This window comes from Octopus sinensis, linkage group LG25 (genome assembly GCF_006345805.1).
Source record: "Octopus sinensis linkage group LG25, ASM634580v1, whole genome shotgun sequence".
In the NCBI taxonomy this organism is placed as follows: Eukaryota; Metazoa; Mollusca; class Cephalopoda; order Octopoda; family Octopodidae; genus Octopus; species Octopus sinensis.
In genome coordinates, this window is record NC_043021.1 from 10,992,934 (window position 1) to 11,137,112 (window position 144,179).

Consider the following 144,179-nt stretch of genomic DNA (forward strand, 5'->3'; position numbering starts at 1 on the left):
TTCTACTATAGCCGTGGGGCCGACCAAAGCACTGTGGGTGAATTTGATAGATGGAAGCTGAATGAAAGTGGACGCCCTTGTTTTTGAACGATGTGGCTGTGTGGTAAGAAGCCTGCTTCCTGATCACATGGTTCTGGGTCGGTCCCATTGCGGGACAACTTTGGCCAGGTGTCTTCTACTATAGCCGTGGGGCCGACCAAAGCACTGTGGGTGAATTTGATAGATGGAAGCTGAATGAAAGTGGACGCCTTGTTTTTGAACGATGTGGCTGTGTGGTAAGAAGCTTCTTTCCCGATCACATGGTTCTGGGTTCGGTCCCATTGCGGGACAACTTTGGCAAGGTTTCTTCTACTATAGCCGTGGGGCCGACCAAAGCACTGTGGGTGAATTTGATAGATGGAAGCTGAAAGAAAATTGACGCCATTGTTTTTGTACGATGTGGCTGTGTGGTAAGAAGCTTCTTTCCCGATCACATGGTTCTGGGTTCGGTCCCATTGCGGGACAACTTTGGCCAGGTGTCTTCTACTATAGCCGTGGGGCCGACCAAAGCACTGTGGGTGAATTTGATAGATGGAAGCTGAATGAAAGTGGACGCCATTGTTTTTGAACGATGTGGCTGTGTGGTAAGAAGCTTCTTTCCCGATCACATGGTTTGGGTTCGGTCCCATTGCGGGACAACTTTGGCCAGGTGTCTTCTACTATAGCCGTGGGGCCGACCAACACTGTGGGTGAATTTGATAGATGGAAGCTGAATGAAAGTGGACGCCATTGTTTTTGAACGATGTGGCTGTGTGGTAAGAAGCTTCTTCCCGATCACATGGTTCTGGGTTCGGTCCCATTGCGGGACAACTTTGGCAAGGTTTCTTCTACTATAGCCGTGGGGCCGACCAAAGCATTGTGGGTGAATTGATAGATGGAAGCTGAATGAAAGTGGACGCCAATGTTTTTGAACGATGTGGCTGTGTGGTAAGAAGCTTCTTCCCATCACATGGTTCTGGGTTCGGTCCCATTGCGGGACAACTTTGGCCAGGTGTCTTCTACTATAGCCGTGGGGCCGACCAAAGCACTGTGGGTGAATTTGATAGATGGAAGCTGAATGAAAGTGGACGCCCTTGTTTTTGAACGATGTGGCTGTGTGGTAAGAAGCCTGCTTCCTGATCACATGGTTCCGGGTTCGGTCCCATTGCGGGACAACTTTGGCCAGGTGTCTTCTACTATAGCCGTGGGGCCGACCAAGCACGTGGGTGAATTTGATAGATGGAAGCTGAATGAAAGTGGACGCCCTTGTTTTTGAACGATGTGGCTGTGTGGTAAGAAGCCTGCTTCCTGATCACATGGTTCTGGGTTCGGTCCCATTGCGGGACAACTTTGGCCAGGTGTCTTCTACTATAGCCGTGGGGCCGACCAAAGCACTGTGGGGGAATTTGATAGATGGAAGCTGAATGAAAGTGGACGCCCTTGTTTTTGAACGATGTGGCTGTGTGGTAAGAAGCCTGCTTCCTGATCACATGGTTCTGGGTTCGGTCCCATTGCGGGCCAACTTTGGCAAGGTTTCTTCTACTATAGCCGTGGGCCGACCAAAGCACTGTGGGTGAATTTGATAGATGGAAGCTGAAAGAAAATTGACGCCCTTGTTTTGAACGATGTGGCTGTGTGGTAAGAAGCTGCTTCCTGATCACATGGTTCCGGGTTCGGTCCCATTGCGGGACAACTTTGGCCAGGTGTCTTCTACTATAGCCGTGGGGCCGACCAAAGCACTGTGGGTGAATTTGATAGATGGAAGCTGAATGAAAGTGGACGCCCTTGTTTTTGAACGATGTGGCTGTGTGGTAAGAAGCCTGCTTCCTGATCACATGGTTCCGGGTTCGGTCCCATTGCGGGACAACTTTGGCCAGGTGTCTTCTACTATAGCCGTGGGGCCGACCAAGGCACTGTGGGTGAATTTGATAGATGGAAGCTGAATGAAAGTTGACGCCCTTGTTTTTGAACGATGTGGCTGTGTGGTAAGAAGCTGCTTCCGATCACATGGTTCTGGGTTCGGTCCCATTGCGGGACAACTTTGGCCAGGTGTCTTCTACTATAGCCGTGGGGCCGACCAAAGCACTGTGGGTGAATTTGATAGATGGAAGCTGAATGAAAGTGGACGCCCTTGTTTTGAACGATGTGGCTGTGTGGTAAGAAGCCTGCTTCCTGATCACATGGTTCTGGGTTCGGTCCCATTGCGGGACAACTTGGCAAGGTTCTTCTTCTACTATAGCGTGGGGCCGACCAAAGCACTGTGGGTGAATTGATAGATGGAAGCTGAAAGAAAATTGACGCCCTTGTTTTGAACGATGTGGCTGTGTGGTAAGAAGCCTGCTTCCTGATCACATGGTTCCGGGTTCGGTCCCATTGCGGGACAACTTTGGCCAGGTGTCTTCTACTATAGCCGTGGGGCCGACCAAAGCACTGTGGGTGAATTTGATAGATGGAAGCTGAAAGGTGGACGCCCTTGTTTTTGAACGATGTGGCTGTGTGGTAAGAAGCCTGCTTCCTGATCACATGGTTCTGGGTTCGGTCCCACTGCGGGACAACTTTGGCCAGGTGTCTTCTACTATAGCCGTGGGCCGACCAAAGCACTGTGGGTGAATTTGATAGATGGAAGCTGAATGAAAGTGGACGCCCTTGTTTTTGAACGATGTGGCTGTGTGGTAAGAAGCCTGCTTCCTGATCACATGGTTCTGGGTTCGGTCCCATTGCGGGACAACTTTGGCCAGGTGTCTTCTACTATAGCCGTGGGGCCGACCAAAGCACTGTGGGTGAATTTGATAGATGGAAGCTGAAAGAAAATTGACGCCCTTGTTTTTGAACTATGTGGCTGTGTGGTAAGAAGCTTCTTTCCCGATCACATGGTTCCGGGTTCAATCCCATTGCGGGACAACTTTGGCCAGGTGTCTTCTACTATAGCCGTGGGGCCGACCAAAGCACTGTGGGTGAATTTGATAGATGGAAGCTGAAAGAAAATTGACGCCATTGTTTTTGAACGATGTGGCTGTGTGGTAAGAAGCTTCTTTCCCGATCACATGGTTCTGGGTTCGGTCCCATTGCGGGACAACTTTGGCCAGGTGTCTTCTACTATAGGCGTGGGGCCGACCAAAGCACTGTGGGTGAATTTGATAGATGGAAGCTGAATGAAAGTGGACGCCCTTCTTTTTGAACGATGTGGCTGTGTGGTAAGAAGCTTCTTTCCCGATCACATGGTTCCAGGTTCGGTCCCATTGCGGGACAACTTTGGCCAGGTGTCTTCTACTATAGCCGTGGGGCCGACCAAAGCATTGTGGGTGAATGTGATAGATGGAAGCTGAAAGAAAATTCACGCCATTGTTTTTGAATGATGTGGCTGTGGGTAAGAAGCTTCTTTCCCGATCACATGGTTTGGGTTCGGTCCCATTGCGGGACAACTTTGGCCAGGTGTCTCTACTATAGCCGTGGGGCCGACCCAAGCACTGTGGGTGAACTTGATAGATGGAAGCTGAATGAAAGTGGACGCCCTTGTTTTTGAACGATGTGGCTGTGTGGTAAGAAGCCTGCTTCCTGATCACATGGTTCTGGGTTCGGTCCCATTGCAGGACAACTTTGGCCAGGTGTCTTCTACTATAGCCGTGGGGCCGACCAAAGCACTGTGGGTGAATTTGATAGATGGAAGCTGAATGAAAGTGGACGCCCTTGTTTTTGAACGATGTGGCTGTGTGGTAAGAAGCTTCTTTCCCGATCACATGGTTCTGGGTTCGGTCCATTGCGGGACAACTTTGGCAAGGTTTCTTCTACTATAGCCGTGGGGCCGACACCAAAGCACTGTGGGTGAATTTGATAGATGGAAGCTGAAAGAAAATTGACGCCATTGTTTTTGAACGATGTGGCTGTGTGGTAAGAAGCTTCTTTCCCGATCACATGGTTCTGGGTTCGGTCCCATTGCGGGACAACTTTGGCCAGGTGTCTTCTACTATAGCCGTGGGGCCGACCAAAGCACTGTGGGTGAATTTGATAGATGGAAGCTGAATGAAAGTGGACGCCATTGTTTTTGAACGATGTGGCTGGTGGTAAGAAGCTTCTTCCCGATCACATGGTTCTGGGTTCGGTCCCATTGCGGGACAACTTTGGCCAGGTGTCTTCTACTATAGCCGTGGGGCCGACCAAAGCACTGTGGGTGAATTTGATAGATGGAAGCTGAATGAAAGTGGACGCCATTGTTTTTGAACGATGTGGCTGTGTGGTAAGAAGCTTCTTTCCCGATCACATGGTTCTGGGTTCGGTCCCATTGCGGGACAACTTTGGCAAGGTTTCTTCTACTATAGCCGTGGGGCCGACCAAAGCACTGTGGGTGAATTGATAGATGGAAGCTGAATGAAAGTGGACGCAATGTTTTTGAACGATGTGGCTGTGTGGTAAGAAGCTTCTTTCCCGATCACATGGTTCTGGGTTCGGTCCCATTGCGGGACAACTTTGGCCAGGTGTCTTCTACTATAGCCGTGGGGCCGACCAAAGCACTGTGGGTGAATTTGATAGATGGAAGCTGAATGAAAGTGGACGCCCTGTTTTTTGAACGATGTGGCTGTGTGGTAAGAAGCCTGCTTCCTGATCACATGGTTCCGGGTTCGGTCCCATTGCGGGACAACTTTGGCCAGGTGTCTTCTACTATAGCCGTGGGGCCGACCAAAGCACTGTGGGTGAATTTGATAGATGGAAGCTGAATGAAAGTGGACGCCCTTGTTTTTGAACGATGTGGCTGTGTGGTAAGAAGCTGCTTCCTGATCACATGGTTCTGGGTTCGGTCCCATTGCGGGACAACTTTGGCCAGGTGTCTTCTACTATAGCCGTGGGGCCGACCAAAGCACTGTGGGTGAATTTGATAGATGGAAGCTGAATGAAAGTGGACGCCCTTGTTTTTGAACGATGTGGCTGTGTGGTAAGAAGCTTCTTTCCTTCCGATCACATGGTTCTGGGTTCGGTCCCATTGCGGGACAACTTTGGCAAGGTTTCTTCTACTATAGCCGTGGGGCCGACCAAAGCACTGTGGGTGAATTTGATAGATGGAAGCTGAATGAAAGTGGACGCCATGTTTTTGAACGATGTGGCTGTGTGGTAAGAAGCTTCTTCCCGATCACATGGTTCTGGGTTCGGTCCCATTGCGGGACAACTTTGGCCAGGTTCTTCTACTATAGCCGTGGGGCCGACCAAAGCACTGTGGGTGAATTTGATAGATGGAAGCTGAATGAAAGTGGACGCCCTTGTTTTTGAACGATGTGGCTGTGTGGTAAGAAGCCTGCTTCCTGATCACATGGTTCCGGTTCGGTCCCATTGCGGGACAACTTTGGCCAGGTGTCTTCTACTATAGCCGTGGGGCCGACCAAAGCACTGTGGGTGAATTTAATGATAGATGGAAGCTGAATGAAAGTGGACGCCCTTGTTTTTGAACGATGTGGCTGTGTGGTAAGAAGCCTGCTTCCTGATCACATGGTTCTGGGTTCGGTCCCATTGCGGGACAACTTTGGCCAGGTGTCTCTACTATAGCCGTGGGGCCGACCAAAGCACTGTGGGTGAATTTGATAGATGGAAGCTGAATGAAAGTGGACGCCCTTGTTTTTGAACGATGTGGCTGTGTGGTAAGAAGCCTGCTTCCTGATCACATGGTTCTGGGTTCGGTCCCATTGCGGGACAACTTTGGCAAGGTTTCTTCTACTATAGCCGTGGGGCCGACCAAAGCACTGTGGGTGAATTTGATAGATGGAAGCTGAAAGAAAATTGACGCCCTTGTTTTTGAACGATGTGGCTGTGTGGTAAGAAGCCTGCTTCCTGATCACATGGTTCTGGGTTCGGTCCCATTGCGGGACAACTTTGGCCAGGTGTCTTCTACTATAGCCGTGGGGCCGACCAAAGCACTGTGGGTGAATTTGATAGATGGAAGCTGAATGAAAGTGGACGCCCTTGTTTTTGAACGATGTGGCTGTGTGGTAAGAAGCCTGCTTCCTGATCACATGGTTCTGGGTTCGGTCCCATTGCGGGACAACTTTGGCCAGGTGTCTTCTACTATAGCCGTGGGGCCGACCAAAGCACTGTGGGTGAATTTGATAGATGGAAGCTGAAGAAAATTGACGCCCTGTTTTTTGTGATGTGGCTGTGTGGTAAGAAGCCTGCTTCCTGATCACATGGTTCCGGGTTCGGTCCCATTGCGGGACAACTTTGGCCAGGTGTCTTCTACTATAGCCGTGGGGCCGACCAAAGCACTGTGGGTGAATTTGATAGATGGAAGCTGAAAGAAAATTGACGCCCTTGTTTTTGAACGATGTGGCTGTGTGGTAAGAAGCCTGCTTCCTGATCACATGGTTCCGGGTTCGGTCCCATTGCGGGACAACTTTGGCAAGGTTTCTTCTACTATAGCCGTGGGGCCGACCAAAGCACTGTGGGTGAATTTGATAGATGGAAGCTGAAAGAAAATTGACGCCATTGTTTTTGAACGATGTGGCTGTGTGGTAAGAAGCTTCTTTCCCGATCACATGGTTCCGGGTTCGGTCCCATTGCGGGACAACTTTGGCAAGGTTTCTTCTACTATAGCCATGGGGCCGACCAAAGCACTGTGGGTGAATTTGATAGATGGAAGCTGAATGAAAGTGGACGCCCTTGTTTTTGAATGATGTGGCTGTGTGGTAAGAAGCTTGCTTCCCGACCACATGGTTCCGGGGGCGGTCCCACTGCGTGACACCTTGGGCAGGTGTCTTCTACTATAGCCATGGGGCTGACCGAAGCACTGTGGGTGAATTTGATAGATGGAAGCTGAAAAAAGCTCATCATATTTATGTGTGTGTGTGGCTGTGTGGTAAGAAACTTGCTTTCCGACCACATGGTTCCAGGTTCAGTACCACTGCGTAACACCTTGGGTAGGTGTCTTCTACTATAGCCGTGGGGCCGACCAAAGCATTGTGGGTGAATTTCATAGACGGAAGATGAAAGAAGCTCATTGTATTTATGTGGGTGTGTGCGTTAGTGTGTTTGTGTGTCCCACCATCGTTTGACGACTGATGGTGTATTTGCGTCCCTGTGACTTAGCGGTTCAGCAAAAGAAACGACTGAATAAGTATCAGGCTTTAAAAACAAAATGCAAGTGCTGGGGTCGATTCATTCAACTAAAATGCTTCAAGGAGGTGCTCCAGTATGGCCGCAGTCTAATGACTGAAGGAAGTAAATGATAACAGATAGAAGACGGCAGCAAGATGGCAGAGTCGTTAGCGAAGTACTTAGCGGCATTTCATTGGTCCTTATGTTCTGAGTTCAAATTCCACCAAGGTCAACTTTGTCTTTCATCCTTTCGGGGTCGATGAAATAAGTACCGGTTGAGCACTAGGGTCGATATAATCGACTTAGCCTCCTATCTCGAAGTTGCTGGCCTTGTGCCAAAATTTGAAATCATTACTTTTGATAAATCTATTTCTCTTTCCTTCTTTGAATATTTGCTGGTCAAAGAAGGAGTTTCCTTTGAACTGTTCTGTCATAGTAGACAACTTGGTGAAGATACCTCACAGAAGTACTCCAGCGGTGAGCTAACAGAAACGTTAGCACACCAGGTGAAATGTGTAGCCATATTTCGTCTGCCATTACGTTCTGAGTTCAAATTCCGCCAAGGTCGACTTTGCCTTTCATCCTTTCGGGGTCGATTAAATGAGTACCAGTTACGCACTGGGGTCGATATAATCGACTTAATCCGTTTGTCTGTCCTTGTTTGTCCTCTAAGTGTTTAGCCCCTTGTGGGTAGTAAAGAAATAGGTATTTTGCCAGTCACTACGTTCTGAGTTCAAATTCCACCGAGGTCGACTTTGCCTTTTATCCTTTCGGGGTCGATTATTTAAGTACCAGTTGCGTACTGGGGTTGATGTAATCGAATTAATCCCTTTGTCTGTCTTTGTTTGTCCCCTCTATATTTAACCCCTTGTGGGTAGTAAAGAAATAAGAAGTACTCCAACTCATTTAGAGTTGCTCTGTAGCATCAACTGCCTTACAATGAGGATTATTTTCAACAATCCGCTTGACAGCCCAAAGACATTTGTCTGAGGGCCCAGGTGAACTCGTATCGGATGCTGTACATTCTTTTCCTTTGCTAGTGAATCGTCCAAACACTCCATTGGCTGACAAAGGAAATGAGAAAGGTCTAGTGCAATCATATGTTGGCTAAATTCACCCTCAGATTGACCGACAAAACGTCCTCTTTGCCGATCGAATAATTCTTTTACTTTTGGTGCTTGTGGCATGGCTAATTGTTGTAGAGCAGGGATTCTCAACCAGTTTTCATCTATAGGCCCCTATTTTAATCTGGTGGACCCTCATAGTCATTTGATGTTTAAAAACTAGCTTTATAGATCCTTCTTTCAAAATTCCCATTTTATTTTTCCCACATTCACTCATGTAGGTTGAACTTTGTAAAATGTTAGAGAAAGAAACCTAGCTGTTTCTTGCAATACATACCAATACATAGATCTGAAGCAAAATTTTCTCAGGGTTCCTTAAAATACTATTGTGGATCCCCAATTTACTATGTTGTTGTGTGGACCCCCAAAAGCTTATCTGATCTCTCAAGGGCCATATGGACCCCGGTTGAGAACTATTGCTATAGACAATTAAAATACCATGATCAGTCGTCCGCTTTTACGTTCTGACTACAAATTCCGCCGAGGTTGACTTTGTCTTTCATCCTTTCGAGGTCGATAAATTAAGTACCAGTTGAGTACTGGGATCGATGTAATCCACGTAATCACTGCCATGAAATTGCTGACCCTGTGCCAAAATTCGAAATCTGAAATGCAAAAAAAAAGATAATACATTAGCAAGATCGAAACACCGGATACACCCGGTAGTGTCCGCCCACATAAAATGATATAATGAATGAGGGGTGTCTAGCTACATTTGAGATGTTTGTGTACACACACACACACAAACAAACAAACAAACACACATATATACACACACATTCGCGCATGTGCGTGCGCAGGGACGCCTATGGATCACTCTTTAACAGTACTGTAATTACTTCGTTGAGTTCTCTCGAAGTATTTCTGTCTTAACAAAGACACAAGCTGGGTTGTAACGTTACACATTCACTTCGTTCTATTCGTCTTACAATCACAGTTTTTTTTTGTTTTTGCTTTTTTTTTTTTGGTAACTTAGGCCTTCTAGATCATCTAGAAACCATGTTGTATTAGCGAGATAGCATTCAGTTTTTACTGATTTATGTTTGTTTGAAGCTATCTGAGTGAAGTAGGTTGCACATTCGTTGGCAGAAACAAATCTTATCCTAGCAACAATAGATATTTCCATATATTTTTGCGTTTCGTCATTTTTCTGAGTTCTTTAACTATGATCCCCATTAATTCTGTACTTTAGGGATGGTAAATGGTTCAGGCTCGGCAGGGCAGAATTTTAAGTTTTTAGCGATCAACTTGTATGCATGCATGCATTAATGTATGTATGTATGTATGCATGTATGTATAGTTAATCCAAACATGAACAAAGAGAAAACACAACAACGTGAGGATGTGGAACATGTATAGTGTTATTGGACGCTCAGAAAGGGAAAGAAAGAAGGAGGATTTAACGTTTCGAGTGGAGCTCTTCATCAGAAACATAGAAAAAGGAAAGGTCCAAGGAAGGGAAGACGGAGAGAAAAATTGTCAACGATACACACGCGGTCATATGTATGTATGTATGCATGCATATGAGGAGATGCAAAATGTTATTGGCCTTAAGGGTATCGTGAAAGGCCTGGCTGGAGGTCCAACATTCTGAGTTCTTTTAGAGGGCTTAGAAAAACAGAGGGACCGCTGGAATAAGTATGTGAATCTGAAAGGGGAATATGTTGAATAAAATCATAATTAACTGATTCTCTTGTATTTTCTTTTACACAAAGCCAGGAACTTTTCAGCACACCCTCGTACGTTGTCGAATACACGTACTCAATATACGCGCTCTGCTTGTTCGCCGGTAGGCTGCGAATTGAAATGGTGGAGATGACAGATGTTGCAACGAAAGGTGCTTCCTGCAGTAGGTGTTAAGAGAATGTACCGCCCTCGTAGACACATGTTTTTATTGAGTATTTTGCCAGTAACGGAAACAGCCAACCATAGTCAGCAACACTTAATAAAAATGTTAATAAAGATGTTAAAAACCAGGCAATCCCTGTGCCTGAAGCTTTTTAAAGTGAGGAAAACCTTTGCACATGGTCAATCCCACTCCCTAAACACATATTTAATAAGCCACAAGTTATATCATGCTGATGGTTTCTAAAAAGAATGAAATGCCAAACATGATTATATCATTAAGTTGAAACTCCCTAAATGTGAGCATAAAAAAAAAAGAAGAATTATGTGAATTCTGTGCATCTTCGTTTTTATATTTCCTTAATTTAAAATTCATATTTCTAATTCCGACCAGTGTTATGAGGAAATTATTATCTCCGTCAGTCGCTATGACAACTCAGGAAACCACACCCGTGTTTATACATACATACATACATAAATACGTACATACATACATATATTCATACATATATTCATACATACATGCATACATACATACAAGCATGCACACATACACACACACACATATATGTTTCTTTATTACCCACAAGGGGCTAAACACAGAGGGGACAAACAAGGACAGACAAACGGATTAAGTCGATTACATCGACCCCAGTGCGTAACTGGTACTTAAATTATCGACCCCGAAAGGATGAAAGGCAAAGTCGACCTCGGCGTGATTTGAACTCTCAACGTAACGGCAGACGAAATATAGCTACGCATTTCGCCCTGGCGTGCTAACGTTTCTGCCAGCTTGCCGCCTTTACACATACATATATACATATATAGGTGTACATACACACATACATATATAGGTGTACATACTGTATCAGGACAATGACCTCCTAGGACAAATACCCACCTTGGTTAATTACTCCCTCTCCAATATATTAAGAAGTTTTAAATCATCGTCTGCTGTCCTCAGGGGGGGTTATTGCGCATGGAAAGGGGTAAATGTCCTAGATTCAAATACACATCTCCATTCATGCATATATCTATATATTTATATGAAGGTTATGAGCGGTAATGGTGTCAATGAGACCCAAAGGTGTCAGGTAATGCTGAATAAGTGCTATAAATAGACCATAGTTAAGTTCCAGATTCGGTGATTATGCAAATAAGGGGTCCAACTTAGGTCATATATCAACGTGTGTATATAAAAAAACTTTTTCGTAATGAGATAAAAAACCAAGGCTGTGTAGATTTTAGAACATTTATAAATAGAAGGTTAGGGTTTATAAATGTTCTAAAATCTACACAGCCTTGGCTTTTTTTTATCTCATTGCAAAAAAATATAATATATATTTATATCTAAATCTATCTAGCTATCTATTTATCTATCTATCTATATATATAATTATGTATATGCACACGCACGCACGCACGCACGCACACACACACACACACAGGCGCGATAGGAGTGGCTGTGTGGTAAGTAGCTTGCTTACCAATGACATGGTTCCGTGTTCATTCCCACTGCATGGCACCTTGGGCAAGTGTCTTCTACTATAGCCTCGGGCTGACCAAAGTCTTGTGAGTGGATTTGGTAGACGGAAGCTGAAAGAAGCCCGTCGTATATATGTTTGTATATAAATATATAAACACTGTATATATATATATATATATATATATATAATATAAAAAAAGGAACCAAGAAGTGGAACGAAACGACGAATCGGAACGAACCTGATGCGGGGTGCTGTCAGACAATAAGGTGATAAATAAAAATATATGCATACATACAAACATATATGTACGTACCTACATCTACATGTATATATACATGCATATATAAATAATTATACATGAGTACAGGACACCACAATAAGACGTAGAAACGGAAAAAACAAAAAAACAAAAAAAAAAAAAACGTAAAAGCCTTTTTTTCTGGCATAGACAAACAATAAAACTGCAAAAATAAAAATACATGTACAAAAAATACAATTAATTACAAAACGATATATACACATGTATGTATGTGTGTGTATATGTTTGTGTGTGTGTGTGTTTGGCCCCCAACATCACTTAATAACTGATAGTGTGCTTATGTCTCCCGTAACTTAGCGGTTCGGCAAAAAACACTGATAGAATGAATACTAGTCTTCTGAAGAATAAAGGCGGTGCTCCAGCATGGCCGCAGTCAAAAGACTGAAACAAGTAAAAGAGTGAAAGGGTAAAGCAACAAACAGACTGACAGACAAAGAATATTTGTCAAACTGGAATTGTCAAGCTTGTTTCCGCTTCTTTTAGTACATATATATATATTATAAGGATAATAATAACGACGTGTGTGACCATACTGGCAACCGTGTGTGTGTGTAGTGGAGGAGGAATGAGGGTCGTGGCTACGTTTGGAGTGGGGGCACGGATACAGTAAAGAGTTCACACAATAAGATCAAGTCTTGGGCACAGAGCCATGGAGATGAGGAAGTAGAGGGCGTTCAAGGCATATTTGATTTATGAATAATAAGGCTGAAAGGAGAATATCTCAGGGGAGCATTCTGTATACTATATGTGAGTGTGTGTGTGTGTGTGTGTGTGTGTGTGTATGCGTGTGTACATATACATACACACACATATACATACACATATATACATACATATATACATAGATGCATACATGCATACATACATACATAAATACACCATAGGTATATGTACGTGTGTATGTATGTATGTATGTATGTATGTATGTATATATGTATATATGAGGCACAGACGCGGATGTGTGGTAAGAAGTTTGTTTTCTAAGCATAGAGATTAAGATTCAGCCCCACTGCATGGTACCTTCGGCAAGTTTCTTTTTTCTACCTACCTACCTATCTATCTATCTCTCATCTATCTATCTATCTTCCATCTATCTATCTATCTATCTATCTATCTATCTATCTATCACTCAGTCTATCTATCTATCTATCTATCTATCTATCTACCTACCTGCCTACCTATCTATTTATCTCTTTCTCTCTCTCTCTCTCTCCACACACACACAAGGTGTTTGGGCCAGATTTGACAGTTTGCATAAAAAGAAAGGAAAGCACAATACACCATCTCCAAAAATAAAGTATTTAAGAAAAATTTTTTTAATTCACCTGGGTTATTGCCGAAAGACAACAGTTCACTCAAAGTAGCCATCCTTAGCTTCCACCATGGCCTCGGGAGGGCTCCAACACTTGGCGCATGAATTTCTCACTCTGTCCCTGCGAAGATTTTCGGATATCTTTATTTTGGCCTGCTGCTCGGCCTTGGTGTTACAGACAGAGCGGTTGGTGTCTTTCTCGAACTGTGCCCTACACATAGTAATCTGTGGGATTAAAATCGTGGGAATTTGGAGGTCAGAAATCGGGACTGGTGAAGTCGTAGTCATAACTCTTTCCAGAGATATGGCAAAGAGCTGAATCCTGTTGTCCTATCGATGGCCTTCCAGCAGCAACACCCTCTAGCTAGAGATTAACCACAAACCCCAGTAGCTTCACATAGCCAGCTGAATTGAGCCTAAGGCCCTTTCCAAATATGTGGGAACAAATCCTGGCATGCAGACGGAGTCAGACTGCCTATTATGTCACTTCCTACTGGCCGTGTTTTCGTAGTTCCCGTTGCAGCTGTACATGTCACCTCTATAATGGAAGGCAAGGTTTACGATATCGGGAGAATACCGCCTTCTCCCATTATATCTTGGTCTTTGTGTAGTTCAGGCTCCGGCAGGCGAAGAAAGAAGTCTTTAAGTACAAACGCTTCGAGAAGAGATAGGCAAAATCACGTCTTGTCTTTAGGAAGGAAGTGGAAGAAAGAAAGATAGATAACCGTTGGTCATGTGTGGGCAACGAAAGAGTCAAGGAGGAAGAGTGAGAGAGAGAGAGAGAGAGGGAACGGTAAAGGGAGAGGAGAAGAATAGGGAAAGGATGGGAGAGAAAAACAGAAAGGAAGAAGAACAAGGCAGGGAGATAGAAAGAATAGAGATAGGATGTAGAGTACGCATTAGAATTATTAAGATAAAACTTACTTGGAAAAGGATGCGTGGCGTTCGATCATATAATGATACAAATAATATATAAATATATGCATATATACATACATATATGTACATACCTACATATATATACATACATACATATATACATGCATACATTCATATATATATAATAATATTAGGGAGTAAATCCAAACTTACAGGGAAAAATTAGATTTAGGATTAAATCTAATTTTACAGTATAAATATATATATTATATTTGTCCAACCCATGCTAGCATGGAAAACGGACGCTAAATGATGATGATGATGATATTAAATTAGAGATTTGCCTAATAGTGGTTTTATCTCTAATTTAATATATATATATACACACATGCATATATAGGTACAGGACATGAAAAAAAAATGTGAACAAAATGAGAAACAAGAGCATAAAAACAAAAGCGCATAGAAAACAAAATTTTTTTTAACAACAAAAGAAACAAATAGAGAAACCAGACAGGCAACATATATATATATATATATATATATATATATATATATATATATATATATATATATAATATATATATATATATAAATACATTAATAAATAAAATAAAAACATATGCATATATATAAACATATATGTACGTACCTACCTCTACATGTACATATACACGCATATATGAGTACAGGACACCAAAAGGACGTCGAACACAATGAGAAACGAAAACATAGACACAAACCAAAGGAACTGGACATTTATTTAAAAACAGCAAAAAAAATAGAGTACAGGACAATTAACACAAAGAAAAAAACCCTTCTTCAGTCGCTAAAGGTTTCATCTACTCTACGTTTCATGGACAGAGCAACCTCAGTTCTCGACCATAATTTGTTTTGAAAGTCTGTTCTAAAACCAAATTGTTCGAGAAGCGAATAATTTTTTCCCATTACAATTAATGTAAAAGAGATATAATTCGTTTCCAAGCACGAGATGAATGCTTATTTACATACTTACATTATATATTTTAATACAGAAACGTTTACTCAAACTGTAAATAACACAGAAAAGTGTGTTATTTCTTAGAAGGGGAATCCCCTTCCATAAAAACTTCCATCTTTCATTGGCTTGTACCCTGGCAACAGTTTTTTCCTCCTTAGTAATATAGATCCTATTTGGCATTCGTTTCCAAAATAATCCTGTTTCATCCCCATTAAACACCTGTTGCTGGAGATAACCTCCTTTCCTTTATCAAGTCACTGAACTCAATTACAAATTTCTCAGCCACTTCCTTGTTTGAACTCGTTGCCTCTCCATGCCTAATTACACTGTGTGTTTCACTTCTCTTCTTAAATTTCTCGAACCAGCCTCTACTAGCCTTGAATTCAAAAGTATCACTTTCAGCTCTTGTACCAAGAGTTTTCTTTACTAGATCATTATAAATTTCTAATGCTTTCTCACAAATAAATGCTTCACTGATACTGTCACCTGCTAACTGTTTTTCATTCATAAAATTAGGCAAAAACTTTTCCACTTCATCGAAAATCTTTGGTCTTCGTTTATTAATAACAGTCAATCCTTTTGCAACATCAGCTGTTTTTATCACTTCCTTATTTTTTTTTTAGAATAGTAGATATTGTCAATTTAGGCATACCATACTGCAAAGCGAGATCCGATACAGGAACGCCATTTTTGTGTTTTGCGATTACTCTTTTACTTTCTTTTACTTGTTTCAGTCATTTGACTGCGGCCATGCTGGAGCACCGCCTTTAGTTGAGGAAATCGACCCCCAGGACTTATTCTTTGTAAGCCTAGTACTTATTCTATTGGTCTCTTTTGCCGAACCGCTAAGTTACGGGGACGTAAACACACCAACATCGGTTGTCAAGTGATGTTGGGGAGACAAACACAGGCACTCAAACACACACACATATATATACATATATACGACGGGCTTCTTTCAGTTTCTGTCTACCAAATCCACTCACAAGGCTTTGGTCGGCCCATCCAGCTGTAGAAACATTGCCAGATAAGACTGGAACCTGATGCAGCCTTCTGGCTTCCCAGATCCCCGGTCGAACCGTCCAACCCATGCTAGCATGGAGAACGGATGTTAAACGATGATGATGATGATGAAGGCTATAGTAGAAGACACTTGCCCAAGGCGCCACGCAGTGGGACTGAACCCGGAACCATGTGGTTGGTAAGCAAGCTACTTACCACACAGCCACTCCTCTTCACTTTAATTGTTTTTTTCTCAACTTTTCTTTTTCCTTTACCAGTATCATTACCAATTTGGATCTTTACCTTTTGACCTACAGATTTAAAAAATAATTTTTGGAAACTAAACATTTTCAAACTTCGGACACTGGTAGAATGTGTCATATAAAACATCTTTTACTCTTAGCATTTTTGAGAAAAACTTATATTTACGAAGTTATTTCATCTTAAAGTAGTCGTATTTCGGTAATTTCAACCAATCAATGACGTGCATTCAGCTGAATAAAATTACTACTGTTGTTTGTCAACAAGAACTTCCGGTGGTGTATATTTCGTTTGTCACTGTTATTTATGACAACCCTAACCCCAATACCCTAACCCTATAACCTTAAAACCAGTACAAACGCACGAACGATGTCATAAATAACAATGACAAACGAAAAATACACCGCCGATAGTTGTTGTTGACAAGCAACGGCAGTAATTTTATTCAGGTGAATACACGTCATTGATTGGTTGAAATTACCGAAATAAGAGAACTTTGACGTGAAATAACTTTCCACAGAGTTCCTATTTCTTTATTACCCACAAGGGGCTAAATACAGAGGGGACAAACAAGGACAGACATAGGTATTAAGTCGATTACATCGACCCCAGTGCGTAACTGGTACTTAATTTATCGACCCCGAAAGGATGAAAGGCAAAGTCCCGACCATGTTTGAATCCACGATGCCAGCGTTTTACAAGGTCATATGATGGGGCATCATCACCATAAGTTACCTTCATTTCATCAAAAGTCTCCCGTGGTGTGCGTCCTTTCAAATACAAAACCCGGATCACTACTCGACACTCAGCAGGCTCCAATTCACCCTTGACTCAGTTCAAACATCTGTAAATCAGAAACCACAGTTAGTTAAGAGCTGTAATTCGCCACTTAATCTATAGAGATATAAATAACAGCACATGCAAAATTTCAGCTAGATCAAACAACTGCAAGTGGGTCAGGGGCATTACTTATTGAACGTCCCTCGTATTTCATTAGATCTTGTCCGTCTCGGAATGACTGGTAATGTCTGTATGAAATCTCTTGATAAAACTATTGTAATTCCTCCCATAAATTTATTGCTGCCCCTGATGTCCTGTAAGGTCTTACCAAGAGCTTCCATTGCACCTCTATGTGACATGGTGCATTCATCCTAAATGATCAGGTGGCATTGGCACAACACTTCTGGTGAGCTTGAATCTTTGCTTATGTTACAAAATGGACTGTCATTTGTGACCAGGTTTAGTGGTATTTTTAAAGCAGAATGAGCTGTTCATCCTCCTGGGAGAATGGTGGCAGCAAAGCCTGACATTGGTGCAGCAGCGACAATCCTTTTTTGTTACCTTACCTTGGAGAGAAGCAATGTTGTTATAAATGTTTTACCTGTGCCGCCAGGAGCATCAAGAAAGAAAATTCTGCTGCTTTTTTTCTGGCGATTGTGGAACGCTGCACGCACGCACGTACGCGCATGCACACACACACACACACACATACACACACACACATACATAGAGTATCAAACACCAGATGAAGTGGACGTGTGTGTGTGAGAGAGAGAAACAGAGACAGAGAGAGAGCGAGTGAAGAGGTGTGTTGTCATGTATACGTACATACATAAATAAATAGGTATACATCTTTCTTGTATGTATGTTTGTGTGTGTGTGTGTGAGAGAGAGAGAGAGAGAGAGAGAGAGAGAGAAAGCGAGAGAGTGGCTGCCACTTAGACATCATTCCCTCTCTCTCTCATACACATATACGCACACATACACAGAAAAAAGATGTATGCATAAATATCTATGTATGCACGTATACATGCCAACACACCCCCTTCACACACACACACACACACACACACACACAGACGCATGAATGTTTACAAACGTGCATACAAAAACACACGTGCGCGTGTGTGGCTGACTACAAATACATAGAGCTGGACACGGCGTGCAAAAATAAAATGAAATAAATAAAAATTCACGGAAATTAACGAAGTGTGCGAGTTCAGAACCAAATGAAAGCTGGAATGTTTTTGTGTGTGTATGTGTGTATTTGCGCGCGCGTGTGTGTGTGTGAGTGAGAGAGAGAGAACATTGCAAACAATGTATGAGATAAACCTAGGTTGCTTGACAACCGATGTTGGTGTGTTTACGTCCCCGTAACTTAGCGGTTCAGCCAAAGAGACCGATAGAATAAGTACTAGGCTTTGTGTGTCTGTGTTTGTCCCCCTCCCCACCCAACATCACTTGGCAACTGATGCTGGTGTATTTACATCCCCGTAACTTAGCGGTTCGGCAAAAAAGAGACCGACAGAATAAGTACTAGGCTTACAAAGAATAAGTCCTGGGGTCGATTTGCTCGACTAAAGGCGGTGCTCCAGCACGGCCACAGTCAAATGACTGAAATAGGTAAAGGAGAGAAAAAGAACTCCTGTAAATACGATGTTCTCATAATTTGACGCTGTCTTTTTTTTATTCATTATTTATGAAGCCCTAGCAATAGGTACGCATATAAATTGCTACCATATCTTGTAACTATTGGCCCCCACCACACACACACACACAAATACACACGACGCGCTTCTTTCAATTTCCGTCTACCAAATCCTTAGACAAAGTTTTGCTCGGTCGGAAGCTAGAGTAGAAGACACTCGCCCAAAGTGCCGCACTGTGGGACTGAACTCCGAACCATTCGGTTGGGCATCCTATATTAACAACACTGAAGATAAAATGTTCAGAACACTATATGTGTACGATATAACTGTGTCTATTTTTAGAGCAGATTTAGTTTGCTCTATTGAATTTAACTGAAGCGATGCAGGGGTTAAAGGTTTTTACGCTTCAGTGTGTACGACAAAGGACGTTGACATCTGTGAGATTCATAATAATAAAAAAATTATTCCCGTAAACAAAAATCAGCTGTCGACAAAATGTCGAGAGAGTTTGAAAGCTTATTGTTCTAGGTGTAATTATAGCAGCAGTCAAAGTGCGGCCCCCTTCTTGCCGGCCTATTGACTTTTAATACGGTACTTGCCCATTCTAGGTATAAAAGAAAAGACCCCTTTCAGTTATGAATTTACTATACGATTACTCAGCATTCCACTTCGATGAAATGATACATATCTTACCAGCAATTGCTTTATTATAGCTCCCCTTATTCAGCATATTTGCTTTTCTTTCTTTCGCCTGTTCAATGCGGTCTTCTAAGATCAGCAATGTTAAAGCGACATTCTTTAGCTGTTTTTCTCTAAGTCAACATTCAGCTCAAAATCTGGCGCAATTTTGCTTTGCGCACGGTATATAAAAACCACTCATACACATTTTTGACTTTTCGGGATTTTCAGAAAAGTTTTGCGAATTTGTGTCACAAACACGGGAAATCATACGACTATGCAAGTGCCTTCTACTATAGCTTCGGGCCGACCAAGACCTTGTGAGTAGATTTGGTAGACAGACAGACAGAAACTGTCATGTATATATATATATATATATATATATATATATATATATATATATATATATGTATATATATATGTATGTATGAACAGAGGCGACTGAAGAAGGGGAATTTTCCTTGTGTTGTGTGTCCTGTACTCTATTTTTTCGTTGTTTAAGAAAAATGTCCATTTCCTTGGTTTTGTGTTTATGTTTTCGTTTCTCATTGTGTTCGATGTTTTTTTGGGGGGTCCTGTACCCATATATGCATGTATATATACATGTAGATGTTGGTACGTACATATATATGTAAGTATATATGCATATATTTTATTTATTAATTTGTTATATATATATATATATATACCAAATCTACTCACTTGACTTATTTTGCTTATATATATATGGGTGTGTGTGTGTGTATGTATATACGATGGGCTTCTTTCAGTTTCCGTCTACCAAATCCACTCACAATGCTTTGGACAGCCCGATGCTATCGTAGAAGATGCTTGCCCAAGGTGTCACGCAGTGGGATTGAACCCGCAACCATGTGGTTTGGAAGCAAGCTTCTTACCACACAGCCACACCTGTTCCTTGATTTGAATTAATCGCGCACTATCTTGCAGCTTCGAGATTTCAATGGTGCGATTACTTATGCTTTGAATAGCATTGTTCGTTCGGTGGAAGAAGCCAGGTCTGACCAGTTCGGATATAAAACAGGTAAAAAAAACTTTGGGCCGCATATGGCCGGTTTAAATGCTAAACGGTCAAGAAAACAATTGCAGCGTGGAAGGTGTTTGTAAGCCATTTAAGAAACACACAAAAGCCGTTCGATTCACTTCAACATTTAAATTTAACTAGCAGTATCGTCCGGCGTTGCTCGGGTTTGTAAGGGAAATAACTATATAAGCATTTTTAGAGAGTTACTTCCCTTATATAATAGCAAAAAATGCATTAAAAATGGGAAAAATGATGGTAATTTTTTTTTTTAATCGTAGACTCATCGTAGACGCGCGCTCGATATGAATCACGACTATAAGATACCCGGTTTTGGTTAAACTGCACCGCAAAATGTGGGAGTAGTTAGGAATCTAAATCTTAGGAGACAGACACTCACACAACTTCACTTTTATATATAAAGATTTGTCAAAATATTTTCGTCGCTTTAAGACCGCGACCTGTTCACTGACAAAAATCTGTGCTGCATCTCAGAAAAAAATAAGAAAAAAATAAATGGAATGGTCCCGTTAGGAATGATGTTGGTCTGCCTGGTCAGAGCCGGTCTGAATCTGCTCAGCAACAGCAATTACGACATCAATAGCAGTAGTATATCTTTATATATAAAAGTCAAGTTGTGTGTCTGTCTCCTACGATTTAGATTCCTAACTACTCCCACATTTTGCGGTGCAGTTTAACCAAAACCGGGTATCTTATGGTCGTGATTCATATCGAGCCCTTCTGGGTATTAGCGCGCGTCTACGATGAGTCTACGATTTAAAAAAAAATTACCATCATTTTTTTTCCATTTTCATGCATTTCTTCGCTATTATATAAGGGAAGTAACTCTCTAAAAATGTCTACGATGAATCAACGATTTAAAAAAAATTTACCATCATTTTTTTTCTCCATTTTTAATGTATTTTTTTGCTATCTTTTGGCTATAACTCTCTTAAAATGCTTATATAGTTATTTCCCTTACAAACCCAAGCAACGCCGGGCGATACTGCCAGTATATATATAAAGGTCTTTCTTGTTTGTTTCTCGTTTTTATCTCTCATTTACACTTCACTTCAAACCCTGAATACCAAATACCTATTTCTTTACTACCCACCAGGGGCTAAACACAGAGGGGAGTACCAAATACGTCTCACCTCCATAATTAAGCGAGCGAATGTGGTGAAGAAGGAAGTGGGTCTGTATAAAGTTGTTGGGGAAGGTAGTAATAGGAGCTAAATACCTTTTAAGTGGCATGCCCTGTGGTGTATAAAAAAAGAAGGGAAAAAAATAAGAAGAAAGACGAGATTCCATCATGTCCATCAGGTTGTTTATACTCTCTTTGCTATGTCTCAATAAAATAATAACAAGAACAACAACAGCAATGATAACAGAGCCGAACAGCAACAGTAGCAAAGCGACAACAATAAACGAACGTTTTATGAATGTTGGACCACCGAGGTAGCAACAAGATAGCCGCAAAAATCAACGGTTCTTAGATACATAAATACACACAGGCGCGCAAGCGCAACCCTACACATATATGTAGACGCACAAAATACATGCATGTGTTTCTATGTGTGTGTCTGTGAGAGTGTGTTACTATCTATCTATCTATCTATCTATCTATCTATCTATCTATCTATTCATCAATCTGTCTATCTATTTGTCTGTCAATTTGTCTATCAATTTGTCTGTCTGTGTATCATAAGCATACATATACATGTGTGCACATATACATACATATATATATATATATATATATATATATATATATACTAAGTAATTAAGGTTTAGCAACGAATTGCCTCACCAACACACCGAATTTAGAAATAGCAGTCAAAGAGATATAGCTATTCCTTCTTGGTGTAATTAATAATTATTCCAAATTAATTAGTTTCACCCTTTATTGTTACTGATATATATATATATATATATATATATGTATATATATATATATATATATTATATATATATATATAATATATATATATATATATATATACGAACAGACATTTATACACACACACGCACACACACACACCACATATATATATATTTAATGTAGGATAAAAATTTTTCGAAAAAAAAATTTATCAATGGCCAGCATATTAAAAAAATACCTTTAAAGGTTAAATGGATCTTTGGGATCTTTTCCTTTTGAACGGCAGTTTTCAACACAATTTCTAGTTAACTAAACACTTTTAAACTTCGTATACTGGTAGAACCCTAACCCTAAAACAGATTGAAATGCAATAGATCGATACTAGGGTTATAATTATGGATGGCAATTTCATACGACACCGCTACGGAAAATGGGATTTTTTTCTAGCGGTGTCAAATGAAAATGTCACCCATAATTATAACCCTAGTATCGATCTATTGCATTTCAATCTGTTTTAGAGTTAGGGTTAGGGGTGGGAGAAGAGTATCTTTTTTTCTTCGCAAATGTAAATAAACCCAATGTGTTTCTTAAATGAGGGGCATATTCATACAGCACGGAATGTTACCTAAATGGAGGTCAGCGATTGGTTAAAATTGCCGAAATGCTCGATTTTAAAGTGGAAATATCTTACAAACTATAGAATTTTCTCAATAAAGCCACGAAAAAATGATGTTTTATAAACACATTCTATCAGTATACGAAGTTTAAAAGTGTTTAGTTAACTAGAAATTGTGTTGACATATGCCGTTCAAAAGGAAAAGATCCGATCTTTTCCTTTTGAACGGCACTTTGTAACATAATTTCTAGGTAACTAAAAAGTTCTAAACTTCGTATACTGGTAGAATGTGTTTATAACACATAATTTTCTCTTGGCTTTATTGAGAAAATACTATAGGTTGTAACATATTTCGTCTAAAATTTCTTGCGCGCATACAAAACCATCATGCATGCGCACGTACACGTACGCACACACAAACAAACACGCACACACGCACATAGACATTTAGAGTACGTTGACATATGCTTTTTGTTCTCTTATCGAGGAACACAATAAACATGTATATTTTATGAGAAAAGTGTGCTAATGTGTGTAGGGGTATGTGTGAAAGTATGTGTAGGGGTATGTGTGTGTGTGAATTGAAAGGGTGTGTAGGGGTATGAGTGAAAGTATATGTGTGTAGGGTGTGTGTGTGTGTGTGTGAGAGAGAATGTCTGAATGTGTTTGGATGTGCGCGCGCACGTAAATTGCTAAAGGAAAAATATATAAAAACCTGAAATTAACCAATGGTAGTTAGAAAGTGAAGTTTAATCCTACCTGTCTCTCCGAAGAAAAATTTTTAGTTCGACTTGCTTTAAGCTGTCCATTTGCAGATTTGCGACAGACGACTTCGACTTTGCTACTGTAACAAGCCGACCACGGGATCAAATTACATTAAACTCCCTTGTAATAATAATAATAATAATAATAAGTCACCTGAGTTAATAACTGTGATTGTTACTTCTGTGAAACTGTTATTCCTCGAGTTTCTGTAAAATATAAAACAAACAAAAAAAAAAACAAACTCATTAGCGTAATTATTATAATTATTGACATTAATTTTATTATTATTTAGTTCACGAAAGGAATTACTCATGGCAAAGGTAAGGCCATTTCTATTTCTTTTTTAAAATTTTTAAAATTTTTATTCTTTTACTTGTTTCTGTCATTTGACTGCGGCCATGCTGGAGCACCGCCTTAAGTGTGTGTGTGTGTGTGTGTGTGGTCTTTGTAGTCTCAGAAATGGACCCCCCCCCCAGGACTTTACCTTATTCTTTGTAAGCCTAATACTTATTCTATTATTCCGTCTTTTGCCGAACCGCTAGGTTACAGGGATGTAAACACAACAGCGCCGGTTGTTAAATGGGGGACGGGGAGAACACAGATACAAAAGCACACATACACACAATATATATATATATATATATATATATAACAGGCTTCTTTCAGTTTCCGTCTACCAAATTCACTCACACGGCTTTGGTCAGCTATAGTAAAAAAAAGACACTTGCCCAAATTTGTAAGTTGCGATTTTTGCCTTTTTTTTTTTTGTTTCAGAATCAGAATCTCCATAGCCGAAAACAGGGGTTATTTATTTTTCTTGTTTGTTTGTTCTTCTTTGTTTGGATTCACTGATAGATCGCTAGCCACTACACATTCTTTATTTTCTCTCCTTGTCTTTTTTGTGTTCCTTTCTGTGGAAGAACGTAGGCTCGAAACGTTAAAGACTTTTTCACTACCTGTCTTCGTATTTTGCTTTTTTGTGAATTCTCCCTATATATATATATATATATATATCTATATATATATATATAGAATGAGTACTGGGCTTACAAAGAATAAGTCCCGGGGTCGATTTGCTCGACTAAAGGCGGTGCTCCAGCATGGCCGCAGTGAAAATGACTGAAACAAGTATATATATATATATATATATATATATTAAATTAGAGATAAAACCACTATTAAGCAAATCATACAATGAAAAACGGTTAATATAGGGCGTAACAAATATCAGAAAATCAAAAAAAAAATGTGTGTAATAGGTGTAAAACAACTTCCTATGAACGAATATGAAAAAAAAAATTCGCGCACGCGAAAGGGGGGTGGGGGAGAATCCTCGGAAAATTCACATCGGGAAGTTCCGAAAGCGTCTGAGGGGCTGACCCGGGCACCAAAACAAAAAAAAAATAGTGTAATATGTGTAAAACAACTTGCTCTAAACGAATATGACAAAAAAAAATGCGCTCTCGAGAAAGGATGCATTACTTAGTATATATTACATCTAGAGAATTTTGATTAATAAGTCAAATATGCAAATTATAAAGATAATTAATTGCTTTACTAAACAGTGTTGTAAAGGTGAAAAAATAAATTTGGGAAAAAAATACACGCCAAAACTAATTAATAAAGGATAATTAGGGAAGGATTGACACAAAATAATAATTTTTTGTCTCTTTTTTTCTGATAAATGCATCTTAATAAGTGAGAAGAATTGCATATATCTGAACTATTTCAAAGAAAAGCATAAATTTAATGTTTAAAATAGCTTTAACCAAGGAATGAGATCCAACATTTCTTCACTTTTTCCAGAATTTCTTCTCTTTATTTTTTTTTTTTTTGCGAATACGGAGTTTATGATTCATGTGTGAGTGTGTGTTCTTGATACTCGTTTAGAACAAGTAGTTTTACACCAATTACACTATTTTTTTCTTAGTTTAAAGGCCGTGGACTGAAGATGTGAAATTTCCGAAGCCTCTCCCCCACCCCCCTTTCGCGAGCGCGCATTTTTTTCATGATAGTCGTTTAGAGCAAGTTGTTTTACACCTATTACGCTGTTTTTGTTTTTGTTTTTGTGCCCGGTTCAGACGCTTTCGGAAATTCCCGATATAAATATTCCGAGGCCTCTCCCCCACCCCTCTTTCTCGAGAGCGCATTTTTTTTTTGTCATATTCGTTTAGAGCAAGTTGTTTTACACATATTACACTATTTTTTTTTTTGTTTTGGTGCCCGGGTCAGCTCCTCAGACGCTTTCGGAACTTCCCGATGTGAATTTTCCGAGGCCTCTCCCCCACCCCCCTTTCGCGTGCGCGAATTTTTTTTTTCATATTCGTTCATAGGAAGTTGTTTTACACCTATTACACACATTTTTAAAAAAATTTTCTAATATTTGTTACGCCCTATATTAACCTGAAAAACTTAAGCCAATACATAAGATTAATTAATTTATATTATTTAAAATATATATCAAAATTATTAAAAAGATGATCTTTTTAATAATTTTGATATATATTTTAAATAATATAAATTAATTAATCTTATGTATTGGCTTAAGTTTTTCATTGTATGATTTGCCTAATAGTGGTTTTATCTCTAATTTAATATAATATAATATTTTACTATAAAATTAGATACAATCCTAAATCTGATTTTTCCCTGTAAGTTTGGATTTATTCCCTAATATTTTATTATATATATATATATGTGTGTGTGTGTGTGTGTGTGTGTGTGTGTTAAGCGTGCCTGGGGAGTGAACCAAAGGAGTCGCTATTAAACTACCAAAGAAAGGAGATTTGAGCTAAAACTGGATAAGAATAACACCATTGCCAACGCCAGATAAAGTGCTGTAGTCATTGTTTCTGTTCCGGTTGAAGTTTGTACCAGATGTAAAGCTGAGAGAACAGGCTAGGTTTCAACTCAGCAGATCGTGCTGCGAGCAAATATCCACACTGTGCAACATCGTAGAACATTGCATGGAACACCAAAGACCACCGCCACCGCGGCAATCTTTCGTCTCTAGTAGACCTTTCCGTCGATTTCCGTAAAAAAAAATTTTTTTTTTACATATGGGCTTGCGGGAACTTTTGAAGTAATGAGAGCGAAAGAGACTAAGAGAAAGCGATTGTATGACGAGGGAAGTTCTTTTGAAGTTACCGTCCAGGGGAAGCATTGATGTACATGTGTGTGTGTGTTTGATGGGGTGTGGGAGACAGACAGTATGTTGTGTAAGTGAAGTGCTTCTGTTAGTGTGTGTGAAGAGACAGAGTAATGTGTGAAGGAAAGAGATAACTGAACTTTTTTACTCGGTGTATGTGTATATGTATGTATATTACTTCAAAAGTTCCCGCAAGCCCATATGTAAAAAAAAATTTGTTACGGAAATCGACGGAAAGGTCTACTAGAGACGAAAGATCGCCAAGACCACTAATAATAAACTTCATTGACTTCAAAAAGGCGTTTGACAATGTACATGGTGAAACCCTCAGGAAGATTGCAAAAGTGTATGGAATACCAGACGATTATATCAGTCTGCTTAGCAGTTTCTACACTAACTCAAGCTGCTGCATTAGTACAGAGTGTGGATACCCTCGGTACTGAATTAACCATAAAGCAAAATAAGCACGTGCTTAGGGCATCAAAGGAAAGGAGCACCACAGAAATGGTAAATGATTTGAAGGCGGCGAGTTGGCAGAAAGGTTAGCACGCCGGGCGAAATGCTTAGCAGTATTTCGTCTGCTGCTACGTTCTGAGTTCAAATTCCCCCCGAGGTCGACTTTGCCTTTCATCCTTTCGGGGTCGATTAAATAAGTACCTGTTACGCTCCGGGGTCGATGTAATCGACTCAATCCGTTTGTCTGTCCTTGTTTGTCTCCTCTGTGTTTAACCCCTTGTGGGTAGTAAAGAAATAGGTATTTCGTCTGCCGCTATGTTCTGAGTTCAAATTCCGCCGAGGTCGACTTTGCCTTTCATCCTTTCGGGGTCGATTAAATAAGTACCAGTTACGCACTGGGGTCGATGTAATCGACTTAATCCGTTTGTCTGTCCTCTCTGTGCTTAGCCCCTTGTGGGTAGTAAATAAATAGGTATTTCGTCTGCTGCTACGTTCTGAGTTCAAATTCCGCCGAGGTCGACTTTGCCTTTCATCCTTTCCGGGTCGATTAAGTAAGTACCAGTTACGCTCTCGACTCAATCCGTTTGTCCTTGTTTGTCCCCTCTGTGTTTAACCCCTTGTGGGTAGTAAAGAAATAGGTATTTCGTCTGCCGCTATGTTCTGAGTTCAAATTCCGCCGAGGTCCACTTTGCCTTTCATCCTTTCAGGGTCGATTAAATAAGTACCAGTTACGCTCTCGACTCAATCCGTTTGTCTGTCCCCTCTGTGTTTAACCCCTTGTGGGTAGTAAAGAAATAAGTATTTCGTCTGCCGTTACGTTCTGAGTTCAAATTCCGCCGAGGTTGACTTTGCCTTTCATCCTTTCGGGGTCGATTAAATAAGTATCAGTTACGCACTGGGGTCGATGCAATCGACTTAATCCGTTTGTCTGTCTTTGTTTGTCCTCTCTGTGCTTAGCCCCTTGTGGGTAGTAAATAAATAGATATTTCGTCTGCTGCTACGTTCTGAGTTCAAATTCCGCCAAGGTCGACTTTGCTTTTCAACCTTTCGTGGTCGATAAATGAAGTACTAGTTACGCACTGGGGTCGATGTAATCGACTTAATCTGTTTGTTGGTCCCTGTTTGTCCCCTCTGTTTAACCCCTTGTGGGCAAAAAAAAAAAAGAAATGGTAAAAGATTGTGGCTCAAAAGAAATTACTTTAAATTGACTAAAAAAATTCAAAGTGATTTATATGATTAGAAATATAATTTCGAAGTGTTCATGGTACCATAGTGAGGATCTGATCAAAGGCTTTGCCATTAAAAAAGGCCAGAGAAAACTTTTGAAATATGAATAAGCTTGATCGTATATAAAAATAAGTATTATTTTCCATATTACTGTTTGTTCTATTTTATTTTGAAAAATATGAATTTATTTTATGGTATTGTTTATATTTTGGATTACATATATATGGGGACACCACGATTTTTTAAGTGCTTAGGGCCTCTCTGGGTCTTAATCCGGCCCAGTATACACTTGTCTTCTTAAGATCGTCACTGGAGTAAGACAAAGCGATCTCAAGGATTGCACCTAGAAAGTTACCCTCCGAGGCACAAGTCCGGGCAAGGCCAGCAGTCGCCCATGCATATCAGCCTCTCCTCTCCACACCACTGATGTTATCTAAGGGAAAGGCAAAGGGGCCGATACGGCTTGGCCCCTGTGATGTCGCAACTCATTTCTACAGCTGAGTGAACTGGAGCAACGTGAAATAAAGTGTCTTGCTCAAGAACACAACACGCAGCTCGGTCCGAGAATCGAACTCACAACCTCACGCTCTACGCTCTAACCACTGAGCCATGTGCCTTCACACACACAGATAGATATATATATTCACTTTTTACTATTTTCTATATATATATATATATATTCACTTTTTACTATTTTCTATATATATATATATATATATTCACTTTTTACTATTTTCTATATATATATATATATATATATGAGTGTATTTTTACCTTGTTAACAATAAACGTAATAATGCCGGTCTCAGCAAACTAATTTGGGATCTAAAAGACCGCAATGAACAATTTCATTTAGAATGGTTGATTCTCTCAATCTCGATACCTTATGACAAAGGCAAGGAATTCTGTCTTCTCTGCAATTCTGAGCTATTTTTCATTATTTTTAAAAAAATCCCCTAGTAAAACACGGTTATAGAGCGAGCATACAGATGTAAACATTGGCAAAAACACACCTTTAGTTCACCCTCCATCAGGCATTTGCCATATGCTGTACGCCTTACTTCCCTGGGCATGGAAACATTGAAACTCCGACGTCTGGCTGCTGACTTGGCAGACACCCATAAAATTATCAACCATCGTACAAACAATAACTCTGAGCACCTTTTCAAACTCCACCCATCTAACACCCGTGGACATATTTACAAAGTAAGAAAACAGCACAGCTCCCATGACTTCAGGAAACATTTTTTCACGCTGAGAGTTGCTGAAGCATGGAACAAACTGCCGCCATCAGTTGTTAGTTGTCGGAGCACTGCACCCTTCAAAACGTCCATGCTTCCTGAGATTCGCCAACACTACACTTGATTTTCTCCCCTCCATACACACACAAGCATGTATCTGACTCATACATTGTTCGCTTTCCAGACATTTCTACATTACTACATGTACTTTATATGCACTTTCTGACAAGTTGTGGTGCACCTGAGCACTGTATACAATAATTTCATCATTATTATTTATATAAGTAGTCTCTATCATTATACATAATTTAAACTTTAATTTCCCTTATATTTAACATTTCTACTCTTTCTGTAAGCTACTTATGACGTTATATCATATAACGTTTTTTTAAACAATATTAATAGCGTTCAGTTAATCGCTATACAAATCCATCATTTTTTGCTAAAATGTCTTATTGACGAGTTTCGTTTTTTTTCACTTTCCTGAAGAGAAGATTGCATTGTTTATACCATTTATTCTTTTGAATAGTATCAGTGGAATTTTCGAAACATGTGTCGAAAGTAAAAATATTTTATTTATACCTGCGTTAAACTCCATTTATTTATTCATATATATATATATATATCAGAAATATTAAATTTCTAAATGTCTCAAAGAGACATGAGCGGTGGTGGAGCGATAGAGTGGTTGTATACTGTCAACGTGACAGTCCCGTATGGGAATTACATCACCGCTGTTTAGCCCTAGGAAGCATCGAACGCTTCCTGTCGGCTTTGACACATTTTCTATGTCCTTATATTTGCCTCCCCTTCACAAATATAAGGACACAGAAAATGTGTCAAAGCCGACAGGAAGCGTTCGATGCTTCCTAGGGTTAAACAGCGGTGGTGTAATTCCCATACGGGACTGTCACGTTAAGTTGACAGTATACAACCACTCTAATATATATATATATATATATATTATATATATATATATTATATATATATATATATATATATTATATATAATGAGGAGTACAAAATATATAAGTGGATGATGAGTAAAGCACCAGCACAGCTTCGATTATCTGTAATTATCCGTAGATGCAGAAACTACATAGCGGTGGTTGAGGTAACAAGTACTAATAAAATAGATGGAAAAAAACGATTTTATTTAGTACGACACATGTTTCGACCCGTTCTGGATCTCTTTGAGTACATAAATAAATAAATAAAAAAAGGATCACAATTTTGTTTTCAATTTTGTTTACAATAATGTTTTCTTTTGACACATTCTACCAGTATACGAAGTTTCAAATTGTTTAGTTAACTAGAAAATTCCGTCCATCAAACAGAAAAGATCAAAAAAAAAAAAAGTATCACTAGAGATTCGGTTTTACGTATCGCTAAATGTCCGTCAACTTTGGGACTGAGTAAAAAAAAAAAACAGAGAACAGTTGAAGCGCGAAAAATTCAAATATGAACGTGAAAATTCTAGTTTAAGAGAAAACGACGTAATGTGCCATCACTGTTGTAACTGCCGAGAAAGAAAAGGAAGTAGAAAGGAAGATGGGAAGCACTCCGTCGGTTACGACGACGAGTGTTCCGGTTGATCCGATCAACGGAACAGCCTGCTCGTGAAATTAACGTGTAAGTGGCTGAGCACTCCACAGACACGTCTACCCTTGACGTAGTTCTCGGGAATATTCAGCGTGACACAGAGAGTGACAAGGCCAGCCCTTTGAAATACAGGTACAACAGAAACAGGAAGTAAGAGTGAGAGAAAGTTGTGGTGAAAGAGTACAGCAGGGATCACCACCATCCCTGCCGGAGCCTCGTGGAGCTTTTTTATGTGTTTTTACTCAATAAACACTCACAACGCCCGGTCTGGGAATCGAAACCACGATCGTACGACAGCGAGTCCGCTGCCCTAACCACTGGGCCATTGCGCCTCCTGGAAAGGAAGATAATACTTAAACGAAAAACATTTTTTTGCATTTCGTGCTCATAAGCACATAGACATACACAAAGATATCTATCTATCTATCTATCTATCTATCTATCTATCTATCTATCATCTATCTATCTATCTATCTATCATCTATCTATCTATCATCTATCTATCTATCATCTATCTATCTATCTATCTATCTCTGACGGATGTGATGTCGTTTCAGCTCCGAAGGTAATCATTTATTTTGACCATTTAAAAGTGTATATTGACAAACATTTTGTGCTTAAAAGTTGTGCAACAACATCCACTGTAAACCTTTGATAAATATCGACACAAAATTTTGCCCCTTGTGGGCAAAATTTAAAAGAAAAAATTCTCATAGCCTTCGTGGTTTCATTTAGCCATTTTTTTCCAAAATGGCCACTGGCCACCACGAGGCTGAGTTGCAAGTGAAGCGTGACGCAGAAACAAAAAACAGGATGCTCTGTTAGCATACGCCGAACCTGACAACTCCACCACCACCAACAGCAACAATACAAAACAAAGGTCGCAAGGCCAAGCACCGTCAACACCATCAGTGAGTCCACCACCACCACCAACACCATGGCAGAATCTGCTACTAAAACTGCTATCCCTACTAAAGATATCGCCACCAATAACAACATCACCATCACCGCCACCAAAGACCGTGCCGTCAATGCTACTAATACTACCAACACCACCGCCGTCACCAAGAACGACAATAACAACAACAACAACGACGACAACAACAATTCCCTTCAACCACTGCTCACTCCATCACCAACAAGTGAAAAAATAACGACGACAAGCAAACGAAATGTCGAATTTTGCCCTAGTGCAGGACTAAAGTACGCAGGCAATTTTCCACCCCTTCCTACTTGCACGATCGAACCAAACACACCAATTTTACAAACTGCAGCCAACAACAACATCACCACAAGCAACAACAATAACAAAACAACAACAAATTTCGCTGAGGCGATTAAAGAAAAAAAAAACAACAATATACTTTACGGCTCAACAAATACAGGACACGAACATCAAAATAACAGAATCAGAAGGTATAGTAAAAATAAACATACCAGAAGATATTTTGGAAAATGAAAAAAGACGAACAATCATTTATAAAATAGTTAACAAAAAAACAAAAATCCCAGAGAAGGCCAACACAAGCAAAATAGAGAAGTGCTTGAAACCCATCTGGGATCACAAAGAATATGTAACCTGGTGGAACAAATTTGCCCACATACAAGTCGTTTTCTACACCGAAGAGTTAGCTAGACATTTCTCAACGCTAACTCTTCACTCAGATGAACTCCAACTTACACCAAGCTATCGGGGACAGAAAGTGACTAAGATCACTCTAAACAATGTCCCCAAAATAGCCAATAGTCTATGGCTTGTAAAGGCCTTATGCGTAAAAATGGCGAATTATACTATTTTGGAAACCACAGTCACAGAGCATAAAAACTGGGTGGGAAAAAAAATAGAATTTCTTCTACATATACATCATGAAGATATAAAAAAAATACCCACCCAGATATGTGTATCAGACGACCACAAGTTATATGGGGTCGTCGATGGCAGAAGACCACGTTGCTACATATGCGGCAGTGAGCAACACCTCAAAAAAGACTGCAAATCTGCCGCAAGAAAACAACAGCAACAACAACAGCAGCCGGAAACAAAAACAAATAAACAAGGTTTACTACCCACACCACTTTTTGCAGGAACAAACCTCACCAAACAAACAACCACACCAACTGCAGCACCAAGAACAGAAGCAGCATCACCAACAACAACAACCAAGAATATACCAACTCCCAAACCAAGGACATCTGCCAAAAAGACACCCAGCAAAAATGAAGAAACAATTACAACTCCAAATCCCCACAAAATTGAGACCCTAAACAACACAACAATACCCACAATCACTCAAACACAAAATACCCAAACCCCACATCCAAAACCGCATACACCACAACCAAACACTCACCAACCAACACCAACAACAAAACCAACACAGTCGACAATAGACCCCAATACTTTCCCTCTTCCAGACTCCGCTTCGTCTGATCTGTCATTAGACGAAGAAGACACGGAAGATTGGCAAATAGCCACAGGGGGGAGAAGAAAAAGGGGAAAAAAAAGAAAAGAAAAAATAACAAACAAAGCGGGAAGATACACCACTCCCGAAACAAAAACATCCACAGAAAACACACACATCAACACAAACACACCATCATCAAACCCCCCAAAAATGTTGACAGCCATAAACACAAACAACCACGACCTAATGGAACACATTAGGTCAAACACTAACATTACTGAAAACGACATAAAAACAAGTAACTACCCACACACAACACCACCACAACACATTAAAATAATACACGTGACACAGAACACATACAGCACCCTGAAATCTCTTTACCCTGATGCAGTAGGGAGATTTCAAAAGTACTCATCGAAAAAACTGTATAAAAGCCTCATAGAAGAAGACCGTGAGGTGAAAGACAAAGAACTTTCGAAAAACAAGTAACCTTTTCTCTCTCCTTTTCCTTTTTTGCACTTTTATCGGAACATGCTCAGAATAGGTAGTATAAATGTACGTGGCTTGGGGTCGCCTTGGAAACAAGGCTACCTGTTAAATGACATCAAGTCACTAAATCTGAATATCATAGCCATCAGTGAGACCAGACTCCACAGCTTGCGGGCACTCCAGCACATTTTCGGTACACATTTCAACATTTATTTTTCTCCGTGTCTACCGAGAATGGGCGGAGGGGCACCGCGGTGCTTATCCGGAAGAGTCTGGATCTCAAAGTAAGAGCAAATTTCCTAGACCCGGAGGGTAGGCTGGTCGTTTTGGATGTCGATGGCAGCAATGAGTGTGCTTTTCGACTGATAGCAGTTTATGCTCCGTCCTTAACAGGCCGACCAGATTTCTTTCGACGTCTAGAGTCTTTCATGGAACGTCTCGTCCTTTACTTTTAGTGGGGGATTGGAATGCCACCCTGGACACGCATCTAGACTACGTGGGCAGAGATAGCAATAGAAGGGGATGCAAATGCCTCAAAGACCTGCTCAGACGTTTCCAACTGTCTGACAGGTACCGACTGGACCACCCGAATGTGCCAATGTGGACATGGAGTAACCGCATCGGGTCGTCCAGATCATACTTAGATAGAGTATTCTGTAGGACAATAGATAAAAATAGTGTAGGTTGTCCACAATTTCATATAGTCAGTTACACAGATCACAAGTTTGTGACTTGTACACTTGACTTAGATAAGACACATAGGCAGGGTCCTGGTTACTGGAAACTGAACGCGTCTTTTACAGCACGACAGGTTTACAGGGACCGGATCAGCACATTAGTTAAGAGAGCTTTGACGGGTACCATCATCAACAACAGATGGTGGTATGCCCTAAAAAAAGCGATTAAAGCAGAATCAGTCAGATACAGTAGAGCCCTAGCATTAGACCGAAATAGAATAGAGGGAGATTAGTTAAGGTTTTAGAAGAGGCACTTAGAACTGGCATCGCGTCCAACGTACTGGCGGCGAGATTGGCCCTCGACCAACACCTCAACGCCAAACACGAGGGATGCGTTGTCAGAGCTAGGATGCGTGCTCTGAGGAACGAAGGAGTTGGATCCGCCCAAGAGGCCCGAGTGGTGGAGACGCAACGAGGCAACAGAGCCACCATCAAGTCTCTTATAGATGAACAGGGGCGCGAATTGCTCGAGCCTAAAAGGATGTGTGGGGTTTTTCAACAACACTTCACCCAACTGTTTGGGACAAGTGGTGAGTCAGAAAGCAGAGTGGACTTTAGTGCCTACCTGCATGCCTTGCCACGACTCTCAGCAAGAGGAGGTGGAGTCTTGTGAAAAGCCTATCACAGCTGCGGACGTACAGGATGCGATGGTAGGCTGCGCGAGAGACAAGTCACCAGGCTTGGATGGTCTGCCCTACGAATTTTATTTTCATATGCCAGACTTGTTTGGAGGCGTCTTGGCAGCTGTCTACTGCAACTGGCAGCAGAACGGGAGTATTCCTGCTTTTGTAAAGCGAGGAGCAGTGGCACTGATCAAGAAAGACCCAAACAAGGGGGACGTCATAGATAATTTCAGGCCCATCACTCTGCTCAACGCAGATTTGAAAATTTTGGCCAAGGTGTTAGCCGAGAGGTTGGCGCTTGTCATCAAGAAACTAATCGACAAGGCGCAAACATGCGCCGTGCCGGGTAGAAGTATTCATGACAACCTCCATCTGATGCGCTACATCATAGACAGGGTAGTTAAAAATCCTGGCATGGGTGGGGCGCTGATCAATTTGGATCAATCAAAAGCCTTCGATAGGGTAGACCATCACTACTTGGAGGCTGTCCTCAAAGCGGCTGGTTTCGGTCCAGTTTTCCGCGGTTGGATCGCTGCCTTATACAGCGGCATCCGCTCAGTAGTTCGCGTAAATGGTCATCTATCCAGACCTTTTAACATCATGCGTTCGGTTCGTCAGGGATGCCCCCTCTCATCGCTGCTGTATGTACTGACTCTTGAGCCACTACTGCGGAAACTGGCGACGCTGAGGGGCATCCCACGAGAGCTGGGATGCGGGAGGAGCGTGTCTGCATACGCGGATGACGTCACCGTCATAGTGTCGAGCTACGAGCACATCGAGCTGGTCGGCGAGACACTGAAAGAATACGAAGCGGTAACGGGAGCAAAAATTAACCGGGAAAAGTCAGTGGCTTGCGGCTCGGCACCTGGAGAAGCAAGCCCATGCCGTCCAACAGCGTCTCCATCGTGGGACGCTGGACGGACGGACCGGTTAAATTGCTCGGGGTCTGGTTCGGTCCGGACCTCCAAATGGAGAAGAATTGGGGCGAGATAACGACTAGGGTGGCTACTCTCACCCAGAAATGGACTGAGAGAAAGCTATCCCTAAAAGGTCGGGCGGAGGTGGCGAACGCGTACATCGCATCCGTCATCGAGTATCGTCTGACCGTCGTGCCTTGTCCCGACCCTACCATCACCAAACTGGAACGCATACTCTTCCGCTTCTTGTGGAAGGGAAACGTTCCGATGGTTAGGCGATCCATTTGCTGCCAACACCCGCTAAATGGAGGGCTGGGCATGCCGTGGTTGATGATGCGCAGACATGCGCTGAGACTGCGACATCTCCGGCGCTTCATAGACAACGGTGAACAGGGGTGGTCGCCTTTTGTGCGGCGCGCTTTCCCGCAGCTCGTCTCCTTGGACGAACTACAGTCATGGATCAAGCAGAGACCGAGGCTAGGCGAATGGCACCGCGAGTGTCGCGTTGCTCTCAAGCAACCTGCCGTCCGGGATCGAACTTGTGCGACTCCATCACAACAAAGGCATTCTATAGAGGATTAGTGGAGGGGAGGTGCGATGACGAACTCGGGCAGAGTCTGGGCGTCGACGAGGAACACCTGACCCGCCTGTTCAGGACAACTTTCGGGCCGGGACCTATGAACAATCACCAAAGATCCCTGGCCTGGCAGTGCTATCGAGAAGCATTACCTGTTCGGGATAAGCTCTACAGACACGGTTCCAGACACACTGGACCGACTTGCCCGAGATGCGGTCAGAGCGACGAAACCGTTCTGCACGCACTCGTGCAATGTCCAACCATTTCCGACCTGTGGGCTTATGCCGAACGGCTGCTGTCACGTGTGGGACGAATCCGCCTATCGGCCGAGTCTATCGTGGGAATTGCTCCGCCCCCTTCCCTCAACCGGGAAGGCAAGGCAGTTTTCATCGTACTGGTGGCCATGGTGAAAGAATGTGTGTGGTGGACTCGAGCGAAAGGATTAGAGACAAACACTTACCTCTCTGGCCAATCGCTCATCAACTTTTTCAAGTACCACTTGAAAAGGAAGGTGAGAATGGAGAGGGAAGTTTTGTCTCGCGAAAGATTCAAAAAAAGATGGGTGAATGTTGCAAGATGGTGCGTGCTAGTGACGAAACCATTTTGAGCATGATCCTGTAGATCGTAAAAAAGAAAGAAAGAGAGCATTTTTGACCTCATGTGTTTATTTCCTCCCTGACTGGGGTTCCCGTGGTCTTTTCTGTAGGCTTTTCTTCCACGGATGAACCCAATCTTGTTATATCAATGATTACACCATTATTTCTGTGATACACGATTTTCTTTTTTCCTTTTTTTCCTCCTCTTGATCCCTTTTGATCGCAATCTTACATTTTTTTTTTTTTTTCCACCCTCGAAAAGAAAAGCTCTGCATTTGTATTTGTCCCCTCTGTATTCAGCCCTGTGTGGCTAATAAAAGAAAGTTGTCTGTCTGTCTGTCTGTCTATCATCTGTCTATCATCTGTCTATCATCTATCTATCATCTATCTATCATCTATCTATCTATCATCTATCTATCTATCTATCTATCTATCTATCTATCTATCTATCTATCTTCTTTTACTTGTTTCAGTCGTTTGACTGTGGTCATGCTGGAACACCGCCTTTAGTCGAGTAAATCGACCCCAGGACTTATTCTTTGTAAGCCTTGTACTTATTCTATCGGTCTATTTTGCCGAACCGATAAGTTACGGGGACGTAAACACACAAGCATAGGTTGTCAAGCAATGTTGGGGGGACAAACACAGACGCACACACACACATATACATATATACGATGGGCTTCTTTCAGTTTATATATATATATATATATATATCTTTTACTCTTTTACTTGTTTGTCATTTAACTGCGGCCATGCTGGAGCACCGCCATTAGTCGAGCCAATCGATTCCAGGACTTATTAGTCGAGCCAATCGATTCCAGGACTTATTCTTTGTAAGCCTAGTACTTATTCTATCGGTCTCTTTTGCCGAACCGCTAAGTTACGGGGACATAAACACAGCAGCATCGGTTGTCAAGCGATGTTGGGGGGGGGACAAACACAGACACACACACACATATATACATATATACGACGGGCTTCTTTCAGTTTCCGTCTACCAAATCTACTCACAAGGTTTTGGTCGGCCCGAGGCTATAGTAGAAGACACTTGCTCAAGGTGCCACGCAATGGGACTGAACCTGGAACCATGTGGTTCGTAAGCAAGTTACTTACCACACAGCCACTCCTACGCCTATGATTTCAAAATTTAAAAGATTATCAGGCTCTTTTTGGATGCACAACCAGAAGCAACATCCATGTGTCTCTTCAAAAGCATTACCCATCCTTCTACAGTTCTCCATGGTATATTGTTGTGAAGGAGGATTTTCAGTTCTGGCAAATATCAAAAACCAAAAAGTGGAAAGGCTTTTTTGTGTCTGAGCAGATGTGAGTCTGTTTATCTCAAATTTGGCCTAATGTAAAGGAGATTACTAGTCAAAAACAACCTCATATCTTTGAATTTGTGTATTTTAATCATATTACAAGTTATTTGTGTTATATTTTATATTTAACGCTTTTCTGCTGATACGTTCTGAGTTCAAATTCCGCCGAGGTCGACCTAGCCTTTCATCCTTTCGGGGTCGATAAATTAAGTACCAGTTACGCTCTGGGGTCGATGTAATCGACTTAATCCGTTTGTTTGTCCTTGTTTGTCCCCCTTTGTGTTTAGCCCTTGTGGGTAGTAAAGAAATAAGTAACACATAAAAACAAGTACTGTGTTTATAAAATAATATGTGTGTGCGTGTCTAAAAATTTCTCTGTGTAAAGTAAGTGAAACATATTTTCATTTATGGACAAGCATGACCCCCCCCCCCCCACACACACACACACACAAACAAACAAACACACAGAATCTAATAAAAAGGAGTTGGAATTACATTCAGCACCTTCCTAACACACATAGAAGACAACGACAAAATAAAGAAAGTAAAAAGAATGACGCAGCGATCAAATATTTGAGGTTGGATCAACTGAAAAAAGTATATACAACGGCATAAAAGTAAAGGTACGTTTCTGTGAACAAAACAGACTACAAAACCCACAGAACTAGCACAATACAGGGTGGACTTATACTGCCACCGATACAATAAAATAAACTTGCGCCAATACAACAAAACTGGTAAAAACAAATGGCTATTTTGTTATGTGAATGGTATGGTTTGTTGTTACAGCAAATTTCAATCCTGACAGTCTTTGCTACAAGATAAAAAAAATAAACCGTCTCTAAACACTCTCAGAGGTAGAAACAACAAATGGAAGCACTCCGTCGGTTACGACGACGAGGGTTCCGGTTGATCCGAATCAACGGAACAGCCTGCTCGTGAAATTAACGTGTAAGTAGCTGAGCACTCCACAGACACGTGTACCCTTAACGTAGTTCTCGGAGATATTCAGCGTGACACAGAGAGTGACAAGGCCGGCCCTTTGAAATACAGGTACAACAGAAACGGGAAGTAAGAGTGAGAGAAAGTCGTGGTGAAAGAGTACAGCAGGGATCGCCACCATCCCCTGCCGGAGCCTCGTGGAGCTTTAGGTGTTTTCGCTTAATAAACACTCACAACGCCCGGTCTGGGAATCGAAACCGCGATCCTATGACCGCGAGTCCGCTGCCTTAACCACTGGGCCATTGCGCCTCTCGCTATATCGCGGTTCATCTATCGGGATTTATTATTTAAACTTACGTCGATTCCTCTGTGGGTTTTTTTTTTTTGCATTTATACTAAAATAAATATATACAAGTTATAAAAATAATCAAAAGACACAGGAGTGGCTGTGTGGTAAGTAGCTTGCTTACAAACTATATGGTTCCGGGTTCAGTCCCACTGTGTGGCACCTTGAGCAAGTGTCTTCTACTATAGCCTCAAGCCGACCAAAGCCTTGTGAGTGGATTTGGTAGACGGAAACTGAAAGAAGTTCCGTCGTATATGTATATATTTGTGTGTGATTGTGTTTCCGTGTTGTTCCCACCCCCATCGCTTGATAACAGATGCTGGTGTGTTTACGTCCCCGTAACCTAGCGGTTCGGCAAAAGAATAAGTACTAGGCTTACTAATATTAGGCTTACAAAGAATAAGTCTTAGAATCGATTTGCTCGACTAAAGGCGGTGCTCCAGCATGGCCGCATAACTGAAACAAATAAAAGAAAAGAATGAATGGAAGTACAGCACAGTTTCTGCTTCGCGGATTTTCACTTATCGCGTACCGCGGAGGTGGGATTATGAAGGTAACGCCGGTGATAATCGAAGGATTACTGTATACTAAGTCATTGGACTGCGGCCGTGCTGGAGCAGTGCCTTAACGGATTTTAGTCGAATGAATCGCCCACAGCCCCAACCCATTTTTTTTTTTAGTCTGGTTTTTTTATTTTATTGTCTCTTTTATTGAACGTTACGGGGACAGAAAACACACGACCACCGGTTGTCAAGAGCTGGCAGAGTCATTATCACTCCGTGCGAAATGCTTAACAGTCTTTCGTCTGCCGATACGTTCTGAGTTCAAATTCTGCCGAGGCTGACTTTGCCTTTCATCCTTTCGGGGTCGATTAAATAAGTACCAGTTACGCACTGGGGTCTATGTAATCGACTTAATCCCTTTGTCTGCCCTTGTTTGTCCCCTCTATGTTTAGCCCCTTGTGGTCAGTAAAGAAATATATATCAACCCCAGTGCGTAACTGGTACTTATTTAATCGACCTCGAAAGGATGAAAGGCAAAGTCGACCTCGGCGAAATTTGAACTCAGAACGTAGCGGCAGACGAAATACCGCTGAATATTTCGCCCGGCGTGCTAATGATTCTGCCAGCTCGACGCCCTCTAGTATTGTAGTGTAAATGAGCAGAGGATCTGTATAGTTGCTGGCAGGCATCGTTGAGTAATCTTTATGTAATTTTTGTAAGCTTTATAACCTCTTTTCAGGACGATGCATTTAGTTGTTCGGTATGTTGCTGTCTTTGTTATTATTCGAGAAGTTTACACCTACCTCAACAGACAGAACCTATTTATTTCCTGTATATATATATATATACAGAGAGAGAGAGAGAGGTGGAGAGAAAGAGGCAGTGGGGTGTACAGTGGTCTTTTTGGCCTAAATACATATTCTTAAAGTGGAAAGTAAATTTAATTATGTGATTATACTTAATCACCTACACGCATGCCTCTACAAACACTTGTGTATAATGGCGAGTGAGGGTACTATTTAAGAAGAGTGGTCCCGGTGCGCACACTCGCGCAAACCAGTCGTGACTAGTCGATCCTACAACGACTACCTAGCGCAAGTGCGCGTATGCAAATAGATGGTTTTTTAAAAAAAACATTTTTAAACAAAGTACCGTAAATCCTCGAGTATAGTCCGCCCTTGAGTATAATATGCAGGTAATTTTTAGGGGGCTGTACCTCTGAAAAACCTAAACCTTGTGTATAATACGCATCCGTTCTCTAACTTGAGTCAAGGAGGTCTATATAACGTCCTTGGTTTGTAAAACTGTATACGGTGACGTCCTTTATTATTATTGTATATATAACAGAGCTTTTCCTTTTGAACGGCATATGTCAACACAATTTCTAGTTAACTAAACACTTTTAAACTTCGTATGCTGGTAGAATGTGTTTATAAAACATCATTTTTTCTTGGCTTTATTGAGAAGATTCTATAGTTTGTAAGATATTTCGTCTGAAATTTCAAGCCTTTCGACAATTTTAACCAATCCCTGACCTCCATTTGCGGTGAAAACATACCGTGCTGTATGAATATGTCCCTCGCTTAAGAAACAGATTGGGTTTATTTACATTTGCGAAGAAAAAAAGATACCCTTCCTCCACCCCTAACCCTAACTCTAAAATAGATTGAAATGCAATAGATCGATACTAGGGTTATAATTATGGGTGACATTTTCATTTGACACCGCTAGAAAAAAATCCCATTTTCCGTAGTGGTGTCGTATGAAATTGTCACCCATAATTATAACCCTAGTATCGATCTATTGCATTTCAATCTATTTTAGATTTAGGATTAGAGTTAGGGGTGGGGGAAGGGTATATTTTTTTCTTCGCAAACGTAAATAAACCCAATCTGTTTCTTAAACGAGGGACATATTCATACAGCACGGAATGTTTTCACCCCAAATGGAGGTCAGCGATTGGTTAAAATTGCCGAAATGCTTGAAATTAAAGTGGAAATATGTTACAACATATAGAATTTTCTCAATAAAGCCAAGAAAAAATGATGTTTTATAAACACATTCTACCAGTATACGAAGTTTAAAAGTGTTTAGTTAACTAGAAATTGTGTTGACATGTGCTGTTCAACAGAAAAAGATCCTATATAACACAATGCAAACGTGTAGCTTTTTTGTGTATTTTGTTTGCAGAAAATAAAGAAATAACAGTAATAACGTTTAATAAATGTTGCTTACTGCAAGTTATGGATGATTCTTTTATGACTTCATTGCTTTCAGGATTAGATTAAGGTATTTTCATGCCCGACATCACAAAATGCGTCTGAATAAACATTGCCGGACAGCAAATAGAGACTCGGACATTGCTTAGAAAATAATTTTCATTTTTAACCTTGTGTATAGTACGCACTAAGGATTTTGACCTTTAAATTTTGGGGAAAATGCGGATTATACTCGAGGATTTAGGTCTTTCAGAGGTACAGCTCCCTAAAAATCCCCTGCGTATTATACTCAATGGCGGACTATACTCGAGAATTTACGGTTCTTTGTTTAAAGAAATTATTTACTTTGTGTAAAAATTATTTATTTTGTTTAAAAAAAAAACCCTATTTGTTAAAAAAAAACAAACCTATCTTGCACTCGCGCTAGGTAGTCGTTTCAGGATCGACTAGTCACGACTAGCTAGCGCGGATGCGCGAGATCACGAGTGCGCGCACCGGCACCATCCTTCTTAAATAGTACCACGAAAGAGTTAGTGCGTGAGTATTTGTGCATGTTTAGATAAATCGAAGAGAAAACTTGAGAGTAAGATAACAAGGCTGTATCATATATATTTCAGGATTAAATAAGAAAACACGGAAAATATGACGTACCTATAATTTTGAAAAAGAGGCATGTGCTAGAAATAACAGCCATATCTCTTAAATCGATGAATAAATAAACGAACGTATACTAAATGCACATATGTAATAAAGAGAAAAAAAACATTTCGATTCATTCGTCCACCAGTTTTAAAGATAATCAAACCAAAGTAATGAGTTCGAACCCGTCACTCAATGAGTATTTCTGCCACATTTGGAGAAAATCCCTTGTGTCGTGTCTGGGGAGAGTCATTTTCTTTTTGTACCTCATAATATAACACACTCACCGGTAAAATTTCCACTTATTTCTTACTTTGGATCTTTTTGGTTTGAACGGCAACTGGTAGAATGTGTTTATAAAACATCTTTTTCTCTTGGCTTTATTGAGAAAATTCTATAGTTTGTAAGATATTTGTTGTTGTTTTTTTTTCAATTTCTACAATTTCAACCAATCACTGACGTCTATTGAGGTAAAAAAAACATTCTGTGTGGTATGAATATGTCCCTCGTTTAAGTAACAGATTGGGTTTATTTACATTTGTGAAGAAAAAAAGATACCCTTCCCCCCCACCTCTAACCCTAAAACAGATTGAAATGCAATAGATCGAGACTAGGGTCATAATTATGGGTGACAATTTCATATGACACCGCTAGAAAACACTGCCATTCAAACCGAAAAGATCCCTTACTTTTATTTGCCTAAAATTTTCGTTGCGTCTTGCAACCTAATCAATAGTCCTGACTCCCTTCTGTCGTTTCCCAGTAATTCTGCAAATACGGAGACAAAGAGACAAAAAAAAACAAAAAAAAACGAGCGACTACAATACCCTGGTTTCGCTTACGCGCCCTGGGTAAATATAATATATATATTATATTGGGATTGTGCAACCTGAGATCCTTTCCTCTCCAGTTTCAGTATTAAAAAATGTGGTTGACATATTCATTATCAGCTTTAAATACGAGAATGCAAATACTTATAATTCGCAGCAACAGTTTCTTTCTCCTATTTTTTAGAATCTTTACCTTGGTATTTAATGGCATTCCTTTATTTCTTATGTGACGTGATGAAATAATAGGAATATTGGATTAACTTAGTATGTATAGACACAGGCGTGGACGTGTTATTAAGAAACTTGCTTCTGAATGAACCCGGCTGGAAGAAAACCCATTGGGTATATATATATATATATATATATATATATGACTTGGTTTATGTCTATCATTGTTTGAATTATACAATAGTGGTTTTTCTCTAATTCATACACACACACACATTCTTTTATTCTTTTATGTGTTTCAGTCATTTGACTGGAGCCATACTGGAGCACCGCTTTTAGTCGAACAAATCGACCACAGGACTTATTCCTTGTAAGCCTAGTACTTATTCTATCATTCTCTTTTGCGAGCTGCTAGATAATGAGATGTTTACAAACTAACATAAGTTGTCAAGCGATGGTAAGGAGGAATTTGAACTCAGAACGTAACGGCAGACGAAATACGGCTACGTATTTCGCCCGGCGTGCTAACGTTTCTGCCAGCTCGCCGCCTGTATGGTAAGCAAGCTTCTTACCACACACTTACGGCTGCGCATATACTCTTTTACTTGTTTCAGTCATTTGACTGCGGCCATGCTGGAGCTCCGCCTTTAGTCGAGCAAATCGACCCCAGGACTTATTCTTTGTAAGCCTAGTACTTAATCGATCGTTCTCTTTTGACGAATCGCTGAGTTACGGGGACGTAAACACACCAGCGATGTTTGGGGGACAAACACAGACGTACAAACATATGCGCACACATACACATATATATACATATGTACGACGGGCTTCTTTCAGTTTCCGTCTACTAAATCCACTCACAAGGTGTTGGTCGGCCCGAGGCTATAGTAGAAGACACTTGCCCAAGGTGTCATGCAGTGGGACTGAACCCAGAACTATGTGGTTGGTAAGCAAGCTACTTGCCACACAGCCACTCCTGCGCCTATATGTATGTATGTATGTGCATGAAAGAGAGAGAGAGAGAATAAGTTTAAGCAGAACAATTCAAACTTTTTGCTGAGTTCAAAAAGATGTCTTTCTAATAAACAAGCAAAAGAAATATGATAAAATGGCAGAATCGTTAGAAGGTCAGGTAGTAATCTCACAAGGTATTTACTTCGACTTTCAAATTTGAACTCGGAACATAAAAGCAGATGAAATGTTGCTAAGCGTTTTGTCCAGCGCACTAACATCTCTGCCAACACGTCGCCTTTTAACTATCTATCTATCTATCCGCTCAGTCAAAGTCGACTCTCGATTACTCGTTGGATCAGTGTCCTCCAGTCAGTTCTATCCTGGGCCGCTTCTTTCAGATTGGCTATGTCCATTCCGGTATCACTCTTGATGGTGTCAAGCCAGCGGGTTCTTGGTCGGCCTCTTCCTCTCTTGCCACTGACCATTCCGAGCATGATGTCCTTCTCCAAGGATTTTCTCTGCATAATATGACTGAAATATGCCAATCTATGCTTGGTGATCCTAGCTTCTAGCGACATTTTCGGCCTGATCTGCTTAAGAACTTCTCCATTGGTGAGCCTCGCTGGCCATGGAATCCGTAAAAGTCTTCTCCAACACCAAAGCTTGAATGCATTCATTCTCTTCTGGTCAGCTTTCTTTAGTGTCCAGGTCTCACATCCATATGTTGCTATTGGGAAGACAATTGCATTTGGTAGCGAGTCTGATGTCTCTACTCTTCCAGACCCTGCTCATGCTGACCATTGCCTCTCTGCCTAGTACTATCCGCCGTCTTATTTCTGCAGTGCAGTCACCATCTCGATTTATTTTGGAGCCAAGGAAGATGAAATCATCAACCACTTCGATCTCTTCCTTATCGATCTTGATGCTGGTGTTTGTTGTGGCTGCTGTTGACATTGATCTTCGTTTTCTTAACATTGAGGTACAGCCCAAATTTCTCACTCTCTTTCTTGACCAGCAGGACAAGATCCTCCAGATCCTTACCACTCTCCGCCAGCAGGGTTGTATCATCTGCATAGCGAAGGTTATTAATATTTCTGGAACGAATATTAGCATATTTTTCTTAATACACCTGAACTTAGAAATTACCTATGTAAATATTCGTTTGTATTTGTATTCATTTTTTTTTCTCTCTCTTTGCCTATTTATATTCGTCTTCACACAAGAGCTATTTTGTTAGTGTCTGTGAGAAAATACCAGTCTACGTATTTTCGTTCTACCATTAAGTTTGTGAAAAATGTATAAAAAGAATATCGTAAGTTGTAAACCCAATAAATAACTTTAAATACAGCACAAGGTCGAAAAGTATATCAACGATATTTTTTTACACAACTTAGTATGACATAATCCATCCATGTTTTTATATCAGAGAAGAGTGCGTATGGTTGGAGAAGAATCTATAAACCTACTGAATGAAATACAATGGCTGCTCAATTGATCTGAGAATTATATACACAGGTACACACATACATACGTACATACATGCATACATACATACACACACACATAGGAATATGCATGTGTGTGCCCACATATATATGCATGTATATATATGTATGTATATATGTATGTATGTATATATATATATATATATATGTATGTATACATACATATATCTATATATACACATATATAGACACAGGTATGGCCTCTGTGTGTGTGTGTGTGTGTGTCTGCACACATCCTTTATGTGAGTGTCCACAGGAGCTTGTGAATTCCCAGTATCCCGCAGCTGGAGCTTATGAATAACGAAAGTATACACACACACACACACACGAGAATCCACAGGAGTGTCTACCTGTGAACTTATAGCACCTTGCAGCTGGTCCTTATGAATCCCATACATTATAAGTTATTATCGATTGTCAACAACCATTTATCTGCTGACGGGACTTTGGTTAAATAAAAACGAAGCTTAGTTTGGCAGCATTTTTACGACCACAATTACGAAAAAAAAAAAAATTGCATTGTCAATGCTTGGCTGTCTGTGAAATTTCTCGCTTAAATTTGAATCTCTTTGTAGAAAACAATTTTGTGGTCCTATTGTAGGCGATTGCAATCAGTCAGTCACACCTGGTTTGTATTTGCTAGTTCCGTATCTTGAGCAGTAAATCTCGTAATTTCTTAAAGAACTCTCAACTTTTTACCTTCGTACATTTTGCTTGCTTCACTCACTGGACTGCAGCCATGCTGGGGCACCGCCTTGAAGGGTTTGACAGAGAAAATCGACCCAGGTGATGGTATTTTTCGTTTAAAGCCTGGTACTTACTCCATCGTCTTCTTTTGACGAGCTGCTAGCTAACGGGGACGTAGACGAACGAATACCGGTTGTCAATCGATGCAGGGGACAAACACAATTAAAAAGACACTCACATATGCGCACACGCACACATTTATAAAGGATAAGGATCCTTTCCGAGTTATATAGATTCATGGGGCCGGTTTCCTTGCTTTTGTGGTGAATATATACCCCACCTGGATGGGACGCTTGTCCGCCGCAAGATTACTCATTTTTGCCATCTGAATGAACTGGAGCAAGATTCTGTTCAATGCCCTTTTCCTGAAATTGTCTGATTGCAAAGATACAATCAACTGTATCCCTGGAGGAGCGAAAACCACATTGAAACTCAGACACCACATTTGAAACTATGAAGGCATTTAAACGTTCTAACAGAATGCGGGCACGTACCTTTCCAACTAGAGACGAAAGCGAAATCCCACGAAAACTACCACACAGATCATTTGGCCCCAATTTATACAAGGAGACTAAAATGGCATCAATCCAGTCTTGAGGCACTTTCTCAGTTCTCCAACAGTGACAAATTTATATATTTAAGAGTTCAAACATTTTGTGACGTCCATATTTCAAGACTCCTGCACAGATTCCATCTGACCCTGAAGGCTTATTGTTATTCAGCTTATTCACAGCTAAATAAACGTCATTTAAGAGTTGGTTCAAATGCCATCTCCTCTATAAAAGGAAGGTGTTCGATTTTTCTTTCATCCTTGTGTCATCAGATGATGGTCTATTCAAAGGCTGCGAGCTGGCAGAATCGTTAGCACGCCGGGCAAAATGCTTTGTGGTATTTCGTCCGCCGCTGCGTTCTGAGTTCAAATTCCGCCGAGGTTGACTTTGCCTTTCATCCTTTCGGGGGTCGATAAATTAAGTACCAGTTACGCACTGGGGTCGATGTAATCGACTTAATACCTATGTCTGTCCTTGCTTGTCCCCTCTGTGTTTAGCCCCTTGTGGGTAATAAAGAAATAGGTATTTCGTCCGCCGCTGTGTTCTGAGTTCAAATTCCGTCGAGGTTGACTTTGCCTTTCATCCTTTCGGGGTCGATAAATTAAGTACCAGTTACGCACTGGGGTCGATGTAATCGACTCAATCCGTTTGTCCGTCCTTGTTTGTCCTCTCTGTGTTTAGCTCCTTGTGGGTAGTAAAGAAATAGGTCTATTCAAAGTGCAGAAAAATATTCTACCCAGCGCTTATGAATAGAAGCTGTGTCAGTCAGAAGCAAATGTCCATTTTCTGTTCTCACTGGAGCTGTTGCAGAAGATTTGGGGCCATATACCTCCTTAACATGAGGGTACAAACCCTTGACATCATTTCTATTGGCTGCTTCTTGTGCCCCTTTTGCTCTATCATTCCACCATACATACATACATACATACATTATGGCTGCCCCCACGTTATCGAGTATGGCCATTGCCCGAAGCTTAACTGTTACTGGTGCTGTGATCAAATGTGACTTTTTAGCCCAGCCAAAGATCTACAATGTCTTGTACAGAATTGGCAACTAAAACCTTTACCAGTAATAGCCAGCTGTAGTTGTAACTGGGCTTCATGTACCTTTGCATGTCGTTTAAGTCCTCCTGTCGAATTACACTCTCTTCCACATGCCTGGCAGATATGATTAGTATGGTGTGTTACACCACCACCAGTGGCCATACAGTGGTACCAGTGGTACATACATGCATGTATGCATACTCCAATCTATTAGTGGCACAGTGAAGATCTAAAAGACATTCTAAAAACTCGCTGTCCGAGATTCTTAGGCGAATAGATGTACATACACTTCGGTGTATGTATCGACAATTCCACAAACATACACATATTTACGAACACCAGGAACTCTCTTAACTCAAAAAGTCTTGAACTTTTGAAAGAAAAACTGAAATAAAACTGAAAGAAAAATCGCACACACCACACACACATGCGCATCTGTTAGGCTGTCTGTCTGTATGTATATATGGATGTGTGTATGTATGTTTGTATGTAAGTATGTATGCATATATATATATATATATATAAAGGGAAAGTTTGCGAAAATAAACAAAAGATGAAGGCAGGTGGTGTACAAACAAACAGATGTATTAGTATAGCGCTCAAGAATAGAAAGTCTTTTACGTTTCGAGGCTACGCTCTTCTACAGAAAGGGACACAGAAAAAAAACAAGGAGAGAAAAAATGTGTGTAGTAGCTAACGATCTATCATATATATATGTATGTATGCATGCATGTATGTACGTTTGTATGTATGTATGTATTTGTATGTATGCATGTATGTCTCAACAAACTTAGAAGCGTCGAATAAGTTGGTATTTTTACAGAAAATAAAGTAAATTTCAAACGTGAGATATCTGAGAAAACAGACTAGAAAATTGAGTAAATATCCCTAGAAGACGGGAAAAAAAGAAACCAACCTTGTACCTCTCAGATTCCGGCTGAGATCTTTCTCTCTCTCTCTGCATATATATATATATATATATATATATATATATATATATAGGGAGAGTTTACGAAAAATACAAAAGACAAAGACATGTGGTGTACAAAACAAACAGATGTATTAGTATAATGCTCAGGAATAGAAAAAGTCTTTTACATTTCGAGCCTACGCTCTTCTACAGAAAGGGACACAGAAAAAACAAGGAGAGAAAAAAATGTGTGTAGTGGCTAATGATCTATCACATATATATATAACCATCTATATGTATATATAACGATCTATCATATGTATGTATATATATATATATATATATATATATATATATATATATTATATATATATATATATATATATATATATAGAGTGAGAGAGAGATTTTATATTTTTATTAATGCAGTGCTACATATGTTTCGGCAAGACACTTTTGGGGACCACTTCACCATATCCATAATATATTATTAAATATTATTTATAATATCAGTGAAGCATATGGAAGCCCATTAATTGGACATGCATACTTCTTCGTTAGTTTATGTCCGGGCTTTCCTTGTTGTTCAGACTTCAGGATATTAATCATTCTAGACCAATCAGAAGGCTCTATTGGATTAATGAGGGGTGCTTCCGAATAAAAAGAGAAGATATATATTGTATTAAGAGTGAGACCTTTAGTTGGCATGGGAATTTGCTTCTATCATTGTCAGTTTCTGGTTAATGAATTAGCATAATATGTTTTATTCAATGGTATTTTACTTAGCTCACGCTGTGCTGCCAATCCCGTCTTCTTAATACGTTCTATCTTTTCTCCTTTCTGTTTCATTCTCTTTCTTGTACTCTATTCTTCCTGTCTGTGCACTCTTAGCTTCAACTCACAATTATATTTCCTCCCTCTTCATTTCTCTTTCTTTTTTCTCTTCCTCGTCTTCAATACCCACCTGCATTGACTTATGAACAATGAACAAAACTATCCCTCTATCTAGTACAGGGATTCACAACCCTTTTATTTAAATGCGTTTTCCCATGGTCCTCTTTTAATATGTCTATCCATATAGGTACCTTGAGCAAATGTCTTCTACTATAGTCTCGGACAGACCAAAGCCTTGTGAGTAGACTTGGTAGATGGAAACTGAAAGAAGCCCATGTATGTGTGTATATGTTTTTGTGTCTATGTTTGTCCCCACAACATCGCTTGACAACCGGTGGTGGTGTGTTTACTCCCCTTAACTTAGCAGTTCGGCAAAAGAGACCAATAGAATAAATACTAGGCATATAAAGAATAAGTCCTGGGGTCTACTTGCTCGACTAAAGGCGGTGCTCCAGCATGGCCGCAGTCAAATGATCCTAATGAACTAGTCCTCACCCCCAAAATTTCAGGCCTTGTGCCTTTAGTGGAAAGGATCATTATTATTATTATTATTATTATTATTATTGAGAGAGCAGTTCATGCCATCAAAGTGACACTGGGGTAAAATGTACAAAGCCCAATATACCCATCATGACTACCCGTCTGATAAGGGTACACCTGGCACATGCATCACAACCATATGTGCGCGACATGGTGATTTCATATCAAGATAAACAGCACATGACCTTGCAGGTGGGGCCCAGTTAGAATTTTCTTCAGGTTGAGTAGCCCATCCCACTCAAAAGGTCCCTGAATAAGGGTTGTTTAAGGATGTAGAAAGAACCACCCATATTTCCAGAGGTGAACTATTCAAACCCCAAAGAATCCCTCTCAACACACGGCTATGATGCTCCCCCACTACTTCTGCTCGTGATCAGAGATGCACATATCGTCAGCCACTAAGGGACATTCTCAACTGGTTACGGTCAAACAACTGACAAGCAAATCTGTGGTATTGAGCAGAATGTTTGCTGTAGCCCATCTTTTATACCAAGACAAAACAATGTACATGATAACACTTCCAATCAGTTAAGATCAGAAGCAATGAGAGCCACTGCCTGGTACTGCATCAGGGCATTTATTATTATTATTATTAGTCAAAATTTTTTTTTTTTTTAAAAAACACCATTGTTATCTAGTGAACGATATTTCGACATCTTGTCTGTCTTCAACTGGTTCAAAGAGAAATTTTGTCAATCTACTTCATTTTGGTTAATATAGAAAGGATTGAGGTATTATTATTATTATTATTATTATTATTATTATTATCATTATTGCTATTATTATTTGCAGAGAGGAGAAACCAACCAAGTATTTGCTCTAGAGGATGTAGATAAAGAGACAAATGTAAGTACTAACCATATTTCACTTTTCGTATACACATACATGCACACACACATATATATATATATACACACATATATATATATATACACACATATATATATATATACATACATACATATATATATATATATAGGCGTAGGAGTGTCTGTGTGGTAAGTAGCTTTTTACGAACCACTGCTTCCGGGTTCAGTCCCACTGCGTGGCACCTTGGGCAAGTGTCTTCTGCTATAGCCTCGGGCCGACCAAAGCCTTGTGAGTGGATTTGGTAGATGGAAACTTAAAAAGAAGCCCGTCGTATATGTGTATATATATATATATGTGTATGTGTGTGTGTGTATGTCTGTGTTTGTCCCCCAACATCGCTTGACAACTGATGCTGGTGTATTTACGTCCCCGTAACTTAGTAGTTCGGCAAAAAGAGACCGATAGAATAAGTACTAGGCTTACAAAGAATAAGTCCTGGGATCGATTTGCTCGACTAAAGGCGGTGCACCAGCATGGCCACAGTCAAATGACTGAAACAAGTAAAAGAGTGAAAAGAATTTATACATACATACATACATACATACACACACACACACACACACACACATATATATATATATAATATATATATATATTATATATATATATATATATTAATAAAAGGAATTCCAACCTTGTCTGATTTTCACGTTTTATTTACAATCTTATAATGATATATTATAAGATAATATATTATAATTGAATAAAATAAAATGAAATAGTAGAATGTTAAATGTTCATTCTGATTGAACTAGTACTTTCATGCATTGAATTCTGCAATCTTCGGGTTCATGTAGTAGTGGTGACAGTCATGCTTCACAATTTTTGACTGTAGCAAGATGATTGATTCTGTGCTATAAATACAGCTGGGTAGGCTCCAGAGTGCTGGGTTTTGCAAACTGTATTCTGACCAATCAGTGTGTAGTATCACTCAATTTCTTAAGCTGATTGGTTTAGGCATCACGCTTTGTTGGACATGTCAAGAGTCCTGTACTATCTATATATATATATATATATATTATATATATATATATATACAGAGAGAGAGAGAGATAGAGAGATAGAGAGAGAGATATAGATAGATAGATACCTACCTACCTACCTACCTACCAACCACCTACCTACCTACCTACCTACCTACCTACCTAACTACCTACCTACCACCTACCTACCTACTACCTACCTACCTACCTACCTACCTACCTACCTACCTACCTACCTACCTACCTGATTTACATGAATCCCTGAACAATGGGATTCATGTAATCGACTTACCCCTCCCTTAAAATTGCCAAAAATTGAAATTATTATCATTGTTGTTGTTGTTATTGAGTGAGAGAGCATTGCATACCATCAAAGTGACACTGGGATAAAATATACAAAGCCCATTATACCCATCATGACTACCTGTCTGATAAGGGTACACCAGGCACATGCATCACAATTGTATGTGTGCGACAGGGTGATCTCATATCAAGATGGATGGATGGAAGCACTCCGTCGGTTACGACGACGAGGGTTCCGGTTGATCCGATCAACGGAACAGCCTGCTCGTGAAATTAACGTGTAAGTGGCTGAGCACTCCACAGACACGTGTACCCTTAACGTAGTTCTCGGGGATATTCAGCGTGACACAGAGAGTGACAAGACCGGCCCTTTGAAATACAGGTACAACAGAAACAGGAAGTAAGAGTGAGAGAAAGTTATGGTGAAAGAGTACAGCAGGGATCACCACCATCCCTGCCGGAGCCTCGTGGAGCTTTAGGTGTTTTCGCTCAATAAACACTCACAACGCCCGGTCTGGGAATCGAAACCGCGATCCTACGACCGCGAGTCCGCTGCCCTAACTACTGGGCCATTGCACCTCCACCATATCAAGATAAATAGCGCATGACCTTGCAGATGGGGCCTAGTTAGAATTTTTTTCAGCTCGAGTGTCTCATCCTGCTCAAAAGGTCCCTGAATAAGGACTGTTTAAGGATGTTGAACGAACCACCCATGTTTCCAAAGGAGAATTATCCAAACCTCCAAGAATTCCTTTCAGCACACGGCTATGATGCTCCTCCACTACTTCTGCTCATGATCAGAGATGCACATATTGTCAGCGACTAAGGCACATGCTCAACTGGTTAAGCAACTGACAAGCAAATCTATGGTATTGAGCAGAATATTTTCTGTAGCCCATCTTTTACACCAAGACAAAATCATGTACATGGTAACACTTCCAATCAGTTAAAATGAAAAGCCATGAGAGCCACTGCCTGGTACTGCACCAGGGCATTTATTATTATTATTAAATTATTATTTTGCTGGGTATGATGGAAAGTGTCAGCTGTCCAGTCAGCAGATTAAGGTGACACTTGTTTTACTAGTTATGCTTCAAAAACACTGCGAAGAATTCTTGCAATTTCAAGCCATGCTGATTTTTGTAGGTGTTCTACCTTCACACTTGCACCGATCTTTTTCGGCCATGTTGGTAGTTGAGTGCTGATACTTCCAAGTGCAACAATTACTGGATTATTCTTGTCACTGGATTATTCATGTCGTCTTTTGTATTCACGTTAATATCCTGCAATATTATTATTTATTTTTTTTTTTTTTTCAGGAAAAAATAGCAAAGAAGTTACGTGAAGTTGAGGAAAATGTAAGTACTAAACACATTTCAATTTTCATATAAATATACACTCATATATGTATATATATATATATATATATATAGAAATATATATATTTTTTTTTTTACTTGTTTCAGTCATTTGACTGCGACCATGCTGGAGCACTGCCTTTTTTTAGTCGAGCAACTCGACCCTGGGACTTATTCTTTTTGTAAGCCCAGTACTTATTCTATCGGTCTCTTTTTTGCCGAACCGCTAAGTGACAGGGACGTAAACACATCAGCATCGGTTGTCAAGCAATGCTAGGGGAACAAACACAGACACATACATATATATATATATATATATATATATATATATATATATACATATATACGACAGGCTTCTTTCAGTTTCCGTCTACTAAATCCACTCACAAGGCATTGGTTGGCCCGGGGCTATAGCAGAAGACACTTGCCCAAGATGCCACGCAGTGGGACTGAACCCAGAACCATGTGGTTGGTTAGCAAGCTACTTACCACACAGCCACTCCTGCGCCTAGTGGTGGAAGTGATTCTGACCACCCCTCAATTGATTAATAGGTGGATTGACTCATTATTATAAAGTAAAGAACTATGAACGATTGGGAATTCGTGTTGGTAAGCAGTTCACTGTAAGCCTTTGATACAGCTCGTTGAGTCCTGTGAAATAGTAATAGTACTGAGTTGTGTATATAGTTTTCTCCACCATCCCACCTGCTTCGTTATGTTATATATCCAATACAAGGGCATAAGAGTAGCGATGAGCTGTTCGATGCTTGCATTGGACATTTGAAATTTTTTTTTGATTTTTGGTACGAAACCAAAGGAACAAAATCATTTAACATGGAGAACTTATTGGCCGCTGTGGTGCAGTTGTAGCAGCAACAACAAAACTAACAGTTGCTGGAATTAATGTGGAAGAAGCCTGAAAATACTTCAGGTCCGTACTTGCCAGACAGCCTTGCAAACTCAGCTGAAGAATTCAACTATAATCCAGAAGAAGGGATTACCTTCTCTGCATATTTTCGTAGATATGAAGAAATCTTCAAAGTGCATAAAAGTTGCTCCGACAAGAAAAAATTACGACTACTTTTAAGAAAGCTATCCCCTACCGAATACGTAAACTATAGTAATTATATTCTGTTGAAGAAGCCGGGAGAGATTTGTTTCGATGAAACAATAATTTATCGAAAATATTCAGTGAAAGAAGTTCCCTGTTCAGTACTCGCTGGCAATGTTTAAATTTGGTCAAAAAAGAGAATGAAGATTTTGTCACCTACACCGAAATGGTTAATAGAGAGTGTGAGAAATTCAGATTGAATGATTTGACTCTCAACATGTTCTAGTCTTTAATGTTTGTTCAAGAGCTTACTGCAAACAAAATGCAGATATACGTTCCCGGATATTAGCAAAATTAGAATAGGACCAAAGTTTAACTGTACAGGCAGTAGCAGAAGAATGGCAAAGGGTTATTAATCTACAGCATGATGCAAATAAAATTTAAGAGAAAGATTGCGTTCAGATTTAGGCATATCAAAAGGTAATGAATAAGAAAATAGACAAAAAATATCAAAGACTGAATCTATGCTATGGGTACGGTGGTCTACATTTTAAAAATGACTGTCCGTTTAAAAATTTAGAATGCTACAAGTGTGGTAAAATAGTGGTGATGGGTGAAAAACACACCCACAAACAGACGCAAACACACAGATGCTGACAAAAACACACACACAAACACAGACGCAAACACACACACACAAACACAGACGCAAAAGCACACACACATTCAGACGCAAACACACACAGATGTAGACAAAAACACACACGCAAATACAGACGCAAACACACACATGCACAGATGCAAATGCAGACACACACAAACAGATGCAAACACAGATGCAAAAGCACACACACGCACAGATACAAACACACACACTACGGGCTTCTTTCAGTTTCCATCTACCAAATCCACTCACAAGGCTTTGGTTGGTCTGAGGTTGTCGTAGAAAAAATACTTGGCCAAAATGCCACACAGTGGGATTGATCTCGGACCTATATGGTTGAGAAGCTTACCTCTTAACACACAACCACGCCCTTCTCATGTAACCAAATTGTTTCAGATGGTTGCCTTTCGCTTAACTAAACATTGCTTGTTGTAGTTATATCATATCTTGTAGATCTATATATTAATACCATGTCACCTTTCTTCCTACTTGTCTTTTGTGTCCCCCTCCAGGAATTTAGCTTGCAGTCTACTAGGTTATTTACACATAACCTCTAAACTCTAACCCTAACCCAATGTCATACCACTAAAGTCTCACCTAGCCTGCGAGACTTTCCCAATGGCACACTTGACGGAAAATCAACGGCAGCATTCATCCTATATTTCTGGACCACCATATTAGCTTGGCGAATCAACGGCAGCATTCGTCCTATATTTCTGGACTGCCATATTAGCTTGGCGAATCAACGGCAGCATTCGTCCTATATTTCTGGACCGCCATATTAGCTTAGTGAATCAATGGCAGCATTCGTCCTATATTTCTGGACTGCCATATTAGCTTGGCGAATCAACGGCAGCATTCGTCCTATATTTCTGGACCGCCATATTAGCTTAGCGAATCAACGGTAGCATTCGTCCTATATTTCTGGACTGCCATATTAGCTTAGCAAATCAACAGCAGCATTCGTCCTATATTTCTGGACCGCCATATTAGCTTGGCGAATCAACGGCAGCATTCGTCCTATATATCTGGACTGCCATATTAGCTTGGCGAATCAACGGCAGCATTCGTCCTATATTTCTGGACCGCCATATTAGCTTGGCGAATCAACGGCAGCATTCGTCCTATATTTCTGGACCACCATATTAGCTTGGCGAATCAACGGCAGCATTCGTCCTATATATCTGGACTACCATATTAGCTTGGCGAATCAACGGCAGCATTCGTCCTATATTTCTGGACTGCCATATTAGCTTGGCGAATCAACGGCAGCATTCGTCCTATATTTCTGGACCGCCATGTTAGCTTGGTGAATCAATGGCAGCATTCGTCCTATGTTTCTGGACTGCCATATTAGCTTGGCGATAACTATTAGTATCTAGTACTGCTGCTGTAGTCTCCTTTAGAGAGACTTAGAAATTTTAATATTTCTATAATATTATTAATAATAATATAAAATATTCTGAGACTTAGAAAACTTTGTTTGAATATCTATCCTTTACAATTTCTTACTCATTTTTTTTCTGCCATGATATTTAGAGTAAAGAAATAGTCAAACGTGAAGATGAAAAACCAGAGGTAAGTATCAATTATTCACTAAAGTTTTCTTGCTCCTACAGATGTTCTACCAGTGTTAGGACTACGTTTGATATCTTAGTAATATTGTCACCATTTTATCATAAATGTAAGATCGGTATTATAAAGGACTTCAAGAGAACGAATGAGGCGACAGTTGACAGCAATTTTTCAGACAATTGCTACTTCGGTGTTCCGTTTGGATTTTGCTCAAACCACCTAAACCATCTAGTCAAATTAGTTTGTCTAAAAAACGAAATTTTCAGCTACAATGACCGACACAGTGGTGGGCGTTCAAAGACATATCATGCTGGGGTTTTTGGATATTCAAAAATTCTGTGATTTGAAGGATGGATGTAGTGAAACAACTTTAAAACATAAAAAAAAAAAATTCTCAAAACTCTGGAACTCGCTTCATGGTCCTGTAACACTAGCCTACACCTCCTGGCCAGAAATTCAAAATACACCAGAACTTGGTACGCATAGCTTTTTGCATTGGCTTCTCGTCAAGAAAGAGATATCTCCGTGACAGCTGCTAAAATGGGAAGAGGAGAAGAAAGCTAATGGGTTGTGTGCACATGCTTGTTCTTGTCTCTGTGTGTGCGTGTTTGTTCTTGTCTGTGTGTGTGTGCGTGTGTGTGAAGATATCTGAAGTGAATTGTCGAGTTGTCACGGAAACAACCGAGGGTTCGTTTTGGTCTTATTGAGTTAAATCGAAGGAACACCCAGAGTCCAAAACCTGCCGAGATCAGTTTTGACTTTTATCCTTTCAGAGTCGATAAAATAAAGTAATGGCTAATCAGCGGGGTGATTTAATCGACTAACCCCACCCTGCTCGAAATGTGGGGACTTGAGTCCATGTTAGAAATTGTTATTGATTGAGAATGTTCAATAAATGATGGAAATGATTCTACCAAAACACACGTCAGCATACACGTGCGCGCATGCGCACAGATACACATACTCGTTGACGTATAGAGATACGCATACCCGCAAATACACACGAAAAGACATACACATGCATACACTCACACATGCATATGCATACATACGCATGCAAACACATGCACATTCACACATGGGCACACACACATGCTTTTAAGTGAAATCTCTTAGTAAACATATTCTTGAAATGAATAAAAAATTGTTCTTATTTCAAAGGAAATTGATCCATGGGCGCTGCCAGAATTCAAAAGTGATGCAAAATTATGGCAAGGTAAATATATAATTTTTTTTCTTGGTATGTGCGGAACGAGGGTGGGGAATAGATGAAGAGAATGATGTTCTTTCGTATATTTTGTTCCATCACCTCTATCATCACAAATGTCATTTGCCCTAACGGACTTTGAAAGTTTCCATGTAAAAGACTTCTTGTCAGATTTCCCACAAGTACAAACTCTTTATATATTTCATGATATTGGGCTGTCCGGAAAATTTGTGCCGATTTTTAAAGGAAAGAAAAAGGTCAATAAATACTTGCCATTACATTTTTAATCAACCAAATATCAACCATTTTGTTGCACGATGTGTCTCCATCTTTCCTTGAACTTAAAAATACCCTCTTCCCAGAATTGAGGTGGTTTCATGGCAAAGAATTCATCAAGGTAACTTTTTACATCATCCAAGGAATCGATATTTTTACCATTAAGACTATTCTGCAGAGACCTGAATAAGTGGAAATCCGAAGGAACAACATCTGGTGAATATGGAGGGTGGAGGTAACACATCCCAGCCAAGCTGCAGCAATTTTTGTCTGGCTCCCAACGCATCAAGTGCCGAAAATGAACTTTCTTATCTTCCATTTTAAAGGGTTACAGAATTAACACAGGTTATAGGAACATAAACCTTCTTCCAAGAAAAGATAGCTTAAACTGTGCTCTAAATGGAGGTGCAGTCAAATCCTATTCCATTACTCCAACAATGTAATGGGTGCTTTTTACGTGCCATTGGAATGGGTGCCAGTTGTGTGACACCAGTATCGGCCACAACTAATGTGTATCAATTTCTACCTCACCACTAACCTTGTTGTGCACTCAAATTGGTGCCAATTTAACGTGCCTTCTACCTGGCCATTTACACTTTAGCATTAGGTCTAACCTTAAATCCGAAACCTACCCATAGATCTCAAATTAAATCCTAAACCTAATCCTCACTTTAGCACTAAATCCTAATCCTTAACCCTAACCCCACCCATAGATCTCAACTTTATCTTAAATTCTAACTCTAGCCCTAAATCCTAATCTTTAACCCTAACCTCTAAACCTACCCATGATCTCAACTTTATCTTAAATTCTAAGTCTAGCCCTAAATCCTAATCTTTAACCCTAACCTCTAAACCTACCCATGATCTCAACTTTATCTTAAATTCTAACTCTAGCCCTAAATCCTAATCTTTAACCCTAACCTCTAAACCTACCCATGATCTCAACATTATCTTAAATTCTAACTCTAGCCCTAAATCCTAATCTTTAACCCTAACCTCTAAACCTACCCATGATCTCAACTTTATCTTAAATTCTAACTCTAGCCCTAAATCCTAATCTTTAACCCTAACCTCTAAACCTACCCATTATCTCAACTTTATCTTAAATTCTAACTCTAGCCCTAAATCCTAATCTTTAACCCTAACCTCTAAACCTACCCATTATCTCAACTTTATCTTAAATCTAACTCTAGCCTAAATCCTAATCTTTAACCCTAACCTCTAAACCTACCCATGATCTCAACATTATCTTAAATTCTAACTCTAGCCTAAATCCTAATCTTTAACCCTAACCTCTAAACCTACCCATGATCTCAACATTATCTTAAATTCTAACTCTAGCCCTAAATCCTAATCTTAACCCTAACCTCTAAACCTACCCATGATCTCAACTTATCTTAAATTCTAACTCTAGCCCTAAATCCTAATCTTTAACCCTAACCTCTAACCTACCCATGATCTCAACTTTATCTTAAATTCTAACTCTAGCCCTAAATCCTAATCTTTAACCCTAACCTCTAAACCTACCCATGATCTCAACATTATCTTAAATTCTAACTCTAGCCCTAAATCCTAATCTTTAACCCTAACCTCTAAACCTACCCATGATCTCAACATTATCTTAAATTCTAACTCTAGCCCTAAATCCTAATCTTTAACCCTAACCTCTAAACCTACCCATGATCTCAACTTTATCTTAAATTCTAACTCTAGCCCTAAATCCTAATCTTTAACCCTAACCTCTAAACCTACCCATGATCTCAACTTTATCTTAAATTCTAACTCTAGCCCTAAATCCTAATCTTTAACCCTAACCTCTAAACCTATCCATGATCTCAACTTTATCTTAAATTCTAACTCTAGCCCTAAATCCTAATCTTTAACCCTAACCTCTAACCTACCCATGATCTCAACATTATCTTAAATTCTAACTCTAGCCCTAAATCCTAATCTTTAACCCTAACCTCTAAACCTACCCATGATCTCAACATTATCTTAAATTCTAACTCTAGCCCTAAATCCTAATCTTTAACCCTAACCTCTAAACCTACCCATGATCTCAACTTTATCTTAAATTCTAACTCTAGCCCTAAATCCTAATCTTTAACCCTAACCTCTAAACCTACCCATGATCTCAACTTTATCTTAAATTCTAACTCTAGCCCTAAATCCTAATCTTTAACCCTAACCTCTAAACTTGCCCATGATCTCAACTTTATCTTAAATTCTAACTCTAGCCCTAAATCCTAATCTTTAACCCTAACCTCTAAACCTACCCATGATCTCAACTTTATCTTAAATTCTACCTCTAGCCCTAATCTTAACCCAGATCAGGTGATTTCACAGCATAGGCTATAGATACTGCCGTAGACTGCACACTGAAGTAGCGGCCCCCAAACTCATATCAATTTTTCTCTCTTGTCTTTGCAGAAATGACAGGCAAAGAGAAGGTAATCCACGTACTTTGGACTGGAATAACGAAACCACTTCTTCTGATCGGCCTTCTCTATCTTTTCATCTGTTCCTTGAGTTTTCTCAGCAGCGCCTTTCGCTTGTTGGGAGGTAAGTATGCGACTTGCAATGGACGAAGTTTGCCTGAGTGTAGCTTGAATGGATATAAGGGGAGGTAATTTGAATGGCAAAACCAGAAGGCTATCCTTAATTTTATTTTTAACTAGCAGTATCGCCCGGCGTTGCTCGGGTTTGTAAGGGAAATAACTATATAAGCATTTTTAGAGAGTTACTTCCCTTATAGATGCCAATTCGGGCTTTCTTAGCCATTTCTGTTTCGGTGTCTTCAAGCCATGAAGTCGTTGTTCTAAAAGAACGCTGGTCTCCTTGACAACGCATTACGATGTTGATTTCCTTAAACTCCCTTCCCCACAGCTTCACGAGGGAGGGAAGAAGGGGGAGAAGCAAACAGGTGCAGGTGTGACCATGGACGCCAACTCCGCCGCCATCGACACACGAAAAATTATGCATTAAAATGGAATAAAAAATGATGTTAAATTATTTTTAAAATCGTAGACTCATCATAGACGCGCGCTAATACTCAGACGGGCTCGATATGAATCACGACTATAAGATACCCGAATTTGGTTAAACTGCACCGCAAAATTTGGGAGTAGTTAGGAATCTAAATCGAAGGGGACAGACACTCACACAACTACAGCTTTATATATATAGATTTAACACCTTTCGGTCAATCGACTAGTGGATGCACATGGCCTAGTGGTTAAGGCAGCGGATTCGCGGTCGAGAGACCGCAGGTTCGAATCTCAGGCTGCGCAATGTGTGTGTTTATGACCGAAACACCTAAGTTGTATGCAGCTCCAGCAGAAGGTAATGGCGAACTTCTGCTCTTTCGCCACAACTTTCTCTCACTCTTTCCTCCTGCATCTTGCAGCTCACTTGCGACGGACTGGCGCCCCGGCCAGGTGGGAAACCTATACGCCAAGGAAACTGGTCCTTATGAGCCAGGCATGGCTCGAAAAGAAACAAAACGGTCAAATGACTCCGTCCATACTGGGGCATTGCACTGAAGTCGTTTGCATCGACCTAAGCATTTATTAAACCTGGTATGTCGTTTTGGTCTGTTTGTTGGATAGACAAATTAGGAGACACACACCACATGTGCATGCACACTTATAATAAAAGAATAACCGGTTTATTACAGCTGTGTGTGTTGCATAACATGTGTCTATTATGTGTATAAGAGTGTATAAACTTAATTTAAGGCAGCGAGCTGCCAGGACCGTTAGCACGCCGGGCGAAATGCTTAGCGGTATTTCGTCTGCTGCTACGTTCTGAGTTCAAATTCCGCCGAGGTCGACTTTACCTTTCATCCTTTCGGGGTCAATAAATTAACTACCAGTTACGCACTGGGGTCGATATAATCGACTTAATCCATTTGTCTGTCCTTGTTTGTCCTCTCTGTGTTTAGCCCCTTGTGGGTAGTAAAGAAATAGGTGTTTTGTCTGCCGTTACGTTCTGAGTTCAAATTCCGCCGAGGTCGACTTTGCCTTTCATCCTTTCAGGGTCGATAAATTAAGTACCAGTTACGTACGGGGATCAATGTAATCGACTTAATCCCTTTGTCTGTCCTTGTTTGTCCCCTCTGTGTTTAGCCCCTTGTAGGCAATAAAGAAATAAGAGTGTATAACAAGAGTGAGCGCGAGCACTCGTGAGTATGTATAATGCGTGTAATGTATGTGTGTGTGGTGTGTGTGTGTGGTGTGTGTGTGTGGCGTGTATGTGTGTAGTGCATATGTGTACATGCGCATGTGTATGCGTATAACACATTTGTGAGGGCGTGTATGTTTGTGTGCGCGCATGCTTGTATGCTTGATGTCACTTCTGATTAACTTATCTCTCTCTTCTCTTCTCAGGTCGTACAGCTGGACAAATATTTCGAGACAGTGAAGTCTTGGCAAACCCAGTTGCAGGGTTGGTGATCGGAGTGCTGGCCACGGTTCTAGTCCAGAGCAGTTCCACGTCAACATCGATCATAATAACGATGGTCGGAGAAGAACGTAAGTCCATCATTTTAGTAACTTTCTATGGTGTGGCCATTATTGTCCCCGTTGTTTTAGAGCCCTACATCAACATGAATCAAAAGCATTTAACCTTTTTTTTTTTCATTAAAGGGAAATTGTGCATCTTGGACAACATACTTCTTGTGATATATATACATATATATATATATAGGAGGCACAATGGCCCAGTGGTTAGGGCAGGGACTCACGGTTGGAGGATCGGGGTTTTGATTCCCAGACCGGGTGTTGTGTGTGTTTATTGAGCAAAAACACCTAAAAGCTCCTCGAGGCTCCGGCAAGGGATTGTGGCGACCCCTGTTGTACTCTTTCACCCCAACTTTCTCTCGTTCTTTCTTCCTGTTTCTTGAGTAACACTGCGATGGACCAGCGTCCCGTCCAGCTGGAGGGGAACACATACGCCAAAGAAACCGGGAAACTGGGCCCATGAGCCTGGCTAGGCTTGAAAAGGGCGCATGAATATATATATATATGAATGTGTGTGTGCGTGCGTATGCATGCAAGCTTGTGTGTGTATGCCTGTGTGTTTATATGTTATCGCCGTCATTTAATGTCCATTTTCCATGATGTTATGGGTTGGAATGATTTCACTTGGTCTGATGAGTTCTAGGACTGTAACGGGCCTTACTATCGGTTTTGGCATGGTTTTTCACGGGTGGATGCTAACACCAACCACCTTTGACTTTCGGAAACACTTTTTCACGCTGAAGCATGGAATAAACTGCCGGCGTCAGTTGTTGACTGCCATGACACTGCATCTTTTAAGGCCCTCATGCTTTCCGAAATCCGCCGAAACTACACCTGATTATATATACACTTTAGATGAGTTGTAGTGCACCTGAGCACTGTACACAATGTTAGCCTCGCCTGGCACCTGTGCAGGTGGCACGTAAAAAGCACCCACTACACTCACGGAGTGGTTGGCATTAGGAAGGGCATCCAGCTGTAGAAACATTGCCAGATAAGACTGGAGCCTGGTGCAGCCTTCTGGCTTCCCAGATCCCCGGTCGAACCGTCCAACCCATGCTAGCATGGAGAACGGACGTTAAACAATGATGATGATGATGATGATTATTTTAATAGAGTTGACTGTGTGCTTTTTACGTGGTACCAACAACTTCGAGGTCTGTTTTGACATGGTTTTTATGGTTTTCTCTCTGTCCATCTCTATTTGTATGTATGTATGTATGTATGTATATATGTACGTCCATATTAATTAACCTCTCTCTCTCTCTCTCTCTGTATCCTAGTTTTAACAGTCAAACAAGCCATACCCATCATCATGGGCGCAAATATTGGAACATCAGTGACGAACACAATTGTCTCAATGGGACAGATCACGGATAAAGACGAATTCCGCCGGGCGTTTGCTGGAGCCACGATACATGATATGTTCAACTGGCTGGCAGTCTTAGTTCTACTTCCGATTGAGACCGCATCAGGTCAGCAAATGCATTTGATTTGTTGTTTTTGTTATTGGTAATTTGTTACTTGTTTTTTTCTTTAATCTACTTATCTCAGCCGTTGTACGACGGTCAAGCTGGGGCACTGCTTCGAAGGGTTTAATTGAACAGATCTACACTAGTATTTACGCTTAAGCTTTGTATTATTGAACCAATAAGTTACGGGGACATAAACAAACCAGCACCGACTGTCGAGCGGTGATTGGACACATGCACATCTGCACACATACATGCACATACAGACACGTGCATGCACATTATGTATGCGCACATGCACACAAGCATACGTGCACGCACACATTTGCACTCAAATTCGATGACCACATGACTGGCATCCGTGCCAGTGGAGCGCTCAGAGCACCATCCGAGCATGATCGTTGCCAGGGCTGCTGACTGGCTCCTGTGCCGGTAGCACGTAAAAAGCACCATTCGAGTGTGATCGTTACCAGTGTCGCCTTACTGGCATTTGTGCCGGTGGCTCGTACAAAACAACATTCGAGCGAGGTCGTTGCCAGTGCCGCTGGACTGGCTCCTGTGCAGATGGCACGTAAAAAACACCAGCTTCTCTGAGCTTTCTGCAGCTATGAGTGGTTTTGACTCTCATTTCTAGCAATACTTATTTCTTTATTACCCACAGGGGGCTAAACATAGAGGGGACAAAAAAGGGCGGACATAGGGATTAAGTTGATTACATCGACCCCAGTGCATAACTGGTACTTAATTTATTGACCACGAAAGGATGAAAGGCTAACTCAACCTTGGCGGAATTTGAACTCAGAACATATAGACAAACAAAATGCCGCTACGCATTTTGCCCGGCGTGCTTATGATTCTGTCAGCTCGCTTCAAATTCCGCCGAGGTCGACTATGCCTTTCATCCTTTCAGGGTCGATTAAATAAGTACCAGTTACGCACTGGAGTCGATATAATCGACTTATTCCGTTTGTCTGTCCTTGTTTGTCCTCTCTGTGTTTAACCCCTTGTGGATAGTAAAGAAACAGGTGTGTACGGACCAACTCGAGAGCTGTGAATCTTTATGGACCTGGATTTTCCTGGGCTGCCGAGAGCGCACCAGACATCGCCCAAGATGTGGCACTCTACAGGCTCCATATCCGTTTCTCCGGACGAGCTGATTCCATGGACACAGTCCTTTACGAATAAGAGAGAACTCTTCCCAGGCAACGTCTCTGGGCTCGCTTGAATTGCCGCTGCTTCGCCCAGCCGCCGGCTTCAACAATGGTTGCACTGCTAGGAGCACGCCGCGTTCCTGCCGCCTGATGGGCACTCTCCGAATTAGGGTTCGGGAATATTAACCTGATTTTTCACTTCCAGCAATACTGGTGCTGATTAGTGCCCTCGGTCTTAAGTGACGTTTATATTTCTACCTTTTGGTTGTGAATTGCGAATAAGCCACATTTACTATTTGTAATTTTCACTTTTTACCATTTATGAAATCAGTGTGCGATTTCTAAGGTAGTCTTATAAACTGACTAGCAGTATCGCCCGGCGTTGCTCGGGTTTGTAAGGGAAATAACTATAAAGCATTTTTAGAGAGTTATAGCCAAAAAATAGCAAAAAAAATGGAAAAAAAATTATGGTAAATTTTTTTTTTTGAGAGTTAAAAAGGTCGAGTTGCGTCCCCTAGACAGTTTGTGTTTCTGATTCTCGACCCCATGTCGAATTTATCGATTTTTTTCAGAACTGGGGGAACTTTTCAAAATTTTCGCTGCATTAGTTTTGAATTATGACATTGGGCTATGTGTGTGTCAAGTTTCATCAGAATCGGTTGAAAGCCGTGGTCAGGGTGAGGGTACAACCTAACAGACACACAGACACGCAGACAGACAAACTGCCGTTTATATAGAGAGAGATAAGATGAGCAAGCTTAACCCTAGGCCGGGTAAGAGCCACTGAGGAGCATTAATCTAATGCGAAATCACTGATCTGGCTAAGCCCTGGAAATAAGGAACTTGCCTGACTGGTCAGTCTTAAGATAAGTGCTCTCTGTAGCTATGAATTGTTTTGACTCTCATTTCTAGATGTGAATGTGGATCTGTATTATCCTCCCCCCCATTGCTGTTTGGCAGCCAGTGTTAGTCTGTGTCCTTGTAAATTAGCGGTTCAGCCTTACGAAAGACTGATAGAATAAGCACCTGGATTAAAAGGAAATAAGTAATAGGATTGGTTCATTCAACTGAAACTCCTTCATGGTGGTGCTCCAGCATGGCCACAAGACAATTTCTTTATTTTTCTCTATTTTTTTTTTTAATCATTTTTCAAGGATATCTTTACCATTTTACGACGTGGATGACCAAACGATTGGAATTAACTTCCATGAACGACACCAACCCAGAATTACTGAAAAAAATCACCAAACCATTTACCAAATTTATTATTCAGGTAGATTATTTGCTTGCAATTTTTTTTATCTGCAAAGGCATATGAGTGGCCTGTGTGGTAAGTAGCTTGCTTAAAAAAAAAAAGACTCCGCCGGTTACGACGACGAGGGTCCCAGCTGATACAATCAACGGAACAGCTTGCTCGTGAAATTAACGTGCAAATGGCTGAGCATTCCACAGACACGTGTACCCTTAACGTAGTTCTCGGGGATAATCAGCGTGACACAGAGAGTGACAAGGCTGACCCTTTGAAATACAAGTACAACTCATTTTTGCCAGCTGAGTGGACTGGAGCAACGTGAAATAAAGTGTCTTGCTCAAGGACACAACGCATCGCCGGGAATCGAACTCACAACCTTACGATCATGAGCTGAATGCCCTAACCACTAAGCCACGCGCCCTCAAGTAGCTTGCTTATGAACCACACGGTTCCAGGTTCAGTCCCACTGCGTGGCACCTTGGGCAAGTGTCTTCTACTATAGCCCTCGGGCTGATCAAAGCCTTGTGAGTGGATTTGGTAGATGGAAACTGAAAGAAGCCTGTCATATATATGTATATATATATGTGTGTGTGTTTGTCCCTCCAACATTGCTTGACAACCAATGCTGGTGTGTTAACGTCCCCGTAACTTAGCAGTTCGGCAAAAAGAGACCGATAGAATAAGTACTAGGCTTACAAAGAATAAGTCCTGGGGTTGATTTGCTTGACTAAAGGCGGTGCTCCAGCATGGCCTCAGTCAAATGACTGAAACAAGTAAAAGAGTAATTTTACCTGCATTTTACCTGGCACCATCACCTGAAAAGCTATATACAGATGACTGCGATTTTACCTAGCTTGACGCGTCTTCTCAAGTACACCTAATCCCTACTCTCAATCCTTTGTCATTTTCTCAATGAGACTTGGCATGCAAAGATCCTTTCTCGCCACTTTGTCTCAAGTCTTCCTGGGTCTACCCCTTCCGCAAGATCCTTCCACAGTTAGAGCTCAGCACTTTATTCATCCACCCTCATCCATATATGACCAGAACTCAGTGCAGTCTTCCCTTTTGCACAAAATACCATAAATCCTCAAGTATAATCCGCATTTTTTACCCCAAATCCCTAGTGCGTACTATATACGAGGTTAAAAATGAAAATTATTTTCTAAGCAATGTCTGAGTCTCTGTTCGCTGTCCGGCAATGTTTATTCAGACGCATTTTCTGATGTTGGGCGCGAAAATACTTTAAGCTAAGCCTGAAAGCAACGAAGTCATAAAAGAATCATCCATAACTTGCAGTAAGCAACATTTATTAAACGTTATTACTATTATTTCTTTATTTTCTGCAAACAAAATGCACAAAAAAGCTACATGTTTGCATTATGTTATATATACAATAATAATAAAGGACGTTACCATATACATTTTTACAAACCAAGGACGTTATATAGACCTCCTTGACTCAAGTTAGAGAAGGGGTGCGTATTATACACAAGGTTTAGGTTTTCCAGAGGTACAGCCCCCTAAAAATCCCTTGCGTATTATACTCAAGGGCGGAGTATACTCGAGGATTTACGGTATCTGATACCCCTTGTGCCTAGTTTTCCTCTTAAATCATTTACACTCTGTTGTGTGTACACACTGATATTACCCATCCTGCAAAGTGTCGTTTCTTTCAAGCCTTTGCAAGCCCTGTTTCACTGCCATGTAGCATAGCTGCATCATCATCATCTTTGTTTAGCATCTGCTTTCCATGCTAGCATGGGTTGGACGGTTCAACTGGGGTCTGGGAAGCCAGAAGGCTGCACCAGGCCCAGTCTGATCTGGCAATGTTTCTACAGCTGGATGCCGCCCTTCCTAACGCCAACCACTCCGTGAGTGTAGTGGGTGCTTTTTACGTGCCACCGGCACAGGTGCCAGACGAGGCTGGCAAATGGCCATGATCGGATGGTGCTTTTTCCGTGCCACCAGCACGGGGGCCAGACAAGGTTGGAAACGGCCACAATTGGATGGTGCTTTTTACGTGCCACCGGCACGAGGCCAGTCGGGGCGGTGCTGGCAACGGCCACGTTCGGATGGTTCTCTTACGTACCACCGGCACTGGTATCACAGCTGCAATTTCCATTGATGTTAGTCAATAAAATAGAGTGCTGCCAAAATAATGGATAGATGTAACTAGCAAAGTGTTTCACCAGAAATTCCTAACCTTTGACTAAAATTACAAACAATAGTTACTCATTTTTTTTTTTCTGTTTGTGCACAATTATTGATCGATTTTCCTTTGATTATTGATATTGTTGTTGCTGTTGTTTAGCTGAACAAGAAGGTAATAACAAATGAAGCTACCAGGCTGAAAAATGAATCTGCAAGCAGTATGTTGAAAATCTGCAAGGATGCAGACAAGACAGTTATAAAATGTGAGTTAAATAATAATCGATTAAATCATCATCATCATCATCATCATCATTTAACGTCTGCTTTCCATGCTAGCATGGGTTGGACGATTTGACTGAGGACTGGCGAACCAGATGGCTGCACCAGGCTCCAACCTGATCTGGCAAAGTTTCTACAGCTGGATGCCCTTCATAACGCCAACCACTCTGAGAGTGTAGTGGGTGCTTTTACGTGCCACCTGCACAAGAGCCAGTTAGGTGGTACTGGCAACGGCCACGCTCAAATGGTGCTTTTTATGTGCCACCTGCACAGGAGCCAGTCCACCTGCACAAGAGCCAGTTAGGTGGTACTGGCAACGGCCACGCTCAAATGGTGCTTTTTATGTGCCACCTGCACAGGAGCCAGTCCACCTGCACAAGAGCCAGTTAGGTGGTACTGGCAACGGCCACGCTCAAATGGTGCTTTTTATGTGCCACCTGCACAGGAGCCAGTCCACCTGCACAAGAGCCAGTTAGGTGGTACTGGCAACGGCCACGCTCAAATGGTGCTTTTTATGTGCCACCTGCACAGGAGCCAGTCCACCTGCACAAGAGCCAGTTAGGTGGTACTGGCAACGGCCACGCTCAAATGGTGCTTTTTATGTGCCACCTGCACAGGAGCCAGTCCAGCAGCACTGGCAACGACCTTGCTCATTAAATAATAATTGATTAAATCATATTAATCTTGCTCCTTTGATCTTGTTGTTTTGCCAATGTTCAAACCTGACTGAAAAAATATTTTATCCTTTAGTCAGGCAGGAAAACAGTGCTCTATGACTCATTACACGGCTTTCAAGATTAGCGAGAAGGATGAAGGTAGAAATTTATCCTTATAGGTGCAAGTGTGACTGAGATAAGAAGTATTTTTCCCAGCTGCATGGTTCATTTCAGTCCCAATGCATGGGACTGAAATTTTTTCTACTATAGCCTCAGGCCAGCCGTGTGAGTGGATTTGGTAGGTGGAAACTTAAATAAGCCATCATGTGTGAACATACACACGTGTGGATGTATGTGGAGGCACATGACTTAGTGGTCAGGCTTTTGCACTCATGATCATAAGGTCGTTGTTTCAATTCCTGGATGGTCGATGCATTAAGTTATTGGGCCAAACATTTCATCTCGCATTACACCAGTCCACTCAGCTGGCAAAAGTTCAGCAATGGACCAGTGTCCCATCCTGTGGGGAATATATATGCCACAGAATCTGAGAAATTGGCTTCATGTGTTTGTCCCTAACACATCGCTTGACAACCGGTGTTTGTTTGTTTACATCTCCGAATTTTAGCAGTTTGGCAAAAGAGGCCGATGTAATAAGTGCCAAACTTAAAAGGTATGTACTGGGGTCAATTTCAATTAAGCATGTCAAGATGGTGCTCCAGCATGGCCACAGTCCATCTGACTGAAACATGTATAAAGATAGAAGATAAAACAGAGACCTTGCCCAAGTGCAATGATGAAAGCCATTCCAACTGTGACCCTCCAGTTTTTTCATGGTGATTTAAGCTTTCCAATTTAAGATGATAGGATGTGAGCTGTGGCATATTTGGTTGGTATTTTTCATATGTACTCTTGGTCCGATGCGTGGCACCATTTTTCCTTTTTTTCACATGGCACCAAAAATGATGACACGTGATCTTGTTAATCACAGACATGTTACCAATACTTGTAACTTCACTGCAGGTATCCATGATTCAGAAACTCGGGCCAAAATCATCTATGAGCCCTAGCACCCATAGGGCTGAAGCTTAACTTTGTTGCCGTGGTATATGATTGAGATTATCCACGCACGTCACAGGATTAACTTCGCAAAGGTCAGATAGTCATGCTAAATTGGCTCAGAGGTAAAGTGAGCCACCCGAGGTAGCTGAACAAACGATCATGTTGAAACACCTTTATTCGTTAATTTTGTGTCTGTTATTGTTGTTTCTCATTGGTGTCTTGTCTCTTGAATTGTCTGACGGTGTGTTTTGTTTTATGTGTTGTATTTGTAGCTGATTTGGACAAAAATCAATTCTGGCGTTAGCAAGGTCCGGCGCTAGTAAGGTCCGGCACCAGTAAGGTCCAGCACCAGTAAGGTCCGGCGCCAGTAAGGTCGGGCACCAGTAAGGTCGGGCGCCAGTAAGGTCCAGCGCCAGTAAGGTCCGACGCCAGTAAGGTCCAGCACCAGTAAGGTCGGGCACCAGTAAGGTCCGGCACCAATAAGATCCAGCGCCAGTAAGGTCCGACGCCAGTAAGATCCAGCGCCAGTAAGGTCGGGCACCAGTAAGGTCTGGCACCAGTAAGATCCAGCGCCAGTAAGGTCCAGCGCCAGTAAGGTCGGGCACCAGTAAGGTCCGACGCCAGTAAGGTCGGGCACCAGTAAGGTCCAGCGCCAGTAAGGTCGGGCACCAGTAAGGTCGGGCACCAGTAAGGTCCAACGCCAGTAAGGTCGAGCGCCAGTAAGGTCCGGCACCAGTAAGGTCGGGCACCAGTAAGGTCGAGCGCCAGTAAGGTCGAGTGCCAGTAAGGTCGGGCGCCAGTAAGGTCGGGCACCAGTAAGGTCGAGCGCCAGTAAGGTCGGGCCCCAGTAAGGTCGAGCGCCAGTAAGGTCGCGCACCAATAAGGTCCAGCACCAGTAAGGTCCGATGCCAGTAAGGTCGGGCACCAGTAAGGTCCGGTACCAGTAAGGTCGAGCGCCAGTAAGGTCGCGCACCAGTAAGGTCAGGCACCAGTAAGGTCCGGCGCCAGTAAGGTCTGGCACCAGTATGATCCAGCGCCAGTAAGGTCCGACGCCAGTAAGGTCCAGCGCCAGTAAGGACGGGCACCAGTAAGGTCGGGCACCAGTAAGGTCCAGCGCCAGTATGGTCCGACGCCAGTAAGGTCCAGCACCAGTAAGGTCGGGCGCCAGTAAGGTCGGGTGCCAGTAAGGTCCAGCACCAGTAAGGTCATGCGCCAGTAAGGTCGTGCGCCAGTAAGGTCGGGCGCCAGTAAGGTCGGGCGCCAGTAAGGTCGGGCGCCAGTAAGGTCCGGCGCCAGTAACGTTCAGCGCCAGTAAGGTCGGGCGCCAGTAAGGTCGGGCACCAGTAAGGTCGGACACCAGTAAGGTCGGGCGCCAGTAAGGTCCGACGCCAGTAAGGTCGGGCGCCAATAAGGTCTACATTGACTGACTCATTGACTCACAAATTATGTATCTGACTCTGTATAGCATTCTGTACTGTTCTGTGTAATTACTGTATGAAGTTTTCATTTGAATGAAAAAATGTGGTGAAGGGATATTTTGCATTTGTTTTTCTTAATTTATAATTATTTTCAAGATTCCTCAACGTTAATTTATTTTCATCTATTTTTAGGTGGCTATTTATTTGAGCACTTGAGTTCCTGGGAAGACTGGGCTATGGGCCTGCTGCTACTGTTTATATCCTTACTTATATTGTGCCTTTGTCTCATGTTTATCGTAAAGCTTCTTCATTCCCTGTTGCGAGGAAGTATCGCCAAAGTTATTCGCAAAATTGTCAATCAAGATTTCCCTGGCCCCTTGTCCTATATAACCGGTTACCTGGCAATACTGATCGGCGCTGGCTTAACGATGTTGGTTCAGAGCAGTTCAATCTTCACATCTTCCATAACACCTTTAGTTGGTCTAGGTATTATCTCTCTTGAACGAATGTACCCACTGACTTTAGGTTCGAATATTGGAACGACAACGACGGGAATGCTGGCTGCCATCGCACAGGACGATCACTTAAAAGAATCTCTTCAAGTCGCTTTGTGTCATTTATTCTTCAACCTGACTGCAATTCTAATCTTTTATCCTATGCCACAAATGCGTTTTCCTATCAACTTGGCCAAATTTTTAGGCAGCACGACAGCAAAATACCGATGGTTTGCAATAATGTATCTCATATTTATGTTCTTTGTGTTTCCAGCCATAATTTTGGCCCTCTCCTTTACCTCTGTGATAGCCTTGATTGTGGTTCTCGTGCCAATTATTCTTCTTATTATTACCGTGGCCATTATTAAAACTTTGCAAGCCAAGAAGCCGCACTTTCTTCCTGAAAAGCTCCGAAACTGGAAATTTCTACCTGAATGGATGCGATCTCTGGCTCCTTATGATCGCCTGTTCAGGAAAATGTTTAGTATTTGCATGAAGATAAGACATCCAAAACAGGATGGTGTGGAGATAAACAGAGCTTAACCCTTTAGTGTTTAAACCGGCCATATCCGGCCCAAATATTCTATGTTTTATATTCAAACTGGCGATATCTGGTCTCTCACACCTAATCTACATAGACATTCTAAAAATAAACAATCACATCATTGAAACCTCAAAGCTATGAGATAATGTATGATTAATTAAAAATAATTTGAGTAAAAAAATATTACATCTAACAGAGTAATCTGAACACTAAAGGGTTAATAAGCTTCTTAAACCTACACAATAATGTGTGTGTGTGTGTGTGTGTGTGCATGCAAACATATAAGTGCGTGTGTGTGTGCCTACATAAAAATGTCTATATATGTTCATATATGAATGTACATATATATATATATTGAATGTACATATAATATATATAATGTATATATGTGTATGTAGATATGTGTGCGTGTGTGTATATATATGTATGTGTATATATAACTATATATGTATTAGAAGGTTTGGAGATGATGTACAGGTATTATATATTAGAAGAAATGAGGTACTCAGAAATTTGGATGGTTTTATATTTACAGATATTTATTAGTATGTTACATGTTTTTATAAATCATATACCTTATATCATATATTAGCGCTTTCGTCCATTTTAGTGGAGTCTTCAAATTGGTCTACATCAATTTGAAGACTCCACTAGAATGGACGAAAGCGCTAATATATAATATATGATTTATAAAAACATGTAACATACTAATAAATATCTGTAAATCTAAAACCATCCGGATTTCTGTAGTACCTCATTTCTTTGAATATGTATATATGTATGTGTGTAAATGTGTGTGTGTGTGTAATTTTGTGTATGATTAGAATGCTTTGCCTTATTTTTTATATATATATATATATATTTTTTTTTATTAATTTCATTTGTGAATGTGATGGAAAGCAAGTCATTTAAAATTACTTTTATCCGAGCGTGGCCGTCAGCCAACCTCGTCTGGCACCTGTGTCGGTGGCACATAAAATCACCCACTACACTCTCGGAGTGGTTGGCGTTAGGAAGAGCATCCAGCTGTAGAAACACTGCCAGATCTGACTGGCCTGGTGCAGCCTTCGAGCTTGCCAGACCCCAGTTAAACCGTCCAACCCATGCTAGCATGGAAAGCGGACGTTAAACGATGATGATGATGATGATGATGTTTACTACGGTGATGATACCGTTGAAGAAATAGAGGGGAGACCTGACTATTAGTCTTTCTGGAACACAAACAAGAGTGACTCAGCTATAGTCCTGACTAGTTTGGCAGGTCCTTATTGTAAAAATCTATCATTTGCTTCCAGACGTACCTGCTATATGGCTTTGGTTCTTTTACTCCTTTTTTCACACATTTCAAGCAGTTGACTGTAACCATGCTGGAGCACTGCCTCAAAGGGTTTTTTTTTTTTTTAAGTCGAGGAATTAAGACCCCAGAACTTATTCTTTGCAAGCCTAGTAGTTATTCAATCGGTTTCTTTTGCCAAACTGCCGAACAGGGACATAAACACACCTAGCAATATGGGAACACACACACACACATCATCATCATTGTTTAGCGTCCGTTTTCCATGCTAGCATGGGTTGGACGGTTCTACTGGAGTCTGTGAAGCCAGAAGGCTTCATCAGGCCCAGTCAAATCTGGCAGTGTTTCTACGGCTGGATGCCCTTCCTAACACAAATACACACACACACACACACACACACACACGATGGGGTCGATTTGCTGGTGCTCCAGCATGGACACAGTCAAATAACTGAAACAAGTAAGAGAATAATAGAATATATTTTTGGCAAAGCATAAACACATACAATGTGTGGGTTTCCCACACAATGCCCGTCCACATGTTGACTACAATGCATTTCTCAACCCAAGGAACTTGCTCAAGCTGCCATGCAATGCAATGGAATAAAATTCACCCCAAACCACTTCGAGTTTGGAAGCAAGCTTCTTAGCCATACAGTCATATCTGTGTTCATGTATATTTAATGGAAGGAAGAGTCGAACCAGCCTCTTCCTGTTTTGAGTTTCTCTTGTAGGCACATAGGATCTACAACCAAGTTATGACTGGAACACACACACACACATATAACTTTCCGGACAATCCAATATATATAACATTGAGACTCTTTTCTTCCTTATCAAGCGTTAAGCCTTATCCTTGCAATAGATATGTATAGGTGCACGCCGGGCGAAACGTGTAGCTGTAATTCGTCTGCCGTTGCGTTCTGGGTTCAAATTCCACCGAGGTCGACTTTGCCTTTCATCCTTTCGGGGTCGATTAAATAAGTACCAGTTATGCACTGGGGTTGGCGTAATTGACTTAATCCTTTGTCTGTCCTTGTTTGTCCCCTCTGTGTTTAGCCCCTTGTGGGCAGTAAAGAAATAGGTATTTCGTCTGCTGCTACTTTCTGAGTTCAAATTCCGCTGAGGTCGACTTTGCCTTTCATCCTTTCGGGTTCGATTAAATAAGTACCAGTTACGCACTGGGGTTGGCGTAATTGACTTAATCCCTTTGTCTGTCCTTGTTTGTCCCCTCTGTGTTTAGCCCCTTGTGGGTAGTAAAGAAATAGGTATTTCGTCTGCTGCTACATTCTGAGTTCAAATTCCGCCGAGGTCGACTTTGCCTTTCATCCTTTCGGGGTCGATTAAATAAGTACCAGTTAAGCACTGGGGTCGATGTAATCTACTTAATCCCTTTGTCTGTCCTTGTTTGTTCCCTCTGTGTTTAGCCCCTTGTGGGCAGTAAAGAAATAGGTATTTCGTCTGCTGCTACGTTCTGAGTTCAAATTCCGCCGAGGTCGACTTTGCCTTTCATCCTTTCGGGGTCGATTAAATAAGTACCAGTTAAGCACTGGGGTCGATGTAATCGACTTAATCCCTTTGTCTGTCCTTGTTTGTCCCCTCTGTGTTTAGCCCCTTGTGGGCAATAAAGAATTATATATGCATAGGTGCAAGCATGCACAAACTTACTTCCGAAGCAAGTGTGTTGAAGAGAGAGAGAATTCTGTAAATAGTGGAGCCATGTATAAAGCATCAGCATATGCAAATACCGATTGTAGGATAACTCGGGATCAAATATTATGAAACTCAAGGCTCTGATTCCAGAACTGTGGTGTGTGTACATACGATATGAAAATTCAGGTGACCAAAGTTAAAAAATGAAATGCTGGCATTATCTTTTTTATAACATACTCTAATATTACCTATCTTTTATAACATATTTGTTGATAAATAAAACGATATTTTACTTAAAAAATGAAGTTGTTTGTTTGTGACTTTACAAAGGGGTGCTGAAAAGTTTCTGGCTTTAAGGGTATTGCAAAATATTTGGTTGTACAGGGCTTAGAAAAACTAGAGGACTACCTGCAATACATATGTGAGTCTGTGAAAGGAATATCTATATATAAAAAACTAAACTTGTGTGTCTGTGTGTTTAACTTCCCGGCACATCTCCTTCTAGCCAACAAATCGTAGAACCACCAAAAATGGGTCACTTAAAGTTTAGGCGAATGAAAATTGAACTGCGCTATTCCTGTTCCGAAATTCATCTTGCAAGTGCAAAAATCCATAATGTGTTTGTTTAGGCCTTATCCCATGCATTGAATAGTGAACTTTACTCAGTCAGCTCTTTGACGTGAACTGTGTTCACCACGCGTGCAAGCATGAAATTGCATGAAAAATAAAAAATCAAGATATAAAAACGAATCGCCGGTAAACATTGTAGAAATTCGGCAAAGAAATGAATTTTCGGGATGTAGCCTGGAGGGTTTTTTTGTATTAATCGTTTGGACTTTGTGAACACATACCAATTATTTCCATAACATTTTTAACGCTTTGAATTAAATGTGACCATTTTGCATTGAGTCTGCAGTCTGATTCACTTTAACCAAATTTTAGCAGCCGGATTTTTGATCATCACGATACATCGCCAGCGACTCCCTGAAACTCTCCCCTGAAATCCCCCTTGAGCTGGGCAATACTGCTAGTGTTGAATAAAATCATAACTAATCCTCCTATATTTTCTTTTACCCAAAGCTAGAAGCTTTTCAGTACCCACATGAATGGTTAAGAAATAAAAATATTTGAGTTTTTGAAATGAATATATATGGATATATGTGTGTATATATATATGTATGTATATATAATGATAATATGAGGGAAAATTATTCCAAACTTACAGGGAAAAATTCAGTTTAGAAACATTAAATCAAATTTCACCAAATATAATATATATATAAATTAGAAAAAAAACCACCTTTTATCAATTCAATAATGAAAAATTAAATTATACCATTTAGAAGAATTACATCTTATAGAAAGATTAAATATACGATAAAACGTAACTGATTAAGTAATGTGCAAAATAAATAAAACATATATATATACATATCCTCATCGTGTAATGTCTGCTTTCCATGCTGGCATGGGTTGGATGGTTTGACTGAGGACTGGTAGCCAGAAGGCGGCACCAGGCTCCGATCTGATCTGGCAAGGTTTCTACAGCTGGATGCCTTTCCTAATGCCAACCATTCTGAGAATGTAGTGGGTGCTTTTTACATGCCACTGGCATCGGCCATGTTTGCTTAGTGCTTTTTATGTGCTACTGGCACAGGAGCCAGTCAGGGTGCACTGGCGTCAACCATGTTCACTTGGATATCTATCTATCTATCTATATATATAGATATATGTATATATATAAATATATATATGTATATCACGTGACCGACCAGACCATCAGATGTTGCTACACATCGCTGGTCACAATGCGCTTCGCATTGTTTTAGCCTTCGAATGACGCCACCCTACTGGCTAGGCGAGCAGGCCAACAGAGGAAAGAGTGGTGAAAGAGTACAGCAGGGATCACCACCCCCTGCCGGAGCCTTGTGGAGCTTTTAGGTGTTTTCGCTCAATAAACACTCACAACGCCCGGTCTGAGAATCGAAACCGCGAGTCCGCTGCCCTAACCACTGGGCCACTGCGCCTCCACATATATGTATATATATACATATATATATATATACATACATATATATACATACATACATATATATACATATATATATATACATACATACATATATACATATATATATATACATACATACATATATATACACACACATATATATATATATATATTACTCACACACACACATATACAAACATGTGTGTGAGAGAGAGTGTGTGTGTGTGTGTGTGCATGTACTTGTGCATATTTCTCATGGAAATCACATAATAATTCTTTGTTTCCATATGAAATTTTCCACTTTCAATGATCGTCAGCATATCAATATTTCTTTCTCTTGCTGTTTACTTATCTTTCTTGTCTTTATTCATTTCATTTTACCTTCTGAAACGAACATATTGTTGTTGTCTTAGAATTTCTTTCATTTTTTTTCTTCTTCTTCTGTATTCTCTGCCGTCAGAACAGAAACCAAGATTGTCACCATTTGTTCCACACACGCACACAATGGTTTACTATTGGCGACCGTGTAACGATTTATTTGTTAAAAGAGAGTGCACGCTGGACTGACAGGATTGACAGACCTGTGTATGACCTCGCAATTTCACCTTCTGGGTTGTACAAATACCACCGGGTGTTTACTCAGTTTTTTTTCTCGTTCCAGTCTAAATAAAATATAATACCTGTCAAATAGTCATTTAATTCTGAATTATATATAAAAAAATAAAAAAACAAGGAATAAATTCTAAGCCTTGCTTTATCCAAAATGTGTGATATTGTACTAATTGTTAGAAATCATTATTTAGCCATTATAAGGCAGCGAGCTAGTAGAATCGTTAACTCGCTGGGCGAAATACTTAGCGGTATTTCGTCTGCCGTTACTTTCTGAGTTCAAATTCTGCCGAGGTCGACTCTGCCTTTCATCCTTTCGGGGTCGATTAAATAAGTACCAGTTACGCACTGGAGTCGATATAATCGACTTAATCCCTTTGTCCCCTGTGTGTAGCCCCTTGTGGGCAGTAAAGAAATAGGTATTTCGTCTGCTGCTACATTTTGAGTTCAAATAGCGCCGAGGTCGACTTTGCCTTTCATCCTTTTGGGGTCAATTAAATAAGTACCAGTTACGCACTGGGGTCAATATAATCGATTTAATCCGTTTGTCTGTCCTTGTTTGTTCTCTCTGTGTTTAGCCCCTTGTGGGTAGTAAAAAAATAGAAATAGGTATTTCGCCAGTCGCTACGTTCTGAGTTCAAATTCTACCGAGGCCGACTTTGCCTTTCGTCCTTTTCAGGGGCAATAAAGTAAGTACCGGTGATACACTGGGGTCAATGCAATCGACTAGTTCCCCCCTCCAATTTCAGTCCTCGTGCCTATAGTAGAAAGGATTATTTAACCATTATTTATTAGTTTTAAATGAAAGCTTTGAAGGCGCATAGCTTAGCAATTAGGGGTATTCAGTTCATGATTGTAAGGCTGTGAGTTCGATTCCTGTTAGTGTGTTGTGTCCTTGAGCAAGATACTTTATTTCATGTGGTTCCAGTCCACTCAGCTGGTAAAAATGAGTTGTACCAGTAATTCAAAGGGCCAGCCTTGTCGTATTTAGTACATCATGCTGAGTCTCCCCGAAGACTACGTTAAGGGTACGCGGGTCAAGGAGTGCTCAACCACTTGCTCGTTAATTTCACATTCGGATCAACAGGAATACTCATCAACATAACAGAAAGCATAGCGAAAAATAAGTTTTGAAGTATTTTGTTATGGCCCAATATGTTCCGAGTTCAATACCTGTCTGATATACTCTTCTACTTGTTTCAGTCATTTGACTGCGGCCATGCTGGAGTTCTGCCTTTAGTCGAGCAAATCGACTCCGCAGGACTTATTCTTTGTAAGCCTAGTACTTATTCTATCGTTCTCTTTTGCCAAACCGCTAAGTTATGGGGTTGTAAACACACCAGCATCGGTTGTCAAGCGATGTTGGGAGGGACAAACACAGACACACAAACATATACACATACATACATATATATATATACATATACATGACGGGCTTCTTTCAGTTTCCGTCTACCAAATCCACTCACAAGGCTTTGGTCGACCTAAGGCTATAGTAGGAGATACTTGCCCAAGGTGCCACGCAGTGGGACTGCACCTAGAACCATGTGGTTGGTAAGCAAGCTACTTACCACACAGCCACTCTTGCCACAAAAATTCACGTAAAAAAATTGCCGAAAATAATCGCTGGATTTTGCTATTAATTTTGATTATTCCCAAAATTTATTTCTAAGTTATAAAAAGTGTTATAGTACAAAAAAAATTCGGTGCAAAAAACCATGTAAAAAAATTGCCGAAAACGATCGCAGTAATGAAAACTTAGGGATTCAAAATTTCAGGATTGTGGGTCCAGATTTTTAATTTTACTCATTGAGCCAGCCTGATTCCAAAATGGTATATGTTGGGCTACAGCCTCTTGGAGTAAAGTTGAAAAAGTGTGACACACTGACATTCTCATTTATTATATTAGATGTGTGTGTGTGCGCGCGTGTGAGTATAGTCGCTGCACTCATCAGAGGAAATTCATGCTGAAAACACGGAAATTTTCCGTTTGCCGACCAGGGAAAAAAAGAAATCATTTATACAGTAACTTATTTTTTTAGACTCAACTGGAACCGATCTAAGGGAGATAACTTCATCTCGCCCAGTAGTATTGCTGTACAGTAGAATTTCGTTCGTATCGGAGTTATTATGGTTACAAGCCTAATTGACCAAAATGTTTTCTTACTTCCAGTTGTAGACAGATTACGTGCTTCCGACCAACAAGATTGAGGGGTCACCTATACCGGTTCCCAAAAGTTTAAGGGAGAAACTAACACTGGTTCCCAAAAGTTTAGGTTTGTCTGGAGGTTTCGATGGAACCTTTGATTTGTATTTAGGATGCCTTGAGGATTACGTCCACATTTTCTATTGTGGGCTGGATTCCTGATTGTTGTAAATAAGTTATTTTGGGGTGTAAGCGAGGTTAGTCGGTGGGGCTGTGTCCCCTACATCACCTGTGGTTTGTGTTTTTCAAATTGTTTGGTTCAGTAGGAAAAATTTGAAAAAACTGGCTTCAGAATAGAAAAGATCCAAATAAATTTTTTTAAAACAAAGTAAATAAATTTTTTCTAAACAAACTAAATAAAATTATTTTCGAAGCAAGTAGTGTTATTTTTATCTACATTGTTTAAAAAAAATTATTTATTTTGTTTTAAAAAAAAACAAACATCTATTAATTTGCATACGCGCACTCGCGCTAGGTAGACGTTCTAGGATCGACTAGCTACCGCGGATGCGTGCACCGGGACCAATTTTCTGAAATAGTACCTATTTCTTTATTACCCACAAGGGGCTAAACACAGACGGGACAAACAAGGACAGACATAGGTATTAAGTCGATTACATCGACCCCAGTGCGTAACTGGTTCTTAATTTATCGACCCCGAAAGGATGAAAGGCAAAGTCGACCTCGGCGAAATTTGAACTCACAACGTAACGCAGACGAAATATCGCTAAGCATTTCGCCCAGCGTGCTAACGTTTCTGCCAGCTCGCCGCCTTATTTCTTAAATAGTACCAACTCAATCAACGTCGCGTCAGGTTGTTATGCGAAAAATAAATTAAGAATCGACACAGTGACAGCACAACAAACTTCTCTCACAAGCAAGTGAACATTACTGCTCATACACAGCGCTCTACCGGTAGAAGTTCATTGTGTTGACTTGTATTTCATATTGTCCATCTATCATATACCCAGCACTTCTTCCAAAAAGATTTTGATCTAATATGCAGAATTCTTAAACTCCTTTCGGTTTGACCGGCAGTTTTTTCTAGCGCTGTCATATGAAATTGTCACCCATAATTATGACCCTAGAATCGATCTATTGCATTTCAATCTCTTTTAGGGTTAGGGTTAAGGGTGGGGGCAAGGGTATCTTTTTTTCTTCACAAATGTAAATAAACCCAATCTGTTTCTTAAACGAGGGACATATTCATACAGCACAGAATGTTTTTTTTTAACCTCAATAGACGTCATTGATTGGTTGAAATTGCAGAAATTGAAGAAAAAAACAACAACAAATATCTTACAAATTATAGAATTTTCTCAATAAAGCCAAGAGAAAAAGATGTTTTATAAACACATTCTACCAGTATACGAAGTTTAAAAGTGTTTAGTCACGTGGAAATTATTTAAAAAAACTGCCGGTCAAACCGAAAAGATCCCTCCTTTCAAATATCAGCACCTTTCCAGCCAATAAATTCAGAGACGATACAGCGAGGCAGCTCTTTGATGCCTGCAAATTGCTCTCATCAATAATTCTTGCGAATGTGAATCATTCACTCTATCACGAACTACCAAAAGCGAGGTCGCCAATACGTACTCGAACCTGCTTCAGACATACTGGTAGTAGAACTCCCGCATTTTCTAATTCTGTTATACCACACCTCTCCCGACACAACTACCAAATTCCTTCATTGTGAATCTCACTTAACCTCATTTTTATCCATTCAACATCAAGGAATTTTTTTTTTTTTTTGGAAGGTAATTACGAAGAAATAAACATCATTTAATGGATATTATTATCAAATATCAATCTTACCTTTGATCCGAGGTTTTGTACAGCGATTTTCATTCTTCTGCCGGACACCACTTACCGCTTCAATTTGACGAGTTCTCTCATTTTAACGCAAACGAACTTCGATCTTATATCTCAACAGACAATCAGATGTGGATTGGGAGAAGAAATCTAATTACTCTTTTACTTGTTTCAGTCATTTGACTGCGGCCATGCTGGAGCACCGCCTTTAGTCGAGCAAATCGACCCAGGGACTTATTCTTTGTAAGCCCAGTACTTATTCTATCGGGGGTCTTTTTGCCGAACCGCTAAGTGACGGGGACGTAAACACATCAGCATTGGTTGTCAAGCAATGCTAGGGGGACAAACACACACACATACATATATATATACGACAGGCTTCTTTCAGTTTCCGTCAACCAAATCCACTCACAAGGCATTGGTCGGCTCGGGGCTATAGCAGAAGACACTTGCCCAAGATGCCACGCAGTGGGACTGAACCCGGAACCATGTGGTTGGTTAGCAAGCTACTTACCACACAGCCACTCCCGCGCCTATTGCACCAATTTCCAAACTTTTTTGCTGAATATTTCTTTTACATTCAATTTTTTTTTTAATTCATGCTGAAAAGTTTGGTAATTTTATCAGAATAAAGTTTTTCATTCATTCATTCATTTACTCATTTGTCCAAGATACTCTGCTCGGTATAATATGGTGCTTATTAAAAGTGGAAACATTTAAAAGCATTGTTTATTTAAAAAAAAAAGAAACTAGCAGTGTCCCCCGGCGTTGCTCGGGTTTGTTTTCTTTTCGACCCTTTAGAACTGGAATTTAGCTTATTATTCTCTTTAAGTGAACATTTTTCTGGTTGAAATACACAGAAAAAATGGCGACACGGCAGTAAAAAAATCGTAAAAAATAGGGATTTTCATAGAAAAAAAAAGTACCTTTTTGATGTAAATAATTTTTGGTGTTAACATGGTCCGATTTGAATTTTTTCTTCTACGGAAGGAAGAACAAGCCTTCTTCTATCATACTCTCAATTTTGGTCAACTTGCGCCGCAGGGTCTCGGAGGAGATAGTATTAGTTGAAGGCTACCAAACCTGCCACACACAGACAACTTCATCTTTATAATAATGAAATTATTGTATACAGTTCTCAGGTGCACCACAACTTGTCAAAAGTGCGTATAAAGTATATGCAGTAATGTAAAAATGTCTGTATGAGTCAGATAGATGCTTGCACGTGTATGGAGGGGAGAAAATCAGGTGTAGTGTTGGCGAATCTCAGGAAGCATGGAAGTTTTGAAGGATGCAGTGCTCCGACAACTAACAACTGATGCTGGCAGTTTGTTCCATGCTTCAGCAACTCTTAGCGTGAAAAAAATGTTTTCGAAAGTCATGGGAGCTGTGCTGTTTTCTGACTTTGTAAATATGTCCACGGGTGTTAGACATGTGGAGTTTGAAAAGGTGCTCAGAGTTATTGTTTGTAAGAAGGTCAATAATTTTATGGGTGTCTGCCAAGTCAGCTGCCAGACGTCGGAGTTTCAATGTGTCCATGTCCAGGGAAGAAGTAAGGCGTTCAGAATATGGCAAATGCCTGATGGAGGATATATTTCTCTTGGTTGCACGTCGCTGGACGGCTTCCAGACGATTAATATCATGGGCAAGATAGGGGTTTTGTATATATATAGATTAGATTCAGGTTACACTGTGACACACCAAACATCGTCTCGTGGCACACCAGTGTGCCGCGGCATGCCGGTTGTGGAGCACTGACACGGACCTAGCAATTTTTAAGGAATTCCCTAACACGATGCAAAATATTTCGTTTTGGATTCATGCGTGCAAGGGAGATAATTGAAGTTACTGTATTTCTGTTGAGATGCTCTGTGTTTCTTTCAAATTATTTTAAATATAACAAAGAATTTAGTGAAATAACTTAGTTATCATTGAGCTAGTATTAGGAACATAAATTGTGACTAAGGTTTGGTGGAAGATTTTAATTCAGAACTTACGAAAACAAGACATTTGTACTCAGAGCTAGAGGCGGTTTCAGCTGGGTTGGTAACGAAAGGCTTAAAGATGGCCAACTCGATTTGTAATGTTAGCGGGTATGTGTGTGAGCTGGCAGAAACGTTAGCGCGCCGGACGAAATGCTGAGCGGTATTTCGTCTGCCGCTACGTTCTGAGTTCAAATTCCGCCGAGGTCGACTTTGCCTTTCATCCTTTCGGGGTCGATAAATTAAGTACCAGTTACGCACTGGGGTCGATGTAATCGACTTAATACCTATGTCTGTCCTTGTTTGTCCCCTCTGTGTTTAGCTCCTTGTGGGCAATAAAGAAATAGGTATGTGTGTATGTACGTCCTGTGTGTCTGTGTCGAGGTGACAGCTTATACGTGTGCGAAAAATAAAAAATATTGTGAATGGGATATACACACACGAATATTGTTCACACATTATATGTTCTTATAGATCAGTGGTTCCCAAAACGGTGAGGTAGAATGGGACAAACTTCCTTTTGTACCCCACCATAAATTAAAAGAAAAAAAAGACACGGTGGAAAATTGATTTCCTATCATGTCTTATGAGATTTTTTCAATGAAATTTTACAGAAATACTTTTCAAACGGCATACATTACGATTATAAAGAAATTTGTGGGGAAAATCTTTTCCAACGGGATGGGGAGAGGACTTCGGAAAATTCACAAAACCCGAGTTTTTCCCTCATAACTTTTAAGAAAATGGATTTTTTTTTCAATGAAATTTAAATAAATACCTTTGAAACGGCTTTCATTACGATTATAAAGTAATTTGTGGGGAAAATCTTGAGGTGGGGAGAGGACTTTCGAAAAATTCACTCCGAAAACACATTCAACTTTCTGCATATACCCTAGCGTAGTACTACTACACTATGTAGTGTTTATTTCTACCCACTTTCAATAATTGTTTCATTTTCAATTATTTTTACGCTTTTTAACCCTTCGTTGTTATTCTCATTATTTACTTTGTGTAAAAAATTATTTATTTTGTGTTTTATTTACTTTGCTAGGTAGTCGTTGTAGGATCGACTACTTACGACTAGCTAGCGCGGATGCGCAACTGCGCGTGTGCGCGCACCGGGACCACTGTTCGCTAGTAGTACCTATATATATATATATATATATATATAATATATATATATATATATATACATATATATACAGAAATATATATATACACATATATATACACACATATATACACACATATATATATATATATACACAAACACATAAACACACACACATATATATATATATATATATAGAATAAAACTTTATATATAAATAACGTGAAATTCACGAATTGACGAACACGGAAAACAGACAGTCATTCAGAGCCTTCATTCTTCAGTCAGAAACCGATTCATCATGGCAAATTTCGGCTGCTTAATTCTGAGATTTGCTCCAAAATATATATGTATCTGTAAAAAAAACACAAACTGGGACAAGAACGCAAAACATTTAGAAGACGATACAAAAAAAACGATACAGTTATGAGGGAAAAACTTGGGTCTTGTGAATCTTTCGAAGTCCTCTCCTCACCCAACTGGAAAAGAGTTTCCCAAAAATTTTTCTTTACAATCGTAATGTATGCCGTTTGAAAGGTGTTTCTATAGAATTTCATTGAAAAAAACCCCCCAAAAAAAACCCCCACACAACCCATTAGCTTTCTCTTCCCAACTGACAATTGACAAGACAACATGTGGTCACGGAATTCACCGAATTCAAAGTTTACCAATTTCCAAACTTTTTTTTTTTTTCTTACTGAATATTTCTTTTACATTGAATTTTTTTTTTTTTAATTCAAGCTGAAAAGTTTGGTGATTTTATCAGAATAAAGATTTCATTCATTTACTTATTTGTTCAAGATACTCTGCTCGGTATAATATGGTGCTTATGAGTCAAAACGAAAGATCACCATTTTTTTTTTTAAATGCAGCTTTCAAGGAGAGGTGCGTGGGATCTTTTCGGTTTGAACGGCAGTTTTTCTAGCGGTGTCATATGAAATTGTCACCCATAATTATGACTCTAGTATCGATCTATGGCATTTCAATCTGTTTTAGGGTTAGGAGTGGGGGGAAGGGTATCTTTTTTTCTTCACAAATGTAAATAAACCCAATCTGTTTCTTAAACGAGGGACATATTCATACGGCACAGAATGTTTTTCACCTCAATAGACGTCAGTGATTGGTTGAAATTGCAGAAATCGAAGAAAAAAAGCAACAAATATCTTACAAATTATAGAATTTTCTCAATAAAGCCAAGAGAAAAAGATGTTTTATAAGCACATTCTACCAGTATACGAAGTTTAAAATTTTTTAGTTACCTAGAAATTATGTTAAAAACTGCCGTTCAAACCGAAAAGATCCCTATTCTGTATTAGCCCCGATAATAAAATCACTGCACAAAATTAGCTTCTTTTTAATGCAAATACACAACTGAGATTTTTTTCCCCCCTTTTGTTCACCTTCGAAAGCATAAGGATGGGACGTTTGTAATAATAATACGCCATTCAGTGAAAGAAAACATCGCAAAACCGCTGCAGTGGAAGACATATTTATTTGTAGAATATGGTTGTAAATGTTATAGAACCTTATTTTTGTTTTGATTTGTAAAATAAATAAAGCAATCTTTGGCGATCTTTCGTCTCTAGTAGACCTTTCCGTCGATTTCCGTAAATTTTTTTTTTTTTTTACATATGGGCTTGCGGGAACTTTTGAAGTAATATACATACATATACACATACACCGAGTAAAAAATTTCAGTTATCTCTTTCTTTCACACATTACTCTGTCTCTTCACACACACTAACAGAAGCACTTCACTTACACAACATACTGTCTGTCTCCCACACCCCATCAAACACACACACACACATGTACATCAATGCTTCACATGCACGGTAACTTCAAAAGAACTTCCCTCGTCATAAAATCGCTTTCTCTTAGTCTCTTTCGCTCTCATTACTTCAAAAGTTCCCGCAAGCCCATATGTAAAAAAAAAAAAAAAAAATTTTACGGAAATCGACGGAAAGGTCTACTAGAGACGAAAGATTGCCCGTGTGGCTACATTTCGATATGAGTATGTTGGCTATTTTATGATCAGATTCATAGATATTGTTTTAATTTATACATATGTATATATACATATATATACACACACATATATATATACATGCATATATATACACACATATATATATATACATATACACATATATATATACATATATATATATATGCATATATATATACATATATATATATACATACACATATATATACATACATATATATATACATACATATATATATACATACATATATATATACATACATATATATATATACATACATATATATATACACATACATACATACATATATATATATAATACATACATATATATATACATACATATATATATACATACATATATATATACATACATATATATATATACATACATATATATATACACATACATACATACATATATATATATATATACATACATATATATACATACATATATATACATACATATATATATATATATAAATATATATATATATATATACATACATACATACATATTGATCTGGTGGACACACCAGTCAAATTGACTACATCCTCACCAGGAAAAGGGGAAGATGGCTATTCTGTTTAGAAGCAATTGTGGAGACAGATAGACTGTTGTAAGAGAACAGAATTGGAGCTAGTGAGAGTGAGACGTTGTCTGAAGCTGTTGGTAGGAATTTTTATTTCTCTCACTGACCATCCTTACTAATTGAGTCGTCACGAACTGCCTCTTTCAGTTGACGACAAGTTACTAACTCCTTTTTGCTTGGGGGTGTGCTTGCTTATATAAAGATCCAGAAGGATAGATATATCATTGAGAACAATAGATTTAGTCGGTGGTCTTGTTATCTCTATTCTAGCTTTTGGTGAAGTAGAAGAGGTTAGAAAGGGTCAAGTGGTGAAAAGACATTTTTTCAGCCTAGCTAAAGGCATCTGGAAAATGTAAAAAAATTGCTCTCAGAGAAAAACCATTGTTCCACCGTGGGAAAAGTTCTGAAGCAATGTCGATTTAAATTTGACTATGGTGGATCGAATCCGCTTCATGCATGCAAGATTCGCTACACTGTTGATATATGTATAGTAATTTAATTGTTCAACATCGTTCACTTAGATATCAGAGCTACAATCATTATAACTTAAATATTCAAGATCGTCCATACCTTCAAATATAATGAATAGCGTTGATATACTCACAGAAGTTTAAACGTTCAACATCGTCCGTTTAGAAATCAAAGGTACAGTCATAATCAAAATCATTCCATATCTTCAAGACTGTCCATATCATCCCCCGAGCGGCATGGCATTCTTTCGATATAACTCGACAAAATCAAAACACTTCACTTTGGGTATTTCCGTGGAATCAAATGACAGTTCGATTCTTGTTTTCTGCTTGGAAATTTGCGGATTTTACATACACACATGAAACAGGTAAGAACAAATATGCAAGGCTTTTTTTCTTTTTTTTTTTCTTTAAGTTTAAAATGAGACATTGCAGGCTTATCTGTTACTCCACAACCCACGGAAATAACCCTAAGTGAAATGTTTTGATTTTGTCGAATTATATCGAAAGAATGCCCCGAGCATATAATCTAAGCTGAGTGAGCTTAGTCAAACAATTCGTCCATATCGAAAAAAGCGTTAGACACACGATCGAGGTAGAGTGCACATTCAATTTCCTCTGCCAAGTCGAACTCAAGACCAGTGATATGGTCATTTTCACATTCAATTTCCTCTGCCAAGAGGACATCAGCGCCGAACAAACGATCGTATTCTTGTTCACATTCAATTTCCTCTGCCAAGAGGACATCAGCGCCGAACAAACGATCGTATTCTTGTTCACATTCAATTTCCTCTGCCAAGAGGACATCAGCGCCGAACAAACGATCTAAGTTGAGTGAACATTCAATGTCATAGGCCAAATCGTCCATTACGGGATCATTGTGACTTGAATAACGTTTCGCGCCATTTGGACTCCTGACCGTTCCACCACGACTAGATGGACATCGAATTCTTATACTAGCACCATCGTTCTTCGTTGTGAACTTCGATTTATCACGGGGCCTCACAACTTTCGCCTCGATCTTAAAGTTTGGTTTGCTACGACGTTGCACTTCTTTCAGAACGTAAAGCTTTCTATTGTCACAAGCGTAGTATTTCCCATATTCTTTGAAAACTGCTGTTTTTGTCATGTTGTCTGGCATAGTTTCACCACCGATAATAGTTGAAATCACTTTTTCTAATGTTTCTCCGTTATGAAATGTGTTGCTTATAGAATCCTGAGAATAGCGGATCTCATCTGGACTTAGTTCGGTGCACATCGTGTTCGAATGGGTGGGCAGTTATGGAAATTATAGAATTCAACTAATTTTATATCTCGTGAAAAAAAGTAGTAATAATAACGAGAGACAAAGTATTAAACAGAATCTAATGTCGATCGAGATAGATGTGAAGCAATGTAATCCAGTCAGTAATTATTTTCTTGGAATTGAGACACAGCTGATATTGTGAATGTACAGCCTTGTAAAAGCACGAGCTGTGACTAACAAACTTACAGTTGGATGGCAGAAAGAGAAAGTGTGTCTGTGTGTGTGAGTCAGTTTCGTAGTAAACAAGTAGATTTCCTAGAAACTAAAGTGAAAGTAAAAATTTCCAGCTAACAAGGGAGATAACTTTGTAGATAATATCCGCTACAAATAAATACTGACCATATACTTTTCACACACACACGCACTATGCGTTTGCTTTATATTTTCAGTCATTTGACTATGGCCATACTGGAGCACCACTTTCAATTAAAATCCACCCCAGTACTTATTCTATCGGTTTCTTTTCCCGAACCGTTAAATTACGGGGACGTAAACACACCAGCACCGAGTATCAAGCGATGATGCGGGGACCAAACACAGACACACAAGTATATATACACGACGGGCTTCTTTCAGTTTCCGTCTACCAAATCCACTCACATGGCTTTGGTCGGCCCGAGGCTATATAGAAGACACTTGCCCAAGGTGCCCCGCAGTGGGACTGAACCCGAAACCATGTGGTTGGGAAGCAAGCGTCTTACCACACATCCAGTTTCAGTCATTAGACTGTGGCCATGCTGGGGCACTTCCTTGAAGGGTTTTGTCAGAGAAATTGATCTCCCACCCGTACTTATTTTGGCAGAATTCTTTAAGTACGCCATATAGACTTTCAAGATTTATTTTCTCGAATCTTCAGAAAATTTTTGCTAGTTTGTATCCTATACACGGGAATTCAAACGATTGAAAAAAAAAAAAAAAAAGTTTTAAATCTTTCGAAATTAAAAAAATTATGGTCACAGTCCTAAATACAGACAATAGGGAATTTTCAGAAAATTTCAGCGAATTTGTGTCCTGCACTCGGAAATTTATATGATTTTGCAAAAACCAAAATCAAGAAGAAAAAAAAAAATTGGCGCATGATTTGAGGGCTTATTAGCTGTTATTTTTAGCACATCTCACACCGTCTTCGTTTCTTTGTCACTCTGGCGTATTGTTTTTCAATATCTTTCCCCTCATTCGTTCTGAGTTCAAATCCCGCCGAGGATGACATTACCTTTCACCCTTTCAGGGTTGATAAATTAAGTACCAGTTGCGTACTGGGGTCGATTGGTCCCCCCTCTCCAAAAAACAATATCGGGTCTTATGCCAAGAGTAGAAAAGAATATTTTTCGCCTCATTAACACATTTAATGGTTTTTTTAAAAGTTATAAGGGGTTATTTGGTTGGTGTACAGCAGAATTCACCCCACCCATTTTTTTTAAAGCCTGGTAATTATTCTGTTTGTTTTGCCGAACCGCTAAGTTTCAGAGACATAAGAGAGCCAACACGGTTGTCAAGCAGTGGTGAAGCCAACACACACTATATATATATATATATATCTATATATAAACGGCAGTTTGTCTGTCAGGTTGTACCCTCACCCTAACCACGGCTTTCAACCGATTCTGATGAAACTTGACACACACATAGCCCAATGTCATAATTCAAAACTAACGCAGCGAAAATTTTGAAAAGTCTCCCCAGTTCTGAAAAAACTCGAGAAATTCGACATGGGGTCGAGAATCTAAGCTTTTTATTTGCAACACATTTTCTAGTGTAGTTTTCGCAACTTGCAATCGATTTTCACCAAACTCATGGTGAAGCTTAATGTTACCCTAAGAAACTTAATTCTGACATTAGTTTTCCATGCAATACCTTACCATCAGAAAAAATCGATAAAATCATGCCATTTTGGGAAATCGCGTTCAAATTCAAGATGACATATTTTCGACAGCATCTTTCACAAATTGGCAGGAATTTTTTTAAAATTCACAGCATCATGTCTGCTCCAGGGGCTCTTACATACCCGGGCAATGCCGGGCTATGCTGCTAGTATATATATATGTGTGGGTGTGAGAGAGAACCACCGGCTTCTTTCAGTTTCCGTTTAACAAATACACTCACAAGAGTTTTGTTAGCCTGAGGCTGTGAAGGAAGATATTTGTCGAAGATGCCGCCAAGTGGGACTGAACCCGAGCTTACAAGATTAGGAAGCAAGTTTCTTGGCACACAGCCACCAGCTCAGTAAGAACGTTGCGAAGAAAAAATTACAAATGGACAAAAATAAAAATTCCTTTTACCATTGTTTCTGCAACCATTTCGCCATTTAAATTTTAAAGTCTTGTAGATTTTTACTGTCCAAGCTAGGCGTAGGAGTGGCTGTGTGGTAAGACACTTGCTTCCCAACTACATGGTTCTAGGTTCAGTCCCACTGCATAGCACCTTTGGCATTTATCTTCTATGTCCTTGGGCTGACTAAATTCTTGAGCAGAAAGAAGCTCATCGTGTGTGTGTGTGTCATTGCATCTGTGTGTCCCACCAATGCTCGACAACCAGTGTTTACGTCCCCATAACTTTGCAGTTCAACAAATGAAGATTCGTAGAATAAGAACCGGACATTAAGAAAAAGGAACGGGGTTGATTCACTTGGCTAAAAGTTCAAGGTGGTGCCCCAGCATGGCCAAACTGACAACTGAAACAAGATTTTTTTTATGCATTCTGTTATAAATTTGAGGGGTGTTTCTCTGTCCATTATGTTTTTATGTTCGTTAACTCCTCCTGTGTGTATATGTGTGTATATATATATATATACAGAGTGGGCCAGAATTCATGACTCGTTAATTATATTTATTAATACACACAGTAAGAAATAAAATAATAAATTTAAACAATACAATAACAATAAAATAGGCATATATATAACTAATAAGTGAGTCATAAATTCTGTCCCACCCTATATATAGATAGATAGGTAGGTAGGTAGGTATGTATTCCGGGTGTCCCAAAAGAGACCAATGTAATAAGTAGTAGTCTCACAATGAATAAGTCCCGGGTTTGATTTCTTTGACTAAAACCCTTTAAGGCAGTGCTCCAGCATGGCTGCAGTCAAATGACTGTAAGAAGCAAAAGAATATATACGTATGCACATTCAATTGAATATCTTTGTTACTGAAACAAAAAGTGCAGTGAGCATTTAAACAAGGTACACTTTAACATCCTTAACAATTTTATTTCGTATATATATTTCTCTTCATGTAAGAGAATAATATGAATGTTTTCACATCATCAGAAATATTCACAACTAAGTCTTTCTTTTTAAAAAAAAAAAACCTAACTGTAGATTTATCTCCATTATACATGTTTCAGGTAATCATTTCATTTGTAAATGAAGTGTTTACTAAATGAAGAGGGTGAAGCTACCCTCTTGGATATAAATTTCAAACTGTCAACTAAGAAAACCATGCATACAATAAATAAGCAAATACATACAAAAACAAAACACTATTTTTTTTTTCTCTCTTTTGTACGTGTGTCTACAAAGATAAAAAGCTGAGGTTTAAAGCTTTCTTTTGAGATGGGTGAAAGGAAGAGATCGTGATTTTACAGGAGGGAAACACAAGGCTGTGATAAGCTTTGAGACAGTCAAATGGTAGAAAGCAAGCATGAGAGCAGAAATGGACTTTTGTTTCAAGAAGCGGGTCACATGAGACTCGGCTCATCATCAGGCAGGCCACACTCCTACAAAACATTATTTTCTTCAAAAAATTTGGCGTGCTATTTAGAACGTTCAGCAGGCGTGAGTTCTTGGCCCATGGCTGCATTGGAACAACATCATCGTTTGCTGACATCAACGTTGTCTTTCGTACTTTTTTTTTCCTGCGGGACAAGGTGACGGGGGGTCAATAAATAAAGTATTAGTTGAAAGCTACCGGACTGGCAGAATCATTAAAATGCCTTGTGATATTTGTTCTGGATCTTTGTATTCTGAGTTGAAAATCCCACTGCGCTCTACCAGCAACCAAGAATGGATTCAGGGTCCTACTACATACACACGCCAATAGATTGGTATGCCACCATGTATGTGCACAACAGTATGTACACACCATGGCTAGCATTACAGCAATCCATGGTATTCAACCTGCAGATGAGACCCTATAATCACAATGATGATGATGATGATGATAACAATGATGATGATGATGATAATGATGATGGTGTCATACGCACACATTTTCCACAAGTATTAACAATGTAAGTAATGTGAAATGGTTGCAAACAGGAAATTGAAACACAATTGACCGAACAAACACATACTTGTATATACATATATGTGTTTGTGTGTGTTTACATATGCATATATATAAATACAAACACCTACAAACTAATATACATACATATATAAATGCACATGTATACATACGAACTTGCATATACATATAAACACACACACAAATTACATATACATATATATATATATATATACACATATATATATATATATATATATATATAATATATATATATATATATATATATATATATATAATTGTTACAGATATAGGGTAAAGAATTATTAATTTAATAATTAATAAATTTTACCAAGTAGTTTCAGTATGGAAAAAAAAAAACCCATTATCGGTAAAAACTTGTACAAAAAATTTTTTTTATATAATTATAAATATAATTAAGGGTTTAACAAGTTGCTTCACCACATACCTAAAATTTAGAAATAGCAGCCAAAAGACAGCTAATTCTTTTAACTACAAATATGATTCCACCATCTTTTGGCAGCTATTTCTAAATTTTCGGGATGTTGCTAAACCCTTAATTATATATATATATATATATATATATATATATATATACCACCAAATAAGTTAAGGGTTGTGGATCCAACCCACTAAGGGATAATACTTATCCAATATACTGTTGGTATAATACCCAAATTATTAATACACAAGTGTTTTTAATTGCAATGCAATGAACTCACTTATTGTATTAAATGGGTGAAAGTAAAGAAATATTTTACCATTAATTTATATTACAAATAAGAAAATGGAGAAACACATTAGTTGGTTCATCAGCTTTAGGATATTAGAATGTTGTCTTATTTAATTAACAAAACTATAACCATAATAACGTACATATATACAGTATAAAATTCAATACATTTAAGATAAGAATACAAATAGTTATTAAAAAAACATTAATATATATTGTTAGAATCGTTAAAATTCCTTACAGAAATATTTGTATTCTTATCTTAAATGCATTGAATTATATACTGTATATATGTATGTTATTATGGTTGTAGTTTTGTTAATTAAATACGACAACATACTAATATCCTAAAGCTGATAAACCAACTAATGTGTTTCTCCATTTTCTTATTTGTAATATATATATATATATATATACCGAAATGCAATTCGAAAGAGCCCGCCATTTACATAGATGCATGATGGGTAAACATTTCCATATGCTACGATGGAGGCGATGGTTGTCTATCTGGTATGATGTTTATGTTTATTCATGATATATTTTGGATCGCTTCACTGAAGAGCAAGGTATGTGGATAATGCGTTAATTGCGAAATCACAGGTGATATGGAGCTAAATTCTGTTTTTAAATGACTCGCTTCGAGAATTGCATTCGGTACGATTTGTTTATATTTGGTATTTATGACTTTAAGAGTTTCTCCTAGCGTGTTGCATTTATGTGTAATAATGCCCTCTATACAATATATATATATATAGATAGATAGATAGAAACACACACACACACACACATACATACAAACAAACACACAAACATAAACAGAAATACAGTTAAAAACACACATAATTATTCTTACAAACATACACACATGTATACATCTTCCACTGGTTTCAGCCAATGCACTGAAGCCATCATTACAGACCATTTTTAAAGGTTTAACACCACAACACATTTTCAATATGCAACCGATTTTATCAATATCTGTTTATCGAGTGGCTAGGTCACCTTTTTGGCACAATCATTGATACATCTACACAAATATAAATTACCCTAATTTTAACATTTTTTGTCCCATGCTCGCTCCCGTAGGATGGGTCACGATGGACTGAGAGAGTTACTAGCCCTCTTAGATGGGACCGGAATTGTATCTCTCTCATGCGTTCCATTTCCTATGTCTTAATGGTCTTCTCTGTTGCATATCTACTGTAATAATACTCTTGTGTCTTTCTCCGTCACAACATATGAATGAGAAAGGAAGGGGTGATAGATGAATAAGGAAGGGGTGATGGCAAACTGGCAGTGGGAGTGTTTGTGTGAGTATATGTGTGCGTGTGTGTGTGTATGTGTGTGCAATGGAAGTGGGATGGTGAATATTCAATGCTGAAAAGAAAAATCAAACAGCATTTCAACTCTCTGTTAGTATATATCTGTATGTGAATTATGTGTTAACTAGCGTTCTTTCAGTAAGAAACGATGATCGATGTCACGTCTCAAAAGACAACCACTAAATAACATTGACAAGCGTATTGATTTGATTGACCATCCATATTTATAAATAAAATACTACAATTAGCTGTCAGTTTTGATGGCACAGGGCCAGCTAATTTATATATATAAATATATCTATATAGACACACACATATATGTACATATATATTTACACATGTGTGTGTATGTGTGTGTGTATATATATATATATATATATATATATATGCATATATATGTGTAACTATATATAAATATATACATATATATGTATAAATATATACATAATATATATACATCTATAAAATATATTATATATATATATATATAAATATATACATATATATGTATAAATATATACATAATATATATATGTATATATATATATATATATATATATATAAATATATACATAATATATATACATCTATAAATATATCTATATATATATATATATAAATATATACATAATATATATACATCTATAAATATATATACATCTATAAATATATATATATATATAATATAAATATATACATAATATATATATGTATATATATATATATATACACACGCACACACACACACATATATATGTATGTATAACTATCAGTCTATCTATCTATCTATCTATCTATCTATATGTGTGTATGTGTATATATGTATGTGTATATGTGTCTCTCCTTGCCTTGACATCACGTCATAGTTGGAAAGACAAATCTTCCTCATACAACCAATGTCCCTCCTTGCAATCTTCCATGAAAGACACTGTCTGTCTGGCCACAAGGAAATGTTATCCTTCCTTGGAAGCAGGTGTCTAAACCGTAACAGACTGGAAAAGCAGATGTAAAAACTATGGTGATGATGAAGAGTGATGAGGAAGCTGGCAGGGTGACAGATAGCCTGGGAAGGATGTGGGCAATGGCGTGGGCGGTGGCAACAGTGCTTGGTCACCGACAGAATTGCTGGTGTTGGTGCTGCTGATGGTGAAGGTGGTGGCATTATTACCTAATGGATTTCTTCCTTTCTTTAAGACCATAGTGTGTGTGTGTGTGTGTGTGTGTATGTTTAATCTGAGTGAGATTTGGCTGCTATTTCTAACAGGTCGGCAGAGCGACGGCATAGAAGTACCTGTTGTCTCTTAGTGAACAAACGACACGATGACGGAGATGACAGTCACGATGAAGGTGGCGGCGATGATGATGATGATGATGACGATGATAATGACGGTGATGTTGTTGTCATCGTTGGCATTGTTGCTAATGGTGACGAGGGTATTGATGCTGTTCTTCTCGTAGTCATTGCTGCTGCTGCTGTTGTTGCTGCTGCCGCAGCTGTTGATGATGAAGATGACGATGACATTGGTGGTTGTGATGGTGGTGGTGGTGGTAGTCCAGTCGTTGGTGACGGTGATGACGTTGCAGCTGCTGCTGTTTTTGGCGTCCTCGTTGTTGCTGGTGGTGGTAGTGACGGTGGCAATGATGACGGCGGTGACGGTGGCGACGTTGACGATGACGACGGGTAGTGGTAGTAGTAGTAGAAGGAAGTGGTGGAGGAGGAGGAGGTAGTGGATTGCATCGCTGCCCTCGGTCGTGTCGGATATGCCTCAACAATGAAGGACGGAGCTGCAGTATAGTCCGTAGTGACAGTGGTTCTGGTTGTAGTGGCAGTAGTACTGTCAATAGTAGTAGTAGTAGTAGTAGTAGTGTCGATGGTTTTGTCAGCAGTGATGTTGGTGGTGGTAGTAGTGTTGTCAATGTCATCGGTTGTGGTACCAGTGGTAATAGTTATGGTACTGTCACCGATGGTGGTGGTGGTGGTGATGGTGGCGGAGGCAGTGTTCATTGTGGTGTTGGCACTGACGGTGGTGGCAGATGAACAGTCAGTGGTGGTGGTCACGGCGGGGATGTCGGCGGCGGCGGCGGAAGCCACGTAGACGGTGGCTGGCAGGATCGTACCAGACGGGCTGCCAGGGTCGCCGGGAGGCGGCGTGGCCGGGGAGAGCGACAACGAGGGAGGACTGGGCGGCACGTCGAGCGACAACGAGGGAGGACTGGGCGGCACGTCGAGCGACGTCTCGCACGAGGAAGGGGACAGCGTGGAGCACGGGTAGGACGGGGAGGTGTAGGAGGCCGGCGAGATGTAGGAGGAGGTCGGCGGCGAGGCGAAGGAGCAGAGGGACGGGGAGGAGAGGGGCGAGCCAGGCGACAGGGACAACCTCGACGTCGACGGCAGGGGAGGGGGAGGAGGAGGAGGAGGGAGGGGCGGCGGCGGCGGCGCTGGTGGCGGAGGAGGGGAGGAGGCCGTCGGGGGTGGGGACGCCGAGGACGGCCGATCCTGATCCTGACCGTCGGGTTGCTGTGGTAGTGCTGCCGTTGTCGCCGCTGATATTGTCGGTGATGTTGTTGCCGTCAACGGCAGGGAAAGGTTCAACTGGGGCTGGGAGGGCGATGGCTGCAGTAATAACAAATCACTGAGATGTCGGGCCAGCAGCTTGCGGTCCACTTTCTGGTTGAATTTCTCACCTGTTTCAAGAGGAAAGAAGTAAAAAAATAATCACATAATTACCAACCAAAGTTAATTAATCAATTATCTTTTACTTGTTTCAGTCATTAGACTGTGGCCATGCTGGGGCACCACCTTGAATAATTGTTTAGTAGAATGAATCAAATCCAGTACTTCATTTTTTACTAAGCCTGGGAATTATTCTATCAGTCTCTTTTACTGAACTGCTAAGTTTTGGGGAAGTAAACACACCATCATCGATTGTCAAGCGATGGTGGTGGTGGGGGGACAAACACAGACACAAAGACACATGCACACACACTCCCCCCCCACACACACATATATGATGGGCTTCTTTCAGTTTCCTTCTACTAAATCGACTCACAAGGCTATGGTTGACTTGAGGCTATAGTAGAAGACACTTGCCGAAGGTGCCACGCAGTGAGACTGAACCCAGAACCATGTAATTAGGAAGCAAGAATATATATATACATATGATAAATTCAACATTGGTTGATAAATCTTGTTCGACATATGAAATCTCACCTGGTTGTCGTCTTACCTGTTTACAATTTTACCTCAAGATTGGCACGTAAAAGGCACCATCCGAACGTGGCCGATGCCAGTGCTGCCTTGACTGGTGTCCGTGCTGGTGACACGTAAAAAAGCACCAACTGACCGTGGCCGTTTTCCACCCTCTGCTGGCCCCTGTGCCAGTGGCACGTAAAAAGCACCCGCTACACTCACGGAGAGGTTGGCGTTAGGAAGGGCATCCAGCTGTAGAAACACTGCCAGATCAGACTGGAGCCTGGTGCAGCCTCATGACTTCCCAGACCCCGGTCGAACCGTCCAACTCATACTAGCATGGAAAACGGACGTAAAATATAGGTATAGGTAAATATATATACATACAAAGAGAAAGAGAGAGAGAGATTTCACATCGGCCTCAATCTCTGTAAATTGCAATGGCAAATGTTCCAGTTGATTTGATCAATGGAAAAGCCTGCTTTTGAAATTAGGGGTCAAATGTCTGAGCACCCCACAGACATGCGTAGTAACCCTTAACATAGTTCTCAGGGAGATTCAACATGTCACTGAATGTGACCAAGCTGGCCCTTTGAAATATACATACAACTTTTCTTTGCTAGTTGAGCAGACTGGAGCAATGTGAAATAAAGGGTCTTGCTCAAGGACACAGTGCACTGGTGGGAATTGAACTGGGGACCTTTCGACTATGGGCCATGTGCCTTCATTTCTACATTTCAAGTAGAGACATAAGATAGTGATGCAAAAGGGGTGAGAGAGGAATGAAAGAGAATCGAGAATGAGAAAGGGAGAGAAAGAAAAAGAGTAAGAGAGAGAATGAGAAAGAGAGAAAATGAGAAAGAGAATGAGAGAGAAAAAGAGTGAGAGAGAGAGAAGAGAGAAAGTAAGGAGAGAAAGTAAGGAGAGAGAATAAGGGAAAGACTAAGAGAGAGAGAATAAGAGAGAGAGAGAGAATGAGAAAGAGAGAGAATGAGAAAGAGAATGAAAGAGAAAAAGAGAGTAAGAGTGAGAGAGAGAGAAGAGAGAAAGTAAGAAGGAGAGAGAATAAGGGAAAGACACTAAGAGAGAGAGAATAAGAGAGAGAGAGAATGAGAAAGAGAGAGAATGAGAAAGAGAGAGAATGAGAGAGAGAGGAGAGTGAGAATGAGAGAGAGAGGGAAAATAAGAGAGAAAGTAAGAAGAGACTAAGAGAGAGAATGAGAAAGAAAGAGAGAATGAGAGAGAAAAGAGAGCAAGAGTGAGAGAAAGAGAGAAAATAAGAGAGAAAGTAAGAAAGAAAGAGAATAAGAGAAAGAGAAAGTAAGAGAGAAAGGGATAAAAGCGAGTGTAATATACTTACCATCCCAATCCCACAATTTGAAGATGTCCAGCAAAGCTGTATTGTTGTTATTGAGGTACAAAGTACGGATGGTCAGATTGGTGATGGTTTTCTCATCTTCTTCCACTGTTCCAAAGAAAACATGGAGATAAATTCCAGGTTACACATGTGGCAGCACAACATAGAAATTACAGCAGTCAGAGAACACGTCATGCCATTTATAATTGACACAACTGCAACTGTAGTATAAAGATTGTTTGCCCACCTAACACGGCAGTCCTGGTTTAGGACGAATGTGGCTGTAATTTAGCCCCAGGAGACATCGTCTCCAGCTGGCTATACGACACGATCTGTGTCCTTATATTTTCGAACAAGGGAATTTAGCACCCCCCCCGCCTCGACTCAAAACAATATCTGTGCTGATGAAGGCAAATAACCCGGAAAGATACGTGCCCAAGTTACCACACAGTGGGACCGAACCCAGAACCATGTGGTTTGGGAAGTATACTTCTTACCACACAGCTTCAAAGACACTGCAGTAGAGAACTGTGAAGGGTCTTGATAAATTAGAAATCTTACCTGCTGAGGGCAGTATGCAATACGCTATGATATCACGAAGAGCCTTTAGCTTAATGTTCTCGGTGTTATTTTTCGTTACTGTTCTCACGTGCTTCTCTGTCAATTCACTTTCTGATTCGTTCCTGAAATAGTGGAAAAACAATTTCATTTTAGACACACCAACATACACACACATATAGACTGAAGTCTAGTGCAGCCTTCCAGCTTGCCAGCCCAGGTCAAACTGTCAAACCCATTCCAGCATGGAGAACAGACGCTAAATGTTGTTGATAATATATATATACTAGCAGTATCGCCCGGCGTTGCTCGGGTTTTGTAAGGGAAATAACTATATAAGCATTTTTAGAGAGTTACTTCCCTTATATAAACCGAGCAAAAAATGCATTAAAAATATGAAAAAATGATAGTAAATTTTTTTTAAAATTGTAGACTCATCGTAGACGCACACTAATACCCAGAAGGGCTCGATATGAATCACGACTATAAGACAACCACTTTTGGTTAAACTGCACTGCAAAATGTGGGAGTAGTTAGGAATCTAAATCGGAGGAGACAGACTCTCACACAACTTCAGTTTTATATATATATATATATATATATAATATATATATATATAATATATATATATATATATATACATACAAAGGGGAGCTGATAAGTTCCTGGCTTTAAAGGTATTGCAAATGTCTTGGTTGGAGGCCCAAACTTCCGAGTTCTTTTACAGGGCTTAGAAAAACTGAAGGACCACTGATATAAATGTGTGAATCTGAGAGGGGAATATGTTGATTAAAATCATAATTAACTGATCCTCTTGTATTTTCTTTTCCCCAAAGCCAGGAATTTTCCAAGCAGATCAAGTAACCCTGACACTACCATTGGTCCAATGGTGCTGGTGATATATGTCTGTGTGTCCGAGACATCTCGGAGGTAAAAACTTCCATGGAGATAGATAGGAAAGAGTGAAGAAAAAGAATTTGAATTAGGTAGGAAGTGGTTAGTGGTGGTCACGGTGGTGGTAGTAGTAGTGGTGGTAATGGTGGAGGTGTTAGTGATGATAATGGTGGTGGTAGTGGTAATGGTGGTGGTAGTAGTGATAATGGTGATGTTAGAAGTGGTGGTAATCGTGCTGGTGGTAGAAGTGATAATGGTGTTTGTGGTAGTGGTGGTATTGGTGGTGTTGGTGGTAGTGGTGGTAATGGCGGTGGTATTAGTGAAGATAATGGTGGTGGTGGTGGTAATGGTGGTGGTAGTAGTGATAATGGTGATGTTAGAAGTGGTGGTAGAAGTGATAATGGTGTTGGTGGTAGTGGTGGTAATGGTGGAGGTGTTAGTGATGATAATGGTGTTGGTGGTAGTGGTGGTGTTGGTGGTAATGGCAGAGGTGTTAGTGGTGGTATTAGTGATGATAATGGTGGTGGTGGTGGTGGTAATGGTGGTGGTAGTAGTGATAATGGTGATGTTAGAAGTGATAATGGTGTTGGTGGTAGTGGTGGTAATGGTGGTGGTGGTGGTAGTAGTGGCAGTAATAGTGACGTTCATGTTGGTGGTAGTGGCACTAGTAGTGATGGCAGTGGTAGTGGTGGCGATGGTGGTGGTAGTGGTGGTGGTGACTCACCTGAGCTGTCTCTTCTGTATGATGGGGTTTGTGACGTCCTCGATTGGCTTCAACTTAACGTGGTTCGCAGACTGACGCATCGTAGACAGGTAATCAGAATGCACCATTTTGATGTCCTCGTGGACGGTCTACGGCGATAGAATTGACACCGATAAGAAAAACAACAACAACACCAAGAACAAACAAAAACAACAACAAAATATTCACGTGGCTGTGTGGTAAGTAGCATGTTAACCAACCACATGGTTCCGGGTTCAGTCCCACTGCGTGGCACCTTGGGCAAGTGTCTTCTGCTATAGCCCCGGGCCGACCAATGCCTTGTGAGTGGATTTGGTAGACGGAAACTGAAAGAAGCCTGTCGTATATATATATATATGTGTGTGTGTGTGGTGTGTGTGTTTGTGTGTCTGTGTTTGTCCCCCTAGCATTGCTTGACAACCGATGCTGGTGTGTTTACATCCCCGTCACTTAGCGGTTCGGCAAAAGAGACCGATAGAATAAGTACTGGGCTTACAAAGAATAAGTCCCGGGGTCGATTTGCTCGACTAAAGGCGGTGCTCCAGCATGGCCGCAGACAAATGACTGAAACAAGTAAAAGAATAAAAGAAAGAATAAAGAACAATCCAGGCAGTAACAATAACAATAACAATTGCCACAATCTTAACTTACCTTGTTGGCTATTATGCACGGAGACTGAAGAATGGTGTCTGGAGCATTCTCATTCAGCCATAGAGTTTGCTCCAGCTGGCCAACGGTCATTCTTTGGGCAGGATCAACATGTAGCAAGCTGAATAAAGGCAAAAAAAAAAAAAAAAGAAAAAAGAAAAATGAAAAAAAAGAAGGGTGACTGCTTGCATCACCAACATCATCATCATCATCATCATCATCATCATCATCATCATCATCATCATCATCATCATCACCACCACCACCACCATCACCATCATCATCATCATCATCATCATCATTTAACATCCAATTTTCCATGCTGGCATGGGTTGGATGGTTCGACATGGAGCTAGCCAGGTATAACACTGCACCAGACTTCACTATCTGTTTTGGAATGGTTTTTGTGGCTGGATGGCCATGTAAAAAAAAAAAAAAACCCCAAAAAACAAATATAAGTTGGGTGAGTGCAGTAACAGAGGTGGTGGTGGTGGTGGGTTTTGTTGCTGCTGCTGGTGAGAATGGCGGTGATGCCAGTGGTGTTGGTGACTGTGGTGGTAGGAGAAGGGCAAATATGGTGGTGGTAGGTGATGATAATGCTGCTGCTGCTGATGATGATGATGATGATAGTGGGAGTCTAGGACATTTATTCCCCATGGACAATACCCCACCCCCAAGGACAACAGATAGTAATAATTTAAAACTTCTTAATATATTGGAGAGGGGGTATTTAACCAGGGTGTGTGTGTGTGGAATGGGGGGAGGGTAATTGTCCTATGGGGGGAATTGTCCTGATAGATAGTGGGTGATAGCAAGAGTAATGGTGGTTATGTTAAGAGAATATACAACCACTGTGAAGGTAGTGGTGGTGGTGATGTTGGTGGTGGTGTTGGTGGTGGTGGTGGTGATATTGGTGGTGGTGTTGGTGGTGTTGGTGGTGGTGGTGATGTTGGTGGTGGTGATGGTGGTGGTGGTGATGGTGGTTATGTTTGTGATGGTGGTGATGTTGGTGGTGGTGATGTTGGTGGTGGTGTTGGTGGTGGTGGTGTTGGTGGTGGTGGTGATATGGTGGTGGTGTTGGTGGTGTTGGTGGTGGTGGTGATGTTGGTGGTGGTGATGGTGGTGGTGGTGATGGTGGTTATGTTTGTGATGGTGGTGATGTTGGTGGTGGTGTTGGTGGTGGTGGTGTTGGTGGTGGTGATGTTGGTGGTGGTGTTGATGGTGGTGGTGATGTTGGTGTTGGTGGAGGTGGTGATGGTGGTGGTGGTGATGGTGGTGGTGGTTATGTTGGTGGTGGTGGTGATGGTGGTGGTAGTGGTTATGTTGGTGGTGGTGATGTTGGTGGTGGTGATGGTGGTGATGTTGGTGGTGGTGATGTTGGTGGTGGTGATGGTGGTGGTGATGTTGGTGGTGGTGATGGTGGTGGTGGTGATGGTGGTTATGTTGGTGGTGGTGGTGATTATGGTGGTGATGGTGGTGGTTCTGTTGGTGGTGGTGGTTATGTTGATGGTGGTGATGTTTGGTGATGTTGGTGGTGATGTTGGTGGTGGTGATGTTGGTGGTGGTGATGGTGGTTATGTTGGTGGTGGTGGTGATTATGGTGGTGATGGTGGTGGTTCTGTTGGTGGTGGTGGTTATGTTGATGGTGGTGATGTTGGTGGTGGTGATGTTGGTGGTGGTGATGTTGGTGGTGGTGATGTTGGTGGTGGTGATGTTGGTGGTGGTGATGGTGGTGGTGGTTACGTTGGTGGTGGTGGTGATGGTGGTGGTGGTTATGTTGGTGGTATCTCTCCTCAAATTATACGACTTACCTCTGTACAATGTCCTTAGCCGAATTTGAGATGAACTCCCAGTCCTGTTCTGGGAAGTCGTACTGACCAGTGAGGATTTTCCGACGCATTGCCAAGCTTAGGGGACGCGAGGGAGTTTCTGAGTAAAACGGGGGATAACCACACAACATTATATACAGGATCACTCCAAGACTCCACATATCACAACTCTGTATTTAACAAAGAAGGCAGATGATTAAAGATTAACGACTGTAGTTGAGTGATTGAAAAAATGGTTTGAAACTTATCTAGGTAGTCTGGTATGTATATATATAAAATATGAATTAGAGATAAAACCACCATTATGCAACTCAAACAGTGATAGACATAAACCAATACATAAATAACAAATAATATAACTACAATTAATATAAAATATAATATATATATATATAAATATTAGCAATGATACAGAGGAACAGGGCCATGAAGACAGGATGGAGGAGTGAAAACAAGGCATAGTGTATAAAGGTTTCTTCCGCAGGGCCCACTAGATCCAGTCTTAACATGCAGAAGGTAGGCAAGCTCTAAAAATATGCTAATTTACCCATAGCAGGGATCCTAAGAGGTGCCACTACACAGGGTCAGAGAAGACCTCAGAACAAATAGTGGCGAACAGGGGTAGTTCCACACTACTCGAAAACTTGGAATTTCCAAATGAAGGATCCACCACCGGATGCAGTTTGAAGTCATACCCAGGACAGTAAATATGCATACATGCACACACATGTGGGGGGGGGGGGAGAGAGGGAGAGAGAGAGAGAAAATCTGCTTACCTTGTCATACATACATGGCTTTGAGGTCTGTATAATACCATGTTTTATCTGGTTCTGGAACAAGTAAGCTTCTAATACCTGATACAGATACAAAGAAAGAAAGAAAGAATGAATGAATGAATAAATAAATAAATAAATAGTAAAGACCCACTTTGGTCATGAATGACCGTGGGATTGCACCTATGAAGTTCTCCGACAAAGCACAATCCCAGGCAAAGCTATTTTATGGAAGACCAGCAGTCGCCCATGCATACCAGCCTCTCCTCTCCATGCCGCTGATGTTATCCAAGGGAAAGGCAAAGGGCCCGATACAGCTTGGCACCTGTGATGCTGCAACTCATTTCTACAGCTGAGTGAACTGGAACAACGTGAAATAAAGTGTCTTGCTCAAGAACACAACACACAGCAAGACACTTCATTTCACAGAAATAAATGGATGAATGGATGGATGCATACATACATAGATATCAGCCTCATCATCATTTAATATCCACTTTTCTATACTTGCCTGGGGCAGACAGAGTTTATTTATGGCAGATTTTTCTCTGGCTGGATGCCCTTCCAGTCACCCACCCTCGCCTCTTTCCGAGCAAGGTAATACTTCCAGATGGCCAGACATGTTTTTGCAGAATATTGGAAATGAATGACATTGCTTGTATTCTTTTATTCTTTTACTTATTTCAGTAATTTGACTGTGGCCATGCTGGAGCACCACCTTTAGTCGAACAAATCGACCGCAGGACTTATTCTTTGTAAGCCTAGTACTTATTCTGTTGGCCACTTTTGCCGAACCGCTAAGTTGCGGATATTGATGGTAATGTGCACAAAATATATGATATAAAATAACTAAAATATAACGAAATGGGGGTGACGTACCTGCGGAGCAACATAGTATGGGGTGAAATGTGGCGTCATTAATTTACCATTATCAAACTTTGCAAAACCAAAGTCTGTCAGCTTCACTAAAGCATCCTGAAAATAGAAAAGCAATAAGAATTATTTAGATCAGTTGTGTCTCAACCATCTTTTGATCCCTATTTTATTCAGATTGCCCCTCCAGGCCATTTGATGTTTAATCCTTCAGCATTTAATCCAGCCCTAAATGGTGCAAATATTCTACCTGTTTTATGTAAAAAGAAAATGGCCAGATCCAGCCTCTCACGCCTACCCTACAATGTCATTGTCAAAATGTACAAACACACTACTGAAATCTTTAAGGTACAAGATAATGCATGATTAATTCAAGACAATGTGAATGATAAAAAAAAGCAATACATTTGACAAGGAAATCTGAATGCTGAAGGGTTAATGTTTAAGCTAACCAGATCCAACCTCTCACACCTACCCTACGATGTCAATCTAAAAATATACAAACACACCATTGGAATCTTATAGCTACGAGATAATGTGTGATTGATTCAAGACAATGTGGATAATAAAGCAGTACATTTGACAAGGAAATCTGAATGTTGCATCTTGCTGGTTAACCCTGAGAATTATGCAAGTGATTGTGAGATACTCAGCCACTTCATATGTTAATTCAAGTAGTTGGTCATTCAATTGGTCAAACAAGTAGTTGGTCATTCAGTTGGTTAAAAAACATATTCTTTTCCTTTTACTTGTTCCAGTTATTAGACTGTGGCCATGCTGGGGCACCACCTAGAAGGGTTTTTAGTCGAACAAATCAACCCCTGCACTTATTCTTATTTCTTTATTGCCCACAAGGGGCTAAACATAGAGAGGACAAACAAGGACAGACAAAGGGATTAAGTCGATTACATTGACCCCAGTGCGTAACTGAGATGAAAGGCAAAGTTGACCTTGGCGAAATTTCAACCCAGAATGTAACGGCAGATGAAATGCTGTAAGCATTTCGTCCGGCGTGCTAACGATCTGCCAGTTCTTATTCTATCAGTCCCTTTTGCCAAACTGCTAAATTACAAGGACATAAACAAACCAACACCGGTTGTCAAGCAGTTGTGGGAAACGAACATAGACACAAAGACACACATATACATTTATTATTATTAGATTGTATTATTATCTGTTGTTGAGGCGCAGGAGGGGCTGTGTGATAAGCCACTTGCTTACCAACCACATGGTTCCTGGTTCATTCCCACTGCGTGGCACCTTGGGCAAGTGTCTTCTGCTATAGCCTTGGGCTGACCAAAGCCTTGTGAGTGGATTTGGTAGACGGAAACTGGAAGAAGCCCGTCGTATATATGTATGTATATATATGTGTGTATATGTTTGTGTGTCTATGTTTGTCCCCCCACCATTGCTTGACAACCGATGGTGGTGTGTTTACGTCCCCCGTAACTTAGCGGTTCAGAAAAAGAAACTGATAGAATAAGTACTGGGCTTACAAAGAATAAGTCCTGGGGTCGATTTACTCGACTAAAAGGCGGTGCTCCAGCATGGCCGCAGTCAAAAGACTGAAACAAGTAAAAGAGTAAAAAGAGAAAGAGATTAGTGTAAAATTGTTTCTATCATAACTGGACATAAAAACACGGGCTTTTTTCAGTTTCTGCCTTCCAAATTCACCCAGAAGGCTTTGGGTCAGCCCGGGTCTATTGTAAAAGATATTTGCCCAAGTTTCCATGTAGTGGGACTAAACCTGCGAAAATGCGATTGGGAAGCAAGCCTCTAACCACACGGCCACACGCAATGTAACACAAGGGAGATAACAATTTATGAAGTTTCTATTACGAGTTACCCCCCTTCACCTGCGTATCTTGTATTTCCCTACAGATCACCAACCCATATTTGAAGTATGATAAAGTTTTGTGTCATTTCACCTCGTCAAACTTTCTAGAGGTACACTTGATAATTGTAATGCATTACATGAAGCCAATGGCAGCATTTTATATCCACAAATGGAAGAAAATATTTATACACCAAATCTGGTGTGTGTGTGTGTTATTGAGTATCATCATCATCATCATCATCGTTTAACGTCCGTTCTCCATGCTAGCATGGGTTGGACGGTTCGACCGGGGATCTGGGATACCAGAAGGCTGCACCAGGCTCCGGTCTTATCTGGCAATGTTTCTACAGCTGGATGCCCTTCCTAACGCCAACCACTCTGTGAGTGTAGTGGGTGCTTTTTACGTGCCACCTGCACTGGTGCCAGGCGAGGCTGGCATCAGCCACGGTCGGATTGGTGCATTTTACGTGCCACCTGCACGGAAGCCAGTCAAGGCGGCACTGGCTTCAGCCACGATTCGGATGGTGCTTTTTACGTGCCACCGACACGGAAGCCAGTCGAGGCGACGCTGGCATCGGCCACGATTCGGATAGTGCTTTTTACGTATCTCCAGTCCAGGGGTCCTGGCATCTGCCGGGTGCCAGTCATAGGATTGGTTCAATTTCGATTTCACTTGCCCCAACAGGTCTTCGCCAACAAAGAGGGGTTGGCATAGGTGCCTGTCATCGGATGAGGTTCGATATCGACTTCGCTTGCCTCAACAGGTCTTTGTGTGTCCAAGGGAGGAAAGGCATGCATGTACACAATAACACTATAAAATGGTCAAAACTTTTTTCACAGGAACTTAGTTTGATTTGAAAACCCCACTAGAATGGGAGAAAGCACTAATATATGATCTAAGTTATATGATGTATAAAAACATGTAATATACAAATAAATATCTGTAAATATAAAACCATCCGAATTTCTGAGTACTTCATTTCTTCTAACACACACACATATATATATATATATATATATATATATATATATACATAAAAATACTGAAAAAATCTTACAGCAGAATTGTCTTTTAGCAGCAGGTTTTCAGGTTTCAAATCCCTGTGTGCTATATTTTGACTGTGGCATCTTTTGATGGCAGAGGTGATCTGTCAAAGAAAACAATGTTAAACAACAAAAAAATTTTTAAAAAGGCCAATAACAACAACAACAATAATAATAATCCTACTATAGGTAGAAAGGGCTGAAATTTTGGGGGATGGGGGTAAGTTGATTACAATGACCCCAGTATTCAACTGGTATGTAATTTATTGATCCTGAAAGGGTAAACGGCAAAGTTGGCCTCAGAGGACTTTGAACTGAGAATGTAAGGTTGAACTAAAAAAAAAAAATAATAATAATAATAATAAATGCCCTGATGCAGTACCAGGCAGTGGCTCTCGTGGCTTTTGATCTTAACTGATTGGAAGCGTTATCATGTACATTGTTTTGTCTTGGTATAAAAGATGAGCTATAGCAAATATTCTGCTCAATACCACAGATTTGCTTGTCAGTTGCTTAACCAGTTGAGCATGTCCCTTAGTGGCTGACGATATGTGCATCTCTGATCACAAGCAGAAGTGGTGGGGGAGAATCATAGTCATATGTTGAAAGGAATTCTTTGGGGTTTCGATAACTCACCTCTGGAAACATGGGCGTTTTGCTCATCATCCTTAAACAACCCTTATCCAGGGCCCTTTTAAGTGGGATGGACTACTCGACCTGAAAAAATTCTAACTGAGCCCCACCTGCAAGGTCCATGCACTGTATATCTTGATATGAGATCACCATGTCATGCACATATGGTTGAGATGCATGTGACCGGTGTACCTTTATCAGATAGGTAGTCAAGATGGGTATACTGGGCTTTGTATATTTGTACCCCAGTGTTACTTTAATAGATAATGATAAAAATAATAATAATTGGTTACAATTTATACTAAGAAATGAAGGATTGGGAAGTACAAAAATAATACCATGTGTACAATGAAAATAGTGAAAATTTACAATAATCAATTTTTATATTACATGAAAATTATTTATCCCAGAAAAAAAAAAGTAAGGCATGCAGTGTATGCATTGCCTGCATACATCCTTCCCCACTGGTGTTTGTGTGTATGTATGTAAAAAGCACCCAGTACACTCTTAAGTGGTTGGCATTAGGAAGGGCATCAAGCCGTAGAAACCACGTCACAACAGACAGCTGGAATCTAGACAGCTCTCTGCTCGTCAGCTCCATTTCAAACTGTCCGATCCATGCCAGCATGGAAAAAGGATGCTAAACGATGATGAGTGGTTGGTATTAGGAAGGGCATCCAGCTGTAAAAACCCTGCCAAAAACAGACACAGTAGCCTGGAATTGTCTTCTACCTGGCCAGCTTCTGTCGAATCATCCAACCCATGCCAGCATGGAAGATGGACGTTAAAGGATGATGATGATGATGATACACAGGGTGTGGCAGAAGTAACACTCTTTCTCATTTGTACTTTCTTCATAGTCTTCTACTTAGTACATACATACACACATATACATATATATATATATATATACATCTACATACATATATATGTACACATCTACATACATATGTACATATATATACCTACATATATATATATACATCTACATACATATATACATATACCTACATATATATATATATATACATCTACATACATATACCTACATATATATACATATACCTACATATATATATATATACACATATATACACATATACATACATATATACTCATACATACATACACATATACATACATACATATATATATACACACATAACATATATATACAAAACATATACATATTATACATAACATATACACACCCATATATATGTATATACATACACATGAACACACACAATAGATACAAATGAACAAACACACACACAATATATACATATTACCACACAAGCACACACACACACAACATACACATGAACACACACATACCTGTTTTAAATAAAAGGTGGCTCTTTTCTCTGTGAAACATCTTTCTCTGCTGATTCGGTCAAATAACTCTCCTCCCTCCATCAATTCCATTATCATTAAGAGACGAGGTCTGAAAATAATATAATCAAGCAATTAGCTAATTAAGTACCACACACAAATAAAACAAAAAGAATGATAATTGAAATCGTTATAATCTCAAGATTTATTTTACAGTTTCGAACACCTAACCTGCCCAGTCTGCTGTATGCTGTTGTTGTTGTTATTGTAGTTGTTGTTGCTGCAATCATTATTGTTTTGGGCCTCACGGGAGCAATGTCCGATGCCAGTGTCACATAAGTGGCACCTTTGCTGGTGGCGCATAAAAAGCACCTTTCGAGCGTTGGGCCTCACAGAGGCAATGACACATGACTGAGACCTTTTGGTAATGTGCCATGCTTGAGAAGAAGACCCATGAAGCTAAGTGAAATTGTAGTCGCGGCTGATACTGGGGTCACGCAACTGGCACCCATGCTGGTGGCAAATAAAAGCACCCATTGCACTCTCAGAATAGTTGGCGTTTGGGAAGGGCAACCAGTTGTAGAAAACCATGCCAAATCAGACCGGAGTCTGGTACAGCCCCTCAGCTTACCAGCCCTGGTCAAACCATCCAGCCCATGCCCAGCATGGACAACGGACGTTAAATGATAACGATGATGATGATGATGCTTGCTTGATGAGACTGAGATCATTCCAAGTTAGTGGTCCCAGAGCCATCATCATGCATAAAGTAGACCAGTGCTATCCATCACTGACAGTCCTGTGCCAGCCCCTTTGTATACTCCAAGGTGATGTTAAGCCTCTGGAGATCTTCCCCAACCATGTCCAGCCATATGATGTGATGTCATCATCTTCATCATCAGCCTTCATCCATCTTTGAGCTGTCCTCATTCACTTGAAATACAAAGCTTCTCAAACACAATAACGGTTCTTGCAGTTTTATATTTGAGATTCCAAACAACGACCACCAATATTATTTCGACCGTCTCAAAGAACACCCAAGACAACAAAGAGCCTAGCAGCCACATACGATGTTAGCAGTAAGTGGAATTGCTGAGATTGTCACAGATGGATAACCAAAGCCAAAAGCAGGCCAGTCAGTGTTGTATGCAGAAGTTCTCTCTTAACCCTTTAGTGTTCACATTATTCTGCCAAAATTAATCCTTTTTTATCCCCATTGTTTTGAACTAATCAGGCATTATGTTGTAGCTTTGAGATTTTGATGAGGTAGCTGTTAATTTTTAAAATGATATTATAGGTTGGTGTGAGAGACCAGATCTGGTTAGTTTGAACATAAAACAGGCAGAGTACTTTTGGCCGGATATGGCCAGTTTAAATGCTAAAGGGTTAAGTTATGGCTACCTATCTTCATATGAAGAGGGAGGAAGAGGATATTGGAGATGCTTTGACAAAGGGATGACTATATCTAAAGGCTAAGTACCTTTCTAAGTGCTTATGTCACTGCATCAGTTGAAGTGGTTAACAATAGTAAAGGAAAGAAAAGTTACTCCAACAGAAGCCATTCCACTCACACTTGACAAAATGAATAATGAAGTACTAATTTAATTTATCTACTTAGGACAAATTAAAACATATATTCTTTTCTACCCTAGGTACAAGGCTCGAAATTTTTAGGGAAGGGGGCTAGGTGATTAGATTGACCCCAGTATGCAATTGGTACTTAATTTATCGACCCCAAAAGGATGAATGCAAAGTCAACTTTGGTGGAATTTGAACTCAGAACATAAAGACAAATGAAATACTGTTCAGCATTTCGCCTGGCATACTAACGTTTCTGCCAGCTCGCCACCTTAAATTAGAACATATTCAGCTTACGTACCAACCACAAGGGGGATAAATATTACGTCTCAGTATTAATACTGCCTCTGTCGCTTAAATATAATCAGCGAGTGGCTGTGTGGTAAGTAGCTTGCTTACCAACCACATGGTTCCGGGTTCAGTCCCACTGCGTGGCACCTTGGACAAGTGTCTTCTACTATAGCCTCAGGCTGACCAAAGCCTTGTGAGTGGATTTGGTAGACAGAAACTGAAAGAAACCTGTCGTATGTATATGTATATATATATATATATATACATACATATGTGTGTATGCCTGTCCCCGTAACATAGCGGTTTAGCAAAAGATACCGATAGAATAAGTACTGGGGTCAATTTGCTTGACTAAAGGCGGCGCTCCTCATGGTCACATTCAAATGACTGAAAGAAGTAAAAAAGAGTATATATATATATATATACAATGGGCTTCTTTCAGTTTCTATATACCAAATCCACTCACAAGGCTTTGGTCATCCCAAGGCTATGGGAGAAGACACTTCCTCACAAGGTGCCATGCAGTAGGATTGAACCCAGAATGATGTGGTTGAGAAGCTAGCTTCTTGCCACACAGCCACATCTGTGCCTCTCCACAAAGTATTTTAACAATTTTTATTATATGATTCCTAATAATATTTGATTGTAAAAAATATACGATTTTTAAAACACTGACTGGCTCTGGGGTCCACCTGAGTAAAACAGAAACCAAAAGGGTCCATAGATACAAAAAAGAAAAATTGGTTGAGAAGCACTGCTCTAGAAATTTCTAAAATGATATTCTAGATAGTTTGCCTTTGGTCATTGTCATCATGAGTCAGGAGGATCAAGGTTGACCTAGGGCTAAAACAACAATAAAAGACTTACTTGGGATGACATTCTCCTGGGAACTGGATGTTGTTCACATAGACATCGTAGACGGTCACGATATGTGGGTGATTGCTACACAGGATGTGAATCTTCGCTTCTGTCCTGGTTTGTAGGCAATCTGGGAGACACTTGACGGCAAACCTCTCTGACGTTGCCTTTTTCTTACACAACCTACAAGACACACATACCAACTGTTTAGAATGAAAATTTCAAATTATTTGTAAATAAATGGAATTTCACAAGAAACAAATCTGGAATTAATAATAATAACAATAATCCTTTCTACTAGAGGCACAAGACCTGAAATTTTTTTTTGGGGGGACTAATTGATTACATTGACCCAAGTGTTTCACTACTATTTAATTTATCGACCCCAAAAGGATTTGAACTCAGAACATAGGCGTAGGAGTGGCTGTGTGGTAAGTAGCTTGCTTACCAACCACATGGTTCCTGGTTCATTCCCACTGAGTGGCACCTTGGGTAAGTGTCTTCTACAGGAAATAACACTTACTGACCAAAAGCAAAAAAGAAAAAAAATTGTTACATAGTGTAACATATGGCCACAGAGACATCGACCTTGGTGGAATTTGAACTCAGAATATAAGAACAGACAGAATGCTGCTAAGCATTTTGCCTAGCATGCTATCAGTTCTGCCAGCTTGTCACCCTGGCTTGATTAGTAAAAATAATAAACTGCACCAATTGGCCAGATATTATCATTAAAAATTTTTTAAATAAAACTTGCCAATTCACTGATATGACTATACTGTCTGATAAAAATGTATCTGCAAAAGAATGCGAAATAAAAAGTCCTAGAAATTGAGATTAGCAAAATATGGCAATTGAAGACACAAACAACCCCAGTTGTTGTAACTGATGTGATTGGAATCATAAAGAATGGTCTAAATCAGCTTCATGGAAAAACATCCCTGGTAAATTCTTATAACTGGTATCCCAGAATCCCTCACATCAATGAATCAAGTGTATTATGAACACAGTCATCCTAATAAGGACAAGCTGTTTTCATGTGACGTACACAACAACGATTAGCATATCTGTGTTTGAATCTGCCAGAAGGAATTGAAAATAAACAAGCAAGTCATCGTTTCAGATCTCAATTTACACAGTGCAAATAACAATTTACTATTTAAATTTACAATTCCTATATAGTGAGTCCTAATTAATTTGATATCTTTTTATAGCTACATCATGCTGTGAAGTGCTAGGATTACATAGAAAGATCTGCACCAGATATCTGGTTGACACTCAGCTGGGACTGTCAAATGAATCAATATCACAATAAATTAATAATAATAATAATAATAATAATGATAATAATAATAATAAAAATAATAATAATGATAATAATAATGATAATAATAATAATAATCCTTTCTACAATAGGCACAAGGCCTGGAGTATGGGGGAGAGGGGAAGCCTAGTACTTATTCAATCGGTCACTTTTGCCGAACCGCTAGGTGACGGGAACATAAACACACCAGCATCGGTTGTCAAGCGATGTTTGGGGGACAAACACAGACACACAAACACATATACACACATACATATATATACATATATACGACGGGCTTCTTTCAGTTTCCGTCTACCAAATCCACTCACAATGCTTTGGTCGGCCTGAGGCTATAGTAGAAAACACTTGCCCAAGGTGCCATGTAGTGGGACTGAACCCTGAACCATGTGGTCGGTAAGCAAGCTACTTACCACACAGCCACTCCTACGCCTATATATATATATATATATATATATATAATATATATATATATATATATATATACACTTTTTTTCCCACAGGGGGCTAAACACAGAGGTGACAAACAAGGACAGACAAAGGGATTAAGTCAATTACATCGACACCAGTGCGTAACTGGTACTTATGAGGCTAACGTTTCTGCCAGCTCGCTGCCTTCAAAAACAAGCTTCTTATACAGCTGCATGACCTTCAAGAAATAGCAACCAAATATTCTTTAAATTGTTTTAGAGAAAGAAGGACACATTGGCTAGTACAGTCCTAGAAACATTATGCCTGAAATAAGATAAGACGGTTGTCTTACATCAAAGTTTGCTCAATGAGAGGATTTTGAACAGAACCAGGTATCTTCGTCATATAAACACAACTAGATTAACAATGATTAAATAACAAGTAGAGATAAAGGAAAATCCACTCTGACCACCACCACTTACCTGACGGGTCCATTGCTGCCACTACCTAACTTCTCTTTCCAGTAGATTATATAGTCGTCCAGTACCGAGTGTGTCTAGTAAAAGATGGGGAAGAAGATGGTTAAAGTTAACTCAAGCCACATTCTTGACTTACATACACAAACAGACATACTGCTGTTATTGGTCAAGGCAGGTCACATGGTATTGTTACAGATAAGATCAGCAACAGTGTATCATCATCATCATCGTTTAACGTCCGTTTTTCCATGCCAGCATCGGTTGGACAGTTCGACCGGGGTCTGGGAAGCCAGGAGGCTGCACCAGGCTCCAGTCTGATCTGGCAGTGTTTCTACAGCTGGATGCCCTTCCTAACGCCAACCACTCCGTGAGTGTAGTGGGTGCATTTCATGTGCCACCGGCACAGGTGCCAGGGGAGGCTGGCAACAGTCATGATTGGTTGGTGGTTTTTACGTGCCACCTACATGGAAGCCAGTCAAGGCAGCACTGGCATTGGCCACGTATGGATGGTGCTTTTTACGTCCCACTGGCACAGGTGCCAGGGTAGGCTGGCAACGACCACGAATGGTTGGTGGAAAAATGTATGGTAAATGAACAAACAACATAATGTATACTGAGTGTACAAAAGGTTGGGAGACAAACACAGAAGGTCCCTAATTCTTCATCAGTTATCAACCAATTGGTAATACTCAGTTTTGCACCAATATAAATATATATATATATATATATATATATATATATCATCATCATCGTTCAAAGTCCGTTTTGGCTTTAACCCTTTCATTACCAACCCGGCTGAAACCGGCTCTGGCTCTGTAGTACAAATGTCTTGTTTTCATAAGTTTTGAATTCAAATCTTCCACCAAACCTTAGTCACAATTTATGTTCCTAACACTAGCTTAATGATAACTAAGTTATTTTACTAAATTATTTGTTATATTTAAAATAATTGGAAGAAACACAGTGCATCTCAAAATAAATACAGTAATGAAAGGGTTAAGGGTATTGCGAATGGTTTGTTTGAAGGCCCAATCTTTTGAGTTCTTTCAAAAGGCTTAGAAAAACTAAAGGACTGCTGCAATAAGTGTGTAAATCTGAGAGGTAAATATATTGAATAAAATCATAATTAACTGATCTTCCTGTATTTACTTTTACACAAAGCCAGGAACTTTGTCAGCACTTCCTTGTATATAAATATATATGCAAGCATGTATATATGTTTGTATGTATGTATGAAAGTGCATGGCTCAGTGGTTAGAGCATTGGATTCATAATCATGAGGTAGTGAGTTCGATTCCTGGATCAGGTTGTGTGTTGTGTTCTTGAGCAAGACACTTTATTTCACGTTGTTCCAGTTCACTCAGCTGTAGAAATGAGTTGCGACGTCACTGGTGCCAAGCTGTATCGGCCCCTTTGCCTTTCTTTTGGACACTGGACAACACTGGGGAGCCATCTGTGTATTGGAATGTGTGTGTGTGTGTGTGTGTGTATGCGCGTATGTGTGTGGGGGGTGTTCATTGTCTCAGACTTGAACTTACCTTGACCTGTAAGGTGCCATAATCTGCCATTGGTGGTGTCCTCAAATTATTCTAGACTTTCCTGGTGAAGAACATACTTGGTAGGTAACATCTTCCATCAGACATGAAATAAACAACCGAATCTTGACCAATGGTTGACCATTGACCATTTATCTGTATAATGGAAGAGAAAAAGCAAGCAAAAATGTAGATTGTGTTTACTAAACAATACCATTAGTTAGATCATCTGCACCTCTTAAATTATTTATATCAGTTACAATACATCTATTAGACTGTCTACATTGGGATATATGCATCTGATAGACTATATACATCTATTAGACTATGTTAAAATACCAACATCTGTTAGGCTATGTTAGGATATCTACATCTGCTAGACTATATACATCTGTTATACTACATACATCTATTAGACTATGTTAGGATACCTACATCTGTTAGGCTATGTTAAAATACCTACATCTGTTAAACTATGTTAGGATATCTACATCTGTTAGACTATGTTAGAATACCTAGATCTGTTAAACTATATTAGGATATCTACATCTGTTAGACTACGTACATCTATTAGACTATGTTAGGATACCTACATCTGTTAGGCTATGTTAGGATATCTACATCTGTTAGGCTATCTACATCTGTTAGACCATGTTAAGATATCTACATCTGTTAGACCATGTTAAGATATCTACATCTGTTAGACCATGTTAGGATATCTACATCTATTAGACCATGTTAGGATATCTACATCTATTAGACTATGCTACGATATTACATCTGTTAAACTACACACCTCTATTAAACTATGTTAGACTGCATACATCTATTAGACTATGTTAGGATACCTACATCTGTTAAGCTACATACATCCATTAGACTATGTTAGGATATCTACATCTGTTAGACTACGTTAGGATATCTACAACTGTTGGACAATTTTAGGATATTTAAATCTATCAGACTATATTAGGATATCAACATCTGTTTCTACCTATGTGTAAGATGTGCAATTTTTTATTCTTAACTGTATAAAAAAAATTGCCCTGCATCTAATGTGACAGTATTATTGATTGGAGACCAAGTGCTGTAGGATAGGGAGCTGGATAAGTATAAATCCCCTCCACACGATAATTATTATTAACAATTAAATAGCGTTAAGGTGAGCTGGCAGAATCATTAGCATGCTGGGCAAAATGCTTAGCAGTATTTTGTCCATTTTAATGCCCTGAGTTCAAAATCCGATGAGGTTTACTTTGCCTTTTATCCTCTCGGGGTTGATAAAATATGTACCAGCTGAGCACAGGGGTCGATGTAATCGACTTACACCCTACCCTAAAATTACTGGCCTTGTGCCAAAATTTGAAACCAATAATAAAATAGCAAAAACATGTGAAAAAACACAAATTTACAAAAATTTTGCTTAGAGTATGTCAGTATTTTTGTGAAGCAGGGGTCACATCATCTTGTTATACTTCCTCCCCCCGACATACATAATCCACACCTGATTTGTGTCTTACAGTATTTAATGACTATGTGACCTTTCAGAGAGGTTTTTACAATTATCAAACTCAATGGTTCACAACCAGGGCCCATGTAAGATTTTGGGTGAGGTGGGGGTCTACACTAGTAAATTAGACCTGTGGTAGTATTTTATGGGTCCACGAAAAACAATTTTTGTTTTAGATGTATCTGTTGCAAGAAACAGCTAGGTTTTGTTCTCTGGCATTTTATATAGTTCAGCCCACACAAATGAATGTGTGATAGGCAAGACTGGAATTTTGAAAGGAATATCTATAAATTTAGTTTTTTTAAACATCAATTGGCTATGGTGGTGGTGGTAGTGGGGTCCACCAGAATAGAATAGCAATCAAAGGGATCTGTAGATAAAAAAATGCTTTGAGAACCACTGATCTAACTGAAAAATTCCTTTAGAAAAATTACATGCAACAAGTGGATGTATGTATGTATATATATATATATATATATATATATAACGGGAAGCTTTATGAAAATAAACAAAAGACGAAGGCAGGTGGAATACAAACAAACAATTGTATTAGTATGGCGCTCAGGAATATAAATAAAACAAGTCTTTTACGTTTCGAGCCTACGCTCTTCAACAGAAAGATACACAGAAAAGAAACACAGAAAGAAACAAGGAGAGAAAAAAAATGCGTGCAGAGGCTAGCGAATCAACATACACATGTATACATATATATATGCATGTATACACACACATATATATATATCCATATACATATATATATATATATATATATATGTATGAATATACATATATGTATATCCCTATATATATATATATATATATATATATATTATATATATATATATATATCATCGTTTAGCGTCCGCTTTCCATGCTGGCATGAGTTGGACGGTTCAACTGGGGTCTGGGAAGCCAGAATGCTGCACCAGGCCCAGTCTGATCTGGCAATGTTTCTACGGCTGGATGCCCTTCCTAACGCCAACCACTCCATGAGTGTAGTGGGTGCTTTTTACGTATGAATATCCCTATATATATATCCATATACATGTATGCATATACATATGTGTGTATATATATATATAATATATATATATATATATGCATATACATATGTGTATATATATATATATATATATATATGCATATACATATGTGTATATATATATATATATATATGTATGCATATACATATGTGTATATATATATATATATATGTATGCATATACATATGTATATATATATATATATATATATATGTATGCATATACATATGTATATATATATATATATATGTATGCATATACATATGTATATATATATAATATATATATATATGTATGCATATACATATGTATATATATATATATATATATATATATATATATATATATATAATATGTATACACACACATACACACAACAGGCTTCTTTCAATTTCCATTAACCAGATTCAATCACAAGGCAATGACCTGGAACCATAGTAGAAAACGTTGCCCAAGGTGCCACACGGTGGGACTAAACAGAACCCGAAACCATGCAGTTGGGAAGAAGCAAACTTCTTTGGAAAGTTTAATCACTGTTTTTTTCATTTCTTCCACTTAAACAAATGTGTCTGCCTATTTACACTTCCAGCCAGCCCCAGGCAGGTAATTCTAGCTTCAACAGCTGACGGATGATTCAGTGCATGAATAGGAAACAGCTGTGCTGTTACATGAAATCTAGATTGGTTTCTGGAATTTTCCATTTATAATGCTTTCTCATTCAACATTTTTTCTTTTTTTTTCTTTCATGTTTTGGATTTCAAAATTTCAGATAGAGCTTTATAAATCGTATCAATTTCAGCGAGGGGAACCACTATGTGGTCGTTCGACCTGCTCGAAATAACAGCCGATTCTCTTTCAAATAAGACCTGTCCTTAAAAAGGTAAAAAAAAAAAAAAAGAAAAAGAAAGAAAAAGAAACAAAGGGAATGATACATAATGTGATTCTGAATTCCTTGCCTATATGTGGAAAAGTTGTGATGGTCTCCACTGGAATGTCTTTGATCATATGTCTGCTTTATCAAACCACAACAAAAGCCTCGCTAGAAATAGCAGCCGGATCTCTCTCAAATAACGTATTACGTAAAGTAAAGTTACATTAGATTTAACAACCAGAATACTTTTCCTTGTATGATCTGCTCGATCAAGACTGACCTAGGGTTAAACAAGAACAACACTTCACAAATAAAATCCTATTTGGCGAACAAGACCGGCATTTCTTGGACTGTCGTGGTGGTAGTGATGGAAGTGGCGACAGCCATGGTGGCGGTGGCGGCAGTGGCGGTAATATTTAACCTCGGGTCGAGAAGACTATTCCCGCCGTGACCATCCCGTCTTTTTCACCTATGTGCAGGGGAAACTGAAGTCCACCTTAACCACCTCCCATTACTACCACCACCACCTACCATCATTCTCTAGGACGAGTAGAGTGTGGGTTGATCGAGATTTTAGGAGTGATTTCTAGCAGGCTGGAGGACCACTACAAAGCATGCATGTCTAGAGTGGATGGAATTATAAAAGGCGGGGTGGAATTTACGATGCTTGAAATTTCCATCATGCGGTATTGTTGCGAAAAAAAAAGCAACAACAACAACAAAAAACAAACTAAATAATAACAAATAAGATGCAGCTTGGCGATCTTTCGTCTCCAGTAGACCTTTCCGTCGATTTCCGTAAAAAATTTTTTTTTTTTTTTACATATGGGCTTGCGGGAACTTTTGAAGTAATATACATACATATACACATACACCGAGTAAAAAATTTCAGTTATCTCTTTCTTTCACACATTACTCTGTCTCTTCACACACACTAACAGAAGCACTTCACTTACACAACATACTGTCTGTCTCCCACACCCCATCAAACACACACACACACATGTACATCAATGCTTCACATGCACGGTAACTTCAAAAGAACTTCCCTCGTCATACAATCGCTTTCTCTTGGTCTCTTTCGCTCTCATTACTTCAAAAGTTCCCGCAAGCCCAAAAGGAAAAAAAAAAAAATTTTTTACGGAAATCGACGGAAAGGTCTACTAGAGACGAAAGATTGCCTGCAGCTTAATAAATAAATAGATGGAGTTGAGGAGAAAATACTTTTCATTGAAAATCGAGCCTCAGTCTTTGACAATACATTAGTGTGGGAAATGGAGACGAGATACCTTGCTGATAATAACAAACGTAAAAAAATATATGCTACAGCATCATTAAATATTATGAGACAAAACTGAATGCAGAAGGCTGCTTTTAGTGGTGTATATATTAGACAACTTACCGTTCCAAACACACACATATATATATTACACAACATAAGCACAGACATAAAGAGATGCTTTCATTGCTATGTATAATAAACTACTGTTTCTTTCTCTCACTCACTCTCATACGTACACACACACACACACACACACACATATATATATATATATATGTGTGTGTGTGTGTGTGTGAAACAAGGTGGAAAAAAGAGTACTCAAATACCAGTGGTAGAGTAATATGCTTTATTTAAAGCAGCAGAAAATTCAACAAAAATTCTAGCAAAAACTGTCTGATGAACGGCAACGAGAAACTCAGAGTAACAGATTTTGTTGAATTTTCTGCAGCTTTAAATAAAGTATATATATATATATATATATATCTTTATTATGTTTATTATGGTAGTCTTGACATTAAGAGTCCCGCCTAGCGTGAGGCATTTATGTGTAGTAATGCCCTTAATATATATATATTATATATATATATATATATATATATATATATATATATATAATATATATATATATATTTAAAGGAATGATTAATAAGTTTTTCCCTAGTGGGGTTTTTCACGCTGACTACTTGATAAATTCTTATAAAGATTTTATCCTATTTTAAAATTGTATGTATGTATGTATGTATGTATGTATGTATGTGTGTGTGTATGTATGTATGTATGTAGAGGTATGGTGGTGCAAACAGGAAAAATAGAACTCGAAATATGGGTATATGAATATTTTTATTAATATTTAGCTCAGTGACTCAAGGGCCGGGAGACGAAACTCTCGGCTCATGAGTCACTCTGTTGCTTCTGCTAAATATTGTGTGTGTGTGTGTTTAGTTATAATAAAAACAATTTAGGTTATTCTATACCTTTGTGAAGTACGAGTTTATTGCTATACAAAAAAGTTGCTGATAGTGACTTCGAAGTTTCGGTCATCTACATCTACATCTATCTATCTATCTATCTATAGAATGAGAGAAAAGAACTTGGGCCAAGACGAAACCCATGTCCTTTTACTCTCATAATTAAGGTGTTCTTAACATTAAACTATAGCTCTCTTCAGACTGCAAAGGACCGACCCCGTATGATAGATAATGCAACGATGGAAATTTAACGTGATTAACAATAAAAGGGCAGAAACCTGAACGTAAAATTGTCGCGAACGGAGGACATCTATTCCTACTTTATACACATACACAAAATACATACATATATACATACATACAACACACACACGCACCTTACAGTTCCACAGGTGTTTCTATGCAACGGTATTTTGTACACTGCAAAGCTGCTTTTAATTATATATAAAATATATGCATTTCTACATTATTAAGTATTGAGTTCTTTTCTACCGTAGGAGTGTTGTCGTTGGTTCAAGAACCACACACACATACATACATACACGGATGTGCGTGTGTATGTCTGTGAGTTTGTGTATAGACGTAAATATGTGTCTGTATGTGTGTGAGAGTATGTTTCCATGTATATCAAACAACAAGCTGTTCATAAGAGTTGCAACGGTAATTTAAACATTAAAAAAAAAAGACCCATAAAAATACTGCTAACGTTAGAGCTATTAATAACTCTTATCTAAACATTTTCATACTTGTTCATAAATTTACAGAAAGTAAAACTGCACAAAATTTTTTTTAAAAAAGAAGAAAAATATGCTAAAACAAAGAAAGCTTACACACTCCCTCTATCTCCATACAAGGAACACAAATCATCACTGTTTTCTAGAGTTCAGAATTTAGATAAAAAAAAAAAATTAGTAACGGGTCTTTAGTACAAACCATGATTGATGCGCTCTCTGACCGGCGTTATCACTACTAGCATACGTAAATGGTAATTTATTCTACAGACTTCTGGAACTGGAAGAAAGTGTAATGTGCCAAAGCACGAAACTCTCGGAAGTTGAGTCACTCGCTTGCTTCTGCTAACTATTAATAAAAAATATACATCTATTCATGTTCTGAATTCTATTTTTCCTGTTTGCACCAACACACACATACATACACACACACATATATATAAGTGAAATTAATGTTTTCTTTTGACACATTCTACCAGTATACGAAGTTTCAAATTGTTTAGTTAACTAGAAAATTCGTCCATCGAAAGGAAAAGATCCATATATATATATATATATATATATATATATATATATATATATACCAATTGAGGACTGAACACGAAAAGTGGACAGTCAACATGCTAGATATAGACGTCAAATCGTCATTATCCACAAAAGATTATGTTCTCAAATCAAACTCATATATATATAAATATTTTAATCTTCGGATTCTTTTTAATATGCTAGACCACTGGTTTTAATTGATAAATATTGATTTCTACCCTTAATTAATTTTACATACATACATATATATATATATATATATATAAGGTTGCAAGACGGAACGGAGATTTTAGAAAATTTAAGTGAGTGGAAATCGAACCGGTGTGTGTGTTAAATAATAAGACACTAAAAGAGAATGTCTCTCCCCAGACACATATATATATATATATATATATATATATACTTTATAAATAGGGTTCAGCAGCGATTCCTTCTACTTTTAAAGTAGAAGGAATAGCTAAGATTTTTTGACTGCTATTTCTAAACTTCGGTATGTGGTGAAGCAAATCGCTGCTGAACCCTATTATAGAGTATTACTTAAGCTTACCATGAAATGGTCCTTTTCATGCCGAATTCTACTCGGTGAAATTACTGATTACTTCTTAATTAATTAATTTTACCCTTTGTTATTATATACATATATATATGTAGTTATTAGTGTGGGATTATCAATCCGGGCAAAATACTTTATAAGCTGTCTGTTAGTACACCAAGCTAACAAATCCAGCGATTGAGCAAACCTGTCAATAACAAACCGGTAATGAATGATAACTGGAAACAGCTGCGAGTTAAATTTACTACAATAAAGAAAAAATATGTAACGACCATTATTTATGCCTTGTCTTATAAACACACACACGAATTCTTGTAGGTGATAAGTTCATAAAGAAGCTATGTTAGGTCATTTATATATAAAAAAAAAAGGACTCCAAGACAAGTCTGAGAGTTGTTAGAAAGAAATTTTTTTATCTATAATCGATAGTCCGACAAATTTATTATGAGCCATACGCGAAACAGTATATATTTTGTCGGACTAACGATTATAGATTAAATCTCTCTCTCTCTCACACACACACATATATATATATCGGTCAGTAGTTCATATGTCCGAAAAAGAAGCACGTTCTAAAACATTAGAAACCCTCTACTATACTATATAATATTATACTATACATACATATTATATCATATGTGTATATAGAACACCGATGCTATGCGAACACAAAACCTTCTGGGACCCACGAAAAAAACAAACAAAAAAAAAAGACAAGGGCGACGAGTGGCTGAAATGGTAAAGCGGTGGACAAAAGTGCTGTTGCTCTGCAGTAATTTTATTACAGTCCTAAGCATTTGGTGTTCAAATCTCACTTAGGTCTTTGTCTTCCACATTCCGGTGATCGAAAAAATAAAGTTACCAATGCAATAATAATAATAATAATAGGCTTTCTATATGTAAAGGTTAAAAGCAGACAAAGACCGAATATTACAAATTATTCTTGTCGTTAGTTACGATCTAAAGCGTCCTTCCAGCTATGACCATCCCGTCTTTTATTTAAGTATCGTGTATCATGCACAACGGTATATAATGTATTCTTACATAACTGACATTTTGCTTGTATTATATAGTTTGTTTTCGTTCTTTTAACGGAAATGGATGTTCTAAGGTAAATTTAGTTGCTATTTCTGGCAGGTCAAGCTACCACGTAGAGTCTCTTCATGTCGTCTCGTACCGCAAAGTGCTTGCTCTCCGCCGGTTTACAAAGACTGATTCTATTTATAGCTATTGCAGCTGTTGTTTAGCCCCGGGTCAACCGTACATGACCATCCCGGTTTATATATACATATATATGTGTGTGTGTGTGTGTGTATGTGTGTGTTCTAAGAATATCGAGGACTGCATAATTTAATGTGTCCTTCGCTTTAATTTTCGTTCTTATACGTAAATTTGTTTTTTCTTTTTGGGAACTGGATCTCGAAGCATATATATAATGCTGTAAATAACAACATGTAAATATTGCGTTGAAGAAGAAAAAAATCTTTCTGGATATATATAAAAAAAAAAAAGAAGTCGAAGGCTGCCTATGGGACACTAAAGACAAGACAACAGTTGCTACTTGAGGGAGATTTCGCTACCATTTCTTGCAAGGTGCGACGACCACAAAGCGACTCATTCTTTAGATCTATCTATAGTAGAAGTAGTAGTAGTAGTAATAGTAAGGTATTATGTAATAATAGATACATACGTTGCACAAGAGCGGATATAAAGCCAAGTCCAACCTAAGCGCTGTTCCATAGATTCTGTAAATATTATTTTAACAATAAACTTACCGAAGAAGAATCGTTGTCGCACAAAGAGAGAAAGACTTTGCAGCAGAAGGAAGGGCAAAAAACGAAGGGAAGTAACTCTTAATGGATTATTCTTTATCTTTTTCTTTCTTTCTCTCTCTCTCATTCTTGATCTTTCTCTCTATCTCTTCCTCACTTTCTTTCTTTTTCAATCTATCTATCTATCTTTCTTTTTTTTCTTTCTTTCTCTCTCTTCATTTCTTTCTCTTTTCTTTCTTTCTCTCTCTCTCTATCTCTTCCTCACTCTTTCTTTTTCAATCTATCTATCTTTCTTTTTTTCTTTCTTTCTCTCTCTTCATTTCTTTCTCTTTTCTTTCTCTCTCTCTCTCTCTCTCTCTATCTATCTCTTCCTCACTCTTTCTTTTTCAATCTATCTATCTTTCTTTTTTTTCTTTCTGTCTATTTCTTTCTTTCTCTCTCTTCATTTCTTTCTTTCTCTTCTCTTTCTTTCTCTCTACCTGTTTCTTTTTCTCACTGTATCTATCTTTCTTTCTTTCTATCTATCTCTTTCTTCCTCCTCTCTCTCTCATATTTTCTATCTTTCAATCATTTTATCTTTCTTTTTCTCTCTCTCCCTCTTTCTCGGTCTTCTGTTTGTATGTATAAATATATGTATGTCTGTATGCGAGTATATATATATATATATATATATATATATATATATATATATATATATATACATATATATAACACTTAATAAGTGGAAGACCACTAAAGTGGATTCCTATACGCTAGAGATAGACGCCAAACCGCCTTGAGTTATACTCCTATATCTTATTATAATGGTATATATCTTATATATATATATATTATATATATATATATATAATATATATATATATAAGGTGATTGCAAACAGGAAAAGTAGAACTCAAAATATGAGTATATGTATATATATTTTTTATTAATATTTAGCAGATGCAACAGAGTGACTCAAGGGCCGGATAGTTTCGTGCGTTGACATTTAATACACGAAACTCTCGGCCCTGGAGTGACTGTCACTTCTGCTAAATATGAATTAAAACGTGTGAGCGAGTGTATGGCTGTGTGTAAAATATATACACATTTGACATGTATGCTATGTATGTGTGTGTATGTATGTATGCATGAATGACCGAATGTATGTGTGTTCGTGAGTGTATGTATGTGTGTGTGTTAATGTATATGCATAATTAATTTTGAATTAGCAAATTACAAAAGGAAAACGGACAATAAAAATAAAAACGACTCGGAAAGGCCTACATGTATTCTTCATTTCCATTATATAAACAACGATATAAAAACGTTGAAGGTACCCCACCAAAACACTAACTGCATTTACCCGCATCGCAAAGGCTGGGGGTAAAGGTGGTTGGAAAGGGTAAGCACGAAGCACCCCGGGTAGAATCCATCACCTGATACTTCGCTAAGACGAGACACCGACGACGAAGGGCAAGTTCGTTGTCGGCGATACCTGGACTTGCTTCCGAACGTCACAAATGCGGCCCGGGAAATAAATACAATCCACAAGCAAATTGTATTAACAGTTAATAATAGTTCAGCAACGTCCGCAACGGCCAACACTTTCCGTGAGGCGGTGATTGTGGTGTTGGTGGTTATAGTGGTTGTGGTGGCGGCGTTGGTTGTGGTGGTGGTGGTGGCGGCGGCGGCGTTGATTGTGGTGGTGGGGTGGTGGCGGCGGCGTTGATTGTGGTGGTGGTGGTGGTGGCGGCGGCGTTGATTGTGGTGGTTTTGGCGGCGTTGATTGTGGTGGTGGTGGGGGCGTTGATTGTGGTAGTGGTGGTGGTGGTAGTGGTGGTCGTCGTCGTATTGCGGGCGGCGTTGGTGGTTATGGTAGCGGTGTTTGTGGTGGTGGCGGCGTTGATTGTGGTGGTGGTGGTGGTAGTGGTGGTCGTCGTCGTATTGCGGGCGGCGTTGGTGGTTATGGTAGCGGTGTTTGTGGTGGTGATGGTGGTGGTGGCGTTGGCGATGACTGTGGTAGTGGTGTTAGCAGCAATATTTGTGGTGGTGGTGGTGGAGGTGGTATTTGTGGTGGTTGCGGTGTTTGTTGTAGTAGTGATGGTGGTGGTTGTGGAGATGGTGGTTGTAGTGAGGTGGTTGTGGTGGTGGTGGCGGTGGCTATGGTTGTGTTGCAGGCGACGGCGGTGGTGGTAATAGCGGTGGCTGTGGTAGTGGTGTCAGCGGCGGTGGTTGTGTTGGCGATGGTAGCGGTGACAGTCGAGACGGTGGTTGTGGTAGCGGTGATGTCGGCGGCGATCGTGGTCGCAGCGGTTTGCGGTGGTGATGATGGTGGTGATGGAGGCTATAGGGATGGAGGCGGTGGTGACGACCAAACAGTGATGTTTGTGTTGGTGGTGGCGGTGATGTCAGTGGTGGTAGTAGAGGCGGCGGCGACTACAGCGATGGCGAAGGTGTCGGGGGTCTCTTGCGTCGGCGGCTTGTACGAAAAGATTATCTGCCTTCGTCTTAAATCTTCTGCTACTCACTTTTTGATTGTTGATTCATAAATCCTTTCATCTAGCAACACACATACACACACACACACACACACACACACACACACACACACACACACACACACATAAAAGTTAGATAGGTCCAGTTTATGGGATTACCTTAAATTTCACATCCATAAAGGGCTTAGCTTTATGGCGTATCATCGGATCTCAAAACCAGCAGGCTAAAAGCCCTAGTAGGCCGTGCCTGTACATATTTACAGAAACCACTTGGTCTCTCATGAACATTTTAACCTCGGCTACTCCATTATATATATATACCGTACTAGCAGTATCGCCCGGCGTTGCTCGGGTTTGTAAGGGAAATAACTATATAAGCATTTTTAGAGACTTACTTCCCTTATAGATGCCAATTCGGGCTTTCTTAGCCATTTCTGTTTTGGTGTCTTCAAGCCATGAAGTCGTTGTTCTAAAAGAACGCTGGTCTCCTTGACAACGCTTTACGACGTTGATTTCCTTACACTCCCTTCCCCACAGCTTCACGAGGGAGGGAAGAAGGGGGAGAAGCAAACAGGTGCAGGTGTGACCATGGACGCCAACTCCGCTGCCATCGACACACGAAAAATTATGCATTAAAATGGAATAAAAAATGATGTTAAATTATTTTTAATATCGTAGACTCATCGTAGACGCGCGCTAATACCCAGACGGGCTCGATATGAATCACGACTATAAGATACCCGAATTTGGTTAAACTGCACCGCAAAATGTGGGAGTAGTTAGGAATCTAAATCGAAGGGGACAGACACTCACACAACTACAGTTTTATATATATAGATATCCTCGAGTATAATCCGCATTTTTTCCCCAAAATTTAAAGGCCAAAATCCCTAGTGCGTACTATATACGAGGTTAAAAATGAAAATTATTTTCTAAGCAATGACCGAGTCTCTATTTGCTGTCCGGCAATGTTTATTCAGATGCATTTTCTGATGTCTGGCGCGAAAATACCTTAAGCTAAGCCTGAAAGCAATGAAGTCATAAAAGAATCATCCATAACTTGCAGTAAGCCAACATTTATTAAACATTATTACTGTTATTTCTTTATTTTCTGCAAACAAAATGCACAAAAAAGCTACACATTTGCATTATGTTATATATACAATAATAATAAAGGATGTTACCGTATACATTTTTACAAACCAGGGACGTTATATAGGCCTCCTTGACTCAAGTTGGAGAAGGGGTGCGTATTATACACAAGGTTTAGGTTTTTCAGAGGTACAGCCCCTTAAAAATTCCCTGCGTATTATACTCAAGGGCGGACTATATTCAAGGATTTACGGTATATATAGCTTTGGTCGGCCCGATGCTATAGTAGAAGACGCTCTCCCAAGGAACATGGAATCATGTGGTTGGGAAGCAAGATTCTTACCTCACAACCATACCTGCAACAAATCAACAAATTTTCCCTTTTTTTTTTTTGAATACTTTGAATACTAAATTTTGATGTTTGACATGATAATTATTAATACGTGTTGTTAGCGCTCATCAGTGAAGTGTGGCCTTTTCAAAACTGCTTTTGTCTTTTATTGGCAGAAGCTTATACAAGCTGAAGAAATGTTACGAAGATTTTAATTTTTCCTCTCTTTTTTTCTTTTTTCTTTTTGTGGGGAGGTTAAATATAATTCCAAGATAACGGAAAATAAGATGAGGTAAGGGAAGTAACTTATGTAAGCCAGTAATTCGAAGCGAAGTACCAAAGGTGGCTTCTAGCCTACATCACGGAGGAGGCAAAAGAAATCTCAGAGGACTGACAACTGACTTTCAGACAACAATAAAATACTAAAAAAAAAAAAAAGACGGGCAGATATGAAGAAAGAAATAAGAATGAATAAATAAATAAATAAATGAAAGAAAGAAAGAAAATAATGTTGACGCGAGGGAGAGATAGTATATATTCTTTTCTTTTGGAGAGGGGTCCAGTCGATTAGATCGACCTCAGTACGCAACTGGTACTTAATCTATCGAACCCGAAAGGATGAAAGGCAAAGACGACCTAGCCGGAGCCTCGTGGAACTTAGGTATTTTTGCTCAATAAACACTCACAATGCCCGGTCCGGGAATCAAAACCGCGTTCTTACGACCGCGAGTCCGCTGCCCGAACCACTGGGCCATTGCGCCTCCACATTTGCTGCTGTTGCTGTTATTGTTGTTGTTGTTCTTCTGACTGTGTGTGTGTGGGGGGGGATAGGTTGTGTTTGTGGTGTTGTTGGTTGAGGTAGTGTTTCAGGTGTTTGTGGTAGTGGTGGTGATGTACTGTCTGTTTTGGGTGCATTTAGCTTCGTAGCTTTTTCTTTTTTTCTTTCCCTTCTCCACCGTTTGTTTCGATGAGAATTGTTCTTTGCTCACGGATTTGCTTTTCTTCCTGTCTTTTCTTCGTTTTCTTTTTTTTGTTTTTGCTTTCCACTCCTCGTCCCGATCAGACTCCACATGTGATGTCTGCTCGCTCGCTCGCTCGCTATCGGAGCTGAGAAGCATCTGGAGGAATTTGGTGTTGGTGTGGTAAGTATTGGTGCTGCCGTGGTTCATGTTGTTGATGATGATGATGGTGCTGCTGCTGTTGTTGTTGTTTGAGTTTTGGTGGCTGTTGTTGGTATTAAGAGGAAAAGTGCCCTCTTTTCTTTTTTCTTTCAATTTAGAGCAGAAAGTTTTTTTTAGCTGATTGCTTGAAAGGTAAATGTGGTACTTTGTCTTCTTTCCATCCACTCTGATTGGAGTGATAATGCATGCCTCCAGGAAGATGAATCTGGTCTGAGATGACATCCACATTTTTTTCACTGGTTTGGATGAGGACCTCTAGCGTCATCCTCGACCAGTTCTCCTTTTTAGTCTGATAGACCGCGGATTTTTTTAGTTCTTCTCGGTGCCTATTGCAACCGTTGCAATTAGCTAAGGAATGGCTGTTACTGGCGGAGCCTGCTGTATAATTATCATCTTCGTCAGTCTCTGGCCGCAGTAAAAGGGAACCAACAGCAGCTCCTCGCTTTTGAGGGATTTTAGCCGCTTCCTCTTTGTATGTATTTTTTTAGGTTCCAAACGGAACCTAAAGCTTTTGGGATTTGAGCCTCTGTGACTCTTTCTACCCTCCTTGACTTTAAATCCAATTGTACGGTACGTCACAGAACGACATGTCATTCTTTGGCTAGTATCAATGGTGGTATTTAGCTTGACAGCCAGCCCATATCATTCGACTAGCTGTCTGACATTTCTGACAATCCTCTTCAGAGAATTAAATTCTCCGATGAGAGGACATGGTGGCACTAGCGAAAGAAAGTCTAATGCTGTTCCAAGCCTTTGCTCCGGCTTGCTGCTCAGTATCTTCGTCGTTGTTATCGTTGTTGTTGTTGCTGCTGTTGTTGTTGTCACCTTTACTATAGTTGTTGTTGTTATTGTTGCTGTTATTGTTGTTTGTTCTGCTGTCGACACCGTCTGACGATTCACACACGAAAGTGCCTTCATTGTTTTATATTTTCGTAGATGTCTTCTAGCTGTCCTCTTTGTTGTGCTTCCAAAATAATGTTTTTTTTGTGATCGGAGCCGCTGTTATTTTTTGAAAGATGCTTCAAAAGATCTTTCACGGAAAAAAAAAACAAATGGGCCTCTGGTAATTTTTTTGATTGTTTTCTATAAAAGCAGACCTCTCGTCTGCTTTTTGAGATAAGGCGCCATAGCGCGTCGCGCTTGCATCCTGTCCTATTGTCATTTGGTGACCCTTCTCACGTATGAGCGTCACCGCATTCAGTCTAGGTTTTTCCATGTAGATGGGGAAAACGCAAACGACTTTTCACTGAAAATTAAGTCAATTGACCCGACCCCAAAACTGAGGGACAAAATGAGAAAAGAAACGCACAAGTCGACAGCAAACTTGTCCACGATGGTATAAACTTCAAGGTTGTAAATATACGGGATCTTTTCCTTTTGATGGACGGAATTTTCTAGCCAACAAAACAATTTGAAACTTCGTATACTGGTAGAATGTGTCAAAAGAAAACAATATTGTAAACAAAATTGAAAACAAAATTGTAATTTGTAATTCCGTCCATCAAAAGGAAAAGATCCAATATACGTATTATGTGTTCTTCCTTACAAAAATCACGGAACGAGGGCATGCGTGACTTGCCAAGCTGACGGCCATAATAATAATAATAATTATTATTATTATTATTATTATTATTATGGGCCCGGTTTCCTGGTTTCAATGGCGTATGTGTTCCCCAGCTGGACGGGACGCCAGTCCATCGCAGCGTTACTCATTTTTTGCCAGCTGAGTGGACTGGAGCAACGTGAAATGAAGTGTTTTGCTCAAGAACACAACACATTGCCCGGTCCGGGAATCGAAACCACAATCTTCCGACCATGATGCTGACACCCTAACCACTAAGCCACGCACTAATAGCTTACATCTGTAAAAAATAATCTGCAAGTTTTTTTTAATTTTAAATTTCAACTGTAAATTGTAACCATTAATTTAATTAGGGATATCTACTTTCACTTATTTAATTGACCACCAGGCTGAATGATTTTAAGATCATTTAATCAATTAGCTGGAAAATTAGTTGTTAATTAGGCAAGTCAAATAATTTTTTTTTAGGTGTATCGCAACCAGCAGTCACTAATTATGGCCACTTTCCCTAGTTATTACCTCCCCTTGACCAGAAATATTTCAATAACTTTCCACCGGTATTTTTCACCGGTATTTTTACTAATTCCACATTCATATTAACAAACTGTTGGACATTTTCCAACCCTGACCGTCTTACTTCCTAAGTGTCCGAATAGGTTCCTCTCTTAACATTCAGTCCATAATATTATTTTTTAATTCTAGTATTACTACCATAAGTGGAGGCGCTTAACTGCTAAGTTACGGGGACATAAACACACCAGCATCGGTTGTCAAGCGATGGCGGGGGAATGGACAAACACAAAGACACACACACAAATATATACATATATATATATGAATATACGACGGGTTTCTTTCAGTTTCCGTCAACCAAATCTACTCACAAGGCTTTGGCTGGCCCGAAGTTATAGTGGAAGGCACTTACCCAAGTTGCCACGCAGTGGGATTGAACCCGGAACCATGTGGTTGGGAAGCAAGCAATCTTCTTACCGCACAGCCATATATATATACATACATGTATATATATATATATACATACATGCATATATATATATACTTACATATATATATACACACACACACACACACACACACACAGACACACACACACACATATATATATATACTTACATATATATATACACACATACATACATATATATATATATATATAATATATATATATATACATACATACATACATACATACATACATATATATATATATATATATATACACACATACATACATATATACATCATACATACATACATACATATATATATATATATATATATATATATATATATATAAACATACATGCATAATATATATATATATAAACATACACACATACGTACGTACATACATATATATAATCCTGTTACTATCAAATTGAGTCAAAATGTATTATTTTACCAAAAAATCTGTTCGTAAGTCGTTCAACATAACATACCCACACATATACATAAAAAAAGTCTCTGTACTTTAATACTGTTCGTTACCCTTGACCTCCATTAACGAAAACAATAAATAAAACGTCTCTTACGCTTCCTCTCCGCTTTTCTGCAGTAACAGATTGTGTTGTCGTCACTCCCTTTCTCTCGCAGCCTCATCTGTCTGTCTGTCTATCTATCTATCTATCTATCTATCTATCTGTCTGTCTGTCTGTCTGTCTGTCTGTCCGTCCGTCCGTCCGTCCGTCCATCCATCCATCCATCCATCCATCCATCCATCTATCTATCTATCTATCTATCTATCTATCTATCTATCTATCTATCTATCTATCTATCTATCTATCTATCTATCTATCTATTTGTCTATCTATCCATCTATCTGTCTATCTAAATTTAAAAATAGGATAAAATCTTTATAAGAATTTATGAAGTAGTCAGCGTGAACAACTTCAAAAGGGAAAAATTTTATTAATTATTCCCTTTAAATACATTTATTTATATTAAGGGCATTACTACACGTAAATGCCCTTATACGAAAATGCCCTTAGACGAAATACCTATTCTTAACTACCACAAGGGGCTAAACGCAGAGAGGACAAACAAGGACAGACAAACGGAGTAAGTCGATTACATCGACCTCAGTGTATAACTGGTACTTATTTAATCGACCCCGAAAGGATGAAAGGCAAAGTCGACCTCCGCGGAATTTGAACTCAGAACGTACCGGCAGACGGAATACCTATTTCTTTACTGACTACAAGGGGCTAAACACTGAGAGGTCAAACAAGGACAGACAAACGGATTAAGTCGATTATATCGACCGCAGTGCGTAACTGGTACTTAATTTATCGACCCCGAAAGGATGAAAGGCAAAGTGGACCTCGGCGGTATTTTAACTCAGAACGTAACGGCAGACGAAATACGGTTATGCATTTCGCCCGGCGTGTTAACGTTTCTGCCAGCTCGCCGCCTTTACATACGTATATTGAGAAAAGAATGAGCTGACTCCAACGAAATCTGTTAAGAATGTTTATGACTAGTTGAAATACCGGGCGTTGCCCGAGTTGAAAACTCGAGGAATATATGCTAACATTGCAAAGCAATTTATCTTCTGAAAAAAAAATTACTCTCTGAGGACGTGGAACTAGTACTGGATGCTCAGGAACAAGTTATTCGACGCTCAGGAAAGGAAAGAAAAGAAAGAGGATTTCACGTTTCGAGCGGAGCTCTTCATCAGAAATATAGAAAAGTCCAAAGAAAGAAGGAAACGGAAAAAGAATATATAATATATATATTATATATATATATATATATATATACCAATATATAACAAAGTGAGTTGTAAGGTACCGCACGAGTGGAATTATATATGAAAGAAGGTTTGAAAATGCAATTTAAAAGATGTTTATTTACTTTACCGGTTTCACTTTTTAGAAAAAGATTGTCAAAGTAACATGTAAAAGTTTGGTTGTGTTAATTATTGGTTGTCACAAAATGCTACAATACATACATACAAACAAAAATACTCTGTTGTTGATGTTGAAATTCCAATGAAGGAGCCTTGGATTTAGGTTAGAAACCGGTTCTTTCTCTATTGGCAAGAAATCTTTATTTTTTTTCTTCATTGAATTTCAATATAGTCGTTACCTACACCATGTGAACGGTATTTGTAGAAAATTTCACTAAAAAGAAAATGTCCGTTTTCTGAAGGTTATGAAGAAACAAAGTCAATGGAGGAAACACTTTCTGTAGGTATAAACGGAAAACTATCAGTCATGCTTGTAAGATGGAAATAGAGAAATACACTCCTCATCAACAATAAAATAACAGAAATGTTTAGATAAAGGAAAACGAGAACATTTGAGTAGAGACATAACACTTAAACAAGAACTCTGAACTACCTTTCTACGAATGGTCTGCCTATTTCTCTGATATCTGACGAGGAATGCTACAGATACTTGGGAAAAAATTATTGTTATTATTATGAGCGTGGAGGCGCATGGCCTAGTGGTTAGAGCAGCGGACTCGCGGTCGAGGGATCGCGGGTTCGAATCTCAGACCGGGCAATGTGTGTTTATGAGCGAAACGCCTAAGCTCCACGTCGCTCCGGCAGAAGGTGGTGGCGAACTTGTGCTGATTCTTTCGCCACAACTTTCTCTTACTCTTTCTTCCTGCATCTTGCAGCTCACCTGCGACGGACCGGCGTCTCGTCCAGGTGGGGAACCTATACGCCAAGGAAACCGGGGAAACCGGCCCTTATGAGCCAGGCATGGCTCGAAAAGGAACAAACAACAACAACATTATTATGACCGGGTTCCAACTCGGACCCTTCTCTCTTTTTTGGCCTTTCAATAGGTTAATACTGACAGGGGTCGCATACTCCTTCTGTCGATTGCATTTCCTCATTAGTAGAGACGGGATCTACTTTGGTGAGGCAGAAATTGCGAGGATCCAAGGAATCAGTCCATCGCATTCCAACCTCCGGCAATTCAAGGCTGGGATTCGTTTTATCATTAAGGTTTATTTCTACTAGCTATGTTTGGAATAGATGAAAGTATTTCCTATGAAAGAACCTTAAACAAAGAGTGTGTAAGCGTGGAATATACGACCAGGATAAAGAAAATTTGGTCCTTAGAATGTTCTCCACGCAATATGTTTGCCGCACCAGTGCTCATACCAACATTTGAACGACTTGATTGGACACTGATTAAGATTCGAGATATTGATGTTAAAACCCCCAAAACGATAAACTAAGTCAGGAACTTCCCCATAGCAGTGACATATGCTACTTTAACTTAAAACTAAAATAACGGAACAGAAGCGTAGCACCAGTCCAAACAGCCTTTGAATGTCGTATCGTATGCTTTCGACACCTACAAACTACCAAACGCTGAAGTCCGCCATTGGACAAATCTGTATACACGAGAGCGCTAACATCATAAAAGTCGGAAAGGAGATAATGAAAAAAGTAATCCCTAACTGCTGTTTTGATGCATACGACTGAGTAACACAATTTTTGTCTCTGTGTAGCAAGTGTTATTTCTTCTTTGCTTACCCTAGAAAATATGAAACTGGCTAATATTTCCTTGAAAGTGTGCTTTTGTTACGGTATTTATTGAAACCCCCCAAAGAATCCCTACGATGTTCCTCCACAACTCCTGCTCATGATCAGGGATGTTCGTATTGTCAGCCACTAAGGGACGTGCTCAACTGGTTAAGGTCAAGCAACCGACAAGCAAATTTGTGGTATTGAACAGAATATTTGCTACAACGATTTCTGTTTCAGCAACTCGGTCTTGAATTTGTCTGAAATGGAATGGAAAACAGGTCAGTTTGAAAATATTGATGTCCATGTCACAAGAGCAAAGTTTGAAGGGAATAGTAGTGATTTCCTTTGATTTCTCGATAAAGGCAAATAGGAAATAACACTTGATGACCAAAGACAAAAATAAATAAATAAAATGTTCGTTGAACAGCGTAATTAATTAAACATTAATTGCAGTGTTATTAATTAATTACCCAAATCATCGTGAATATAATCTATACTTATCTCAGTTTTAATTTGTTTTTGGTGGGGAGGGTACGATAAAAACTTTTTTAAAATGCGTAATCGTGATGTGCCCTATTACATTACATTACATTTGGTATATTATTTATTCATTGTGTTGTCGGCTGCAAAAAGCAATGACGGAGGCTGCTTCGTTGTTTCAAAGTGGCTCCAACGAGTTGACAAAGCAGAAGCAACAATGTACTCTAAAGGAGGCAAACAAAACAAGCCAGACGATTAGTCAGGGTTAAGCAGACGACAAAGTGAAACAAAGACGCTACATTTCAACATGGCAGACAGATGCAGCAGCAGCAACTGGTCACAGCAAAGTGAAACAACGAAGCTCAAACTATTTATGGAATCAGCTATTCAACAAGTGTGTGTATATGTATCCAATTAATTATCACTGGGACTTGTGTGCATTAAATAAATTAATGAGATAAAGCAAAAACTTGATAGATCACGCGGATGAGGCAACGACGACGACGACGAAGAAGTATCGAGCGAACTCCTTATAGGACCCTCGACTTGCTAGAAATAGCAGCTAAATTCTGTACTAATCACATTTTACCGTCTTTGAGTAAAAAAAAATAAAAATAGACATTCGGTAATATGTTTTATCTTTTACTTGTTTTGGTCATTTGAATGCGGCCATGTTGGGGCACCGCCTTGAAGGGTTTTACTCGAACAAATCGACTCGAAGACATTTTTTAAAGCCTAGTACTTATTCTAAGTACCCTTTTGCCGAACCGCTAAGTTACGGAGATGTAAACAAGCCAACTCCAGTTGTCAAGCAGTGGTAAGAGACAAACACAGGACACAAAGACACACACACACACGCATACACACACATCTATCTATCTATCTATCTATCTATCTATCTATCTATCTATCTATCTATCTATCTATCTATCTATCTATCTATCTATCTACCTACCTACCTACCTACCTACTTACTCACCTGTCTATCTATCTTTCTATCTATCTGTCTGTCTGTCTGTCAGAATGTGTGACGAAAGACATTTGACAGACAAATAAACTAAAAATAATAGTAATTAAGCTAAAGAGAAGATCAAATAAATAGTGCGTGTATTTAATTTGCAAAAGACGAACCATCCTCTAGTATAACACTATTTGTTTCAACACACTATTTCACATCAAGAATCTTGCAAAACAAATACATTAACGTTTCCGTCCATCCATCCCTCCATCCATCCGTCCGTCCGTCCATCCATCCATACACACATCACTAGAACTGTAAAAATCTGTGAAACTTTCCAAAAGTTTATTATTTAAATATATATGAGCTTGTCTCGGTATGCAACTATAGGCATGAGAATACATACATAGAACAAAACATACAAATCTGCACATATACATACATACATACATACATGCATGCATACAAAAATACCCATTTGTTTGATGTTGAAATTACAATGGAGCCTTGGATCTAGGTTAGAAACCGGTTCTTTCTGTACTAGCACGAAATCTTGAAATAAAACTAAACAATGACATACATACATACATACATACATACACATCCTGTTGATGTTGAAATCCCAATGATGGAGACTTGGATCTAGGTTAGAAACCGGTTCTTTCTCAATTGGCAAGAAATCTTGAAATAAAACTAGACAATGACATTCATTCATACATACATACATGCATACATACATACATGCATGCATGCATGCATACATACATACATACATACATGCATACATACATACATACATACATACATACATACATACATACATACATACATACATACATACATATACGTCCTGTTGATGTTGAAATTCCAATGATGGAGCCTTGGATCTAGGTTAGAAACCGGTTCTTTCTCAATTGGCAAGAAATCTTGAAATAAAACTAGACAATGACATTCATTCATACATACATACATGCATACATACATACATGCATGCATGCATGCATACATACATACATACATACATGCATACATACATACATACATACATACATACATATACGTCCTGTTGATGTTGAAATTCCAATGATGGAGCCTTGGATCTAGGTTAGAAACCGATTCTTTCTCAATTGGCAAGAAATCTTGAAATAAAACTAGACAATGACATTCATTCATACATACATACATGCATACATACATACATGCATGCATGCATACATACATACATACATACATACATACATACATACATACAACATACTACATACTACATATACGTCCTGTTGATTTGAAATTCAAGATGGAGCCTTGGATCTAGGTTAGAAACCGTTTCTTCTCAATTGCAAGAAATCTTGAAATAAAACTGAATAATGACATACATACTACAGAGAGAAAGAGAGAGAGAGAGAGAGAGAAAGAGAGAGAGAGAGAGAGAGAGAGAGAGATAGAGAGACAGACAGACAGACAGACTGACAGTGAGAGAGAGAGAGAGAGGGAGAGAGAGATGGAGATAGAGAGCCAGCTGAACAGTCAGAGGGAGGGAGGAAGGAGTCAGTGAGAGAAAAAGGAAGAAATCACTAAATAATAAAGTCTTC

General features: G+C 39.6%; 3 protein-coding genes across 6 annotated transcripts in view; 1 reads left to right on the top strand and 2 right to left on the bottom strand.

The window, feature by feature from the left end:
• Nucleotides 1-23,663: 23,663 nt before the first annotated feature.
• Nucleotides 23,664-75,271, top strand: LOC115224352 (sodium-dependent phosphate transport protein 2B). Its single transcript, XM_029795227.2, has 11 exons — nucleotides 23,664-24,050; nucleotides 52,661-52,714; nucleotides 55,344-55,382; nucleotides 58,637-58,675; nucleotides 59,834-59,888; nucleotides 62,586-62,717; nucleotides 64,544-64,687; nucleotides 65,959-66,150; nucleotides 68,453-68,571; nucleotides 70,862-70,964; nucleotides 74,309-75,271. Exons 1-11 carry the CDS (start codon nucleotides 24,042-24,044, stop codon nucleotides 75,151-75,153), a joined length of 1,731 nt encoding a protein of 576 aa, XP_029651087.1. The 5' UTR covers nucleotides 23,664-24,041; the 3' UTR covers nucleotides 75,154-75,271.
• A 16,029-nt stretch (nucleotides 75,272-91,300) lies between these two features.
• Nucleotides 91,301-92,477, bottom strand: LOC118767837. Of its 2 annotated transcripts, none has more exons than XM_036513115.1 (2): nucleotides 91,768-92,477; nucleotides 91,301-91,737 (listed from the first exon to the last, which is right to left on the bottom strand). In XM_036513115.1, exons 1-2 carry the CDS (start codon nucleotides 92,162-92,164, stop codon nucleotides 91,451-91,453), a joined length of 684 nt encoding a protein of 227 aa, XP_036369008.1. In that variant the 5' UTR covers nucleotides 92,165-92,477; the 3' UTR covers nucleotides 91,301-91,450. The 2 variants fall into 2 exon arrangements, with proteins under 2 accessions (XP_036369008.1, XP_036369009.1); XM_036513116.1 differs by having other exon boundaries at nucleotides 91,301-91,576; nucleotides 91,697-92,475.
• Nucleotides 92,478-99,251: 6,774 nt separating this feature from the next.
• The window catches only part of LOC115224286 (MAP kinase-activated protein kinase 5-like), a 49,685-nt gene continuing 4,757 nt past the window's right edge, over nucleotides 99,252-144,179 (bottom strand). The window contains exons 1-14 of one of the 3 annotated variants that reach the window (XM_029795108.2): nucleotides 129,983-130,039; nucleotides 120,707-120,859; nucleotides 119,172-119,245; nucleotides 116,964-117,137; nucleotides 114,231-114,339; nucleotides 112,274-112,363; nucleotides 109,385-109,480; nucleotides 108,509-108,586; nucleotides 107,715-107,902; nucleotides 105,907-106,024; nucleotides 105,238-105,365; nucleotides 103,623-103,744; nucleotides 103,065-103,169; nucleotides 99,252-101,199 (exon numbers count right to left, since the gene is read on the bottom strand). In XM_029795108.2, the coding sequence (XP_029650968.1) occupies nucleotides 99,851-101,199; nucleotides 103,065-103,169; nucleotides 103,623-103,744; nucleotides 105,238-105,365; nucleotides 105,907-106,024; nucleotides 107,715-107,902; nucleotides 108,509-108,586; nucleotides 109,385-109,480; nucleotides 112,274-112,363; nucleotides 114,231-114,339; nucleotides 116,964-117,137; nucleotides 119,172-119,245; nucleotides 120,707-120,736 (2,661 nt within the window). In that variant the 5' untranslated portion in view covers nucleotides 120,737-120,859; nucleotides 129,983-130,039 and the 3' untranslated portion in view covers nucleotides 99,252-99,850. Of the gene's footprint in view, nucleotides 101,200-103,064; nucleotides 103,170-103,622; nucleotides 103,745-105,237; nucleotides 105,366-105,906; nucleotides 106,025-107,714; nucleotides 107,903-108,508; nucleotides 108,587-109,384; nucleotides 109,481-112,273; nucleotides 112,364-114,230; nucleotides 114,340-116,963; nucleotides 117,138-119,171; nucleotides 119,246-120,706; nucleotides 120,860-129,897; nucleotides 130,040-144,179 lie in introns of those variants that run through there. The other 2 variants (XM_036513114.1, XM_029795109.2) reach the window with 2 other exon arrangements.

What these genes read in the sequence shown, in the direction of transcription:
- LOC115224352 (XM_029795227.2), top strand. An exon ending in ATGTAGATAAAGAGACAAAT is followed by an intron (nt 52,715 to 55,343) that starts GTAAGTACTAAC and finishes TTTTTTTTTCAG; the next exon opens with GAAAAAATAGCAAAGAAGTT. An exon ending in CGCCTTTCGCTTGTTGGGAG is followed by an intron (nt 62,718 to 64,543) that starts GTAAGTATGCGA and finishes TTCTCTTCTCAG; the next exon opens with GTCGTACAGCTGGACAAATA.
- LOC118767837 (XM_036513115.1), bottom strand. Translation starts at nt 92,164, where the DNA reads ATGTGCACCGAACTAAGTCCAGATGAGATCCGCTATTCTCAGGATTCT. An exon ending in CAATGATCCCGTAATGGACG is followed by an intron (nt 91,738 to 91,767) that starts ATTTGGCCTATG and finishes AATGTTCACTCA; the next exon opens with ACTTAGATCGTTTGTTCGGC.